Source organism: Lissotriton vulgaris, chromosome 8 (genome assembly GCF_964263255.1).
Source record: "Lissotriton vulgaris chromosome 8, aLisVul1.2, whole genome shotgun sequence".
Lineage (NCBI taxonomy): Eukaryota > Metazoa > Chordata > Amphibia > Caudata > Salamandridae > Lissotriton > Lissotriton vulgaris.
Genome location: NC_141696.1, coordinates 29,717,307 through 29,861,485, shown reverse-complemented (window position 1 = coordinate 29,861,485; position 144,179 = coordinate 29,717,307). Strand labels below are relative to the sequence as shown.

The 144,179-nt window shown below is 43.4% G+C and overlaps 2 protein-coding genes across 2 annotated transcripts; both read right to left on the bottom strand.

Moving 5' to 3' along the window:
- Positions 1–29,519: 29,519 nt before the first annotated feature.
- On the bottom strand, positions 29,520–105,032 carry LOC147693296 (vomeronasal type-2 receptor 26-like). Its single transcript, XM_086935906.1, has 3 exons — positions 104,918–105,032; positions 32,747–32,755; positions 29,520–30,442 (listed from the first exon to the last, which is right to left on the bottom strand). Exons 2-3 carry the CDS (start codon positions 32,748–32,750, stop codon positions 29,520–29,522), a joined length of 927 nt encoding a protein of 308 aa, XP_086792032.1. The 5' UTR covers positions 32,751–32,755; positions 104,918–105,032.
- A 6,491-nt stretch (positions 105,033–111,523) lies between these two features.
- Positions 111,524–141,475, bottom strand: LOC147693295 (extracellular calcium-sensing receptor-like). The gene is made up of 4 exons (XM_086935904.1): positions 141,464–141,475; positions 119,837–120,679; positions 112,086–112,304; positions 111,524–111,607 (listed from the first exon to the last, which is right to left on the bottom strand). The coding sequence occupies exons 1-4, from the start codon at positions 141,473–141,475 to the stop codon at positions 111,524–111,526; spliced, it is 1,158 nt and encodes a 385-aa protein (XP_086792030.1).
- Between the last annotated feature and the right edge of the window lie 2,704 nt (positions 141,476–144,179).

The window sequence follows — 144,179 nt, the reverse complement described above, 5'->3', positions numbered from 1 at the left end:
TGAGGCGAGGAGAGCACCAGTAGTAGCAGCATGACAACCCCCCCTACTACTGACACACGGAGGAGCAGCAGGCTCCATGAGACTGCCACTGCCCACACACCCAGTGAGGACAGCCAGCCAATGTCATCCGGCACCGGTAGGCGTGGCCGCAAAAACTAATGCTGCCCACACTCCCCGACCTGGAATGGGTGAAGTAACCCAGGACTTCCAGAATGGATGGGTACCATTGGTCTTGCACATTTGTGCCTTTGTGTACTGGTGTGGTGCCAAATAAATAAACTACATTGTGTACATACTACACCAGGCTGTGTCTCCTTACTTACTTAGAAATAGTTGCATATGATCTCTGCCCGTCTCTGACTTCCATCTGTTGTTGGCGCCACTCCTGCTGTGTTGGGCTCAGGCTGTGCACATTCATCATCGTGGTCCTCATAATCACTTAATTCCACTTCTGTACCTTTCTTTGTAGCAAGGTTGTGCAACATTGCGCAAGTTGCAATGATCTTACAGTAGATGAGGGGTGAGTACTGACGTGTGCCTCCGCTTTTGTGGAGGCAACGGAACCTGCTTTTTAACAGCCCAAATGTGCGCTCCACAACGTTGCAAGTAGATTTGTGTGCCACATTTTATCATCTCTCACCCGGGGTTGATGGGTTCAGGTAGAACGAGCGGACGGCATATGCGCTATCACCTATGTGGAAATGAGAGAGCAATTAATCACATGTGCAACAACATCTACATCTGCAATAACTGTCAGGGTGTGTCACATTGTCTTACCTAGCAGGTATCCTTCTCCGAATTCCCCCGCTGTCAGGCGTGTGTAGATCCCACTGTCCTGAAAGATGTAGGAATCATGGGTGCTTCCTGAGAATTTGGCCACAATGTCTATGATTATGTTGTTGGCATCACAGATTACCTGCACATTTATTGAGTGGGTGGACTTTCGGTTCCTGTAAATGTACTCTGTGGCTTCAGGTGGGCAGATTGGGATGTGTGTGCCATCAATGCAGCCGATGACATGTGGGAAGTTTGACATTTGGTAGAAGTCAGTCTTGGTCTTTAACAGTTCTGCATGTGTGTCAGGGAAGCTGATGTAATGATGCATTCTCTGCATTATGACCTCCAGGAACTTCCTGAAGAATCGGAGGCAGCTCTGGGACAAACCACCTATCGCAGCTATCACACCAAGGTAACAGCCGGATGCAAGCAGGTGTAGGCTACAGAGCACCTGAACATGTGGTGGTATGGCGTGCGCACTTGGTGTTGGGTGCTCCAGGAGTGGGTGCAGGTCCCTCATCAAGTCCAGGATGGTGTGGGGGTGTAGCCTGTACCTTTGCAGGATCTCTGCCTCAGTGAGTTGGAAGAGCGTGATCCGCTGTCACTAGACTTGCTCCTCCCGTCTCCAGATCCTCTCTCCTACTGCCTGTAGCCGTAGCTGCCTTGCTATCACATTGAATGCCGCCATTCTGACCACACTGTTGCATTTTGGGGACTTTTTTATAGCCCACACCTGGTTACCACCTGCTTTCAATCCATGATAATTACCGACTCTTAAGTACCGAATTTCATGTAATTCGGTATTTTAGAAGTTACCTACACCTCTATTCTAATTTTACCATTTCTTATTTACCGATTCGGTAAATAAGGAATTAGGTAATTACGGATTCGGTAAATATGAATTCGGTGTTCCGGCTGGGCACCCACATAATTGGTCACAATGACGACATACCCTGGGCTCAGGTGTCTTGAACCTAGGGGTAACAGTAACTAGACCATCCATCGGGCAGGTTCACCAGAGGCTGTCTTATTGAACAACCTACTTAATCTCAGTACAGGTCAGCCCAGTGAGGCGTCTCATGTACTGACAAAAAAACCCTGTAATGGGTCTTAAGACCCTTGCTTCTCCATCCCCCTATTTTTGGTTGTTTTATGACATCGCAATCTATGCAGTGTCTTACCATATTTGAATATACCGTCACCAGAAGGATTGCTTACATCACTAGGGACCCAACAATGATTGACCCTCCCTTCCCCTGCCACCTTTTTAACAGCAGCATATAATTGGCATTATAGATATAGTAACTGTATTTTCCTAAAATAATCACTGTGATTACTCCCAGTCTTGTATGAGGTGTAGAGGCACACAAGCTCACTCCTAAATGATCACTCCGAGGCAGGTGTAGAGGGAAATGCTCTTTTATTAATACAGTAATTATCTAGGGAAGAGCGCCGGGCGTCTGGTAAGGATCGCTATGCCGGGCTCTGACTGGCGCAAACCACAGTTCGCGCATGCGCAGTCCCGCGTTCTCTGCGGGCGCGTGTTACGTCACACGCAAGCCGGCTGCGTCTAGAACGCTAACACTTCATATCTCCTCCTTTTACACAACGGACATTTGCAGTTCAATGTTCATCGTTCTCTCACTCAAAGTCTCTGAGGTGTGAAGGTCTGACTATCATTCTCCCAGCGCGCGTGCGTCTTACCGGAGTGGAGGCTCCATGGACAACCTCAGGAGCGGGGCTCTCTACCTTTTCTCTCCCTTGACCATGTCCCAATCTCCCGGGTGTCGACTCTTCCTTTGCTGGTGTTTCCTTCACACTTGTCTCAACCAGATCTTCACTTTCCATGCACGTATCTCCACCTCCCAGACTTTCGTCCACTGACTCTTTTTCTTCAGTTCCTCCTTCTTGTCTTTGAACAGAAGTGCAGTTACCTTTCTCCTCCGGCCATTGCATATTCTTATTTATCTTAGCCATGCGATCCTGAGACCACACCTTTCCGTCGCTAAGGAGGGCTGCTCTGCTGTACACTTCCTCCACTTTTAGGGGTGGGCTGTATTTACTTTCTCCCTTCTTCCTCAGTACTGCTTGTTTAACTCTCACCCATTCCCCTTTTTCCAACGTCGAGTCCTTCACTCTCATTCTCCGATTGTAGTGGTCTGTGTACACTCTTTGGGCCTTCTCCAAGTTGTGCTGGACTACGGCAGGCGACCACTTACTGGTGACCGTTTTTTCTCTCCATACTACATTGTCCTTCGTGAACAGATGCCTGCCTCTAAGGATCTGAAAGGGACTGTACCCTGTTGCAGTGGAGTAATTCTATACGCCCAGAGCATTCTTTGAATTTCTGCCTCCCAGTCTTTCCCTTGCATTATGGCAGCTTGAATTGACCCCATCAGAACTCGGTTAAACCTTTCCACCTGTCCATTGCTGGTTGGATGATACACTGAGGTGTGTTTGGACCTGATTCCGTTCCTCTCTGTGTATCTGTGCCACTTATCGGATGTGAATTGCGGGCCATTGTCTGTCAATATAGTCCTCGGGATGCCTTCCCTTAGGAACACCGATGTGAGGAATTTTATGACTACATCCGAGTCCATTTCTTCCTGCACATGCACCTCTGGCCATTTGGAATACTTGTCCACCAGTACACACAAGTACTTGGCCGTTCCTTGTCCATCTAGTATCGGCCCTAGGATGTTGACAGCTAGATCTTCCCATCGATCACAGGGTTGTTCAAAACTGCCCAACGCCGGCCTCAAAGTTTTGAGCACCTTGTCTGACTCTTGGCATTGGTTGCAGTCCCTGACATGTCTCTCGATCATGATGTCCATTCCTGGCCACCAGTACATCTGCTTCACCCTCGACTTGGTCTTCACAATGCAGAGGTGACCTTCATGCAGTTGGTTCAGCAATGTAGGGATCAGCTCTTCTGGGGGCACCAACTTGTCCCCGCTATACAGAAATGTTCCTGAGTCACTCATGGATAACTCCTCTCTCACTTCGTACAGTTTCCTGGGCACCTCCTTTAGCCTTTTCTTTTCTGGCCACCCATTGACAAGGTACCTCTTGATCTCTTCCAAGGCCTCATCTTTTCTATATGCGTGTGCCCATTCTTGTATGCTGATCGCTTTCTCCATGTCTTCCATTACTGCTACCATTTCTTCATTCTCCTCTGCAGGTGTGGGTGCATCCTCCATGGCCGAGGCCCTGCTGAGATAGTCCGCCACTTTGTTGTGTGTCCCCGGAATGTACTCTACATCGTACATGTACTCTAATAGTTTGAGAGTCATCTTAGCATTCCGCGGGGTGGCCGTGGCATGCCCACTCGAGGTAAGCACCTTGACTAGTGGATTGTGGTCAGTTTGTAGGCGAAACCTTGTGCCCCACAGGAACTGCCGGAACTTTCCCATGGCCCACACAACAGCTAGCATCTCTTTCTCTATTACGCTACACTTCTGTTCAGTGTGTGACAGTGCTCTGGACGCAAAGCTGAGTGTTTCAACCGTGTTGTTGTCTCTCCGTTGGGCGAGGACTGCACCCAGACCTTTTTCGCTGGCGTCAATGGTGAGGATTGTGACTCCCGCTTGGTCATGTCCCTGCAATGGTACGGCCTGGCTGATGTTCTCCTTCAGTTCCTCAAACTTCCTCTGAGCCTCGTCATCCCACTGGAATGACGCTTTGTCTCTTATCAGTTGTCGTAATCTGTGCGTTTTCGTAGCAAAATGTTGGACGAATTTGCTGTAGTACTCGGCCATTCCTCGGAATGACCGTACTTCATCCTTATTGTTAGGGGCTCTGGCCTCGCATATTTCTCTCACATTGTCTTTCTTGGGCATGATCCCTTGTCCGCTTATTTCGTGCCCCAGGTAGGTGACGGACGTCATTCCGAATTTGCACTTCTCCCATTCCGCCGTGAGTCTTTTTTCCTGTAGGACGCTCAGCACTTTGTCCAACTTGGTATTGTGGTCTTTACGATCCATTCCCATTACCAGGATGTCATCCTGGAAGTACTGGATGCCTTTGACATCTTTGAAGAGGAGATGCATGAGCTTTTGGAATACCGCCGTGGCAGATGCCAGACTGAAGGGCATCCTGACGAACTGATAACAACCATAGGGGGTGATGAAAGACGTCAGTTTCCTGCTGGACGGATGTAGGTCGATCTGGTGGTATGCTGACGTGAGGTCAACTGTGGAGAACCATTTCACTCCCCTGGTTCCCGCCAACATTTCTTCTATCCTAGGAAGGGGAAACTTCTCCTCCACCAAGCCTTTATTCAGCTTGCGCAAGTCCACACATAGGCGCTGTTAGACCTGGCAACTTGGCGTGAGTCTCCCTCCACTTTTTGCTGATGTGCCTCAGATGTTTTTGCTTGTGTTCGATGCTCAGGGCACTGCGCCACGGCCAAGCAGTGCCGCAGTGCAAGTGCTCCCAATGTAAAGTGTATGTACAATTGATTTCCACGATTGGATTATTTGGTTTACTATCAGTCCCCAGTAAAGCGCACGATGCGTGCCGGGGCTTGTAGATACAAATGCCGCTAGTGGGCCTGCAGCACTGGTTGCGCCACCCACAGAAGCGGCCTCGTAAGATATGTCTCGGGTCCGCCATTGCTGACCCCGCGTGCAGTCCCGCACTGTCACGCTGACTGTGCAAGTGCCCACACTTACCGGTCCCAGAACCTTCCCTCACCTTCATATCAGTCACCCCTATGGTAGACCTACGGGCAGGGTGCATTGTAAGCGTAAGGTAGGACAGGCCTAGAGTGTGGCATGTCCTAGTAGTAAATTACCGCCTCTCTCGTTATTCACTATTGAAGGGCTACCGGTTCTCTTAGGCCAGATGAACTGTCAGAGCTATTACACGCTATAGTCCCGGCAAGCTCAGGGAACACGGTAGCAGGTTGAGTTTAGTATGCCTGAACTCCAAATAATAAAATACTTCCTTTAGTAAGGTTTATTTTAGTATCCTGTGTTTGCAAATGCTACTTTTAGAAAGTTAGCCTTTGCTCGCCTAACTGTCCAGCCCGCCTCTGCCAGGATGTGTATCGGCTCTCTGGGTTTGTGTGAGTGACAGGGCTGGGAGATTCGCGGGGGATAGTCGGGTGCTCAGGAGGGTGAATGAGATGCTTACACCAGGATGGGTGGGCGGAGTAGCCCTTGACTCTGGATAGGGTTGTGCTCCACCACCACAATGCTGGCTCTACCTCCTGCGGAGCGTCTGATGTCTCTGCCCTGCACCCTGAAAGAAGACAGCAGCGTCCTGTCAACAAATTACTTCAGAACTGGGTTGAATCAGGCTCAGGCCCCCTGGCCTGCAAAGACAAAAGAAATGCAGTATAAATATAGGAGCTCTGCTCCTTACAAATCAGATCCAGTTTTGACCACGACGAACCTCTGCCTGACTAGAAGGACCAAGAGAAGCTGAAGGACAGAAACCAGTCTGTATCCTGTAAGACTGGCCTGCAGTGGTGCCTTACTGAGAACGGAGAGGAAAGGACCAGATAGGACTTTGTAGACGTGTGCCTCAAACGATCTACAAGGGCTTGATCGAGAGCTTGCCCCCTGAACGGAACCCCAGGACCATTGGGTTCCATCTGCTTGTGCCCGTTTGCTGTTGGGCCTCTGTTCTTATTCCCTCGCCAGAGTTGTGACTCGGGTTTCTTCGCCCTCTCCCAGGTCATGACAGCTTGGAGCCTGGTCGCCTTGCAGTAGAGAGCCCGCTCATCCCTGAACGGCTCTCCGCTTCAGTGCCGGGCCGCCTGCTCTCCTGTCACCTCGCCGCTTACGGAGAGAGCTTCCCACCTCTCATCTTCTCCAGTCAGAATCTGCACGGAGAGCATCTCATAGCCTCGGATGGTCCGTACGTCGTAACGTACCCGACTGTCTCGCTTTGCGCTCCTGCATATCAAGGCCCGTGCCGCACCTCAAGAAAGGCCTCCCCGTACCGTGGTACCGGAAGCCTGGTGCTGCACCCGCCTGCCTGAGAACTTGACACCCCTCACAGATCCACGAGTCAGACCCAGCGTGCTAAGAAGTAGTACCCCCCGCAGGCCTGAACGGCACCTCGCCCCGTGAGCTGTACCGATCCCAGATCGCCGCAACCCTCCAAGTCTAGCTCCTCCACCTCGCTCCTCGAGGGGGAATTGAGCCGGAGAGATCCTCTGGAGAACCATCAGCCTCGTTCGGGGTCCGCCCTCACAAGTAGCCGCGCCTGAAACCCCTCGGACTTCCACCAGCAAGGTACGCTTGAACTCCATCTTGAGTTCATATCAGATCCAGGGTCCGCAACGTTCTTATTTCCCTGTCATTGTACCTTGCTAACCAACGAACATTTAAAGACTAAGTTTGCCTATTGTAATCTGGTGACCTCGATTTACTAAAAGTTATTCTGGTCTTGTGATAATCCTGCTTGAATCTATCTTTTATATAAAGTATACGTATTTTTTATACAACCATACGACTGGTGTACATTTGTGGTGGGTCAGTGGGTTTACTGTGTGTGATCCTGAATGCTTAACTTACTATCGCCCTGAGGATTAGCCTTGTCTGCTCGTGCCACACTGCCTAGAGGGTGAGCCTGGGTTATTCAAAGGAGTAGTTCCCTTGCCCTGACGTGGAGCTGAGGGCCCTTGCATACCTGTGCCAACTAGAGATCTCCGGTTCTAACAGGCGCACCTTGCCATTGGGTTTCCTGGCAACCACCAAGGGAGCCAACCACTCTGAGCTATCGATCGGCTCAATGATCCCTTGCTCTTCCAGTCGAGACAGTTCTTGCTGGACCGCTTCTCTCACTGCAATAGGCACATTGCGGACCTTGTGGGATACTGGCCGGGAGTCTTCTCTGAGCACGATTTTATGCATGAACTTCTTCAGTTTGCCCACTTTGCCACCGAAGATGTTGGGAAATTCTCTTCTCACCCTTTCCAGGTCTGGCCATTGCTCACTATCTGTTAGTAGCACCTGTTCCTTGCCTGTTTGGTCTAGCTTGATCCCTAAGTCTCCCTGGTCTCTCCATCCCAGAACGGAGGGGCCCTTCTCAGCTACATATAGCTTACATGTGGCTGTTCTCCCCCTGAATTCGAACTTCAGGCTCCGGTACCCCACTATGGGGATCGGGTTGCTCGTGGACGACACTGGTCTGATGTCTGGCGGGTTTAACTGTGGGCCCAGGCTCGGTCTGAATTCCCTTTCCCACACCGATCTCTGCACAATGGTGAACGGGGATCCAGAGTCAATCGCGGATCTGATTTTGACCCCTCCTATTAACATGTCTGCTCTCGGTTTGTCAGAACGCTGAGTGTCGATGCCTAGTACTTGCTCCTCGATGCACAACACTCTGTCGTCTTCGTCTGCGCTATGTATTTCACCATCGTTTTCTTCTCTTTCCTCCGACAAACTTTCTCGTAGTGGCCTATCAGGACGCAGAACATGCACTTCATACGAAAAGCGGGGCAGCGTTTGTCGTGGGCTGCGTGGTTCGCACTTCCACACCTATAGCACGTTGATTTGGTGAATGAGGGCTACTTCCCTGCTTGTCCCGGTCTTCCCGCCCATCGCTTGGAGAGTTCAGCTTTTTTCACCAATGCAATTACTTCTTTTAATGTTGCCTCGCCGTGAGCCCATAGCTTGTCCTGCACATTCCTGTTGGTGGTGTGAATTATTATCTGGTCCTTGATAAAGTCTTCTTCCAGTGCCCCGTACTTGCATGTGACTGCTAGTCTCCTCAGGGCTGCCACATAGTCATCAACTGACTCTCTGTCGCCTTGTTTCCTTTGCTGAAAGTTAAACCTATCTATGGAGACGCAAACAGCCGGGCGGTAATGGGCGTCTAGGTCTTCTAGGGCCTGTTTGAAGACATCTGCGTCAACTGCTTGTAGCGTCGTCGTCGCAATGTTCGTGAACACCCTTATGCCCTCCGGGCCCAGGTTGTGCAGCAATATCCATTTCCATCTTGCGGGGGTGAATTTGTCAGTTGATTTATCCTCTAGGGCTTCTCAGTAGTTCTTGAAGTACTCCCTCCAGTCCTCCCACTTCATCTGTGGTTCTCCTGGCCTGGGTAGAAACGGGATCGGTGCTGTGAGTGATGACGCTTGATTGCTCATCTTGACCTGTCTCTCTTGCCCTTCTTCCTGATTCCAAGGGCTGCCTGGCGCGCTATTGTTCCCTCCCTGACTTCTGGGGCTGCCAGGTGTGTTGGCGCCTTCTGCTTGCGACGTGGTGACGCTGGGCACGCTTCTTCTTGCTCCCTCGTGGACACCCTTCTCAGCCAGGGCCCTTGGTGGGGTGGTTGCGTGCTCCTACCGTGCTTCTGCGCAGGTTGCCTTGCTTCTTGGCTCTTTTACTCTCAGTGTACCTGAGTGTATCTCTGCGCCTTTGCCACGCTCTTCCCTTCGGTTTTGTAGCACCTTCACGCTTCCCTCCTTCTTCTGCAGGTTGGTGTGTGGGTGATCTGGTCCTGGGTTTTCCTGTGCCTCTACTTCCTTGGTCCTGCCAGGTCACAGTTTCTTTTTTTTTTTATATTGAGTGGACAGATCCCACTCCTTGTCGCCACTGTAGAGGTACACAAGCTCCCTCCTAAATGATCACTCCGAGGCAGATGTAGAGGGAAATGCTCTTTTATTATTACAGTAATTATATAGGGAAGAGCGCCGGGCGTCTGGTAAGGATCGCGCTCTGCCGGGCTCTGACTCACGCGAACCGCCGTTCGCGCATGCGCAGTCCCGCGTTCTCTGCCGGCACGTGTTACGTCACACGCAAGCCGGCTGCATCTAGAACGCTAACACCACATGAGGGACCTGTCAGATGTAGCAAGAAGTTGGCGTTCTAGCGTTTTGGCCACAAATAGAATACAGGAAGTAATACTTCAAATGAACAGCACTTCGGGTGCGACAAACCACAGCCAGCACAGGTCAGGCTGCACGGGGGATCGCTTAGGTGAAATAAAATGATAGTATCAGACAACAGCCACATTGGGATGTGCAGGATAAATATAGGAATTGTATTTTCTTTAATCTTCGTAACTACTGATCACTCGCAGTTTTGTCTTGTATGTGGGATCACTCAGAAGTTGGTGTTCTAGCATTGTGGCCGATAATTGAACACAGAAAGTAACAACTTCCGGAGCAATATCCACGATCAGCACGGTAGGCATTTTAACACACCACGAGTACAGGAAGCACCCTCTGAGAACAACTCCGGGGACATAACAACAAGGCAGCACAATTTCGACCATACGGTTTTGGCGGCAAATATAGTAATTAGAGCCACTACAAAAGGACACCGCCCTCTGACTCATTATTCCACGGAGCTGCGGGGAGGCGTTACTTCAGTGAGGCAGTGTCTAGCAGTCAGGAAGTACGGAATAGCCACAAAGGAGGATCGGGGGCCGTCCAGAAACGTCCCCTTTCTGATATTGATTATCTTCTTATATCTCTCTATGTACAGAATGGGATTGTAGATACCCTTACCACCCATTTAGAGGCTCATGGGGCAGTGTCTCCTACTAAACTAAGTATGTATATATTTGTTGTTTTTTGCTATATTTTGTGTTCCTCAATCTCTCCCTACCAAAATCGAGCATTATAATAACCGCCAGGGTCCATATACGTATTCTTTACCACAACCGATCGCAATTATGAGATGGAGTGTGTGTTTTCTTTTATGTGTTTGTGAGTCATGTATTGTTATTTTTTCCACAGGACACTGCACTAGTGGACAATCACATGTTAACAGTTAGAGATCATCACTCACTATAAATATCACCTTTCTTGCAGGTCACGGTTCTCACCGGATGCCATTTATATTCCTTAATACTGTGTTTTTTTAACAGATTAACATAGGGAATACCTAATGGGTATGGTACGTTGGGCATGATTCTTTGCCTCTTCTACACAATAATAATACTTGTATATATGTATTTCACTGGACATTTACCCTGAACTTATTGACATTGTCGCGATAGAGTAGTGAGAACTTAAGGGATCAGCTTTCTGTCCTGAAGAAGAAGCATTGCGCTTCTAAACATGTTGACACAAACAAGAGGGTCCTCACATTAATGCGGGGTACCTCCGATACACTTCTTTTAATTGTGCCAGATCAAGGGAAGATTAAAGTTTCCAGTCCACAAGAGCCAGGCCCTTTTTAAAAAACACTTTTTTTCACTCATCCCTGACCCATCTTCTCACCTATTTTACACCACAAATAGTACTGAAGATCAGTCCCACTATGACGAATCATGACATCAAGGGCCCTTTTGTTGTGTGAGGCGTATTTAAGCAAACACTGTGTGCTTTCGACCAATGTAGGAAAAACAAACAAACCTGTAAGAACTTTTTAGAAAGACACCCGTTTCAAGGTGGATCCTAGTGTTTTTTAATGAGTCTTTTGAGGAGGACGTATCCACCTCTAGTGCCCTTCATGGTCACTCCCTCTCTTGTTATTTGTTGACACTCCAGGCGGCCAGAACCTACAGCTTTTTTCATGGAATGTAAATGGACTCAAGGACAAATTGAAGAGAGCGCTAGTTCTACAATAACTTAAAAGACAAACACCAGTTGTGGTACTACTGCAAGAAACCCACCTGGTAGGCACATAGTGTAAGGCCCTCGATAGATGGGGCTTTATATTAGTGGTGCAATCTGGTTTTACATCGGGTTCAATAGGGGTGGGAATCCTGGTGAGGAAACAATTCCCTCTCATTGTTCAACAAACATGGACAGATTAGATGAACATGGGCGATTTGCGGAAATATTAGACCAATGAGAGGGGCGTCCAATCAACATAGTAACAGTATATATCCCCCAGCACTTCACTCTACAGCTTTGCCTGCACTGAGTACCTTTCTTCTGAAACTACCAGAAAGGGTGTTGATAGTGGGGGGCGACTTCAACACTACGGATCGCATGCCTCAAAGAAAGCAGCATCGAACCACATCTCGAATCGCCGATTTCTTGGAGGCCACAGGGCTAGCAGATATCTGGCGCACATGATTCCCACAAACACGTCAATACACATTTCACTTAGGCTCAGCTTAGAAGAGGGAGAGCTCCCCAGGGACCAATGTATGGCAACAATAGTAACAATCCGTAAGCCGGGTAAGCCAGCCCAAGAATGCAACTCCTACCATCCCATCTCGCTACTCAACGCTGAGGCCACAAATTTGGGCAAAAGTACTCCCCAATAGACTGACCCCCACCTCACTAAGTAAGAACACCCAGATCAATCTGGCTTCATGCCGGGAAGAAATACTGTGCTTAACCTGCGTTGCCTGCATGATGTGTAAGGCGTAGATACACTATCCAGGAAGAAGCCATTATATTATCCCTCAACGCCTGTATGGCCTTTGATACAATCAAATGGCCATTTCTTTTTGCAGTCCTAGAGCACATGAGGCTAGGCCCCAATTTTGGGTCCTGGGTAGGGCTATTATATACAAAGCCACTGGCGCAGGTGGTGACAAACGGCAGACTCTCTCATGCTTTTCCCCTGGGGAGGGGGACAAGACAGGGTTGTCCACTGTTCCCACTCCTCTTCACCCTTGTGCTGAAACCGCTGGCAGCCTGGGTGAGAAAAGACTCCATCATCTGTCTGCTCTGCTGGGCAGATGAATGGGAGGACCGGATGTCATTGTACGTGGATGATGTTTTATTATACATGGCCTCACTGGTGAACTCTCTTACTTGAATTCTAAACATCTTTGAGAACTATGGGAAGTACTCCGAAAACACAAATAATTTCAAAAAGTCAATCCTGTATGCCTTGAATTGCCCTCCCCCAGTCATGCCAAGGGGCTGCGAGGTGAGAGTGGTGGAGGAAGGCTTCTGTTATCTAGGGATTTATATTACAGCAAACCAGAGAATTTCATGAACATGAATCTTCAAGAACCACTGAAACGATTACAAAGGGAGGTCAAACACTGGAAGTCCCTCCCTTTAACACTACTAGGAAGAGCAGTGCTCTTTAAAATGATGGCTTCGCCCAGATTTCTATAAGCCCTGCAGAACACCCCATTTCAAGTTCCCCAGTTATACTTCAGAGCAATAGAGGCGGAAGTGCGCAACCTGCTATGGGAGGGGAAACCATACTGTATAGCCATGAACAAACTGACCAGAGGATGGTATGATGGTGGAATAGCACTCCCAAATATACAGGCGTAGTATTGAGCCTCTCAACTCTTAGCTCTCAACCAATGGATTCACTCTTCCCAGAGGGAACCTGCATTCCGTATTGACCGATATGTTTTGGGGGAAGGAGGGGTCATGAGGGCACTGTATAACAAAACTCACAGAGCATGTCTCTCAGGACCCACAGCACACACAGTTCAAATATGGTGCACAGTGCTCAAGAAACTGGGCTGGTATTGTAAAACAACACAGTTAACCCCACTTTGGGAGATCAGAAAATTAGGCATATTGAGCAGCTGCAAAGGGTTCGAACAATGGGACCTGATAGGAATCTCGAGGGTGGGAGATCTCTGGGATAAGGGGAAAGTTATCCCATTTGCAAGACTACAAGACAAATATGACATGGCACCAACGGAAATGTTCCAATACCTACAAATCAGGCATGCACTCATGGCCACTATCCCGGCAGAGACAACTCTTCCAGAGGCCTCACCACTGGAGCGAATTGACCAAAAGGCTATCTCCCTAACTTACCAGAAACAAATTATTAATCTTGTAGACCCCACACCGAGCCTCCACGAGAAATGGCAGAAAGACATCAAAGAATAAGATGGCACTTATTGGCAGGAAGCGCTGGAATCCCCGTTGGAGGTGGCAATACCCTCCAGATTGCGACTGGTGCAGCTCAAAGTGCTCCACAGAATGTTTCTATACAGGGTAACGTTAGCCAAAATAGGAAATCCTGACACCCATCTCTGTTTGCGGAACAGTGGTGACAATGGCTTGTTTTTTCACATGCTGTGGGGATGTCCTGAAATCAGAACATACTGGGAGGCAATCATGAAAACCATTACACACATTGGTGGGTCCCCTGTAACACCAGAACCTAAAGATGTCTCCTTAATATATGCAAAGCCACAGATCTCAATCGTAAAAGTCAAGACTGGGCCACACTGGGTATGACGATCGTGAAACGCAATATCGCTAAACACTAGGGAGTGCAAAATCCACCTACATATACCGAATGGTACAACGATATAGACTGGGTGATTGTAGCCAAAAAGGCAGTGTTTGTAAATATTGGATGCCTCAAGAAATGGGAGCAGGCGTGGGGTGTGGAACAAATACAGAGGGAACAGTTGTACATTGCTGTCTCGAGAATTATTGCCAGAAGACAGTTCAACGATGCATTGTCATATAAAAGACTGCAATATCCACAAAAGCGTACTACGTACATTATGAAAATTGGTTGTGGTATATGTCTCTTTGCTGTACCTAAAGATATAAATGTGTATAAGGTGATGCTTACATGCACAATGTTCAATAAAAAGAGTTTTAAAAAAAAACATCCACACACAGTCTATCAGACATTACCTGATGAATCTACACAAAACCCTGGAAGGACACAACGATAATACCATCATCATCTGGCATTTCTGTATTGTGAATGAGACACTGAAAGGCACTCCCTGTATTTATGAACAACAAATATGGGGCTTGGTTTGATAGAGCCACTTCGATATTAGCTTGGTTTTCAGATAAGAATTGTCATGTTGGCTTTTAGCCTAAATGGTTGGCCTTTTCCATAATATTTGGAACAGTTAGACTTAACTTGTATCTATTAACCCTTACTTTCCAATGTCAAATGTATGCATCTTTAGTCTTATTTTCTAAATCCTAAAAGAACATCAGTTTATTATGTTGTGTGGTTGTTGGAACTCAACGTGTGAAGAACTCGCAACATCTTGGGGCCTGCCAGGCCCAACCTTCAGTAGCTGCTGCTTCAAGCAGTCATACTCACCCTCAAGGAACTTATTGCCAGCAAAATTAAGATGACCTGCTACGAGCTCTCACAGCTAAAGAAAGAGGAAGGGTTCCCCAGATGAAGTGACTTAAGAACTGCTGTTCAGGAACCCATCTTCTAGCATCTGGATGATGACACCGCGCTGCTCAATGGCATCCTTATTTGCACACTGGCATCCCCTAAGGGCACCGTACATTCTGTAGAATGCTTCATCAAGGGCATGAAGATATATGATCACATCAACTTCACATTGCTGTAAAAATTATCCTTAGGTACAGCCATACTTACACTTCAGCAAGAATGAAGGGCCATATTATCAAGCAAGGGCGATACATTTTCACCTCTTTAGCGGCAGGAAACTGCCGCTAAAGCGGTGATAATGGGTTTGATAATATGCCCTTGTAAATTCCCATCGAAGCCCAGGTTCACACCAGAACCTGGGCTTCTATGGGAATTTACAAGGGCATATTATCAAGCCCATTATCGCCGCTTTAGCAGCAGTTTCCTGGCGATAAAAGCGGTGATAATGTATCACCCTTTCTTGATAATATGACCGATCTATTTTGTACAGAGCTGATTGCCCATGTGGAAGGAGAGCTATGCTGTGCTTTTCATAATGAGAGCTCCATTTCCAGCATATGTTTGCAGTATAAATAACCTTGCATACCCCATGATTCTGTACACCCGTAGTACTCTTAGTACGACCCGCGGGCCACCAGCGGCCAGGCAGGCCTTCATTGGTGGCCGGCGGACCTTGCCTTGCAGTTTCTAAGTTTCAAGTAAGGGCAGTAGTAAATACAAACGATGACCGCAGGAGCATACGTAGTGAATACGTATTAAATAGGTATTCCATATGTATCCTCCTTCCGCCATCTTCTGTGTTTTCTGCCGGCCGCTGTGGCATCAGGGCACCGTCGGAAAGCTTCCCAAAAGGCTCTTTAAAAGTCAGCTGTAAACGCTTTCAGGGCCTTTTGGGAAGCTTCCTGTTTGGACACAGAGACACAGACAGAGACACACTTACACACAGACCGAGACACACAGACACAGAGACACACAGACAGAGACACCCAGACAGAGACACACGGACACAGACACAGAGACACAGACCTAGACACACAGACACAGAGACACACAGACAGAGACACCCAGAGAGAGACACACAGACACACAGACAGGAGCACGCATGCAGAGACACACAGACACACAAATGGAGACATGCAGATAGAGACACACAGACACATACACAGAGACAAACAGACAGAGACACACAGACAGAGAGACAAAGACACACAGATAGAGAGATACAGAGACAGAGAGACAGACATAGACACAGAGGCATAGATACACAGACAGAGACACACAGGGAGAGACACACAGACACACGGACAGAGACACACAGACAGTCACTCAGGCAGAGACATACAGTCACACAGACAGAGACACAAGACACACAGATAGAGACACACAAACAGAGACACGCAGACAGAGGCACAAAGACACACAGACCAAGACACGCAGATAGAGACATGCAGACACACAGACAGAGACACAGAGACACACTGACAGAGACATACAGACAGACAGACAGAGACACACAGACAGGGACACAGAGTTACACAGACAGAGACACACAGACACAGACAGACACACACAGACGTGTGTATGCCGGGTCTCGTTGCTCAGTGGACTAATGCGCCTGCTGCAGGTGCCTGTTTTCACCCTCTTGGTCACAGTTTTTTTTTTGCTCTAGCCCTGCCCCTACCATTGCCTCCCCCCCCCACATGTGCGGCCCTCGGCCACAAACCACACCGTAAATTTGGCCTCCGAGAGAATGTTTGTGAGATTCCATGCTGTACACTGTGTTGTCCGGTGTGAGAAAAACATACTTGAAAGTTTAGTCATAGAGTTTTCAACTTATTTTTGTCACATCACATAGTGAATGATGCATGTATGCCCTATGCACATACATTGACCTTTTTTTAAACAAAATCCTTCCTACACCAGCTCTGCTGGCTGACAAATGTTGCCATTGTTATTTATTTTGAATTATGTCTTTTTTGTTTTCATATTTACTTGTATATTTTGCCTGCACCTGTGGCAGAAACTGAACACCAACAGGGCCAGTGTCTTCTTTAGAGGCTGCACAAATGTTTGTAGTGAGCTAAAGGTATACGCCCCTTCCCTGCAAGTTACTGTCAAGCAGCACATCTTTCCGAGACATTTGTCCAATAGGGGTACGTGCAGTGGTGTGTTCAGCAAAGAACCAGCAGTGAACACTGCTGGAGCAGGACCAACACTACTAGACAGTCATAGTTAGACAATAGTGGTAGCTCCTGAATCAGGATGTGACTTAGGAGGAGGTGCCAGCTTGCCAGTCATGCTTCATATATCTTAAATACTATCATTACATACATTAGCATGTATTGCTTTCAGTTGAATCAGTATGCATGAATAACAAACTGAAATGCAGTTACTCACTGCTATTATGTTAACAAAAGGTGTTTTCACTACTTCACCGTCTCTATGATGGTCTGTGTGCCAGGGCCCAAATACCTGCCTCCTATCTGACTTCTTCTCCATGTGCTCCACCAGAATTGTGCTTAGGCCCATTATGGGAAGGTGGAAGACACTCTCATGAACTTCAGCTCCCAAGATACAGCGAGGCGCAAAGTTGGTATTGACACATGATGCGGTCTAAATCCTAGGTACAGGACTTCTGACAGCTCATGGGAATCTCAAGTCTTGGCAGCCATTTTACCTGTCTCTCTATTCAAATTGCACACATTTTTCATTCCTTTTGCTAGGGAGAGTACGTTCATGACCTTTTCCCAATGAACCAATCAGCAAATAACTTTTATCATTGGTTTGTCACCATAACCAGTTCAGGCCTCCAGTATTGAGCATAAGCCATAGGAGAAGCCCTTCTCCCAACCCCCACGCTATGGGGGCCAAATGGTATGTGCATAAGGGGTAGGCTGCAGATAGACGGCAGGGCCTGGCAGTAGGGCACGCCCTGCAGTCATACTCTGCTGCCCGCGGAGAAGACCAGAGGCCAAGCCCTGTCAACAACCCCTGCACAGGGTTAGGCGCAAAATGCTTTGTGCAGCAGCAAGGGCTTTCTGTCCCAAAGGTTGGCTGTGAGGCCTCATTAGAGGCCAAACCACACTATGCATGACAACCCCTGCATTGGGCAGTGGTTTCCTGCCAATAGATGATTGGTTGTAGGGTCTGGCCATAAGTCTGGCCCCACAGCCAATGCATGCCCTGTAGCTAATCTCTGGAGCTCACAGTCGAAGACTGTATGCAATAGGGGATGGCCACCATGGAGGGTGTGGCCAAGAGCATGCCCATACTCCAGGTCCTCTTGACAGCTCACACTGATGGTGTTTACATGCCAGAAGGATCAGGGGTTGACCACCTGTGGTGACTGGGATGCCTCTGCCTTTTTTAAAGCTTCTGCATGAAGGAGGCTGATCCCCCCGCACAATCTCTTCACTCAATTCCTCACCTTCAAGTCTTCCACTGACTTGTTACTCACTCACTCTGCAATTGTCCATCACTTTCTCTCATTCACTCTCACTCAAATACTAAATGTACTTTTATCTTTTTAACAGCATTAAAGTTGCTTCTGAAAATAAAGTTTTTTAATTAATAAACAACCTTGCACATTTTCTGAAAGTGAAGCACTTGGGGGCATATTAGCAAGAAGCTTGTTAAAAGTATCGCTAAAGCGGAGATAATGGGCTTGCTAATATGGGTTATAGAATTCCAATAGAAGCCCAGGTTAAGAATAAAGTGTCTCACAGCTTGTGCTTTGCTAGTCTGACCACCACGCATCAGCACTGTCGACAAACTATGACTGACATTCCTGCCTTTAGCCCACTGATATTGTGGTCACATAATTTTTGCAATCAGCAAAATGTCACATGCAATTAGCAGGTCTACATAAACACTCTCAGCCACAAAGTTTGGAGATGAGGTGAAGAGATAGATGCCCCTGCTCCTTACAGAAGAATGTCTCTTCAAAATTGTCAAGCACACTGAATGAGGCTGTTCGGCCTCAAATACATAATTCTTAAATGCTGTCCCAAATATCCTCTTTGCTGAAATCGCCAAGATCAACTATGAATGCATAAAGTGACCAAAGAAGCATGGTCACAAACGTTCTAAAGATTTGACTCTGCCCAGATGAGACTCCTCTCAACAGGGACATGGGATTGTCTCTCCTAACATGCCCACATCAGGCCACTCTCGAGATCACTCTAATACCAGGACCACTCAAGAAACCCATCATATCGACTGCCCTCTCCACAAAGAAATCTACTTGCGTGCACTCCAAAGAAGCCCCACACAGAGGAGGGGATGTCCATCATGTGGGAAGTGAACCATTGAGTGATTTAGCACCAAAGTCCATCATGGCCGACCACCTTCATGATTCAGGAGATCTGGGGGCTCATTTACAAGCCCCTTGTGCCACTTGTGAGTCACTTTTAACATGGGAACACGTGGTGGAACAGGGGCTCAAAGGGCGTGTCAATAAGCCCCTGAGTCTTCTGGCCTACACCCTCACTGCAGCAGCACATCTCAGTCTCTGTGCACATCCATTCACCCATCCCTCTCTGCAGAGCTCCAATGATCATCTTTAGGACAGGAGAACAGAGAGAACTTCATGGAAGAAAGGGGAACTGGAAAGAGACAATAATGCTGATAGAAGGCTATTGTCAGCAGTCAATAGAAACTTCTGGAATTTTCTTCACATGCACATTCAGGTATAGTGCTAATCAGGACACAAAAGCAAAGCGCTATGCTCGCTAATGATTGCAGGGAGTCCATACATCACGCTTTAAATAATGTGTTTAACAGACTCTGAAGTTCTTTACAATGATGTATAGTAAAAACAATGAAGAATATATGTTTTATTGTAAAACCTACTGCAAACATACTACAATACTAAGCAAAAGTATTCACAGGAATAAAAAGTCACTAAGAGGTCATTACACTAAATGGGCTTTCGCTTTGAGCAGTAGACATATATCTCCAAGAAGACACCCCTCCAGAAGTACATTTAGCAGAGGTATGGAAAAGCCCTTCTAATGTTCTCATAGAACAGTAGGGCAGAGAGAACTTCCAGGAAGAAAGGAGAACTGGAAAAAGATAAAATGCTGGTGGGAGGCTATCATCTGCAATCATCAGAAACTTCTGGATTTTTCTTCACATGCTCATCCACGTAGAGTGCAAATACACACACAAAAAACTATTTTGGTATGCATCCTAATTATTACAATGCAATTTTAACATATTCCTATATTCTATACAATGATTTATGATTAAAGGATGGAATGTTGAAATACAATTTAAAGATTACATAGTTTATTGTAGGAAGTAAAGCGATCATTCTTCAATACTAAGCACACGTGATCACATAAATGAAAAGTCACTAGGCGGTAATAACATCAAATGGAATTTCTCTTTGAGAAATAGAAATCTTTCCTCAAGAAGACACCTCTCCTGCAGTACATTTCAATATTGACTTTTAGCTGAGAAATGGGAACCCGAGTAGATGTCTGGACATGCAGGTTGGTTCTTGCAGTTCCAATGTAGCAGAGCGTGAGGGTGTATGCACTGGCCAGCCCTTGGGGCAACTCACAAGGGTGTGGGGCAGGTCACGAGAACTTGAGCCAGGCACTTCAGGCACAGGTTAGCCCAGTCCTAGATGCAAGAGACACTTCTATTTACTGGGTCACTCGTCATTAATCCTGATTGCACTCTGTTTCCTCCCACCTGTGCATTTCATTTGTTCTTGCGTTTTTAGTGGATTCTTTCCTTGTGATCTGTCCTTGCTTTTTTATTGGCAACTCACATTCCTTGTATCCAACTCTTCAAATTATAATAAACTCTTATCTAACCAATGCTATAATAATGTACCATCTGCTAATCTCCAGACACTGCATTTTTTGAGGTGCATCTGCTCATCCCAAGCCTATGCCTCATTTGTGTTCCATCCAATAATCCCCAGCCAATAACTGATTAGTGGCCCACCCGATAATCCCCAGACAATACTGTAGAGTTGCGCTCTAGTGTTGCAGGTCACGTGTTGGCCAGAAACACTGGGAGCGCAGGGAGGGGCTTAAGGATGCGGGCAGCCGCAGATACTGGACGTTCTCCCAGCGCCCTCCCGATCGGAGTTCCACTTCATTAATAAAGTTATTGGCAAACACTACTCCGTGTCTGGCCCTCCTTTACCCCAACACGGCCTCTACAAATTGTTGATGAGGCTGGGAGGAGAGGCCGACACATTCATGCATCCCGGGCGCCATCAGCAGCTCTCAACCAACGCGATTGGGAGAGAGCGGCGGCAAGAGCGGCGTGGTGTCCCTGCACACGGAACAAGACGCACCAGATGTGCACGAGCTCAGGAACAGAGCAAGGGCGGCCTGAACACGTGTTCAGCCAGAGAGAAGTGCCCACACTGAGGAGCACCAGCCAGCGCAGAGCACCCACGGCCTGAGGTCTGCAGCCAGGACACTCACACACGAGGCACCACCACAAGTGAGAAGGCGAGGAAGGGGCCACACCACGCTGCTCCTGCCTGCCCCAGCTGTCTCTCACCTCACCAGTAGTGACAGGCCCAGAAAGGAGTGCACTGCTACCCCACTATGTAGGCAGGCAGCCAGAAATCCTGGGCCCCTCAGCACAGGCTCGAGCATCGCGGGCACCAAGCCAGGCAGCCCCAAGGTCCAGTTACGTCTGCCACACGCACCCAGTCAGGTCAGCGGAGAAGCATAGACCTTACAGGCTGCAGAAGAGACCCTGCCTCCCCAGTAGCATAGGGCAAGGCACACAGAAGAGACACGAAGGACACTGGCGCTCCAAAGCTAGGCCAGCGGAGGAGCAGGCCTCCCAGCCCCAGAAGGGTCAGCAGGTTCACAAGAACAAAGCGCGCCAGGGAGCCCCAGTGCACAGGAAGAAACGCCACAGCAACAAGCTGCCATGTGCGCACAAACCTTTTCCCTCACAAACCCGGTTCCATTACTTCCGAACCCGGGTGAACCCACCATGAAATGGGAAGACTGGAAGGTGTATTTTTTGAACTATTTATTGGCGCTGGAGGACGAAGGGGACGCAGAATTTCCCAGCAAGCGGAAAAAAAGATACTGCTACACAACCTGGTCCTGGAAGGCATTAGAGTGTTCCAGAACCTAGTACCTAAACCTAGACAGGCTGATGACAATGACGTGTTTCAACATGCCCTGGATGACCTGAACCGCCATATCGACCGGTAGTCTGCACTGCCATTGACCGGTTCAATTTCTATCACCAGAAACAGAAGGCGGAGAGTCCGTAGACGAATACGTGGCAGCACTGAAAAAGCTAGCTGCTACCTGCCAATTTGGAGCGTTGCAGGACGACCTCATCAGAGATCAGATGATCATGCACATGGTAACTACATCGATACAGGAGAAACTGTGGTCCGGTGGGGAAGCCCCCCTCAAATAAATAGTGGCCATTGTAAAAAAGGGGGAACTCTCGAAAAGATGAGCGGAAGCCGCAAAGGAGGAACACACCAGCACACCCTTCGTGGGCAAAGTGACAGACGCTAATCCCCAGGAGCGTACGCAAACAGGGAAGAAGAGTATGTACCAGCAGAGGAAACTCATGCCCAGAAAGGCTGTGAACCCAAAACCCCAAAGCGAAGACAAAGACTCATGCTACCAATGTGGAAGCAGGACACACGGGCCAGTGACAAGCGCTGCCCTGATTTAGAGCCAAATGCCTATTCTGCGGGATCATGGGTCACTACAAGAAGGTCTGCAGATGCAAACCCCGGACGACTTCGGTGAATGATGTTGCACAAGACCAAGAAACAGAAGAAGGAGGTACAGAGGAGGAAGAGGACAATGTACTACGTATAGATGACCAGGTGTTGGGTATAGACTGCAGCCGATCAGGCAAACCGCTATGTGACATATCCATAGGCGGTATCTAAGTCTCCATGGTGGCTGACTCAGGGTCACCATACACCATCATACAACGCAGTATCTGGGACAGAGACTTTGCGCCGGAGCTAAGGGTCACACTTCCAGGAAGCAGACATACGCCCTGTCACCTTTACCAGAGAACCAATTCCCATGGTGGGATATCGCCCACTCCATTTTGAATTCAAGTCCACACAGCAGAAGGTAAATTGTATGTGTCAGAGAAAGGACCCTCAGTATTAGGATGGATGGGCCAAGGAGAGCTCGGGATCCAACTAAACCCTGGGGGCACAACGCAAGTACTGATGACAGACTCAGCACAAGAGCACAAAGCCAACAGATGGAAGTCGGGGTTCCCCACGGTCCTCAGGGGCACCATTGGAAAACTGACAAAATTCACACATAAGATATGCCTCAAGGAGGGTGCCAAGCCAGTGAGCCACAAAGTGCGGAACATCCAGTTTCAGTGCAGAGAAGCTGTACAGCAAGAATTGCAGAGATTAGAGGACAATGGAATCATAGAACCGAGTGAAAGCACTGAGTGGTTGGCTCCCCTGGTTGTAGCCAAGAAACCCAATGGCAAAGTACGCCTGTACATTGATCTGCGCAAACTGAACAAGAATATTTTGATAGACAAGTTCCCCTTGAGATGCTAACCCAGACGAAGGACATCAAGTGGTTCTCCACCATTGATCTAACATCAGCATACCACCAGATTGCATTGCACCCCACTAGCAAAAAGCTCACATAATTCATCACGCCCTATGGGTGTTACCAATTTCGGCGGATGCTGTTTTGTTTGGCATCCGCCGCCGCGGTTTTCCAAAAACTGATGCACAAATTGTTCAAGGGCACAGAAGGTGTGCAGTACTTTCAGGACGATATCCTGATCATGGGGAGGACCAAGGCGGATTACGACACCAAGCTGGACACGGTGCTGCGCATCCTAGCACAGAATGGCCTCACAGTGGAGTGGGACAAATGCAAATTTGGTGTGACCTCTTTCACGTACCTAGGCCATAAAATAAGCGACAAAGGAGTGGCCCCGAAACTGGCGAATGTGAAAGCAATACAGGAGGCACACCATCCGAGAAGCAAGGATGACGTCCGGTCCTTTCTTGGAATGGCGGAGTTTTATAGCAAGTTTGTTCCCCACTTTGCCACCAAATCACACAAATTAAGGCAGCTCCTTAAGGAAAAGACCACCTTCAGGTGGTCAGATGCAGCCCAGGGAGAGTTTCAACAACTCAAAGAGGACAAATGTGAAGCAGTACCATCGCATGGATTTGATCAACGGGCATTGTCGATCCTCACCACATACGCGAGCAACAGGGTTTTAGGGGCAGTCCTCATGCAGAGAACAGGAGAAGGCACGAAAACAATGGTCAGTTTTGCGTCAAGGTGTGGTGGAAAAAGAAATGCTGCATCAGTATGGGCCATGGAGAAGTTCCGCCAATTCCTCTAGGGCTCCAGATTCCTTCTCCGAACGGAAGCAAAGCTGTTAGATAAAGTGCTTACGTCCAGTGGACACGTGAGCGCCACACCCAGGATAGCCAAAATGACACTGAAACTCCTGGACTACGTGTATGAAGTCGAGTACATCCCTGGAACAAAAAACAAAGTGGCGGACTACCTCAGTAGAGCAGCCACCATGGAGGAAGCCCCAGCAGAAAGAGAGGATGAGGCCTACACCGTGGCCTTCACTGAGGATCAGGAACAAGTAATCATCGCGCAAGAATGGAGGGCAGCATACGACGCAGATGTGTGTTGTAAAACTAGGGGTGGGCGGAATTTGTGTAATCGCATTACGCAAATCTCTGCAAAACGGTAGAAAAAATCTCAGCGAACAAGCAGAAATTTTGCGAACACACGGAATTGCTTGTTTGCGATGCTTTTTCACTGTTCGCAATCGCTGTTTGTGTGCTCAGGGGGAAATATCTTGCGAACACGCATTTTGACAACTCAAACAAGCAAAAATTGCGCAAAGTCGCGGAACAGAGAAGTTTCGGCCAATTTTTCGTTTTACGCGGAAGGCGAAATTACCTAAATTCAGCAAATTCCGCGAGCGGAACAGAATTTACCCACCAGGCTTACTTAAAACACTCAAATACTACATAGTCAGGGAATAGCCGTAGAAGAGACATTTGGATGTTGACATAAGGAAGATCTATGAAGTTCGTGATCAGCTGTCCGTAGGAGACACGGACATATTTATACTACGAGGGGACAAAATCGTTTCCCCCAGCCAACTTACACAACGTCTATTAGCAATATTACACGAATGACACCTGGGCATACTAAAAACTAAACTGAGGCCCAAACAAGCATACTGGTGGCCAACAATGGACGGTTGTGTGGAGAGACACGTTAGAGAATGCGCACAGTGTAGCAATGCGGACAAGACGCAGAGCAAACTGCGACCCCGCTGGGAAAATTTCACCATCCTGCAAACCCGTGGGAAGAGCTGTCGGAGGACATCTTGGGTCCCATCTTAGATGCACAGAGCATACCAAAATAAGTAATCGTACCAGTCGACAGACACTCCAAGTGGATGGAACTCGAGATCTGCGAGACAATGGACACATATGCAGTGCTAGCATTCCTCACATCCACATTTCTCCGAGCAGAAATCCCAAGGATCATTAGGTGCGGCAATGGACCGCAGTTCACATCAGACAAGTGGAATACATTCATGGACAGGAATGGCATACAAATAAAACACACCCCAGTGTATCACCCAGCCGGGAATGGTCTGGGCGAAAAATTGAATCGCGTGATCATGGTGTCAGTGCAAGCGGCCATAGGCACAGGAAAGAACTGGGAGAAAGAAGTGAAAAGTACGGTGTGGGCCTACCGCATCACCCCAACCAAGACGGAATACAGCCCGTTCAAGATCCTGATAGGGCGCGATCCCTTTACTCAGCATAACATAGCTTGGAAGCAACACACAGTGTTGGCCTGCATGGCGGTGGCGATCTATCCGCCATCCTAATCGGCCCCATAATTTTCAAGAAGGAATGGAAGCAATCCCCAAGTGGATGAAGAGCAGCTGCCTACAACTTAACATGGACAAAACCAAAGCACTGATCATGGCCCCACACCCTGATGCCTGGAATGACACCTTGTGACCCCCAGCCCTCAGGAATGCTGTCTCATTCTTCTGTCCCCTCACCCTCCGTCTCCCACAAAAGACAGTCAAATGGATCCCACTTGAACACAGAAAGACCATCACCCAAGACCTCATCAGCAGCCGACTCGACTACAGCAACGCTCTCTATGCCGGAATCAACAAGAATATCACCTGTAAACTCCAGAATGTTCAAAACGCCTCCGCCAGACTAGATGCCAACCTACTGTGGCACTGCCACATCACCCAACACCTGCATACATTACCTTGGCTCCCCATTGAGATCGAGAATCACCTTCAAGCTTCTCACCCACACCCACAAAGCCCTCCACAACATCAGACCTGCCTACATGATCCACCGCCTCTTTCCACAAAACCCAAAGATCAAACCGCTCAGCCCAACTCTCCCTTGCTACGGTGCCTTGCATCAAGTGACCAGAACAGCAGGTCGCTCCTTCTCCTTTCTCATGGCCAAGGCATGGAACACCTTCTCGCTCCAACTACGACAAACGCCAACACACTCCAAGTTCATGTAGGACCTCAAGACCTGGTTCTTCAACGGATCTCCTCGATCATCCCAGACCTGCATCCCGCCAGCGCCTTGAGACCCACTCAGGTGAGTAGCTGCGCTTAACAAACCTATGATTGATTAATTGATTGATCTCTCTTCTACTCCCCAGCCAATGCCTGATGTGTTTTCCATCTATTGTTCCCTGCCAATGCCAGGTTTGTAATCCATCTGGCATTCCTCTGCCAATTCCTAATTAGTGATCTATTTGGTGTTCCTCAGCTGATGCTTGATTTATAACCAATTTGCTATTGCACAGTCAAAGCCTGATTTTTTGATTATTCCTATACCATTTCTTCTAAAGCATGTAGCTACCCAGATACAGGCTTTCCAGCACTGACAAAATTCGCTAGTAGTATATTAATGATGCTTATGATATTGCTTGATCCCTCTTTTTATCCATCCGCTAATGCCCAGCCATTGCCTGATTTGTAATCCATTGACTATTGCCGAGCAGGAAGCCTGATTTGTGATCCATCATCTATTGCCTAGTGGATGAATGATTTGTGATCCATCGACTATGGCCCAGTTGATGCCTGATTTGTGATCCATCGACTATGGCCCAGCTGATGCCTGATTTGTGATCCATCGATTATTGCCCAGCTGATGCCTGATTTGTGATTCTTTTGCAGTTGTGAAGCAGTCCAGTAGCCTAAAGGTTGTGATGATGAGGAAATATCTCCATGATACCAGCATGTTTGTTTAGCAGTAAAGAGATGTGCTTGTGCTCACAACCAGATCACCTTACAAGATCCGATACGAAGCACACATAGGAGCTTGCAGCCTTCAAATGTATTTCTGCATTCACCATACTTGGTTTTTTGTCAAAATACATGGATAAATGAATGGGAATACCCATACTCTACCTATGTAACGTCTACCTGACGTATAGCTATGCAAAGTGGCTCTGTGTGGTTTACTAAAATTCAACAATGATCTCAAAGCTACGCGAAGTGGCTCTGTCTGGTTTAGTAAAACTTAACAATGTTTTTGCGCCGGGACTTCACCACAAAATCATAGTTAATCTAGACCCAAGTGTCTAACTTTTCTCACATACTAAGTTGTGACTGTAGGGCCCTTCATATTGTGTTGCATTTTATGATACTCATTCATTTATTTATGTGAAACTTTTTTTGTATCTCTACCCAATTCCAGAAGGTGTCTATGTGTTTTGCAGAGTATGGTAAAATATTGAAACAAAGTCCCAAAACTGCAGTTAACTGTAAAAGGCATTCAGAGGAAGGACCAGTGACCCATAAGACATGATCTACTAATTAGGGTACATCTTGTGCATTAGGCAGTGTTGGTGTCAATTGTGACTAAGGCAAGGGGATGTGTGGAAAGACTTTGTAATATAGTATACAAAAATTATTACATTCAATACTTGGTTGTTCACTTAAAAATCAATTTATTAAAAATATACAAATACACCACACAAACTAAATAATTTATAACAAATTGCGAGCATTTGTCAAATATGCATTCCCTTTTCTTTACAAACATGTTTAAATATTCTACAAAAAATTTATAACATCCATAACAATCTTATAGTTAGAAACTGACATCAAACACAAACTGCATCAATATAAGTTTTAAGAAATGTATGTTAAAAGCAGTTTAATAAGTTATATCCTTAGTATACATGGACAGTTCCTAAATAGATGGGGACCTTTAGTTAAAGCTGAAATACATAGCTGAAACCAACTATGTGTCTCTGCCAAACCTTCTAACAATAGGTGAACTAATAATGAGCAGCTGACCATAATATATATATATTCAAAGGCTCCCAGCCCTCAGCTCAAGTAAGAAAATCCTTATAACAAGGGTTCAATTTATGGCTGCTGTGCTTAAGCTTAATATTAGCCTGAGAGTAATATGGCTCTACTCTTCATCAGGCCCTTTTTGCTAACAGTTTGAAAGAAGTTTCAAGAATTGTCAATGCTTCCCTATGCAGGGTCAAGTGAGCATTGCAAGATGGCTTTACAATGTGCCTCTCAGCTGCAGTGTTTTAAATCTCCAGCTTCCCAAACACAATATTGTATTCATCCTTGCCCACAGATAAATAATACACGGTCTTATTTAAAATTGGTGAACCAGATACCAAAATGTTACAAATAACCTATTCACTATATTTCATGTACCATAGGCCATAATTCACTTGTAATATGGCTGCCAGGACAACCACTATGCTTGTGCTGGAGTATCTTGGCCGTCAAACTCCAACTAAGAACTAAGGCCCAAAGACATCTCAAGGACTATTACCCTCAGCGGCTTCATGACTCAATATTTCTTTACTTTCCCAGATTATTTTGCGGATAGTACTGCTTCTGGGGTTAATTAGACATAGGAAAGTCAATTGTCACCTAGGCTTGTTGTGGTTTTGTCTCCTTTGAGATTTTATGTGCAGTGTGACTTGCATATTATTCCTGAAGTTATTTTAGAGTTACTCCATAATTTTGCCTGATTCTATACTTTTCCCAGCTGATTTCCTGAGGTGAAGTGGACAACTGGCTGGTTGAGCTTTGGTTTGGGAAGGGGGCGTTTTGGAGTGTGGATGCATTCATGTGTTTGGGACAGACCACTCCTCGTGCCAGACCACATAGACTTGCAAAGATGGGACAGCACTCTAATGTTTCATCTGTGACTTTACCTTGTGGCAAGAGGCAATTCACCCTTTGGCCTGGTCGGATCCTCCTTGCAATAGGGACATTATCAAGTGCTGTGAAGGGCCTGTGTATTGCCCATTTTTTTTATTCACAATGTTTACAAAGTGCAAAGCTCACACATTTGTGAATTCACTAGTTGTCATCCCATCACTGCACAACCACTGTTTAGATTTTTCTAATGTTGAAAGAATTCCTGGAGGCTACATTATATTGAAAACAGTGACAAAAAGGAAAAATGCCATGGTACTCAATTGTGTGTCAAGCTATTTGTTGTACTCGTGATGAGATTGTCCTCCTGTCTTCTATTAGCTTGTGATAGTTCCACTCAGCGGTTGCATTGCTGGATTCTAGTTTACTAATAGACTACTTTATCTGCAGTCACAATCCCTCATGCAGCACCTTTATGAGAATATAGTTTTGGCTGAATCTATCCATGCATGTCTTCAACAGTTAACATCTTCTCTGGTTGTGATCTTATTGCTTTCTGGTAGTACCAAAATGTGTTCTTCCAATAACATTATGTCTGTTGTTCATATCAGGCCTAAGCAAAATGATATAACACTTAGGAAAGAATATACACCCCAGTAGTCCAGCACTGGAGCACAGGATGGCAAACACCTCCACGGCCACCATGTACTTCCCCTGTGTGCTCAGGTATGCCGGGATGAAGGAGATCCACACACTGACAAACACCACCATACTGAAGGTGATCAGCTTGGCCTCGTTGAAGCTTCCGGGCAGATTCCTTGCGAGAAATGCTACTATAAAGCTGACTGTGGCCAGGAGGCCCATGTATCCCAGCATGCAGTAGAAGAAGATGGTGTCTCCTTCATTACATTCAACAATTATCTTTTCATTATATGACATACGGTCAAGCTGTGGAAATGGAGGGGATTTCACCAACCAAAGAGCGCAAATAACAACTTGTATCAGAGAGCAAAGAGAGACTATACAACTTGGAGTCTTTCCTCCCAACAACATTCTCGCTGGGCTGTTGGGGAGTTTGGCTTTGAAGGCAATTACAGCAAGTATAGTCTTTGCGAGGACCATGGAGACACTGATGGAAAAAACAATACCAAAGATAGTTTGACGGAGCATGCAGGATAGCTTTGTGGGTCGACCAATGAATATATAAGAACAGAGGAAACATAGCTTTAAGAAGAGGAGAAGCAGGTAACTGAGTCTGCGGTTGTTGGCTTTGACGATAGGTGTGGAACCATATTTAAGAAAGATTCCTAGCACACAAGCAGCTGTGAGAGCCAAAAAGGTAGCAGCAAAGGAGAGTGTAAGTCCAAGGGGTTCATCAACAGAAAGGAATTCTATCACTTTTGGGATGCACTGGTCATGTTTATCATTGGGCCATTGGTCATCGGGACATTTCATACATTCATCTGTATCTGAAGAAAGAAAAAGGTTTACAGGTTAGATGACTCCTTTTAAAAGTTCAGTAACATTTATCATTTGTATTGTTTTGTTAATGTTTGACTATTTTAGAAATAATACCCCAAATGAGCAATGCAGCGGAATACAGGTTGCTTCACCAATCCCATGTTCCAATGAAAGTAAGTGTCAGTGTGCACTCACCACAAGCACCTGCTGCCACGGTGCAACCTTTGAATTACAGATATGTAGTAATACAGTAATGCAGAATAGAGGTGTGCCACAAACAATATCATCATATGACCAAAAGTCCCATTCAAATTTCAGGAAACTTTCAATTCTTCAATTAGGTTTTTTCTTAAAAGCTCAAGTGTTACAGCAAAGACATCCTGTAACACTTGACACTTTTATAAAAGAAAATACTTGACATCCTTTTAGCAGAAGTCGATTGACCCCCACAGTTTGTCCAACCATCCCCACATGATGAGGATGTAACAATTCCTTCATATTTTGTGCTTGTCCCTGATGAGGTCAAAGAAGTCTATGGAATAGAATGGCCTCTTGCACAAGCCCTGGCTTTATAATGCAATCCTGTTGTCTCAGATAAGGACTCTCCTTATCATATAATATCCATACGATCCAGCCTTCAAATGCAACCACAATACCCTATCACATTACTGGCTAAAGCACCTGTTGGAGAAATACTCTCTCAATTGGAGTACCAGGGAGTAATTAAACACTGTGTCTCCCAATTAAGAAACTTTTCCTGTTTTGAAGATGGATAATTCATATTGCATAGTCTTAGCCTACGAACATTTAGCAGTCATACACACATTTTTTGTAAATAAAATACACATTGTACAGCCCTCAGTAATATATTAAAATATACAAAACTACTGTGGATATTGTTAATGTTTTTTCATTATCAAAATCTAGTGCCTCAAGAGCAGTGAATGGGCAACCATCTCAGCGCTTGTCTTTCAACGTCACTTTGCACGACCAGCCATGGGCTATAAGAACAGTTAAGAAATATGTGTCCTTTGATGTGACATTTGTCAACAAATTAATGCTTTCACCGTGTCTCATCAGGCATACCTGTTGATTTCCAATAAGCCTTTCGGCTGCATTTATTTGGAACACTGTGGTCCCCTTATTTCTCATACTGGGTTTAAAATTGATCATAGTTGCAGTTGGGTCTTGCTCTAAGTAACCCTGGATTTGGCCTCAGTGTTCAGCTGATGCTTGCACTGTTATTAAAGACATGCAAGTCTTTATCGGGACATATGCATGCACTACATTCTACTCGGAGCAGGGCCCAGCTTTCACTCCAAAAGAGTATTGAGATATTATGTCTTCCCTGGGTGTTGAGGTACATTATTCTTCTCCATATCTGCCCAAGGGCAATTATGTTGTGGAGAGGATAAACCATGATTTAAAGAAGTCCTTAACAGACAAAATGTATGGGCCAGACCTTGATGATCCACCCAATGTGGCATCAGCCATGCCCTTTGATGAAAACGATGCTGTCCTAAAGGATCTACCAAACTTCAGTGACAACCATTCCAAAGAGTAGTTGAAGACCTCTGCCTCTGCAGGAATCAAGCAGAAACCAGGACCCTCTGGCCTGCTTACTACAAGTTGGGGAGCTCATGTGTGAAAAGGTGGCAGTAAAGAAGGAGTTTAGACCATCATACCAAACACCAGTGCCAGTTGTTAGCATTCAAAGTACAAGACTGTGATGTTCCTACCGCTTCCTGGTTCTAAAGACAATCATTTTGTCTCCATTGATCACATCAAGTTACAGCCTGTGGCCAATTCTCAATAGCAGGACATGATAGTCCGTGGTTTTTCCCTAACTCGCCCCAATACTTCTTCAACTTCCAGCCACACTACTGAAGTGAGTACTATACTCACTACTGCGTCTACTACAGCTGATGTTGTTTCTATCGACCCACCTCTTTTGGATTTCTCCAGTCCTGTTGCTGTACCTGTGGCACCAGTTTTTCAAAGAACTTTTTCTAGTTAATATAACAATTATTCTTCTGACTCTTTTGCTAATTTTTCCGTAATAGACACTCTTCCTACAAAGGTCTGTGTTTTCTTTTCATGACTGAAACACAGTTATATGTTCCCGCATTGGATATATATTTGGATCATACTTTCCTTTGTTTTTCTATTGCTATGGATAGGAATTGTGACTGTTTTCTTCTTGCTGATAAATGGCCATTAGCTCCCAGAATGCTCTGCCACAGAACTGGTCGAAGAGGTATTGACGCCTCACTCATCTTTGCATAATCTATAAAGAGACTTGTCCCTCATACACATTCCAGCTGTTCTAGTAAGTGGTGAAATTGTTTGGGGTACAGCACCTTATTTTATATTCGGTTCTATGAAACGTCTGCAGATTCCTTCTGTGTTTAGGTTTTCTATGGGTGATGTTATTGTACCTGGGTTACATTCTGATGTTTGCGATGTTCCACTATATAAACTCCATGGAGATGGAATGTTATACTGCTTTTGAGTCAGAGTTTCTATACTTAAATTTGGCTGATTATGATAAAATGTTCTGTTACCATCATTAACGGCATCACTGTTTACATTCTGCTAGAGGTCAACGCACACTTTTTAATTACACACAATAGGAACATTGTCCTACTCTCCCACAAAGGAACTCAACAACAAACAGGGATTAATTCACATATTTTTCTGGATAGGATGCATCATACCTGACATCAAATTATTTTAAACTAGCCCCTATACCATCAAAGAAATATATGCTTACATAAACTAAACTAATATATACAGATTGTTTCGAGCCTGCTTACTTCCAACACAAATGATTTCTCTCAATGATACAGTTTAGCAGACAAGGTGTCTGGGACTGGAAAAGATTAAAGACATGATTGCACCCAAAACTTCCCTCTATTGTCCAATTTGACAATTTGCAACATTTGACAAATTACACTGAAGAACAACTAAATGGTACATTTAACTCCACAGTTTCAGGTCCTAACAGGTGGTTATTGTGGCCAGTAGACACAAATGGTTGTTTTGCTAGTTTATTTATTTCCACAACAGGGTTTAAGGGAAGCAGACCCAACCCCCCTTATTTCCTCTGTGAGCATTCAAGTATTGTTACTACCTATTAGGTGGGAAAAGTGTGGCAACAAGGTTTGGAACATTCCATACTGTTTTTAGTAATACAACATCTTTCCCTCCTATTTGGAAGACATTGGCTTATCTGATTTCCTGTTGGCGCATAAGTCTCTGTGTTGTAAATTATTTATTTAGGCCACATATAATGACATTTGTAAACAATCACAAATGGAAGCTGTCACACGTTTAAGACAGATTGAATATGATAATTTGGATGAAGTGCTTGCTGTTGTTGATAATAGTAATAATACACTGTCTTCTCTCATTTACAATTTGAATAATATCATGTCACCTAATATTGATAGCATGCAGCGTAACAATTCTTCATTGTATCATGGACAAAGTCAACTTAGATCTTTCATACAGTTTAGCTGGACATTTCAAATTCTTAAGACTAGTCAAGTCCCATGGTGTTATCTTTATTCTAAGCATCTATTCTTGCCTTTCAACCTGACATGTAAACAACAACTCATGGTCAAAAAAATTGCCATATACACCATGTTAACTCTAGAATTTAGAACAACTCCCATTCACAAAAGTAGAAACACCCTTCCCTGTTTGGTTCATACATGGTATAATATCTTTTCCAATTTCAGCATTTCAGTTCATGGCTTGCATGCACATTTCCCTGTTGGTAGAACTCCTAGGAGGCAGCTTCATTCATGAGTCATGGTCACTCCTAATTTCCTATCATTTTGAATGAGCCAACAAAGATGTTTTCCTTACTTAAAAGAAATGTGACTATTCTGTTGGACATTTACTCGTTTGTAAACAAGGTACCATTCACATTGCATGTAATGCACCAGTAGCAAATTTGACCTGTTTTCTAAAAGATATACCAGTCCCTTCAATTTTCTCCCTGATTACAGTTCTTTCAAATGCAGGCATTTAAAAGTTAGGTGATCAGAACTGTTGTGGAATGAAGGCTGGGATCCCATATATTTTATTTCTCTCCCAGATAGTGACCTGCTGTAATAGCAAATCATAACATGTGTATTTGTAAAGTGCACGTTCACCCAGGAGGGTATCTTGGTGCTGAATGACAGATCTTTATAGTTACCCTATGGTACTCATGTTATCGCCCTCAGAAGATGATCCACAAGGATTTGAACCTGTGACCATGAGGTCAAACATATACCCCTACAGAGGATGCATTAGTCACTAAGACACCAGACCTGGCATAATGTGCTCTTCTCTTCCACTCAAGGGGGTTTTGATAGCTCATTGCTGCCTTCCATTCCAACTTTAAAGGCAGATTTTAACAAGCTAAACAGACTCAAAGCACTGTAGCATTAATAACTGGTTGAAAATCTTTTGAATTACAAGTTGCAAGGACAGCAAGTGAAATAAAATCTTTGCTATACACTGATCTCCTGCAACAGGATATTCGAATATTTAATTTGTCCAACACCGCCTGAATAGCACACTTTTTAAAGTCGAAAGGACTGGCTCAGTCAGTCCATACCAGAAAATCTTTGGTGTAATACCAGCTTTGATGTATTCCCTATCTTCCAATGTGTTCAGAGGCATACCATTGTGTTTCTCCCCATTTACAGCATGTTGGTTCTATTGTTGCTCCTCCACAGTGGATGTTCAGTTTCAAATCCCATTGGAACTACCACCGGTCCAGCTGTGCCCTAAGTGCATGCCACCATTCTTTGGAATCTCCTTGCTCTAACAACTAGACATTGACTAGTCATTGTCATTCTGACCCGCCTGGCCTACCTGTATACACCCTGTATTAAACTCCTTGGGCCCATCAAATGGGCACTGGATCCGTGCCTGGCCCTACAGATGCTGGTTCCTGTGAACATGAACCTGTTAATGAATTAACTAAAGTATGTGTGTAACCTGCACACCACTCTTTTTTAACTTCTGTATAATCTATCCTTTCAAAATTGGTGCAAACCTGCTCCCTGACTGACCCCTGTCAGGTATTTTTAACAACTGCACATTCAGACACAACTGTGTCTGTTGCGGGAATGCACTGTTCAAAACTGCTCAGGTGCAATCTTCGCTGTGGCTATCATTCTAAAGTGATCATGATTATTATCAACATGTAAATTTACATATATTTCATCAAGTCTCTTTATACTACCAAAGCAGCAACTGAAATCATTTAAAAAAATCATTTCATAAATCATTCTTTACTTCAATGTATCAAATACACAACTGATTTGAAGCACACATGTAGCTAACTTAATTAGCAATTCGTTCTCATTGCCAATATAATTAAGTTATTTCAGACACATTTCAAATTAATACATGAAAGAAACAACGTTTTCATCATACAGATTCAACCTAAATACAGATGAAAACGTCGTTTCTTTCATGTATTAATTTGAAATGTGTCTGAAATAACTTAATTATATTGGCAATGAGAACGAATTGCTAATTAAGTTAGCTACATGTGTGCTTCAAATCAGTTGTGTATTTGATACATTGAAGTAAAGAATAATTTATGAAATGATTTTTTGAAATGATTTCAGTTGCTGCTTTGGTAGTATAAAGAGACTTGATGAAATATATGTAAATTTACATGTTGATAATAATCATGATCACTTTAGAATGATAGCCACAGCGAAGATTGCACCTGAGCAGTTTTGAACAGTGCATTCCCGCAACAGACACAGTTGTGTCTGAATGTGCACCTGTTAATGGATCTCATATCGACTCATGCTTAGAGCTGCCCCATTAACTTATGGCTGCTTTAGGATGCGCATTACTAGCCACTCCCTCCAGCCGAGATGAGTGCTTTGATACACGGAACACTGAACTCAGGCTCTAATAACACAGATGCGGCTATCTGGCTACTTTCTCAGCAATAGCTGATAACAAGGATCATGTCTGTTCTCTGGAGTTTTGAAATTGCGCAATTGCGAAATTATCATCTGCAGAGATGCAATCCATTCTAAATTCACTATCCATTTAACTTGTGGAAGAAATCCTGGGTGTCTCCGGCTCACCTTAATCTTGCCACATTTTTTAAATGATCATGTTATGTTTGTTTACTATGATTATACATTTTTGTATAACATGCTTATTAGCAAAGCATTGTACCTGCTTGCTTTGTGCTATTGCCACTTATTATTTAGTTAGTCACATACTTTCCTGACCAAAGAGGGGGTGCAGTATGTTCCCTTTAGGGCCTACTTGGTTCTCCCTTATTTTAGCCTAACTGCATGTTTTAGGCCACATGTGCTTGGCACAGTCACACATAACATGTTTATTTTGTACATGAGATGTTAGAAATATGCTATTCATGTTGTAATCATTCAGTTCTTCTTCTTGGAATTCATTTTGACATTTTGTATAAGGTCAAACAACATGGTGCCCTGTTTTGTGATGAATGGTCCGAAACATCTCCTAATGTTTAGACACAACACAAATGCACAGCTGCTGTTTTCCAACACAGCACTTTATATCATATAAACCAAGACTTGCCTTTTGAAAAACAGAGACGAGGATTCTTGCAGAGGGACCGGTCATGGAACAAGTCACCCAGCCATGTGTAAACTGAATTTACACTTATGATGTAGACCATCTAACTGCAAAATACAAGGTCTGGCGTCCATACCTCATTGATATATTCCTGTGCTCACGTAGTGAGGGTAGGTTTAGACAGATATATCAATCACTAAAATAGGTATATTCATTGCATGCAGTTTGCTCGTAATGTTGATTACTTTGCTCAGTTGTATATGTTTTCTGATTGCAGCACGATTGCCTCATAATAGAGAATGATATTTTCAATTAATATTATAAGCTTTCCCTGTTTCTTTCTTTTCTTTATTATGGACATGCATGAGTGAGAAGCGAAAGGTGATGATCTGTTTCCACAGTTTCTAGGTTGCCAATTCGCCTGTTATTCTGGGAAGGTTAGGAGGGCAGGTGGGGCACTGTGAGCTACTTGGGTTTGGGCCCGGATGTGATATGGTGACTCTGTCCATACATTCTAATGTGCCGTGATCAGAGGCACCGTTCTGTTTCCAAACAGAATCCCTGCAACAGTAGATATACAGCTACCAGCAGCCCTTGGATATTCCATCAATGGAACCAAGTGTTCTAGTCTTCAGTGTATGGGGTTATAAGTCCCATTGTGCCTGCCAGGTTACTGCTCTGTTATTACCAATTCTCACTGAAAATATTACACTGCAATAGAAGCAGAACACTTCAATAATCAGGGAACAGCTTTGTGGTGCAGCATCAGAAGGAACCAGGGGCATAATATCAAGGAACTGCATTAAATTTATCACCGCTTTATTGGCAGGAAACTGCCGCTAAAGCGGCGATAATGGGCTTGATAATATGCCTTTGTGAATTCCCATAGAAGACCATGTTCTGGTGTTAACATGGGCTTCTATGGGAATTCACTACGGCATTTTATCAAGCCCATTATCGCCGCTTTAGCAGCAGTTTCCTGCCGATAAAGTGGTGATCAATTTAGCTCACTCTCTGGTGGGTTGGGGGCCGTCTGTGAGGCCTGGAGGGTGGTCGACAAAGTAGTTGTAGAGTTTCTTGGTTTTGAGGTGGAGGTACGTTCCAAGCTTGTCGCAAAGGTCTTGGGATGGGATGATGTCTGTGGCTTTGCTGCGTGGGTTGGTGAAATCTTGAATGATGCTAAAAAGCTCCTTGGAGTTTGCAAGGAGTTTATTATGGATAAAGTTCCTCTTGGTGACTCTGATTTGGTTGTGGTAGTCCATCATGACGTCCTTGTAGGTGGTGTGGTCTTTGACTGTCTTTGTGTTTCTCCAGTTCTTCTCCAGGTGTCTGCAGGTGCACCTGGTTTCTTGTAGAGCGGTGGTGAACCAGGCGGCTTTCCTTGGGTGATGTATGCTGGGGTTGATCAGTGGGGCGAGCTCATCTGCGCAGTTGGTGATCCAGGTCTGGAGTTCTCTTGCTGCTTTGTTTGAGTCAGATGACCAGGTGTGGTTGTTTCCGGCGAGGGTGGAGTTGAGTTGATCATAGCTAACCTTGCGCCAGTTCCTTCGTGGTGGGTCTGGGGCTGGTTTGGGTGCCTTGCGTTTGTCAACGGCGAAGTGTACGCTGTGATGGTCGTTCCATGGTGGTTACATTGTGTGGCTGAAGTGGACACTGTTTCCTGCATCGAAGATGAGTCCGAGGGTGTGTCCTGCTCTGTGGGTTGGTGTGCTGACAAGTTGTTTCAGTCCAATGCTGGCGAGGCTGTCTCGGAGGATTCTGGAGTTGGGGTTGCTGGGGTCATCGAGGTGGAAGTTCAGGTCTCCGATGAGTATGTCGTTCATGGACGTGATGGTGTGGAGTGCAAGGAAGTTGGTGATGGTGGTGGTGAAGGGTGTCCGGGGGCTGGGGGTCTGTAGACGAGGGTTCCTCTGAGTCTGGCTTTGCGTGTGGTTTGGATCTGGAAGTGCAGGTGTTCACCGGAGGGGAGGTTTCCCTGGAGGTGGTGAGGCGGAGTGTACTTCTGTGGGCAATGGCGAGGCCCCCATAACTTGGGGGTCAAGAAACTTCCTGAAGATGTGTTCACAAGCTGTTCGGCAGCCCCTTTTATCCCTGAGGGTCGTATCAGGAGGCCAGCAGATTTGCCCTTTAAATCACTCAGTGTTCCTGGGTTTGAGAGGACGTTTGAGGTCCAGTTCTTCTTCTCCAGGCAAGAAGGCAGCAGGCAACAGGTCATCACACCAGGGCTGCAGTTTCTTTAGAGCAGCAATCCAGCAGAGAATCAATCCTTGAAGAAGCGCAGCAGTCCTTCATACTGGTAGAGTATCCGAGGTCTGCCAATACAGTGTACACATACCCTCCTTCCCTGCTCTGCCTCCAGACTAACAATAGGGGGTATGGAGTCCTTTGTTTGGAGACAGGACACAGCCTATTCAGGTGTAAGTGAGGCTTGGCCCCAGCTCCTCCCTCGATCCTGTCAATAATTGCCCATCCAGTCAAACCTAAGCTCTCATTGTGTGTTGCTGCATAGGAGGAATAAACAAAGCTCAACTACAGCCAGTCATGTGACCAAAGACAGGCTGCAGGCACCAAATAGCTAAGGTAATTCAAAATCTGACCATATGTTAGGATTTCAAATTAGTATTCCAGAGACACCAAACAGAACCAGTCCTCTTTTCCTATTTGGAAATTAAACTTAAAAATGTAATAACCCAACTCCAATGTAAACCCATAGGAAAGATAGGGCCACTAGTAGCATTCAATTTACAGGCGATGAACACATGTAGTACACTTTACTAGGGACTTATAAGTAAATTGAATCTGTCAACTGGGTATAACAAATTTTAACATGTTTTACGAAAAGAGCACAAGTATTTTAGCTCTGGTTAGCGGTGGTAATGTGCACAGAGTCCTAAGGCCAGCAAAAATGAAGTCAGCAAAAAGGAGGTCTGAAGGCAGAAAGTTAGGGCTAAACCATGCCAAGGATGCCAGGTCTAAAAGCTGCTCAAAGGGTTTCTGCTGGGAGTAGACTGATCTACTGTAATCCGGAAAAATCTGAATCTTTGAGGATGCATATGAGGAATCCACTTTGAGTCTGGCTATGTTTAGAATTTGGGGCTCCATTACGATGTCTGGCGGATCGCCACCGCCATGGTGGCGATCCGCCCGACAGAAATGTCCACCCGCCACCCTTTTACCCCCCGCCACATAATGGCGGGGGGGCAGCAATGGAGGGAAACACCGCTCGTCTCTTTTCCGCCCCGGTCGCCTTGCGGCTGGGGCAGAAAAGGAATAATATGGTGGCGGTGTCTAATAGACACCGCCAGACATATTATGATTAGTGGTGTGCAGTGCCTTTCCGCGGCGGCGATGCCGCCACAGAAAGGCATGCGCTCTTCCCTCTGGGGGGCCCCTGCGGGCCCCCAGTGTGAAGTACAGGTCGGGGGTGCACGTGGGGGTACCTGTGGTACCCCCCTTCATTGTCATTTGCAAAGCGACATGCACCGCGCGGTGCCTGCCGCTTTGCATATGACAATGTTAAAGTGCATTTTCAGCATTGTGGCGGGCGGTGCAGAGAGCACCGCCAGCCACAATGCTGAAAATAAAAGGATGTGCCCGCCACTGTGGCGGGCACATCCTAATGGCACCCCCGGGCCCTTATGGCGGGCGGTTCCGATTTACGATGGGATGACGGGCGGGCAAAGTCCGCCCGTCATCCTAATTGAGCCCTAAGTCTCTGTCACAGTAAATGGGGAAACTGGCAATGATTGCCCTCAGTGAACCCCCTGAAGCTGGATGCTGGACTATTTGATGAGGAAACAGTGGGACAGCTGGTCAGCCAGTAAGAATCCACAGCGCCAGGCCTCAATACATTTCTCTGGACAGGGTCCGTGCACACCCTTTGGGAAATCCGGAAACCTTAGGTTGTATTATGTAGATTCAGCCGGATAAGGAAGACATCTGTCCTGACTTCACTAATTTTAGTCTCAAATGTAAGACAGGAGTCCTGTATGGCAAACAGGATGGCTGCATTATACACCATTTGTCCTGAGGTCTCAGCCTCCATGGAGGTGGTGACCCTTTACCTGTGTCCAAGTGCTCTGAGCTGTTCACAGTGATTTGGCATATTTGCCCAGTTTTCTCAGTTTACAGCCAGCTTTATATTTCACTACATGCAGGGAAGGGTCAGTCTGGCCCCGCAGACCTTCTCTAAGAGGTAGACTGAGTGGCTCAATAACCCTTTCACTGAGTATGAGGATCCTACATCAGTATAGTGGTCTAGTCCTGGCAAAGGGCCCAACCTTCTCTAACAGGTAGTAGCTATGGATTTGGTAGTGGCAGCTCCAGGATCCTATGTTGGGCCTCGGCCAGCAGAGGAGGGGGCCCTCCACATCCTTTTAATTTAAAGTCTGGGAAAAGACATGCTTCAAATAGATCGATTTGCTCAAGTTCAAGAATTATTTTCACAAAAAATTAAAAAATGTATCTTTTGGCAGTTGTAGTCTTTGCATCATCAAGTCAATTATGAAGTAGAATGTGAGTCACTTCTGTAACCGCAAGAAAGTTATGAATGAAACAGAAAAATGACTCTGCTGTGTGTGTGCTGGATGGGTATGAAACTCATGACATGATGGGTAATAGAGTGCTTGCCTTTTGATGAGATGTCTGTCTGAAAAGTGCTCAAACAGAACTCAATGTTCCTGAGGACATTATAATTGACATTTAGAAATCATTTTCATTGTTTCTATTAAGATGCAATTATTAGAAGTGTAATATAAAGACATAGGTCTACATCTGTCAATAGTCTCTTTATTGCAAATGTTATCACATTATATACTGAATGGAAAGCAGATGAGCATAAGTAAGTGGCCTCAAATCATCTGAGACACCGTTATTGAGAACAACATCTTAGCAGCAGAACTCAGTCCACAAACCTTCGTTCCAAGCAGTGTCGCTGTGGGAGAGCTGAGGATCCCCAATGCCCCGTTCTGCCTATACCAGCCTACGCAGATGTTACATCGTGGCAAGTATACGCAGATGGGGGAATAGGGAGAGAAACATGATATGTCAAGTTATAGTCTATGAGGACTCTTCACAAACTGCTTATTGTAGACCTACAGTAGCACTACTAACATACTACAAAATGCTGTTAAAAAACCTATGTGCCGGGGTTCCACCTCCATCTTCACATTAGTAAACATTTTAATAGTAATTGTGTGAGGGACAGGGGTAAATAGCTGTAGGAAAGGAAAAACGGCAGATAAAACGTGGGGATTAAGTGAGGAGAAAGAGTGGTTTAGGGAGGGATGTGCACTCACTCACAAAAGTAAGTAAGCCCATTCCTATTCACAAACGTAACATAACATAACATGACATAACAAAACATAGAATAACATAACATAACATGACATAACATAGCATAGCATACCATACCATTACAGAGCCTCAGGGACACAATAGGATCTACATATCTTAAATGATTTACCCACTCTACCTGCTGTGAGTCCTAAACCCCCAAGTGATGCCTCTCGATTCCTTGGACCCTTGGAAGCCGGGATAAATGCCCTCTACCAGGCCAGCTGTAGTCCCCATCAGAATGCAACCCGATGCAGATCTCGCAGCTCCTCATTGAACCAAGGCAGTATGACACCACTCGTAAAAACAGCCCTCGAAGATCCCAATCGAACCGATACAGTATGACGCAATCGGACACACACTTTTTTTCATAGCCTTCACAGCTCCACATAGGAACCAACACATTGCCACTAGGCATAGGATCCCATATCACTCCACTGAACCACTCCTGAGCTTTATGCTTTTATTATTCAATCTTTAACACCTTGGCTGCTAGAGGTTTTCCCCTCCTGTGCTGGAAAATCCCTGGTGCCATTTGTTCATGACGAGCTCAGCTCGTCATAAGCACACGACCAGTGTACTGCATGACGAGCTGAGCTCGTTATGAGCAGGGAAGGGGTTAAACTTGCACATCTCCAGTTCTACTGATAGGATTTTTCTCATTCTGACATCAACTCATTTATTAACATTGTCTTTGCTTTTCTGAATTGGTTTAAGATTGTTCTTGTGTAGAATTTTTGCTTTAATATGGTTTGTGTGCTTCATGAATACTTTATACATTGCCTCTAAGGTAAGCCTGATTGCTATTGTGTCATGCTACCAGTGGGTTAGCCAAAGGTAAATTTAGTGACTTTTTGTGGTTCATCCCTGACTAGTATTGTGGTTGTTACTGCCCTTTTACTGAACTGGTGGGGATCCAATTCACATAATGGTCCACCAACCCAAGTAACATCCATGGAAGCCATTCTAAAAGAATGCTCAGCAGTTTGAGTCCGGTTGGGCTCCATAGATGACAAAATGTGAGATCTGGCAGTGGAAAATAAGACAGGATTGATTGATATGCGAATATTTTGCAACAAAGTAGAGGGTGTGGAGCAACAGATGACCTCACTTGAAGGCCGACTGGATAATGCTCACTCTGGGGGCCTGACACCCGGCACTTGAAAATGAAATAGGTTGCTCTGGAAGACAGAGGGAGTCAGGCTTGGAGAAATACAACATTTTTGACTTTTTGATACGGCTCCTACCTCAGATTGTGGTCATAGACTTTATTAAATCCTTAGAATGACACGGAGCCTGCAGGATCTGAACCTAAAATCCATCTATAAAAATGCGGACAGACATAGAACAATGTTAGCCTGCTTCGTCTAGCACAAACAGGCCTGACAGGTTCTGACAGCAGTTGGAAAGCATGGTCTGTATGAACGGGAATGTCACAAGCTGCCGACAGCAACAGACTTCACAGTACAAACCAATGCTAAGAGGAAGGGCTTGCTGTCATTAAGGCACAAACTTTGCATGTGAATCATTAAACTAGCAACAATGTGGGTGATAGTGGATAGGAAATCAAAATAATATAAAGATCTGGAGGATCTAGCTCAGTTCTGAAAGAGAGAAAGCAATAAGAAAGAGATAAAAAGGAAACAGTCATGGTAATTACAAAAAATAAGAAAGAAAGGATAATGAAAAATAGAGGGTATTCATGAGGAATGTCTGACAAAATATCGAAATCAAAAATATCGAAATACAAAAATATCGGAACAAAAATATCGAAGTCAAAAATATAGGAATCCTATCCCTAACAAGGTAAGTACAAAAATATCGAAAAAATAATATCGTAGTACAAAAATATTGAAATTAAAAATATCGTTTTTTAAAATGTATTAATAATAATGTAAAAATAATTATAAAATACATATAATGTTACAAATATTAAATAAAAATATTAAAACATAATTAAAATATTAAAACTAATACATATACATTTAAAATAAATTAAAAACTTAATAGTTTTATGTAATTTTATATTTTTTTATTTCATTTAATTGATTTAATTTAAATTTATTTTATTTTTACCCTGTACGACTGTACCCCAAAAACCCAAAACTGACCCTGAACCCTAAAAATACCCCTTTACCCAAAAACCCAAAACTGACCCTGAACCCTAAAAATATCCCTGTACCCCAAAAACCCAAAACTGACCCTAAACCCTAAAAATACCCCTTTACCCAAAAACTGAAAACTGACCCTGAACCCTAAAAAATACCCCTTTACCCAAAAATTGAAAACTGACCCTGAACCCTAAAAATACCCCTTTACCCATGAACTGAAAACTGACCCTGAACCCTAAAAATACCCCTTTACCCAAAAACTGAAAACTGACCCTGAACCCTAAAAATACCCCTTTACCCATGAACTGAAAACTGACCCTGAACCCTAAAAATACCCCTGTACCCATGAACTGAAAACTGACCCTGAACCCTAAAAATACCCCTATACCCAAAAACTGAAAACTGACCCTGAACCCTAAAAATACCCCTGTACCCATGAACTGAAAACTGACCCTGAACCCTAAAAATACCCCTGTACCCAAAATTAATTAATATTATTTAATTACCAATTAATTATTAATTAACAATAACAATAAAGTAAATATATTTGCACATTTGCTGTAATTAATTTAATTTAATAATTAATATTATTTTGCACAATTAATTAATTAAGAATAACAATAAATTATATATATAAAAAATTACTATAATTAATGTAATTAAATAATTAATAATAATTAATTACCAACTAATTAATAATTATAAATATGTAAAGAATTATAATAATTAATTAACTAATTAATAGAAATTAATTACCAATTAATTATTAATTAAATATGTACAAACATATATCAATTAATTAATTATTATTAAATTACTTCCCACCCTATTCCCCTATAAACCCATAACCCGCTACAGAATATATTTATCAATAATAAATTAATTAAAAATAATTAAAAATTAATTCTCAATTAATTAATTAATCATTCCTACTAATTAATAATTAATTTAACATAATTAAATTACTTCCCACCCTATTCCCCTATAAACCCACAGCCCGCTACAGTAGTAAAAGACATTATTTAATAAAATAACATTAAAAATAAATAATAAAACATAATAAATACAATATAATATACACTAAATTTATTTAAAAATTGATATTAGTAACATCAAAGTTATTAATTTCGATATTATTAACATCGATATTTACAACTTCGATATTACTGATATCATACCAATATCGATATTTAGACTGTCGATATTACTTACCTTCGATATTTTTGTATTTCGATATTTAAACTTCGATATTTTTGCATATCGATATTTAAAAATCGATATTTTGTCTGTGTACCATGCAAGAGCTATTGGCTTTACCCATGTGTTTTTGCCATGTTGTACACCAGTGTGGCTGCTGTTCAGCATGGCTAAAAGTTAGTGTTGTAAAGGTAAGTGGGGTACAGTAGTATTGCTTAGTGTCGTGGAGTGACATAGAGTGGAGTAGAGGGCTGTGGAGTGTCGACGAGTAGAGTGGTGTTTGGTAGAGTGCTGTGTAGTGGAGTAGAGTGAAGGGGCGTACCAAATAGGGGTGTACAGTGCAGTAGAGTGAAGGGGCGTACCAAGTAGGGGTGTACAGTGGAGTAGAGTAAAGGGGCGTACCAAGTAGGGGTGTACAGTGAAGTAGAGTGAAGGGGCGTACCAAGTAGGGGTGTACAGTGGAGTAGAGTGAAGGGGCGTACCAAGTAGGGGTGTACAGTGGAGTAGAGTGAAGGGGCGTACCAAGTAGGGGTGTACAGTGAAGTAGAGTGAAGGGGCGTACAAAGTAGGGATGTACAGTGGAGTAGAGTGGAGTGAAGTGAAGTGGAATGGCATAGAGTGAATTGCATAGACTGGAGTGCTGTAGACTGGAGTGCCGTAGAGTGGCATGGCACAGAGTAGATTAGAGGGTAGTGGCATAGAGTGGAGTGGCGTATGGTGTTGGAGCATACAGTAAAGTCTGGAGAATGAAAAGACTGCAATGAAGAAGAAGGAGATGATGTGTTAGAGATGCAGATGGAGGATTTCAGACGTTGTGCGATAAAGGTCGTAAGTGTCTAACAATGAGAGACTGCAGAAGAAAGTGGTATGAAGGGGAGAACAGGAGTGAGTGAGACTCTCTAGGGAGCGCCCACCTCCCAGACCTGAGTAATGGCTTAATTAAGGGAAAATGTGGAAAGACTGCTACCAGGAAATTCACCAAATGAACATGGGTGAACGTAATCCCTGGTGGTAAAATGCCTTCATGTAGGGGCACAAAACCAAGCACGAATCCACACTACACCACCCGTCCATATTCACTAGGTCCCAATCCCCTTCCCAGATCTAACCTCCATGGACTGCTGCATATATGCTCACCTTCATTATATACGTCTTTCTACCTAGGAAATATCTACACGCATTGAACATCTCATATCCTTTTCTTCTTTCTTTAATTGGGTAATACAGGCACAAAAGTCACTGAAGCAATACAAATTTTAAGGTAAAACTATTCTGAATCAGAATAATGTTTTCAGAGCTCAAGTAACGATTGTAGTGCAGGTTTTTTCATTGCATTCTGGGAATTGTAGTCCTGATTTTATAGTGTGCTAAATGAGACCCTGATTAGAACCGTTTCTCGGACATAGACAAAGGAAACTCCATAGCTCTGTGATTTGGAAATGGGAAGCCAAGATTGCTTCACCTGTGACTACTAGAGGTTTATGCAGAGAATATTTAAGGGGAAGTGTTTGATAGCCTTATTCAAGACCTGCTCGAATAGGGGAGATTTCCTACTATTTCTTTTTACTTTTACTACAAACTACTGACCTCTGTTAAATGAGGAACTTAGACGCTCAGGGGCAGATTTACAAGCCCCTTGCGACACATTTACGCAGCTGTGGTGTCACTTCTGTGACGCAGCGGCGGCGTAAACCATGCACCATGTTGCGCCTTATTTACAATGTGACACATCTAGGGAGATGTAAAGCCCTGTGCCACATTAAACCTGCGTCAGGTTTAATGTATGCAAGGTGGGCGTTCGGTAAGAAAAAGCCTTGGAAAAGTGACGAAGTGAAATCTACAAGATTTCACTGAGTCTCTTTTCCGACACTGCTGGGTCAAAACCCTGCACCTGCTTGAAGCAGGTGTAAGGCGTGACACAGCATGTTAGGTATGGGCAGCCCCTGAGCATTGCTGGAGTTGCGTTGCGCTTGCGACACGACTCCAGCAATGGGCCGCCCTTACGCCATCAGATGTGCATGCATCTGTTTATCCTTGTGCTGTGCGCCGCATCTGTGGTGGTGCAAGGGTAAACTTGCATGACGCATCTTACCTGGCGCATCCCTGCTGATATGCAGGGATACGCCAGTCCTTGTAAATCTGCCCCTCAGTATCTTGCAGCTATGATCCCAAAGAGGGAGTAATTCTATATGATGAACGCAAATCTCATTACATGTAGGCCATATTACTAACATGCGAGGCAGCCAACCTTGCAGGGTAAGCAGTCCATAAATGCTGCTTGCATCATACTGCGCCCCGTGCAGTCATCTTATTCTGCGGACAAATCTCGCGGCCTGAGCAATTGCTCCTAGCAGATGCCTACCGGGGCCTGTGAGGCTGGAGTGAGAAACTCCTGACCTCTCTACCTTTGTGAGGCTCAACATGATCCGCCCCGCCCACCAGAGGCTTGTCTCATGCAGCTAGGGCTGGAGGCAGTGCGGAGGGAATGTCTGACAAAATATCGAAATCAAAAATATCGAAATACAAAAATATCGGAACAAAAATATCGAAGTCAAAAATATAGGAACCCTATCCCTAACAAGGTAAGTACAAAAATATCGAAAAAATAATATCGTAGTACAAAAATATCGAAATTAAAAATATCGTTTTTTAAAATGTATTAATAATAATGTAAAAATAATTATAAAATACATATAATGTTACAAATATTAAATAAAAATATTAAAACATAATTAAAATATTAAAACTAATACATATACATTTAAAATACATTAAAAACTTAATAATTTTATGTAATTTTATATTTTTTATTTCATTTAATTGATTTAATTTAAATTTATTTTATTTTTACCCTGTACGACTGTACCCCAAAAACCCAAGACTGACCCTGAACCCTAAAAATACCCCTTTACCCAAAAACCCAAAACTGACCCTGAACCCTAAAAATATCCCTGTACCCCAAAAACCCAAAACTGACCCTAAACCCTAAAAATACCCCTTTACCCAAAAACTGAAAACTGACCCTGAACCCTAAAAAATACCCCTTTACCCAAAAACTGAAAACTGACCCTGAACCCTAAAAATACCCCTTTACCCATGAACTGAAAACTGACCCTGAACCCTAAAAATACCCCTTTACCCAAAAACTGAAAACTGACCCTGAACCCTAAAAATACCCCTTTACCCATGAACTGAAAACTGACCCTGAACCCTAAAAATACCCCTGTACCCATGAACTGAAAACTGACCCTGAACCCTAAAAATACCCCTTTACCCAAAAACTGAAAACTGACCCTGAACCCTAAAAATACCCCTGTACCCATGAACTGAAAACTGACCCTGAACCCTAAAAATACCCCTGTACCCAAAATTAATTAATATTATTTAATTACCAATTAATTATTAATTAACAATAACAATAAAGTAAATATATTTGCACATTTGCTGTAATTAATTTAATTTAATAATTAATATTATTTTGCACAATTAATTAATTAAGAATAACAATACATTATATATATAAAAAAATTACTATAATTAATGTAATTAAATAATTAATAATAATTAATTACCAACTAATTAATAATTATAAATATGTAAAGAATTATAATAATTAATTAACTAATTAATAGAAATTAATTACCAATTAATTATTAATTAAATATGTACAAACATATATCAATTAATTAATTATTATTAAATTACTTCCCACCCTATTCCCCTATAAACCCATAACCCGCTACAGAATATATTTATCAATTAATAAATTAATTAAAAATAATTAAAAATTAATTCTCAATTAATTAATTAATCATTCCTACTAATTAATAATTAATTTAACATAATTAAACTACTTCCCACCCTATTCCCCTATAAACCCACAACCCGCTACAGTAGTAAAAGACATTATTTAATAAAATAACATTAAAAATAAATAATAAAACATAATAAATACAATATAATATACACTAAATTTATTTAAAAATTGATATTAGTAACATCAAAGTTATTAATTTCGATATTATTAACATCGATATTTACAACTTCGATATTACTGATATCATACCAATATCGATATTTAGACTGTCGATATTACTTACCTTCGATATTTTTGTATTTCAATATTTAAACTTCGATATTTTTGCATATCGATATTTAAAAATCGATATTTTGTCTGTGTACCATTCATGAGACAGTGTTTTAGGTGTGGTCAGTTTGGACACATGGCCAATATTGAAAGCTGTCCTGCAGTCAGTACCAGCTGTAATAAATGTTACAGGAAAGGACATTTTGCAAAATGTAGGTGTGGAAGTGTTGCAAATAAAAAGGTAAAGGAGATAGAGGATGTGTATTGTGATGAAATTATACTGTGGGTCACAGGATGGGGTGGGGGAAGTCCAAAAGGTTTAGGTCAACATTGGGGGTAACGAAGTCCTAATGATATTTCATTCTTGTTATAAACTTAGCATAATTTAAAGGAAAGTCTAACAAGATTTATTTGAACGTCATATGTGTCTCAAACAAATGGATGTAAAATCGGGGAGCTATGAAGGAAAACCTATAAAGATAAGGATATGTCTATCTTCTAAAGCAATTGCGGGAAAGATTTGTATGGTGGTGGAGGGTGGCCAAATGCTTATACACAAGTACAAATCAAACAGGTGGAGAGTGTGGTTATATTTTGTTTTGCGGTATCTGGGGGTGTTTAGTGAGTAGTTGGAATGTCTTAAAAATGGTGTACATCACATTGTCTTAAAGAACATCAACGGAACATCTGGACATTGTAGGATTAGATCAGATTTTTGGCGGCCAAGTCTGGATTTGCAGGCTGAGCGGCTGAGTTTGTTCTGAGTGCACTGCCTATGTTAAAGTTCTCTTTACCCTAGCTGGATATTGCCCTATATCTGGTGGGACCTTTGAGGGAGGTATTGGTAACACCTCCTTTATTGGTCCTAATAGATCTCTATTCCAAGTGGTGCAGTCAGTCAGTGAAATCAAGACTAATGGAGTCATTACATTTTTAAACTCTGTGTTTAAAAGTGAAGGATGCCGGAGAAACTGCTGAATGATAGCCGCGTACAGTTGCATTCACATCAAATGGAGAAGTTTCTTAAAATGTTGGGAATCAAATACAAAATGAACATCCTTTATCACCAAGAGCCTAATAGTTGTAAAAGTTAATTTATGTTGGAAGAAAGCATTACATGATGGGCTAGTTCATTATTGACTATCTCTACATCAATCTACAGGGGAGTGACCTTTTGAGGGGTTTCAAGGAAGAATCTCCAGAAGTGAAGTGGTAAGCTCTTAGATGAGTTGGAGGAAGTGCTGGAGTGATTGCATGATGAGTCTTGAAAGGTTATGTTACATGGAAAAGGGGAAGTGAGGAAAACAAATGTTGATAAACGAAAGAGGGTGTTTGAAGCGAAGTTAAAAGCTGGTGAATAATTTACCATCTGTATACCTCCTTTGAGTGTTAATCAACTGTTAAGAAATGCTGTCAAAACAGAAGATTGTAAAATCTGGAATTTGAATCAAGTTCCTTTGTTACCTAGAAAGAATTATTTGCCCTATTGAGGACAATTGTAGAGAAAATATGACATTCTAGGATGTTAAAAAAAAGGTTGAGGTGGTTTTAGATGATCTTTCAGGAACAAAAGGTCACCACCATCTTATGGGGCTTTGTATAATTCTTTTGGAATTCTTATTTTTTATATTTTGTTTCTTTTGATTAACCCCTTGCACGGGCTGCCAATTTTCGCCCTTTGTGGGCGATTTAGAAAATGGGAGGGATTTGGACGGCCTCCAGCCGTCTTCTGCACCCCCACCGTGACGTATGATGGCCGGGGGCCGTCCAAAACACCGAAGGGTTTCATCTGCCTGCTATATCCATTATTGATTTATTATAAAAAACACAGGGCCATTTGTAGGTAAATAATATTTACTGATTTCTAAATACCGAATTTTACCAATTCAGTATTTAGGATTCGGAAAATGAGATGTAGATAAAAAATTTGTAAATTTAATTGAATCTGTAAAATTCGGAAAAAGTGTGCCGATTCGGTATTTACCGATTCGGTATTTATTGAATCGGAATTTACCGAATCAGTAAATTCCAAATGCCAATTTTCACCCTGTGTGGGCGATTTAGAAAGTGGGCGGGATTTAGACGGCCGCCAGCCGTCTTCTGCACCCCCACCGTGACGTATGATGGCCGGGGGCCGTACAAAACACCGAAGGGTTTAATCTGCCTGCTATATCCTTTATTGATTTATTATAAAAAACACAGGGCCATATGTAGGTAAATAATATTTACTGATTCCTAAATACCAAATTTTACCCATTCGGTTTTTAGGATTCTGTAAAATTCGGAAAAAGTGTACCGATTTGGTATTTACCGATTCGGTATTTACCGAATCGGAATTTACCGAATCGGTAAATTCCGAATCAGTAAATACCGAATCGGAGATTAAAAACACAAGCAATTGGGGGCGTGGCCAAGATGGCGGGCTGAGCGGACGTGGTCAAACTCGGCTCCCCGGCCCAAGCCCCAAATAGCTTCTTTTCCGCGGTAGTGGCCCTCGAAAATAAGAGCCTTTTTGCCCCTGAGAGGTGGGCAGTGGTCACCAGCAACGAGACCGACCCCCAGCCTGGAGTTGCGAGCGGGGAGGACGCGGCTCGCACGTCGGCCCGGAGCGGGGGATGGCCCCGGCCGAGGCGGGCTCCGGGGGATGAGTGGACCGGTGAGTGCGGCGGATCGATCCTGCAAGCCACAGTACAAGCAGTGGGGTCGCGCTTCGGGTCGCGGCAGACCCGGCCGCTAGCAGGAGAGGTGAGGCTCCCCCGAGGCGGCGAGAAGCGGCGGCTGCCTGATTCCCGACCGTACGGTCACCCCAATTGAGGCCCCGGCTTCAGGCCTGGGCGGACGCTCTGGGACCTCGCCAGCAGCACCAGCGGGGGGCCACGCAGGCGGCGCGGACGTATCTGCCGGCCTTGGCAGCTGGTTGGAACTCCACAATCCTCTGGAGGCACCGGAGACAGCGAGGAGCGGCGTCCGCCTGGCTCCCGGTCGGCGGGCTATCCGTGGCGAGGCCCCGGCTTTGGGCCTAGGAAGACACAGCGGAGCCCAGCGGGCCGGCACAGCAGCGGAACGGGGCCGGTGTGGTGGAGGCCCAGCGAACATAGTGCAGGCCGGAGGAAGAGGGGGCTCTCCCGGCGACGCCTCTGCCCCCCCACAGCAACGCGGCCTGGACTGGGCCGGGACTTGAGGTGAGCCCGCGCGTCCCCGGGGGCCACGTAGCGCCAGCTTTTGAGAGCAGTGCAAGCAGCAGGAGACCCTGGGGTGTGCTGCTGGGACCACAAGTCAGGGCCGGAGTGCGGGGTTCATGGCGGAGCACTGAGCCATCACCCCTGAAGAGCTGCGCTGGGGCCTGGGCGGCGGAGCGCGGGCTCCCCCGACCACGGGGGACCCTGGCCACTAAACAGGGGCAAATCGGGGCGGCGGGCGGAAGGCCCGACCCGGGAGGTGACGGCGGGACGGACTGGGCCCTCCGAAGCAAGAGGAAAGAGACGGATACCCCCTCGGAGCACGGAGAGTGGGGTTGACCTGGTTGCGGCTGTGAAGGAGCCCCGTGCTCCTCGGCTGTTGGAGGGGCCTCGGGGTGCCGGGAGGCCTGTATCGAAGAGCGGACCAGGCTGCGGATCTCGGGGGCAGGGTGATCGGGCCCCCGGCGGGAGGTGTGCGAGAGAGTGGAGGCAAGAGACGGCGAGCCCCACAGAGAGGTCCAGAATGGAGGTGACGGTGGGGGAGGCATGAAGGTCACAGGGATCCCCGCCGGAAGGCCCAAGCCGCCCGCTGGCAGACGAGAGTGGGCTTCCCCCCCAGAGTCGACCGAGACGCGGGCCTGCCTTGGGAGGCGACATGGCCAACTCAAGTCGCAGAACCAACCGCACCATCATGGATATGCTCGCCAAACCTACCACCAAGGGAGGGAAGACACAGACGCCCCCCTCCACCCCGGCAGACACAGGGTCGCAGCAACAGGGAGAGCAGGAAGCTCCCATCACGCGCACTTTCCTGGAAGCGCTATTCAATACCCTTAGAGATGACCTCCAGGCTCTTAAGCAAGACATCACTGGGGAACAGCGGGAATTCCGTCGAGACCTGGATCATTTAGGGGAGAGGGTGGCGGCGGTGGAGGAGTCCGGCCATGCCCGCAGTGAAGAGCTAGCGCACCTACAGCAAGAGGTCCTCCGACTTCAAGAGCAACAGGTGGGCCTTCAGGCGCACGCTGAGGACCTGGAGAACCGCTCTCGAAGAAATAATATACGAGTCCGGAATGTGCCGCAGGGTGCCGAAGGGAACAGTATCACTGGATACCTGCAGGCCCTCTTTCGAGCGGTGTTGGGGGAAGCGGAGGACTTCCCCATATGCATAGACCGTGCTCACAGGGTGGGCCTGCCGAGACGGGCCCCGGCCCCGCCACCCGACATTCTGGCCTATCTCCCTGACTTCCCGGTGAAGGAACGAATTCTCCAGGAGGCTTGGCGACAGCAACCTTTGCAATTCCGTGGAGTGGGAGTAGCGTTGTTTCAGGACTTGTCAGCTATCACGCTACAAAAGAGGCGCGAATTCAAGGTCGTGACCACCTTTCTACGTGAGCACCTTTCTACGTGAGAAAGAAGTACCATACTCATGGGGCCACCCGTTTCGAATCATTTTCAAATGGCAGGGGAAGCTGCACCAACTTCGCTCTCTCAGAAACACCTGCTCCCTTTTGAACATTGACCTGCCGGACCTCTCGGACTCGGAGGATGGACTGCCACACGGTTCTCAGGAGGGGCCGGCGCAACGCAGCCAAGGCGACTGGCAGGGGGCTGGACGGCGGCGCAGGCGTGGTGCTCGACTGAAGTCGGACCCTGAGACAATTGCCCAAGAACAGGCAGCGGCAGTGCAGGAAGTGGAGCGAGATACCCCTATCGCCCCGTGAACAGCACGATGGGGGCCACTCATCACACCTTGCTTTGACATGGGGGGGTCGGGGGGGCCGGGAGAAGGCCGCCACTGTCACGTTTCCCACAGACACTCTTCTACGGACCTGTGGTGTTCACCAGGGCCGGGACTATGGTTTGTTCCTTGGGGTTCCAAGTTGAGGTTCCACGGGGGGAGAAGATGGGGAGGGAAGTTGGGTAAGGGTGGGGGGGGGACCTGTGGGATTTGTTAGTTGGGGTGCGAGAGGGGCAGTTGTTTGGAAGGGGGGAGGGCGGAAGGGTGGGGGGGAACCTTCTTGTCCGCTGGTGCCACGAGGTGCCATTGACCGTTTATCCTTCAGGCCATCAGCCCACACTGACCATGAGCTCACCACCGCCCGCGCCTAGGCTGATGCATCCTTTGACCATTCTTTCCCTAAATGTTAGGGGACTTAACAGCCCTAACAAGCGCAGGGCGATTCTCTCCTTCCTAGAGCGCTCGCGGGCCGACGTCTGTCTCCTGCAAGAGACGCACCTGCTATCCAAAGATCATCATAGGCTTCGGTCCCGTGCCTTCCCTGAGCAGCTTTTCTCATCCGCATCTAAGAAAGTAGATGGGGTGGCCATACTGGTGGCTAGGTCCTTTAGAGGGAAGGTGCTGCAAAAGGAGGCTGAAGTGAAGGGCAGGCTACTGATCCACCGCTTCCTTATGGCAGGGCAGACGATACTAATAGGCTCCATGTATGCACCCAATGAAGGTCAAGAAAGGTACCTGCGCTGAGCGCTTGAGGCAGCCACGGCCAACACGCACCAACACTTGCGTCTGGGGGGGGACTTAAACCTGGTGTTCCACAATATAACCGATCGCTCCAACCAAAGGGTGGGCCAGGTGGGGGCATTGTTGACAGAGGGCCACACACATCTTGCAGACTTGGGACTGATCGATTTGTGGAGACACTTTCATCCTCACGACATAGCCTAAACCCACTATTCTGCAGCCCGTAAGTCTTATGCGCGACTAGACTACCTGCTTTGCTCAGCCCAACTTGCGACACGCGCTCAAGAGGTAGAGATCCACCCGGCCTCGCTCTCTGACCACTCCCCGGTTTCAGCAACCTTCCTAGTGCCCGATACCCCCAGCCCGCAACGCCACTGGCGCTTACGCGACGGCCTGCTGCAGAACCCTTCTTCTGTGGAGAAGATCAAGGCAGCCATCAGCCAATTTCTCATGCACAATGCTAACGGGGACACTTCCAAAGCTACCCAATGGGTTGCACTAAAAACTGTCCTCCGCGGTGAGTTCATCTCACTGGCAGCGGGCAACAATAGGGAGCGCGCGCAGAAGAGAGCCGACCTCACGCAGCCCGTAAAGGAGTTGGAACAGCTGCACCAGCGCACCGGGGCGGCCAGGGCGTGGCGCCAACTCTGCACGGAGCGGAAGATGCTGGCCGTGCTAGATCAGGATGTCGCAGAATTTACCGCGATACGCCTGAAGCATGCCTACTACACAGGGGGGGACCGATGCAGGAAACTGTTGGCATGCAAGCTACGGGAACAATGGCAGCAACGGCGCATCCACGCCATCCGGCCCGACCGGGGGGACTTGCTCACCGAAGACGCTGCCATAAGGGCAGCATTCGGGACCTTTTATGCCAACCTGTATGAAGCAGACAGGCTAGACATGCAGCACGGCAGCGACTACCTTGATGGGGCAACTCTCCTATCACTGACCGAAGCACAGTCTCAATTCCTTGACAGGCATATAGGTCTGGAAGAGGTCATTTCCGCGATCTCCCGCCTTAAGCTGGAGAAATCACCGGGCCCCGATGGCTACTCTGCGGCTTTTTATAAGAAGTTCTGCCAGCAAGTGGCCCCCCTACTGCGGGACCTGTTCAACATCTTCGATCAGGCCGGGACTATTCCCCCCGACATGCTGGAGGCTGTGATATCGGTGATACCCAAAGCGGGAAGGGACCATACCCGGTGCGGCTCCAACAGGCCAATATCTCTATTGAATGTGGACCTGAAGCTGTACACAGGTATCATCGCGAGCCGGTTGGCACCGTACATGCAGCAACTGATCGACCCCGATCAGGCCGGCTTCATCCTCCAGCGGCAAACGAGCGACAACACCAGGCGCGTCCTCCACCTTATTGAGGTGGGCTCAGGCACGAGGCCGGGGTGTATGCTTCTTGCCATCGATGCCGAGAAGGCATTCGATCGGGTGCACTGGCCCTATCTCGAACAGACACTCCAAAGATTCGGTCTTGGGGAGACCACCCAAAACCGGATATTTAATTGCTATAGACAGCCCACTGCAAAGGTACGGGTTAATGGCCATACCTCACCGCATCTCACGATAGGCAGGGGAACCAGGCAGGGCTGCCCGCTCTCCCCTCTCCTGTTTGCGCTCTACATGGAGCCAATGGCGCAAAGGGTCAGGCAACATCATCGCATTCGGGGCATCCCCTTTGGGGGAGACACGCACAAGATCAGCCTGTATGCAGACAACATCTTGCTTTCCCTAATGGACCCTATGCAATCCCTACGGGCACTTCTGGTCGAACTGCACGCCTTTGCGCAGGCCTCGGATTTTAAAATCAACGTGGACAAATCGATGGCCCTTAATGTGTCCTTGCCCGCCGACGTGCTGGCAGATGCCAAACCGAATTTGACCTGCAGTGGTCTGTTTCCATGGTTTCATATCTAGGGGTCCTACTGGCGCCGACAGTGCGGGGCACGGCCGAAACCAACTATGGCAAACTGAGCTCGCAAATTAATGAGACGCTGCGGAAGTGGAACCGCCTTACACTTTCCTGGCTCGGACGCGTGGCGGCGATCAAGATGACCCTTCTGCCGCAGATTCTTTACATCTTTCAGACCCTTCCGCTATGACCGCCTACGGGTTGGCTTCAGAAGACCCAGGCGGACTTAGCGCGCTATGTCTGGAACGGGCGCCGTCCCCGCTTTAAGCAGCGAATAGGGACTCTCCCACCGGCTCATGGAGGCGTGGGTCTGCCGGACCTCACCCTGTACTTCCAAGCGGCACAGCTGCGTACCCTAGTGGAATGGTACCAACTTGAGGCCAGCAAACATTGGCTCTTCCAGGACCAAGCTGTGGCTGGCCGTCCCCTCCAGGGTGTACCCTTTCTCCCGCGGCGTCACAGACCCCCTAACCTTTATGCATCATACATCACGAGCACTGTGCTGAAAGTCTGGGATCAAGTGGCTGTACGGAGAGAACTCACCTCGTTTCCCTCCCCGCTGATGCCCATATTCGGAATCCCGACTTCACGCCGGGCTTGGATCCGCAGGTTTTCAAAACATGGAGGGCTACTCCCTGCAGGGAGGTGGGGCACATGTTCAACCTGGAGGGCATCCTCTCCTTTCAGAAAGTGAAGGAGGAGTATGGGATACAGGAGGCGGATCGACTCCCATACTTGCAGGTCCGACACTGGGTCTTACACCCTTCCATTCGGCCGGGAGCGCAATGTTTTCTCATGCCGTATGAGAAATGGCTTCTCACGCGCACATCAGAGAAGAAACTACTTTCTGACCTATACCAACACCTACTCCTCACTCACATATACACCTACCACCCAGGGAAGGCTAGATGGGAGGAAGGAATAGGAAGGGATTTATCATAGAGCCAGACACTCGGCCTACCATACTGGCCTCACGGAGACCCTGACGAAAGTCGCCATGTATTGGTACCATACCCAAGCGCATACATAATTGGGATCCCAGGACAAGCGATCGCTGTTGGAGGGGATGTGGGGAACGGGGTACACTTGAACATCTGCTCTGGAGCTGTGAGAAGCTGCGACAATACTGGTCCACCATCCTGGATCTTGTACATGCCCACTTGGACACCCAACTGCCTAGCTTCCCTGCTTATGTGCTTCTTGGCTTGCCGAACGCACTGATGTATCCCCTGAAATCCATGAGAGGGAGGTTGATTGCCATAGCACTGGGTGCCGCGGTACAGGACATTGTGGCACGCTGGAGAGACCCACAGCCCCCCATACACCTTAGCTGGCTACATAGACTCTGGATGGTTTTGGGGATGGAGAAACTGTCCCTGACAGCGGTAGGGCGGGGCGAGGAGTTTGCGGACATCTGGCGACCATTTCTGACGTTGCTCACCGGGGAATTTCGGGAACTGAGCTGCCCCCGATACCTATGGTTGCTGCATCTTGCAGACACACCAATTCCTGAGCATAAGGTCAAGACCCGCAGGCGTACAGTTCAGTGTGAAACAGTTCAGGAACCGGCCCCTTAGGGAGGGTGCAGCCTAGATTACTTAGCGGATAAGAAGGAGGGTACGCTGCAGGGAATGTGCAGCCGCTACGTAGCGTCTGCACGTTCCCTGCAGCGTACGCCTTTGGTTTCCGTCCTACGCCCCCTCTACTATTAGGCGAGGATCGGCCCGTCATTACTTTACACTGTTGCCTAGTAACCGACGCTCTGTGCGTCCACGAGGAGACGAGCCTTACGTCCTCGTAGGCTACGCCTCCACTCTGATTGGGTAAGCCGGTCCCTGCCTCCTTTTCCGGCTTGGGTTGCCTGGCTACGAGCATATTTAACGTCCTGATTTCAGCTCTTTAGTTCGAGCAACTTTCACGGACAGCTCGTTTGGCGCTCATTCAGGCTCGCTGAGATTCTTTGCTGATAACACTGCATCGAGGGTAAGCGAGTCCTCTTGCGATCTGTGTGGACTACGGATCCCGAGTCCAATCCGGATTAATTATCCCCTTTTATGACTCCCGCTAGAATTCCAAGCTCAGACTGGTACCGAGTTCTTAACTTTTAAATCACTTAGGTACTTCTCTTGCCAGCTCCAATCACTTAGGCACTCCTTGTTAAATGATTCTCCAAATCCTATCACCTAGGCACTCTGTTCCTTGCTATATAACCATCTAGGCACATGAATAAATGCCCCCTGAGCAATGCTGTACATCAATGTGGCTGCAATAATTCTACACCACATGGTCCTAAAAGTTCTTTTTCCATTTAGGTTGACCAACTGGCTACCCTTTGGAATCATTCACCATTTGACCGATCCCCTTGTAAGTAACCTTGAGCGATTCTCGTCATTTTTGATGCTATTTACAAGCACCTCTCTGATACCTATTCCTTTCCTTTCAGCCCCCCCCCCTGTCTTGATAAAGACCCGCCGCGACCACCAACTGGGGCGCAACTAGGGTCGAAACGTCGACGCTCCTATTTGGCCAAGATAACTGCAGGAACTTGGACATTAACCATTTGTTTTCCTTGGAACATTTACTTTCACAATACTGGCCTTACAACGACAGAAAACACTTTGTTTTTTCTCTCCCCCACTTTTCCCCCCCTTGTGGTTTTATTGTAAATACATGTCTTGTATATAAGTGTCACTATATGCATTGCACTAGTCACTTTGATCACCACAGTCACTATTCACGAATTTGAAGTATCTATTAGTAATATAGCGGAATGAAGTAATTCCAGTATATTGTTTATTATTGTTTTTAAAATATAAAAACTTTACCTTCAGAGAGGTTTGCTTGTTTTGTGTTTATGAGCTATCTTCAGCCTCCTTTAAAGCAATTATTGTTAACTTCCCAACAGAACCATTTTTTTGTTAATCGCATATACTCAGGTTCTGAGGGACACAGGGTTACCCCTTTTTGTTAAAACACATCAGTGATGAGCAAGCTGAGGCAATAGCGACAGTGTTTCAGAGATTAGACTTTAATTGTATAAGCAGGGCTGCAGGACCACAGAGCTAATGTACGATTTTCTGTCCACAGGCGAGACATCTCGCAAGCGTCCCAAGGACAAGGAAGGTAGTGCACCACGGAAGGAAGACACACAGGAGGCGAGTACCAGCGCAGGGCAAACTACACAGGAAACTGCTGCACAAACAGCACAGCCAGCCTTCTAAGAACTTCTAGCGTTACCACAGCTTCAGGCCTCCCCAGAGCCTTTTGGCTCACCACTAGCACTGTCCTCACCTGAACTGGTTACGTCACCAGCTGTAACAACACCTGCAGTCCAAAAAAGCAAGAGGCATGTAGTTACCACACTACTGGAAAGGGAGTCATCAGCAGGAGACACAGTGGGGGGTGATACATCAACCGTGGCTGTTGAGGACAGCAATGCCAAGCAGCAGTCCACCGCCGAGGGGGCCCACACAGGTGCCAGATGCCGCAGGGCCAGACAGCAGTGAATACCAACATGGCGAGGGTCCTGGTGTCTTCTGTGGACTAGAGGCAAGTATGGCCAAGGTACAGCGCATGCCGGAGAAGGCCACCCAGTCGGTCCAATGACAGATGAGGCACCTGAATGAAAATTTGAAAAACATTGATAAGGACATCAGCTCAATGGCGGAGGGAAATAGAGAGATGGCTGCGGGCATGAGAGAGATGGCTGATGGCATGCGGGACATGTCCCAGTCTGGGCTGCTCTTGTGCAGCAAGCTGGACGAGGACAGGGCAACAAGGCGGAAGGAGAGGCAGAGGTCAGAACAACATACAAGGGCAGTGAACCGGCTGGTCACTGCCACTTTCCTGCTTTGCAGGCGTTGGGGGTGACATGCAGGAGGGACTGGCACACAGCAGCAGTGAAGTCTCCAGGGGCCTTGTGAGGGTGACAAGTGCTGTAGAGGTGCTGCTGACTGCAAGGTCGGCAAATACTGTTGCTCTGGATGTGCGGGAGAGGGAGGAGTGCACCAATAGGAGCAGCATGACGACCCCCCCTATTACTGACATGCGGGGGAGCAGCAGGCACCATGGGGCTGCCACTGCCCACATACCCAGTGAGGACAGCAAGGCAATGACATCCAGCACCGGTAGGCGTGCCCGCAAAAACTGATGCTGCACACACCCCCTGACCTGGAATGGGTGAAGTAACCCAGGACTTCCATAATGTATGGCTACAATTGGACTGGCACATTTGCCTATGTGTACTGGCGTAGTGCTAAAAAATTTAACTACGTCATGTACATACTACTCGTGTACATACTACAACTGGCTGTGTCTCCTTACTTACTTAGAAGTAGTTGCGTGTGATCTCTACCCGTCTCTGTCTCCTATCTGTTGCTTGTGCCACTCCTGCTGTGCAAATTCATCATCATGGTCTTCATAATCACTTGATTCCACTTCTGTACTTTTCTTTGTAGCAAGGTTGTGCAACATTGCGCAAGTTGCAATGATTTTACAGCAGATGAGGGGTGAGTACTGACGTGCGCCTCCGCTTTTGTGGAGGCAGCAGAACCCGCTTTTTATCAGCCCAAAGGTGCGCTCCACAACATTGAGAGTAGATTTGTGTGCCACGTTGTATCGTCTATCACTTGGGGTTTATGGGTTCATTCAGGTAGGGTGTCAGGATGAACGAGCGGACGGCATATGCGCTATCGCCTATGTGGAAAAGAGAGAGCCTTTAATCACATGCACAACAACACCTACATCTGCAGTATCCATCAGGGTGTGTCACAGTGTTTTACCTAGCATGTATCCTTCTCCGAATTCCCCCGCTGTCAGCCGTGTGTAGATCCCACTGTTCTGAAAGATGTAAAAGTAGTGTGTGTTTCCTGGGAATTTGGCCACGATGTCTGTGATTATGTTGTTAGCATCACAGATTACCTGCACATTTATTGAGTGGGTGGACTTTCTTTTTTCGTAAATGTACTCTGTGGCTGCAGGTGGGCAGATTGGGATGTGTGTGCCATCAATGCAGCCCATGACATGCGGGAAGTTTGCTATTTGGTAGAAGTCAGTCTTGGTCTTTAGAGGTTCTGCATGTGTGTCAGGGAAGCTGATGTAATGATGCATTCTCTGCATCATGGCCTCCAGGAACTTCCTGAAGAACGGGACAGGCAGCTCTGTGACACCCCACCTATCGCAGCTATCACCCCCTGGTAACTGCCAGATGCAAGCAGGTGTAGGCTACAGATCACCTGAACATGTGGTGATATGGCGTGCGCCCTTGGTGTTGAGTGCTCCAGGAGTGGGTGCAGGTCACTTATCAAGACCAGGATGGTGTGGGGGTGTAGCCTGTACCTTTCATGGATCTCTGAATCAATAAGTTGAAATAATGTGATCTGCTGTCTGTAGACTTGCTCCTCCCCTCTCCAGATCCTCTCTCCTGCTGCCTGTAGCCGGAGCTGCCTTGCTATCACATAGAATGCCGCCATTCTGGTCACACTGTTGTATTTTGAGGCCTATTTTATGACCTGCACCTGGTTACTACCTGCTTCCAATCCATGGTAATTACCGACTCTTAAATACCAAATTTCATGTCATTAGGTATTTTACCTACATCTCTATTCTTATTTTTACCATTTCCATTTACCGATTCGGTAAATATGAATTAGGTAATTACCGATTCGGTAAATATGAATTCGGCATTTACCTATTCTGCAATTTCGGATTCGGTAATGATGAATCGGTATTTACTGATTCATAATTATCGAATCCTTATTTTTGGCCTCCTACATCTCAAATGCCGAAATACCGGTCGGTAACGGCAAAATTAACGAATTTCGGCCGTTACCGACCGGGATTTGGCTACCTACATAGGGCCCATAATGTAAAGAGTTTTCTTAAAATTTTTGTTGTGTTTGAAGGATGATGTATGGTGTCTTGTGAACCGTTTCTAATTCTCTTGACCAGTGATATGGCATTTAGAATCTGCTGATGCAGCTGGTCAAGGGATTCTCGGGATGACAGTTAGAAGTGGTGGCTGGAGCCTTTGGAGACTAATAAAGGTGCTTTTTGACAAGATTGCATATCTATCTCTGTGTGTCTTTCCTGGTGAACTACTCCACAACCACAAATTGCAATACCTAACACAATGGGGATAAAATAAGGAGTTATATAACTTAAAAGTGCAAAAACTACACTCTCAACCTTGATTGCTGTATTTAATCGAAATAAAGCCTTTTTGACTTGACTTGACTTGTATTTCACAGTCAAATGGCAAGGACTACTGTAGGTTGATGATTCAGGGACTGATTGGGCAGAAGTGATCGAAAACCTAGACAAAGCGGTTGTAGCATCCAGGATGAAGTTCAGCCTTTTAAATTACTCCAGGATTAGTACTAGACTCAAAAGAAAATAATCACAGCAGGTTTTGTACATCCCTTTGAGTGTAAGAAGTGTCCCTAATCAGATTGGGATACACCTCATACCCTTTATGATTGTCCAAACATGTCTTGATACTGGACCTCAGTCTAGAACATCCTTAGCACCACCATGGAAGTACCTTTGCCTCTCACAATAACATTGACGTTACATGGCTAAAATCCCAACCTTAACATGCCATGTGGGGCAACATTAACAACTACAAAACTGTGGTCTTTAATTTTGGTGATAAGTCTCCAGTATGTTTGCTCATTGAAGTGCACTGCATTGAAGGTCTGGTGTTGAGGGTCACAAACAAGAGCATGTAGGAAGAGTGATCGAAATGTTTAACCACAATACAAACATTAATTGGTCAGGCCAAGCTGATTTTAGGAGAGCTAAAATGAGGGCACATTTTCTATGTATTTGTACATATCTTCCTCATCCATGTAAGACAAAAAGTTCTGGCTTGCTGAGTTAAACATGGACCACTTACTAGAGCAGCAGTCTGTCACTTGATTTCACAGTTCTCTACTCTAGCTTTACCTCTGAACAATCAGAATGTTAACTTTTATGTTGATGATAAAAATGAGGGACTCCTAAACATCACCTGTCATCACTCTTAAGTAGCAACAAACCAGATCTCTGGAACCTGATTCACTGGCCCACTACCATGGGTCCCCTCCCAACTCCATCTGAACAAGTGCGTAACCTGGGTGTAATCATTGACAGGAGACTATCCATGAAAGAGCAGGTCAACAGAGTCACAGCCACCTGTTTTACCATTCTACGCTGGCTGCGCAAAATCTTCTGGATGCTCCCCAAAAACACCCAGAGATCTGTTGTGAGTGCCTTGGTGACCTCCAGATTGTATTACTGCAAAGTGCTCTATCTGGGGTCCTCTAAGGCCGTCAGACAACGCCTTCAGTTGGTGCAAAATACAGCAGCCCGGCTTCTCTGTGGCTGTCACAAACGGGACCACATTACAGAACGCCTGAGAGAGCTGCATTGGCTCCGTGTTGATAACCGGATAAAATTCAAAGCTTTGTGCTTTATGCACAAGATTAGAATTGGATCAGCACCCCTTTACCTTCAAGCCCTTGTCAGCCCCTACCTCCCTACCCGTGCTCTTCGTTCTTCATCCCTTCATCTCTTCAGTGTACCCAAGTTCAAACTTACCAGAATGGGCGGTAGTTCCTTTGCGAACTTAGGACCCAGACTATGGAATTCTCTTCCGCTGGCCCTACGAATGGAAAACTGTCATATACAATTTCGCAGAGCGGTGAAGACCTGGCTCTTTGATCTCTAATTCTCCTGCCTTATGTAGTCGATCTGTCTCTTAGCGCCGGGAAACCCTCAGGGGTAGCTGTTGCGCTTAATAAATTCAATAAATAAATAAATAAATAGTCCCATCCTTCATGGCCTGGGTTGTGGCAAGCAATGGCTACAACGTTGTTTAGATATCCACATGTGCACATGCACGTACACACACACACCCACACCCACACTCCTACACCTCACAAGGTCACGTAAAGCCAATTCCATTTCTTTATTTAGTCTATTCAGAATTACATGTTCTTTCCAATAAAATACAATATTCCCATGGCTTGGAAACAGCCCCCTCATTATTGATTGGTGGTTTCTGCTCCACAGTCACAAGATAAGCTATCATCCTAATGATTACTTTGCAGTGATAAAGTGTGTGAGTCCTCTTGTTGGATATTAAAACCTGGCTTTACTTTCCATGATTATATTTAGGTAACACTGTGACCAATGGGGTGCAAAGCAAGCATATCAATGAGAAAATGTCGACAAGCATAAATATTGAGGTAAGAATGTTGTCTGTTTTACATATCGATGTAATTAATATCGGTGTCAGAAATATTGATTTGTTAGTTGTGTCTAAATATAAACATTGTGAAATATCGATGTAATAAATATAGTTGAAATAAATATTGATGTATATTATGTCGATATTATGTTTGTAATGTAACTTTTATTTGGTTGTTTAATCGTTATATTAGGTTATATTTTCTACATATTTAATGTTTTAATGGAAAGAATAAATGTGAATTTATTTTTTTCCTAATTTCTATTTTAATTTTTAGGAGCGGATGTTTATTTTATAGGGGATAAGAGTGAGTAGTAATTTAAAAATGTTAATTTATCTTTTATGTTATATTTGAAAATTAGAAAATTTCTTAGGAGCGGGATGTTGGGTTTATAGGGGATATGGGTGGGTAGTAATTTTAAAATGTTGTTTCTATGTATTAAATTGTTAAAATTTGTATATTTTGTAGGAGCGGGATGTTGGGTTTATAGGGGATAAGGGTGGGTAGTAGTTTAAAAATGTGATGTAAAAAGTCTCAAATAATTTAAAATTAGAAAAATTCAAATTTCACTGTAGAAATTAGAAATTATGTATTTTATTCCATAATTATATTTTGAAATAAAAAAATTATAAAATTTGTAAAATGTGTTTAATGATCACAAATATATTAATTTTAAATATGAAATAAAATAATTTATAAAACATTTGGAAATTAATTACTACATTATTTGAATTGTATGATAAATATAAAAATAAAATGTTCTGATTCAAAAATATATATTATTCTAAAGTTTCTACATATTTAAAAAGTTTGTGTAAATGTATGATAATATTTTATTTTAAAAATATATGTTTTATATTTTGATAGCATTTGAATTTTTTTAATGTATTTAATGATTAATAACAAAGTTTAATGTGAATAATTGTAATATTTGTGAAATTTGATTTAAAAAAAATAATGATAGATATTATTCAGTTTCACTATAACTTTATTTGGATGCCATGGTACCCATAAAAGCACAAATCCATAATGCAACGCAAACAATCCATACAAGTATAACAATTCATATATCTAAAGTGCAAAGTGCAAAGAGCAAAGCCATCAATCATATTCAGAAAAAATAAAATCCCATTTAAAAAAAAAATAACCTATTAAAAACATTTTCCAATTATATCACAAGTGGTCAGGGGTCCATCATAGACCTGCGTGTTCTTATAGCAATTCTAAGAAAAGTGCTAGTGCGGAAAATCAATTCTACATCATCTGGAGCTAATATACACTGATAGGCCACATCAAAAGTAATCAGACTTCTCTTTTTAAAATAGGGATGAATACGCCGCTTGAAGTATTTAAAATAATACTTACAAAAATATAAAAAGTGTATAATAAATTGGTCACTCATCCCATCACAGGGACATGGGCTTTGGTTAAAATTTGGGTGATGGCCAAAAGGGAAGCAAAGTGCAAATCTGACTGTTCCTGCTCTTAATCTAAACAATAGGCTCCTCTCCCAATAGCTCATTACTAAAGTCAAATGTATGTGAAGCGGACAGCAATGCTGTTCAAAGGACATATAGTTGCGCACAAGTATTTTCCCTGATTCCAAGACATCTCGCTCTCTGTTGTATAGAAAATATAAAGCGTCCCGCAATTCCTTTTTTGGGACTACTTCTACTGAGGTGGGATCTAGGAAAAGATTCTCTTTATTAACACTACGCAAACTTTTTAGCACGCCTCTTTACTATGGGATTTCCAGCCCTTTATAACATTTTAGGCAATTGATAATAATCTGCAGTGTCAGAGATGCCGCTTAATGCTTCCACACAGATAACCAAAAAAGTGCAGGTTGAGTACGGATAAAATCAGATATAAAATTAATGTTAAGCTCCTTATGACATATGTATTGGGGGGGTCAAGATTGGGGTACACAGCAGTTTCCTACAGAACCTGTTTTCTTCCTGTTGGATACCTACAGGTTTAACTATGCCCCAAATCTCGGCACTGTATGTGGCCACCGGAGTGCACTGGAGTTTGTAAATTTTCTGGACTGCTAATAGAGCCCCAGTAGTCTTAGGACGAGGCAGGCTCAGGATCAAATTGTTGGCCTTTGAGAACTTGCTCCTGGAGTGAGCTAACTGCTCTCTCCAGGAGCCGTTCGCAGCAAAGGCCAACCCCAAATATACAAATGATCGAATACAGATCAGTTTTTGGCTGTCTATTGTAATGGTCCCTAAATCACGCTTCCCTGGTCCACGGCACATTAAAAATGATTTCTTAAAATGTACCCGCAAGTCTAACTCATTCATGTATTTATTGACATTCTGGACCAATATACACAGAGAGTTTGGGGTGCGGGCTATAAGGACCGCATCAGGAGCACAGGGATGGGCTTCCCATTTATATTGGAGACATCCTGGGTAACTGTTTTCAAGGAGCTATTCAGCCCATTGATATATATAATGAAGAGTAGCTAGCGCTGGGACGCTTACAGACAGCCATGCGCTCTATAAATCTGTAAACATAAACATAAACATAGGGGGGGGCCAGAACACAACCTTGTCTGACCCCCCCACCTACATCAATTGTCCCCGAAACCTCACCTCCCATACCAATCCTTGCTTGAGCCTGGAGATCTTTGTGTAGGTACGCTAAAAGTATACCAATGGCTCATCCAACCCTCCTGCCAAAAGGATTGTCCACAGCTTCGCCCTGTTCACAAGGTCAAAAGCTCTGGACAGATCCCTAAATGCCATGTAAATCGGGGACCTCTGTGCAATGGTATATTTTTCAACAATTAAATTTAGGTTTAAGACACTGTTCAATTGTTCCAACCTTGCCCCGAAAGCCCAACTGGCATGGGTCTAAAATAGCATTTACTTCTGTCCATGCCAAAATCTTATTTTACAGAACTCGCCCTAATATGTTGAGGGTGTTGTCTATTAGGGGTATAGGTCTATAATTACATGGAAGGTATCTATCTCCCTTCTTAAAAATCGGGACTATTATACTCTTGGCCCAAGTGCCTGGTAAATTTGCCAGAGTTAGACTATTAAAAACATTCAATAGCAATGGAGCCCAGAAATTCGGATTCCACTTGATTAAATCAATAGGGAGCCCGTCTGGCTCAGGGGCTTTGTTACCTAGAATCTGATTGATGACTTCTACAACTTCTGAGATACTTATCTCTATGGGTACTGGGCTGCCAGGAGCATTGGTTTCCACACCTAATAACGGTGTGGCATATATTTCCGAGAAATGTTTGACCCATGCATCACTGGAGATATTGCAGCTAATCGGGTAGATGACTGGCCCATGGATCGAAGATCTCTGACTGCTGCCAAAAAAATGTTACCCTTTTTTTGGTTGGCAGCCTCGGAGAGTATTTCCCAGCATTCAGTCAAGAGATCCTTCTTTCTGCCTACAACCACCTCATTGTACTTCTTTCTGGCCAATTGGACTTCTATTGTACACCTTGGGGTGGTTGAAAGTTCCCTGCGTAAATTCCTGTTTGCTAGTGTGCATTCATGTTTAAACCATCTGGGGGTGCTTTCCTTCTGGGATATAGGTCTAGAAAGAAGGGTTTGATCGCTTGGCACGAGTTAGTAAAATCCTGAATTATCGTTGCGTGTGAGGATTGCAGTGAGAGGCAAGAGTCAATAAGATGCTTTTTTTCCTCGGCCAGTTCCCTAAATACTTTTGAACTATCGACCCCCTTCCAGTGCAATCTTAAGTTGTCAGTTGGAAAACATCAGGTTTGTGATCCCGCATTCAGTCTGGAAAGCCGGTTTTGGGGCAGTATTCATCTGTATTTTAATGGGGTTGTGGTCTCCGAAGTCTGATGGAATTACTTCTGCTGTCCCAAACTGTTCTTCAATCAGGGGACATACGAAAACAAAATGTATTGTGGAGCTACAACCCCTGCCCCTAAAAGTTGAATAATTATTTATGGTTGACTCTGCCACCAGATCCTTGATATTGACCAGATTATATCATCTTATAAGCCGGCCAAGTTCAGTGCCTCTGCGTGCAGATTGCCCAGAATAAACCAAACCTCCTACAGATCCTTTGCCGGGAATTTTGGCATTAAAATCACCCCCCAAAAGAGTGCCTATGGGATCCCACTTATAGGACTGTGTGTCCAGGTTTAAAATGAAATCAAAAAGCCTAATAAAACTCTAATTTGGGACAGAATGAAAATCATTATTATAAACATTTACCAAATGAAAGTAAATCCGTCTTTTGAAAAACACTACCTGGGAGTCTAGGCTAAGAGTTGGAATTGCCTTAAAACTTCCCCAGAAGCTACATGAATCCCTATAAATAGTCCTCCTGATGGTCTGCCCATCCTAGGTATTTGGACTGTGAAGCTAAAACAGTGAAACCCTTCAATGTCCAGATCTTCTGTGGCCCAGGTTTCCTGGAACATGACAATGTCATGCTCCCTTATCATGTTTAGCCATTCTTGATTATCAAGTCTGGAGCGTAAACCTGCCACATTCCAGCTTATGATACTCAAGTTAGCTCTATTGCTCCCTCTAGATGTAAATATCCTCTCTGGAGTTCTTTTGGATCTAGATGCTGTGCTTGGCATTGGCCTATCAAGGGCTTGAGTATTAGATTCCACCACTAAGCGTCAATCCTGTGTGTCCAGATTGGAAAGTGCATGATACCTATTAGTTTTTGACGCAACTGTTTCTAATGTCCTGAGTGGAATTGTAGGCGGTTTATAAAAATAACCCATAGATATTATTATTTTTGTTGTTTTTATTTAATTTGTGTACTATTTAAATGTTTGAAGAATTTTTGCATTAATCTATTATATGTATTTAGAATGAGCTATATTTTTAAATAGTATAGATGAAATAGTGTGTATTAAATATTTTTGGGTTATAGTTTATATGGATTTGGAGTTAAAATAATAAATGTTTATGCTTTATTATCCAGCACTTCCCTGAGTTATATTGGACTTGTAGTTAGAATAGTAAATTATTATGGTTTAATATCCAACATTTTCTTTGACTTTAGTTGTATTTGGATTTAGAATAGTGAATTATCATATTTGAATTTTTTGTTTGTTTATTACAATATTGAAAATAAATACACATTGTTATGGTTTTTCATATTTTATTAGGATGTTGTAAAATATTTTTAGAAATGTTCAACAAATTATATTTGCCAGTTTTTTAAAACATTTTACTGTTTATTTGTTATACATGTATAATAGTAAAGTAACACATAATTTTGTCATGAATATACAGTATTGTTTGGATTGTTTAATATTTATAAATGAAAACATTTCTACATTTTATTTGAACTGTTATTACATTTGTATTTAATGATGTAAATAATTGCAGTAGTTGTAATATATATATTCATTGGACTTTTTTTACATCATGTTTTATTATATAGCATATTACATTTTATTTAATTTAAATAAAATTTAGTACAATAAAAATAATTTACAATTTTTTTGTATTTTTGGAAAAGTACATATATACTTTTTTTACATTTGTATATTAATAGGAAATAAAGAGTTAATGTAACAAGCATATTTTTTAATATACATTAATTATTATAATATAAAATTTTTAACATAAACAAATAATGTATATTTTACAATAATAATATGTTTATTTTAAACATTTAAAAAAAATTACAATGTTTTTATACATTTTTAAACCATATTTTACTTTTTCCTATTAATTTCTATGGGGAGTTAGTCCTATTTTTGTTTAAATTATGCTGCCATTTTGTTTTCCTTTGTTCACTTTTTAGACTATCTACTTCGTTGTTTGGGTAATTTGTGAAGACGGAACCTCGCGATTGGGAGCTGCTTCGTCTACGTTATTAGAGGTTTACTTTTAATTATTTTTAAGTTAGTTTTAAGGTCGTGTTTAGTTAGTGGTAGTGTTAATGTGTTAGTAAAGGTGTTAGTTCACTTTTTGCGAAAGTTACATGTTATTTACGTAGGTTAGTGATTTTGTTGTTTATTTACTGTCTAATGTTAATGTAATGCAATGATTTTTTAATTACTATTTTACTATGTGTGTTTATAATTATTATATGTTGCTATTTATATTTGTGGTTTTATTATTTGTTATGGGTGGGTGTTCTTTGGTTTTTATTTACAGGTTCGGAATTCGGTGAACTGATGGAATTGTCCATGCTTTTTTTTTTTTAAATAAAGGAAATTGTTGTTGCTTATTTTAAAACAAGTTGCTATACATTTTCTTTTTTTATCTGGATTTTGGGCTTTTATGTCTTCTTTATCAAGAGGATTGCTATGTTGGATTTGTTTTCTACTGTTGTATTTTTCCATTTTTTGTCGTTTGTCGTTACTATATGGATTACTTTTCACTTGGACTGTTTTTTAAATGATCTATTTTGAGGATATTCTACAGCTACAAAACCATAAGTTGTTTTTAATATTTTTTGGGGTGGGCAATGTTTATTTCAGGTTTTTTTTGTTAGTTATAATATAACATATAATATTGAGTTGTATATGAAATTTCATGACATAATTTAACGAATCTAAAAATTTAACTAATTTCTTTGTGTGTTTTACATGTTTGCTATTTGTATTTAATTAAAGAATAGATTTTGCTATTAGGTCTATGTATTCTAGACCTTGGATACTTGGATACATTCTTGTTTTTTATTGGGGGTATTCGTACATATTTATTGTTTGTTTACTCAGTTTTGGTCCTATTTTTGTTATAGATTATTCAATTCTTAGTTCTTTGTAACTTTGTTCTTTTTTTATTGATTGTATAAGTTTGTGTAGTGTTGGTTGTCCTTTCCCTATTGTGGCCTGGAAGGCATTATGCCATCCTTCTACCGCATTATTCGTTTTGGCGTTTTGTGCAATAGTGCTAGCATAGGCATTCTACCAGGGAATTTGGAATTTTGGTTTGTTAACAAGGGAGTTAATTTTCTTTCATTAATGTGGTAGAACGGACTGTCAATGAATACATTATAATAACTTGCCACTTCTGTTGTTGGAATGTATTCTAGTGCAACACATTTTTTAATTTGGTATGCAAAGTTGCTGTTAGTAGAGTAGTCAATACTTCGGTAGATTTTTGGAGTTGTCTCCACATACCTTGATTAAAGTAGTAGTAACACCCTTCTATTGCTGTATGTGGGTATATTTTTAGAATAGCTTGTATCAGAGCTAGTTAAAAATCTATTAAGGTCCTTTGGAGATAATAATTATCTGTTAATTATTTAATTGTTGTTAATAGTTCTATATAGGTGGGATTATTTTTTTTGGAGCAATGCATACATGAGGGAATATTGGTTTCTTGATATTCAGCATGAATGGTGTAAAGTTGATAACATGGTTTTGGACACACTTTAAAAGTTCCATCCATCATCCATGTCTCACAATTGTTTTTTTTTTTGCAAGTTGTTATTAGTTGCAAAAATTCAAATTCTTTTATCATTGCTTTGGTTGTCATAAATCAAGAATTTGTCTTCTTTGAGGGTAATAATATATTCTGGTAGTATTTCAATTCCTTGAAAGCTTTGGGAGGGTGGAGTTGGATTGGACGCTATTTTCTTTTTAGCTATTAATCGTTTCAGGTTGGGATGGAGGGCAATTGTCCTGTCACATGTTCAGTTACTTTTGTCAATACATTTTTCAAAATGTCAGTGCTTGTTTGTTGGGAGCCTGTGCTTGCTTCTCCAATTGTTTCTAAGGCTTCCCTTACTTCTACTTCTGTCACATTGGGTGGATGGTGGTGCTCTCTCACATTCACAACGTTGTTATCTATAGTTGTAGCTCAACCATAACATGCAGTTGAAAAGTATTTGCTACATTTCCAATGTGTTTTGATATCTTTTACCTTTTCTTGGGTGTAGGTATAACCCATGTAGCTGAGCATTAATTTTCCTTTTTGTGATGTGATAAAGCTTGCTCCTTCAGCCATTTCTAGGGTATATCTGTGAAGACATACATATTTGTTTTGAGTAAATATGCTATGGTTATATATACATTTGTTTGTTTAATTGGTAATTTGAAATACATACTTACATTAATGTTCTTTCTATTTTGTTGATGGCATTATTTGTTGTTATTGCAGTTTCACTGTTGTAATTTCTGTAGATGGGGTAGAAAATAGTTTTCGTTAATAATATTGTATATTATGTTTAGTTTCTTTGTTTTTATAATTTATTAAAAGTGAAAGTATACTTACTTGTAGTACATTAATTTAATTTGGTGGATGTTCTTTGATAGATGCAGTTTGTTGAAGCTGTGAAGAAAAACGTATACTTTAGTTTCTTTTTATATTTTTATCTTTGTAAAAGTATTAGACAATGTTACTTTATTTCTAGATTAGTTTGCTATTTTATGAGTTCTTGTTATTTTTCCATGCAGGATTAGATAAGATAGTCAATCATGCTTGTATTTTATACATTTTGCTGTTGATGATAGGAAGTTTAGTTTTAATATAAAAAGAAGAGAACATTAAAATAATGTAGGGATGTTGAGGAGTTTTGTGTAATTTGTTATAGTAGTTTTTGTAGATCTTCTTTCTCTCTCTCTCGAACAAAGTAACAGTCTTCCTCCTTTGTTAGCCAAAAAATTGTAATTTTGGGAAGTTAGGTAATTGCTTTTATAGTGGTTAGTTAAGTAGTTCTAAATTTTAATTTGTTTGTGGTCTTGTACTTTGAAATCATTGGTTGATAAACTTATTTTGAATTTGGTAGCAGTTCATTTTTAATTAGGTAATTATATTTGTTGTTTGTTCTTTGTTTATAAAAAACATTTTGTAGATGTTTAAAAAATTGGAGTTAATAATTTTATTTTATAATTTAGAAAATAGTTGTATATGAAATGTATGTTAAATGTATGTTAATAAATATGCGTTAGTGAGTATATTTTAATTATTGTGCATGTATCTATCTATTTGCATTTTTATAATTGATTAATATTTAATTTAAGTATATACAAAATGTATTTATATTTGTATAATAAGTTTTTAAATTTTTTAATGTATTAAATTGTGAGATAGTTGAAAGGAGTGCTTATTTAGGGCCTGATTCTGATGCCGGTTGGAAAGCTTCCCAACCGAATCAGTTTGGAAATGGTTTTTCGATCCACTTGGATCGGGAGAGTCCGACCGACGGAGTACGATGCATCCGCATGCTTCCAGATACAATTTTGTTGGACTCCCATTGATCATATGTTCCTAACCGCATCATAATTGGGCCCTGGGTTGGGTAGACAAGTTCCCGATCTGATTTTGAAGGAGCAAATGTCATTAGGAGGCCTTCCTAACCGCATCAAAATCAGGCCCTAGGTGGGAATGCTTTCCTAACTGCATCAGAATCAGGCCCTAAATGTTGAATAGTATTGTCAATATATTTTGAAAAAGTTATAAGTAGATTTGTAAGTTGATAATAGTGTTATTGATATTTTTGTAATGTTTCTTATTAATTTAAATTTTTCAATAGTTTTGTATTCGATATGTTTGTAGTCGATATATTTGTTAACGATATTTATTAAGGCAATAATTACATATCGATATTTGTGTTAAAACTTGTTGATGTATAGGAAGACGATATTTTTGTATCCAATATTTTCACCTCGAAGTTTTTGTTGGTCGGAGTTTTTGTGATTGATATTTTAACAGTGATCCGACCAATGGATGGTGGTAGTTCCATTGTTTAATAATACAGTAGTGCTGATTATTCCCACTTGAAGCATTTCACAAATGATCATATTGACTGACATAGTTCCTTCAAATCTACTGGTTTTGCAGTTTGTACTACTCTACTAGTGACTAATGTTTTCTATTGAAAAAACATATAGTTCCTCACTATGCCATGCCTTCAATGTCTGTTCCAATGATCCATGACTTTAAGGTTTTGTTGTTTGCTTAAAATTATAAGAAAAGGTAATGTTTTGAACAACAACTGAAAGTCATTGTAGTAGTGCTGTATGTGTGCCTTGCTCTCTCTCAAGACCTCATGTAAACTAAATATTCCATATATGGATGAAAGAACAGAACATATTATAGAACAGGTTGTTGGATTACAGATTAGGCTAAAGCAGTGATAAATAGTAAACATTTCTTTTTTATAAGAAATGTGGGATTATATCACGGATGTTGATTATTGCTGTGTCAAATGTATTTTTTGTATAGACATTGCATGACGATAACTCCACTGAAGGAGATTGTCTTGGGCTGGTAATGTTGTCTTTCTGATTTTCCCTCTTATTTAAGAATATTTTACTCCACTTGATGGAACTATTAGTTTCACAGATATCTCAGGCAATAATAGTCAATAAAGGCCTTCAACAAAAAATGTTCCTGGTTGTAAAAACATATGCTGTAGCTGGCAAGTTTTGAGTTGTAACTCTTTTAGGGCCTATGCAAACCCAAGTCAGGGCTGCTTCTGCAAGAATTTTTGAGCAGGTCTTAAAGTGTCAATGTTAATCATGGGCAGTCCTAAATCTACAGTTAAATTATTTAGGACAATTTCAATATCTTAGGTGTTGGTTGGGTCCCTCCAAAGTTCATTAGGAGTCTACTGGGCATCTGGACAGTGGATGATGTGCATGTGCATATCACACACAATGGTTCAGTTGGATTCACTTTGTATTCATGAATAGAACAAATACACATTTTATAACACTCAAATGCGTTAAAAGTCATGAGAGCTACTTTATGAAAATGTTATACTGATAATGTTTACAATGATTAGTGCAAAAGTGATTGTGCAGTGCACGAACCAGTGTATAAGACATAAATATTAGGCGAAGTCTGGTGCTGAACAAGACGGCCAGCCACCTAATGGTGGGTGACTTCTGGCCGCCAAATTAGATGGCTGCATGATTCGGAGGCTCCTCTGAGAGTGAAGGCCTAGAGGTAGACAGCACCAGTAACCATCGTTTGGCTGTCATGGGAGATCGAAAACTCTAAGCCTTGCTCCAATAGTGATCCAACAGTGGCCAATGACCAATTCAATAACTGGAGGATCGAGAGGACAGTAGACCTGGTTCTCCCAAAAAAACTCACTCAACTCAAAGTGGGTCCCACCAGGACACCATGGTATTCCCCCGAGCTCTGGTCACTAAAACAGTTGTGCAAGAAGTCTGAAAGAGCCTGGAGAAAGGACTTCTCTCCAATCAAAAAATACATATAGGGAAACCGTAAGAGCATACAAGGCCAAAATTAAACTTGGCCAGACCACTTATTATGACAAAAGAAGATCATGGGCAGCCAACTCCCCCGCAAAATCTTTCGCATAGCAAAAACTTTACTTACAGCCCCCTAACCCCTGGATAAACTTGATACCACTGGTCATTGTTGTAATGAGTTTACAAACCATATTCATAATAAGATCCAAACAATCTATGCATCATTCTCCCTGGTGGACAGACTAAACGATCTCCACTTACAGGATAAGGATCCACACAAAAGAGACCCCCCCCCCCTCGAGGCTTTCTCCCTGATGGACTGTGAACCCCTGCATTCCAACTCTGCACTTGTAATGAGCTGGTCACCAACTGACCCAGTTCCACTCAATATATTGTGTCAAGTGTCCAAAATAATCCCCCCGGTCATTCTTGACCTCATAAATGCCTCTCTCTCCTCAGGTGTGGTTCCGCTCCTTTGGAAAAGAACAATGGTAAAGCCTCTCCGGAAAAAACCTAGCCTTAACCCGGACACACTGGGCAACTTTTGCCCCATCTCTCTCCTCCCAGGGATCAGTAAATTAGCTGAGAAATATGTCAACGCTGAACTGTCAACATTTCTTGAGTCACAAAATCTCCTTCATCCTTCTCAAATGGGCTTTCGCCCACGGCAAGGAACTGAAACAGTGTTACTAGCAGTTGTCAAAGAATCCAAAAAGGTTCTCAACGCTGGAGGCTCAGCAGCAATTATCCTCTTGTACCTTAGCGCTGCCTTTGACACGGTCAACCACCAAATTCTGCTCCATTGACTCAGCTAACATGGTTGCAATCACTCCTTGAGGAGAGATCTTTCCAGGTCCTTGGAGGGGATGTTTTCTCCAAACCTCTACCTCTCCAATGTGGAGTCCCACAGAGGTCATCCCTGAGTCCATCTCTTTTTAACGTACATATGACTCCACTTTCAGAGATTGTGCTCCCATTTGGGGTTCATATAGTGATTACGTAGATGACAACCAACTGGTGGTAGCACTAAACCACACTGACAAGGCCTCTATCAGCCTCTGTCTCTGCAGAAGAGGTAGGAGAATGGATGCATCAATCATACCTAAAGCTAAGTTGTGACAAGACCGAATTGATGCTCCTTAACAATCCATACCTCTTCATATTAGGCACTCTTTGGCCAGACTGCATTGGCCTCGTCCCTGTCCCTAAGACCCAGATGAAGAGTCTAGGCTTCTGGCTGGACCAGGACCTTACCTTCATGGTCCAAGCACGGAAGGTTGCATCTTTCTGTTTCGATATCCTAAGGATGCTCTGTAAAGTGCTTCCTCTAATCCCTTTTTGGGCAAGAAGGACTGGACTACGGGAATGCCCTTTACCTTGGACCTCCGATTGCGACCCTCACAAAACTCCAAATGGTGCAAAATTGTGCTGCAAGGATGCTGATGGGGACTCCGAGCGGGCAATCTGCAAAACCCGCCATGACGTCATTCCACTGGCTTCCTGTTCAGAGATAGAGTCAGTTTTAAAGCCATGGACATTGCCCATAAGACACTTACTGGAAATGGCCCCATAATCAACCACTCCTTAGTTCAGTCTTATATGGCAAATAGACGACTGCGCTCTGACAACCTACATTTGGTGGCTGTTCCCAAGAATAAGAGGGCCAAAAGTGGCAAGTGCCTATTCGCTTACAACACTGCCAAGATGTGGAATTCTCTTTACCTCTGCCTGTGGAAACTAGCCACGTAGCCTTCCAGAACTCATTGAAGACCTGGCTCTTTCCTTGAGAGTGCTGTATTGTTTCTCTCTGCTTCTGTCCTAGCCCCAGGGTAGCCATGCTCTCAATAAATGTTTCTTCATTCATTCATCCCCAGACCTTACTGTTCCCTGACTGGAGGCCTCTCTGCATTTCCTCTCTGCACCGGGGTAGCCCGAGGTGAGTAGGGAAAGAGCAACATCAGACTGCGGGAGAGTGCAGCAGTGTGAGGCATGGCATGCACACTGCAAAGCAGAGGTCCCATCTTGCAGACTGCTCAGCCGAGCAGGATTTCACCCCAACCCCCAAGAACGAGACTTGTGGTAGAACTAGGGACCTTTGTGGTGATCAAACAGAGGACGTAGAAATGACCACACCACTTACAGGCCTACTGGACCTTTGCAATGGATTATTTTTCCTATAAATTCCCACCGCCTAACAGGAACAGTGAAGTGGGGGCAGCACTGGTTGTACCACCCACATGCGTAGCCCAAAAATGTGTATCAGCCCTGCCACTGCAGTGCCTGCGCACACAGTTTTTACCTGCCATGTTGACCTGGCAAATGACCCCTTTGCCAAGCCTTAACCTTCCTTTTTTACACATGTAAGACACACCTAAGGTAGGCCCAAGGTACTCCCATGGGTGAAAGCTAGGACATGTGCTAGTGTGTTTTACATGTACTGATAGTGAAATGCTCTGTATTTCATTTTCACTGTTAAAAGGCTGGATGTCAAATTTTAATAACACATATTTTAGTAGAGTTATTTTTTAAATTGTGTGTTGGAAATCCCACGTTTAGAAAGTGGGCAATTTTTTGTTTAATCATCTTATGTGCCTCTTCCTGTTTGTGTATTCATTGGTTTTGGAGTGACAGGAGCTGGGAATGTGCTTTTACTCTAGACAGTCACATAAGACATTGAGGTGTGCCGTGCCTTTCCTGGGTGATTCATATCCAGGCTATTTAGACCTTTCTGCATTTAGAGTGGTGGGAAGAGTTTTCACTAGCATGTTAATAGGCTGTTTCTGATCTGCACAATGCTGACTCCACCTCCTGTAGTGAAGCTGGACCAGGGAAGAAAGAACTGGCTTTTACTGAGCTCAGAGCCTCTTGAAACAAAGACTTCAATGGATAAAAGGGAGATAAGCAGAAGACCTAAACCACCACGAGACTTCAGATCACTTCTGGAAACAAGAGAACCTCTGCCAAAGAGTAGAGCTGAAGAGCTGTAAATATAAGTACTGTCCCTTTCCTTTGTGTTGCTTTGCTGGGTTTGGCCTGCAGTTACTGCTTCTGCCAACTTTGCTTTGAACCTGCTTGTGAAGAATTTCTAAGGGCTTATATGTGCTTGCCTCCTAAAGTCTCAGGGACATGAAGACTTCACCACAAGCTTATGTGTACTCCACAGCTGCAGGTCTGACCTGGCAGGAGGAGCCTATTCCTACTCTGAGCCTCTTGAGGTTGTTCTTGATGCTGGAAGCTGGAAGAGGTTGAAGAAACCAGGATAATCCAGTCACTGGCTTTCCAGAGCCTGTTTTCTCAATGCAGCACCACCAAGGGGAGAAATGTCCACACTCTGCTGCAAAGTGGCAAAAGAATTCATGCAGCACCTGCCAGCGGCTGAAAAATCCTCAACACGCCGCGTCCTGTACACAAGTCTCCAAAGTCCGAGATCACTGCACCGACTCCAAAACAGGCCCCACTGTGCGGTTGAAAGAATCGATAAATTGTGAGACCAAAATCAATGCAGAGCCTGTTTGCTGTCATCGCATTGACCTTTAGTATCTCGAAGATTTCCTCGCATTACACCTGTGTGGCAAGTCTTCCACCCATCACCCGTAGACCAGAACCGTCTTGGAATCGATGCATCAGTTCCCCCTACAGTCCGAATTTCACGAATCACTTTTCCTGCATGCAGCATAATTGGTGCATTGCCTCCCCAAGGGCTCAGGAACTGATGTTTCACTGTGTTTTTCGATGCTTCCCTTGTGAATTTTGACAAATTTGAGGTACTATGTGTAAAGGTCATGAATCTATAGTTTTGGACGGAATTGCTTGAAAAGTCATAATATGAACTATGTATGCTGGATTTTTGTGCTTTTAGTTTTGTTTGATTTAGATAAAACTACTTTATTTGTCTAGTGTTTTCTCTATGTTACAGTGTGTTTGAGTGCAAATATTTTACACATTGTCTTTTGGATAAACCTGTCTGCTCATGCCGAGCTACCAAGGAGGTGAGCCGGGGTTATCTAAAGTGTTCAACTTCCTTATCCTGACTAGAAGCAAGTGTCCAGATTTCGACAAGGTGCATACCTTTGCTAACTACATACTCTAATTTCTAACAACCCCACTGGAAAAATGATGACCTCCACAAAACCATCATGGCAACAAGATAATACAATGGATATAATCCTTAAGAAAATTATGTCAGTGGAGCGCAGACTGAAGGTTATGGACTCAAAAATGTCTGACAACACAGCAGGAACAGAAGTCCATCTGGGTGGATATCGCTGCCTTCCACTACAGGCTGGAGGGGTTGGACGAACACCTGATGGTGGCAAAACAAGCCTTAACAAAATCTCAGACAGAGACTTTGAAATATGGCACCTACACAACCGGATAGGTGACCTGGAAGACAGGAGCTGAAGGGACAATGTCTACTTTTTGGCTTCACAGAGATGACGGAGGTGTCTGATGTATGCCACTTCCTGAAAGATCTCCTCCATAACCTCATGGGCATTCTGTCCCCTCTCCTCCCCCAGAGATTCAGAGGGAGCTCACAGAATCCTGCCACAAAGACGCGCCAAACAGGGTATGATGCATAAGCGTGCTTCCTATGGCATGACACATACTAGCAATAGCTCATATACATGGGCCGTATGACTATGACCATGAAGGTCACAAGATATATATACCAGCAGACTTTTCCAGAAATACGAAATTAAAAGCAGAAGGCCTTATTGTCCCTGAGACCTTAACTGCGCAAATGGGACATTGCGTTTGGCTTTTTCGAGCCAGTGCATATGTGGATGATGATGGATTGCAGATCTGAAGAATTTTATGATCCAGAAGAGCTTGCAGTTTTTCTTCGAAGGCCTCCAGGACCAGAGTATAGACACAGAAACACTACCCCAAATGCAGCCACGCAACATGTGGACATGCCCACCTCCAGGGCTGAGGGCCTATACCAGCAAGGAGACAAGCCTTAGGACAAACAGACTGGGTGACTGAGCTGTAAAGAAGCCAATCAGCATTGGTGGAGCTCACACAGGACAAAGGCCCTGTGCCAATATCCCCCTTATTCGAAGGGCTTTCCCACCCTAGGAATGTATCAGCGTTGCTTGCTGCCCAGTGTTGTGATTTCTCCCTCCCCCTTTCCTGTGGCATGCCCCCCTGATTTACTCTTTTCTCCCGGGCCATGTGGTGCACAAATTCTGAGGCCTCTGATCATTCCCCCTCATAGATACCGGTCTTTAAACACACTATAACTCCCAGCCTCTGCTGCTTCCCCCACCCTATCTATTCCTACCTCATCTTAGTAGAGGCCACTTCACTGTCCTTGCGCAATTTGTCTGCCGTTGCTAAAAGAATGCCTCACCCCTGTACCTATCCTTTGCTGGAGGACCGCCACGACCATTGCGCCTCTTGCCATTGCCCTCCCAACGCAGACTTTTCCACACCCTTTTCTGCCCCACAATCACTACTCCCTGTCACACCATATTGCAATGCCATTGCCAGGGGCGTTGAACATCAAATTCTGGAACGTGTATGGCCTCACACACTTTATAAAACTCAAAACAGTGCACAAATATCTTAACTCCAATACACCAACGTAGCACTGCTTTTGGAAACCCAATTCATGATTGCCGAGATGGAAATTTTACGGCAAGACTGGGTGGGCAAGGTCATTCACAGTAGGCGTCCACTGTCAGTGGCTAATGGGACTGTGACAACTCGTAAATGTGGTGTAGCTTTTCTATTATCCAAATCACTCTAATTTATGGTGCTTAGGACGTCGACCGATCAAGAAGGTTGGTACGCGTTTGTCAAGATGAGAATCAGTGACAGCACACAATGTGTGATCACACTGTGCACAGACCAGACCAAAACACCTCTTTCTCCTACTGCTCAACCACCTAATAGAGATAAATGCCACTCACTTATTGCTCAGAGGTGACTGGAATCTAATTTGGGATTAAATTGCACTGGGCCAGTCAACGTGAGCAACAACGATCAGGCCCTCCTGATTGACATTGCAGCAGACTCAGACGTTTGGGGGTGACCGGGGTGGCGCTAACATGGTTGCAATCACTCCTGGTGGAGAGATCTTTCCAGGTCTTTGGGGGTGATGTTTTCTCCAAACCTCTACCTCTCCAATGTGGAGTCCCACAGAGGTCATCCCTGAGTCCATCTCTTTTTAACCTCTATATGACTCCACTTTTAGAGATTGTGCTCCCATTTGGGGTGCATATAGTGACTTACAAAGATGACACCCAACTGGTCGTAGCACTAAACCACGCTGACAAGGCCTCTATCAGCCTCTGTCTCTGCCTAGAAGGGTAAACAGTCAAAATATCGACTACAAAATATCGAATGGACATAATATTGAGTTTTAAATATCGAATGGACAAAATATCGATTGGACAGAATAAAGACATCAAAAATATTGTTTTTAAGGTAATTAATGTAAAATTGAATGTTAAAAATATACAGGTACATGCATCAAAGGATTTTGCGATCACAAACGGTGCGAATCGCAAAAATCGGCTGTTTGCGATCGCAAAATCCTCTATTGGAATGCATGAAAGTTCAAGGCCCTCGCAATTTAAGAATTCGCAAATATTTGCGAATTCTCAAATTGCAATAGCATTTAAGGAATCGCATTTTGCGATTCCCTAAATGCACTGCAAGAAACCTTTTTAAATTGCGAATTCGCAATTAGGGGTTGCAAATTACCACGAGGGTGAACCTCGTGGTAATTTGCGAAAATTTATGAAAATGGTCAAATTAGCATTTTAAACACTGTCATGTTACAGACACACATGTCCTTAGGACATGTGTGTGTGTAACATTCACTTTAAAATACATTTCAGGGGTGCAGGAGGGGGTCCTTTGGACCCCCCCCTGCACCCATGGAATGCATTAACATTTTGCGAATCGCTAATTGCAATTCGCAAAATGTCAACGCCTTCCCATTGATTCCTATGGGCCTTTTGGCCCATAGGAATCAATGGGAATTGCGAAATGGCAAATAAAAATTCGCATAATATTTGCGATTCAGTAAAAATTGCGATTTTTACCGAATCGCAAAAATTATGTGAATAAATTGATGCATCCCGTTTTGCGATTCCTTAAAAATCGCTAATAAAGAATCGCAAAACGTTTTGTTGATGCATGTCACCGATAGACTGTTAAAATATCGAAGTATATAATATAGGTTATTAAAATAATCACATTTTTAATAATATCGAATATTTTATGTAATTATATGTGTGAAAAGTGTGTATTTATGTTATAATTCATTTTAATTATTAAAATTTGTTTTTTTAAATTTTTGCGTACTTTAATTCTGTAGCAGGTTGTGGGTTTATAGGGGAATAGGGTGGGAAGTAATTTAATTATAATTAATTAAATATGTAAATGTATTTATTGGTATTTATTTTTAATTAATTGTTAATTAATTTATATTTGGTAATTAATTACATTGTATTTGGCAATTAATTTTAATTAATTGATTAATTGTTAATTATGTTAATTGTACTAATTTATTTTCTATAGCGGGTTGTGGGTGTATAGGGGAATAGGGTGGGAAGTAATTTAATTAAAATTAATTAAATATGTACATTTATTTAATGATATTCATTTATAATTAATTGTTAATTAATTTATATTTGTTAATTATTTAAATTTTAATTGGCAATTAATTTTAATAATTGATTAATTGCTAATCATGTTAATTCTAATAATTTATTTTCTGTAGTGGGTTGTGGGTTTATAGGGGAATAGGGTGGGAAGTAATTTATTTATAATTAATTAAATTAATCAATTTATTTAATTGTATTTAATTTGAATTAATTGTTAATTCATTTTTAAATGTTAAAATATTAATTGTTAATTAGTAATTAATTTGTATTAATAGGTAAATATTGTAATAATTAATTTTAATGTGTAATTTAAATAAATTAAATATTATATTATAATAAATTGGTAATTACTTTTAATTAATTTTTAAAGATATTAATTTATATTTATTTAAATAATATATGAAGTATTTAATTTCCCTACTATTGCACTCTCTGGAGTGGGAATAGTAATTTTTACCCCTACGCTATCCAACGCTTTCCCTACTGTTGCACTCACTGGAGTGGGAATAGTAATTTTTACCCCTACGCTATCCAACACTTTCCCTACTGTTGCACTCACTGGAGTGGGAATAGTAATTTTTACCCCTACGCTATCCAACGCTTTCCCTACTGTTGCACTCACGGAGTGGGAATAGTAATTGTTACCCCTACGCTATCCAACGCTTTCCCTACTGTTGCACTCTTTGGAGTGGGAATAGTAATTTTAACCCCTACGCTATCCAATGCTTTCCCTACTGTTGCACTATTTGGAGTGGGAATAGTAAATTTTACCCCTATGCTATCCAACGCTTTCCCTACTGTTGCACTCTTTGGAGTTGGAATAGTAATTTTTACCCCTACGCTATCCAACGCTTTCCCTACTGTTGCACTCTTTGGAGTTGGAATAGTAATTTTTACCCCTACGCTATCCAACGCTTTCCCTACTTTTGCACCCACTGGAGTGGAAATAGTAATTTTCACCCCTACGCTATCCAACGCTTTCCCTACTGTTGCACCCACTGGAGTGGGAATAGTAATTTTTACCCCTACGCTATCCAACACTTTCCCTACTGTTGCACCCACTGGAGTGGGAATAGTAATTTTAACCCCTACGCTATCCAACGCTTTCCCTACTGTTGCACCCACTGGAGTGGGAATAGTAATTTAAACCCCTACGCTATCCAACGCTTTCCCTACTGTTGCCCTCTCTGGAGTGGGAATAGTATTTTTTACACTTCTGCTATCGTACGGTAATAAAATTGGATATTATTTAATTATATTATGTTACTATATACATGTTTTAACAAATATGATTGTAAACATTTTTTTTAACCTTTCAATAATTATGTAATTATTATAAGTTAATTTAATTATTTTTAAGTATATTTTAGTAATTATTTTGTAATATGAATTTAATTTAACACTGTTTTTAATAAAGTCGATATTTTTATAAACTATATAATTGTAAACGATATTTTGTACTCAATATTTTTGTACTTACCTGTTTGTAGAAACAAACTCGATATTATGTCTGTCGATATTTTTTCCTTGATATTCTTGGTAGTCGATATTCTGTCCCTCGATATTATTTCAGTGATCCGCCTAGAAGAGGTAGCCAAATGGAAGCATCAATCATGCCTAAAGCTAAGTTGTGACAAGACCGAGTTCATGCTCCTTAACAATCCATCCCTCTTCAGAGTAGACACTCTTTGGCCAGACTGCATTGGCCCCGTCCCTGTCCCTAAGACCCAGAAGAAAAGCCTAGGCTTCTGGCTTGACCGGGACCTTGGCTTCATGGTCCAAGCACGGAAGGTTGCATCTTTCTGTTTTGACATCCTAAGGATGCTCCGTAAAGTGTTTCCTCTTCTCCCTTTTCGGCCAAGAAGGCTTTTGGTACAAGCACTTAATCTTTCCCGCCTGGACTACGGGAATGCCCTTTACCTCGGAGCTCCGATTGCAACCCTCACAAAACTCCAAATGGTGAAATATTGTGTTGCAAGAATGTCGACGGGGACTACGAGTGGGCAATCCGCAAAACTCACCATGAAGTTGTTACACTGGCTTCCTGTTCAGGAGAGAGTCAGTTTTAAAGCCATGGACATTGCCCATAAGAAACTTACTGGAAATGGCCCCATAATCAACCACTCCTTAGTTCTGTCTTATATGGCAAATAGACGACTGCACTCTGACAACCTACATTTGGTGGCTGTTCCCAAGAATAAGAGGGCCAAAAGTGGCAAGTGCCTATTCGCTTACAACACTGCCAAGATGTGAAATTCTCTTCACCTCTGCCTGTGAAGGGAAACTAGCCACGTAGCCTCCCAGAACTCATTGAAGACCTGGCTCTTTCCTTGAGTGTGCTGTATTGTTTCTCTCTGCTTCTGTCCTAGCCCCAGGGTAGCCATGCTCTCAATAAATGTTTCTTCATTCATTCATCCCCAGCCCTTACTGTTCCCTGACTGGAGGCCTGTCGCATTTCCTCTCTTCACCAGGGTAGCCCGAGGTGAGTAGGGAAAGAGCAACATCAGACTGCGGGAGAGTGCAGCAGTGTGAGGCATGGCATGCACACTGCAAAGCAGAGGTACCAGCTTGCAGACTGCTCAGCCGAGCAGGATTTCACCCCAACCCCCAAGAACGAGACTTGTGATAGAACTAGGGACCTTTGTGGTGATCAAACAGAGTACGGAGAGATGACCACATCACTTACAGGCCTACTGGACCTTTGCAATGGATTATTTTTCCTATAACTTCCCACCGCCTAACAGGAACTGTGAAGTGGGGGCAGCACTGGTTGTACCACCCACATGCGTAGCCCAAAAATGTGTATCAGACATGCCACTCCAGTGCCTGCGCACACAGTTTTTACCTGCCATGTTGACCTGGCAAATGACCCCTTTGCCAAGCCTTAACCTTCCTTTTTTATACATGTAAGACACACCTAAGGTAGGCCCAAGGTACTCCCATGGGTGAAAGCTAGGACATGTGCTAGTGTGTTTTACATGTACTGATAGTGAAATGCTCTGTATTTCATTTTCACTGTTAAAAGGCTGGATGTCAAATTTTTAATAACACATATTTTAGTAAAGTTATTTCTTAAATTGTGTGTTGGAAATCCCACGTTTAGAAAGTGGGCAATTTTTTGTTTAATCATCTTATGTGCCTCTGCCTGTTTGTGTATTTATTGGTTTTGGAGTGACAGGAGCTGGGAATGTGCTTTTACTCTAGACAGTCACATAAGACATTGAGGTGTGCCGTGCCTTTCCTGGGTGATTCATATCCAGGCTATTTAGACCTTTCTGCATTTAGAGTGGTGGGAAGAGTTTTCACTAGCATGTTAATAGGCTGTTTCTGATCTGCACAATGCTGACTCCACCTCCTGTAGTGAAGCTAGACCAGGGAAGAAAGAACTGGCTTTTACTGAGCTTAGAGCCTCTTGAAACAAAGACTTCAATGGATAAAAGGGAGATAAGCTGAAGAGCTGTAAATATAAGTACTGTCCCTTTCCTTTGTGTTGCTTTGCTGGGTCTGGCCTGCAGTTACCGCTTCTGCCAACTTTGCTTTGAACCTGCTTGTGAAGAATTTCTAAGGGCTTATGTGTGCTTGCCTCCTAAAGTCTCAGGGACATGAAGACTTCACCACAAACTTATGTGTACTCCACAGCTGCAGGTCTGACCTGGCAGGAGGTGCCTATTCCTACTCTGAGCCTCTGGAGGTTGTTCTTGATGCTGGAAGCTGGAAGAGGTTGAAGAAACCAGGATAATCCAGTCATCGGCTTTCCAAAGCCTGTTTTCTCAATGCAGCACCACCAAGGGGAGAAATGTCCACACTCTGCTGCAAAGTGGCAAAAGAATTCATGCAGCACCTGCCAGCGGCTGAAAAATCCTCAGCACGCCGCTCGCTGTACACAAGTCTACAAAGTCCGAGATCACTGCACCAACTCCAAACTCCAAAACAGGCCCCACTGTGCAGTTGAAAGAATCGATAAATTGTGAGACCAAAACCAATGCAGAGCCTGTTTGCTGTCATCGCATTGACCTTTAGTATCTCGAAGATTTCCTCGCATTACACCTCTGTGGCAAGTCTTCCACCCATCACCCGTAGACCAGAACCGTCTTGGAATCGATGCATAAGTTCCCCCTACAGTCCGAATTTCACAAATCACTTTTCCTGCATGCAGCATAATTGGTGCATTGCCTCCCCAATGGCTCAGGAACTGATGTTTCACTGTGTTTTTCGATGCTTCCCTTGTGAATTTTGACGAATTTGAGGTACTATGTGTAAAGGTCATGAATCTATAGTTTTGGACGGAATTGCTTGAAAAGTCATAATATGAACTATGTATGCTGGATTTTTGTGCTTTTAGTTTTGTTTGATTTAGATAAAACTACTTTATTTGTCTAGTGTTTTCTCTATGTTACAGTGTGTTTGAGTGCAAATATTTTACACATTGTCTTTTGGATAAACCTGTCTGCTCATGCCGAGCTACCAAGGAGGTGAGCCGGGGTTATCTAAAGTGTTCAACTTCCTTATCCTGACTAGAAGCAAGTGTCCAGATTTCGACAAGGTGCATACCTTTGCTAACTACATACTCTAATTTCTAACAACCCCACTGGAAAAATGATGACCTCCACAAAACCATCATGGCAACAAGATAATACAATGGATATAATCCTTAAGAAAATTATGTCAGTGGAGCGCAGACTGAAGGTTATGGACTCAAAAATGTCTGACAACACAGCAGGAACAGAAGTCCATCTGGGTGGATATCGCTGCCTTCCACTACAGGCTGGAGGGGTTGGACGAACACCTGATGGTGGCAAAACAAGCCTTAACAAAATCTCAGACAGAGACTTTGAAATATGGCACCTACACAACCGGATAGGTGACCTGGAAGACAGGAGCTGAAGGGACAATGTCTACTTTTTGGCTTCACAGAGATGACGGAGGTGTCTGATGTATGCCACTTCCTGAAAGATCTCCTCCATAACCTCATGGGCATTCTGTCCCCTCTCCTCCCCCAGAGATTCAGAGGGAGCTCACAGAATCCTGCCACAAAGACGCGCCAAACAGGGTATGATGCATAAGCGTGCTTCCTATGGCATGACACATACTAGCAATAGCTCATATACATGGGCCGTATGACTATGACCATGAAGGTCACAAGATATATATACCAGCAGACTTTTCCAGAAATACGAAATTAAAAGCAGAAGGCCTTATTGTCCCTGAGACCTTAACTGCGCAAATGGGACATTGCGTTTGGCTTTTTCGAGCCAGTGCATATGTGGATGATGATGGATTGCAGATCTGAAGAATTTTATGATCCAGAAGAGCTTGCAGTTTTTCTTCGAAGGCCTCCAGGACCAGAGTATAGACACAGAAACACTACCCCAAATGCAGCCACGCAACATGTGGACATGCCCACCTCCAGGGCTGAGGGCCTATACCAGCAAGGAGACAAGCCTTAGGACAAACAGACTGGGTGACTGAGCTGTAAAGAAGCCAATCAGCATTGGTGGAGCTCACACAGGACAAAGGCCCTGTGCCAATATCCCCCTTATTCGAAGGGCTTTCCCACCCTAGGAATGTATCAGCGTTGCTTGCTGCCCAGTGTTGTGATTTCTCCCTCCCCCTTTCCTGTGGCATGCCCCCCTGATTTACTCTTTTCTCCCGGGCCATGTGGTGCACAAATTCTGAGGCCTCTGATCATTCCCCCTCATAGATACCGGTCTTTAAACACACTATAACTCCCAGCCTCTGCTGCTTCCCCCACCCTATCTATTCCTACCTCATCTTAGTAGAGGCCACTTCACTGTCCTTGCGCAATTTGTCTGCCGTTGCTAAAAGAATGCCTCACCCCTGTACCTATCCTTTGCTGGAGGACCGCCACGACCATTGCGCCTCTTGCCATTGCCCTCCCAACGCAGACATTTCCACACCCTTTTCTGCCCCACAATCACTACTCCCTGTCACACCATATTGCAATGCCATTGCCAGGGGCGTTGAACATCAAATTCTGGAACGTGTATGGCCTCACACACTTTATAAAACTCAAAACAGTGCACAAATATCTTAACTCCAATACACCAACGTAGCACTGCTTTTGGAAACCCAATTCATGATTGCCGAGATGGAAATTTTACGGCAAGACTGGGTGGGCAAGGTCATTCACAGTAGGCGTCCACTGTCAGTGGCTAATGGGACTGTGACAACTCGTAAATGTGGTGTAGCTTTTCTATTATCCAAATCACTCTAATTTATGGTGCTTAGGACGTCGACCGATCAAGAAGGTTGGTACGCGTTTGTCAAGATGAGAATCAGTGACAGCACACAATGTGTGATCACACTGTGCACAGACCAGACCAAAACACCTCTTTCTCCTACTGCTCAACCACCTAATAGAGATAAATGCCACTCACTTATTGCTCAGAGGTGACTGGAATCTAATTTGGGATTAAATTGCACTGGGCCAGTCAACGTGAGCAACAACGATCAGGCCCTCCTGATTGACATTGCAGCAGACTCAGACGTTTGGGGGTGACCGGGGTGGCGCTAACATGGTTGCAATCACTCCTGGTGGAGAGATCTTTCCAGGTCTTTGGGGGTGATGTTTTCTCCAAACCTCTACCTCTCCAATGTGGAGTCCCACAGAGGTCATCCCTGAGTCCATCTCTTTTTAACCTCTATATGACTCCACTTTTAGAGATTGTGCTCCCATTTGGGGTGCATATAGTGACTTACAAAGATGACACCCAACTGGTCGTAGCACTAAACCACGCTGACAAGGCCTCTATCAGCCTCTGTCTCTGCCTAGAAGGGTAAACAGTCAAAATATCGACTACAAAATATCGAATGGACATAATATTGAGTTTTAAATATCGAATGGACAAAATATCGATTGGACAGAATAAAGACATCAAAAATATTGTTTTTAAGGTAATTAATGTAAAATTGAATGTTAAAAATATACAGGTACATGCATCAAAGGATCTTGCGATCACAAACGGTGCGAATCGCAAAAATCGGCTGTTTGCGATCGCAAAATCCTCTATTGGAATGCATGAAAGTTCAAGGCCCTCGCAATTTAAGAATTCGCAAATATTTGCGAATTCTCAAATTGCGATAGCATTTAAGGAATCGCATTTTGCGATTCCCTAAATGCACTGCAAGAAACCTTTTTAAATTGCGAATTCGCAATTAGGGGTTGCAAATTACCACGAGGGTGAACCTCGTGGTAATTTGCGAAAATTTATGAAAATGCTCAAATTAGCATTTTAAACACTGTCATGTTACAGACACACATGTCCTTAGGACATGTGTGTGTGTAACATTCACTTTAAAATACATTTCAGGGGTGCAGGAGGGGGTCCTTTGGACCCCCCCCAGCACCCATGGAATGCATTAACATTTTGCGAATCGCTAATTGCAATTCGCAAAATGTCAATGCCTTCCCATTGATTCCTATGGGCCTTTTGGCCCCTAGGAATCAATGGGAATTGCGAAATGGCAAATAAAAATTCGCATAATATTTGCGATTCAGTAAAAATTGCGATTTTTACCGAATCGCAAAAATTATGTGAATAAATTGATGCATCCCGTTTTGCGATTCCTTAAAAATCGCTAATAAAGAATCGCAAAACGTTTTGTTGATGCATGTCACCGATAGACTGTTAAAATATCGAAGTATATAATATAGGTTATTAAAATAATCACATTTTTAATAATATCGAATATTTTATGTAATTATATGTGTGAAAAGTGTGTATTTATGTTATAATTTATTTTAATTATTAAAATTTGTTTTTTTAAATTTTTGCGTACTTTAATTCTGTAGCGGGTTGTGGGTTTATAGGGGAATAGGGTGGGAAGTAATTTAATTATAATTAATTAAATATGTAAATGTATTTATTGGTATTTATTTTTAATTAATTGTTAATTAATTTATATTTGGTAATTAATTACATTGTATTTGGCAATTAATTTTAATTAATTGATTAATTGTTAATTATGTTAATTGTACTAATTTATTTTCTATAGCGGGTTGTGGGTGTATAGGGGAATAGGGTGGGAAGTAATTTAATTAAAATTAATTAAATATGTACATTTATTTAATGATATTCATTTATAATTAATTGTTAATTAATTTATATTTGTTAATTATTTAAATTTTAATTGGCAATTAAATTTAATAATTGATTAATTGCTAATCATGTTAATTCTAATAATTTATTTTCTGTAGTGGGTTGTGGGTTTATAGGGGAATAGGGTGGGAAGTAATTTATTTATAATTAATTAAATTAATCAATTTATTTAATTGTATTTAATTTGAATTAATTGTTAATTCATTTTTAAATGTTAAAATATTAATTGTTAATTAGTAATTAATTTGTATTAATAGGTAAATATTGTAATAATTAATTTTAATGTGTAATTTAAATAAATTAAATATTATATTATAATAAATTGGTAATTACTTTTAATTAATTTTTAAAGATATTAATTTATATTTATTTAAATAATATATGAAGTATTTAATTTCCCTACTATTGCACTCTCTGGAGTGGGAATAGTAATTTTTACCCCTACGCTATCCAACGCTTTCCCTACTGTTGCACTCACTGGAGTGGGAATAGTAATTTTTACCCCTACGCTATCCAACACTTTCCCTACTGTTGCACTCACTGGAGTGGGAATAGTAATTTTTACCCCTACGCTATCCAACGCTTTCCCTACTGTTGCACTCACGGAGTGGGAATAGTAATTGTTACCCCTACGCTATCCAACGCTTTCCCTACTGTTGCACTCTTTGGAGTGGGAATAGTAATTTTAACCCCTACGCTATCCAATGCTTTCCCTACTGTTGCACTATTTGGAGTGGGAATAGTAAATTTTACCCCTATGCTAGCCAACGCTTTCCCTACTGTTGCACTCTTTGGAGTTGGAATAGTAATTTTTACCCCTACGCTATCCAACGCTTTCCCTACTGTTGCACTCTTTGGAGTTGGAATAGTAATTTTTACCCCTACGCTATCCAACGCTTTCCCTACTTTTGCACCCACTGGAGTGGAAATAGTAATTTTCACCCCTACGCTATCCAACGCTTTCCCTACTGTTGCACCCACTGGAGTGGGAATAGTAATTTTTACCCCTACGCTATCCAACACTTTCCCTACTGTTGCACCCACTGGAGTGGGAATAGTAATTTTAACCCCTACGCTATCCAACACTTTCCCTACTGTTGCACCCACTGGAGTGGGAATAGTAATTTAAACCCCTACGCTATCCAACGCTTTCCCTACTGTTGCCCTCTCTGGAGTGGGAATAGTATTTTTTACACTTCTGCTATCGTACGGTAATAAAATTGGATATTATTTAATTATATTATGTTACTATATATATGTTTTAACAAATATGATTGTAAACATTTTTTTTAACCTTTCAATAATTATTTAATTATTATAAGTTAATTTAATTATTTTTAAGTATATTTTAGTAATTATTTTGTAATATGAATTTAATTTAACACTGTTTTTAATAAAGTCGATATTTTTATAAACTATATAATTGTAAACGATATTTTGTACTCAATATTTTTGTACTTACCTGTTTGTAGAAACAAACTCGATATTATGTCTGTCGATATTTTTTCCTTGATATTCTTGGTAGTCGATATTCTGTCTAGGTGTGGGCGGAAAATCCGTTTCGCTCGCGGATTTTGCGGATTTTCGGGAAATTCGCAATCCGCGAGATTCGCGAATCTCCCGCAAAATCCACAAATCCGCGAGCAGCGGATTTTGCTCGCACTGCTCGCACTGTTCGCGGCTTCCCAGTACAACTTCGCGCCCCGCGAATAAGTGCAAAATTGCAGAAATACGATCTAATCAAAACTGAAACTACTTACCAGGTTCAAAAGTTCAGGCTCATCATTAGTAGCCATTTCCTGTAGTGCTTGCTGAGGGGCCCCTCCAGAGTTCAGTTGCCAGTTGCAACTATTATGTGACCCTGCTCTGAACCTCAGAATAGTTACACATATGCCACAAAGGTCCTGAATTACAGCTAAGGGAGACAAGCAGGAGCCAGGCTGGCAGTTCAAATCCATTAATCAGCCCCTAATTCATTATTGTCAGTTGGGGCAGGGCAGGTGTTGTAACTAATTTTGCAACAATGAAAGCACTTAGCAAGTGCAAAAGTTCACTAATCAGGAAGCACTAAGGAAGCAGGTGCCAGCTAAAAAAATATTCTGTGACACATTAATCAGCCCCAAATTAATTCAGGTCACTTGAGGCAGGGAAGGTGTGCTTGCGTTGCCACAATAATGTACACTGACTGGACAACCAGAGGGTGCTGTGATGAAACAGAGGGTGGCATGGGTGGGCCAGAGGGTGGCATGAGTAGTCAGAGAGTGGCAGTGGTGACAGAGAGTGGCAGTGATGAAGAAGAGTGTCCCAAACAGGCTGGACACGTAGAAACAACAAGTTCGCGAAACTTGCGACCCGACAGGTAAGTTCGCAATTTGCGACATTGTACAAAACCCTCGCGAACTGGCAGAAACCCGCGCAAACACAAAAAAAAAAAAATCCGCAAATTCGCGAGAATTCGCGGATTTTGCGGATTGCGAGTTCGCAAATCCGCAAAATTCGCGAACGCGAGATTCGCAAAATTCGCCCATGCTTAATTCTGTCCCTCGATATTATTTCAGTGATCCGCCTAGAAGAGGTAGCCAAATGGAAGCATCAATCATGCCTAAAGCTAAGTTGTGACAAGACCGAGTTCATGCTCCTTAACAATCCATCCCTCTTCAGAGTAGACACTCTTTGGCCAGACTGCATTGGCCCCGTCCCTGTCCCTAAGACCCAGAAGAAAAAGCCTAGGCTTCTGGCTTGACCGGGACCTTGGCTTCATGGTCCAAGCACGGAAGGTTGCATCTTTCTGTTTTGACATCCTAAGGATGCTCCGTAAAGTGTTTCCTCTTCTCCCTTTTCGGCCAAGAAGGCTTTTGGTACAAGCACTTAATCTTTCCCGCCTGGACTACGGGAATGCCCTTTACCTCGGAGCTCCGATTGCAACCCTCACAAAACTCCAAATGGTGAAATATTGTGTTGCAAGAATGTCGACGGGGACTACGAGTGGGCAATCCGCAAAACTCACCATGAAGTTGTTACACTGGCTTCCTGTTCAGGAGAGAGTCAGTTTTAAAGCCATGGACATTGCCCATAAGAAACTTACTGGAAATGGCCCCATAATCAACCACTCCTTAGTTCTGTCTTATATGGCAAATAGACGACTGCACTCTGACAACCTACATTTGGTGGCTGTTCCCAAGAATAAGAGGGCCAAAAGTGGCAAGTGCCTATTCGCTTACAACACTGCCAAGATGTGGAATTCTCTTCACCTCTGCCTGTGAAGGGAAACTAGCCACGTAGCCTCCCAGAACTCATTGAAGACCTGGCTCTTTCCTTGAGTGTGCTGTATTGTTTCTCTCTGCTTCTGTCCTAGCCCCAGGGTAGCCATGCTCTCAAAAAATGTTTCTTCATTCATTCATCCCCAGCCCTTACTGTTCCCTGACTGGAGGCCTGTCGCATTTCCTCTCTTCACCAGGGTAGCCCGAGGTGAGTAGGGAAAGAGCAACATCAGACTGCGGGAGAGTGCAGCAGTGTGAGGCATGGCATGCACACTGCAAAGCAGAGGTACCAGCTTGCAGACTGCTCAGCCGAGCAGGATTTCACCCCAACCCCCAAGAACGAGACTTGTGATAGAACTAGGGACCTTTGTGGTGATCAAACAGAGTACGGAGAGATGACCACATCACTTACAGGCCTACTGGACCTTTGCAATGGATTATTTTTCCTATAACTTCCCACCGCCTAACAGGAACTGTGAAGTGGGGGCAGCACTGGTTGTACCACCCACATGCGTAGCCCAAAAATGTGTATCAGACCTGCCACTCCAGTGCCTGCGCACACAGTTTTTACCTGCCATGTTGACCTGGCAAATGACCCCTTTGCCAAGCCTTAACCTTCCTTTTTTATACATGTAAGACACACCTAAGGTAGGCCCAAGGTACTCCCATGGGTGAAAGCTAGGACATGTGCTAGTGTGTTTTACATGTACTGATAGTGAAATGCTCTGTATTTCATTTTCACTGTTAAAAGGCTGGATGTCAAATTTTTAATAACACATATTTTAGTAAAGTTATTTTTTAAATTGTGTGTTGGAAATCCCACGTTTAGAAAGTGGGCAATTTTTTGTTTAATCATCTTATGTGCCTCTGCCTGTTTGTGTATTTATTGGTTTTGGAGTGACAGGAGCTGGGAATGTGCTTTTACTCTAGACAGTCACATAAGACATTGAGGTGTGCCGTGCCTTTCCTGGGTGATTCATATCCAGGCTATTTAGACCTTTCTGCATTTAGAGTGGTGGGAAGAGTTTTCACTAGCATGTTAATAGGCTGTTTCTGATCTGCACAATGCTGACTCCACCTCCTGTAGTGAAGCTAGACCAGGGAAGAAAGAACTGGCTTTTACTGAGCTTAGAGCCTCTTGAAACAAAGACTTCAATGGATAAAAGGGAGATAAGCTGAAGAGCTGTAAATATAAGTACTGTCCCTTTCCTTTGTGTTGCTTTGCTGGGTTTGGCCTGCAGTTACCGCTTCTGCCAACTTTGCTTTGAACCTGCTTGTGAAGAATTTCTAAGGGCTTATGTGTGCTTGCCTCCTAAAGTCTCAGGGACATGAAGACTTCACCACAAACTTATGTGTACTCCACAGCTGCAGGTCTGACCTGGCAGGAGGTGCCTATTCCTACTCTGAGCCTCTGGAGGTTGTTCTTGATGCTGGAAGCTGGAAGAGGTTGAAGAAACCAGGATAATCCAGTCATCGGCTTTCCAAAGCCTGTTTTCTCAATGCAGCACCACCAAGGGGAGAAATGTCCACACTCTGCTGCAAAGTGGCAAAAGAATTCATGCAGCACCTGCCAGCGGCTGAAAAATCCTCAGCACGCCGCTCGCTGTACACAAGTCTACAAAGTCCGAGATCACTGCACCAACTCCAAACTCCAAAACAGGCCCCACTGTGCAGTTGAAAGAATCGATAAATTGTGAGACCAAAACCAATGCAGAGCCTGTTTGCTGTCATCGCATTGACCTTTAGTATCTCGAAGATTTCCTCGCATTACACCTCTGTGGCAAGTCTTCCACCCATCACCCGTAGACCAGAACCGTCTTGGAATCGATGCATAAGTTCCCCCTACAGTCCGAATTTCACAAATCACTTTTCCTGCATGCAGCATAATTGGTGCATTGCCTCCCCAAGGGCTCAGGAACTGATGTTTCACTGTGTTTTTCGATGCTTCCCTTGTGAATTTTGACGAATTTGAGGTACTATGTGTAAAGGTCATGAATCTATAGTTTTGGACGGAATTGCTTATAAAGTCATAATATGAACTATGTATGCTGGATTTTTGTGCTTTTAGTTTTGTTTGATTTAGATAAAACTACTTTATTTGTCTAGTGTTTTCTCTATGTTACAGTGTGTGTGGGTGCAAATGTTTTACACATTGTCTTTAGGATAAACCTGTCTGCTCATGCCAAGCTACCAAGTAGGTGAGCAGGGGTTATCTAAAGTGTGCAACTTCCTTATCCTGATTAGAAGCAAGTGTCCAGATTTCGACAAGGTGCATACCTTTGCTAACTACAGACCATCATGGCAACAAGATAATACAATGGATATGATCCTTAAGAAAATTATGTCAGTGGAGCGCAGACTGAAGGTTATGGACTCAAAAATGTCTGACATCACAGCAGAAACAGAAGTCCATCTGGGTGGATATCGCTGCCTTCCACTACAGGCTGGAGGGGTTGGACGAACACCTGATGGTGGCAAAAACAAGTCTTAACCAAATCTCAGACAGAGACTTTGAAATATGGCACCTACACAACCGGATAGGTGACCTGGAAGACAGGAGCTGAAGGGACAATGTCTACTTTTTTGGCTTCCCAGACATGACGGAGGTGTCTGATGTATGCCACTTCCTGAAAGATCTCCTCCATAACCTCATGGGCATTCTGTCCTCTCTCCTCCCCCAGAGATTCAGAGGGGGCTCACAGAATCCTGACACAAAGACGCGCCAAACAGGGCATGATGTATAAGCGTGCTTCCTATGGCATGACATACTAGCAATAGCTCATATACATGGGCCGTATGACTATGACCATGAAGGTCACAAGATATATATACCAGCAGACTTTTCCAGAAATACAAAATTAAAAGCAGAAGGCCTTATTGTCCCTGAGACCTTAACTGCGCAAATGGGACATTACGTTTGGCTTTTTCGAGCCAGGGCATATGTGGATGATGATGGATTGCAGATCTGAAGAATTTTATGATCCAGAAGAGCTTGCAGTTTTTCTTAGAAGGCCTCCAGGATCAGAGTATAGACACAGAAACACTACCCCAAATGCAGCCGCGCAACATGTGGACATGCCCACCTCCAGGGCTGAGGGCCTATACCCGCAAGGAGACAAGCCTTAGGACAAACAGACTGGGTGACTGAGCTGTAAAGAAGCCAATCAGCATTGGTGGAGCTCACACAGGACAAAGGCCCTGTGCCAATATCCCCCTTATTCGAAGGGCTTTCCGACCCTAGGAATGTATCAGCGTTGCTTGCTGCCCAGTGTTGTGATTTCTCCCTCCCCCTTTCCTGTGGCATGCCCCCCTGATTTACTCTTTTCTCCCGGGGCCATGTGGTGCACAAATTCTGAGGCCTCTGATCATTCACCCTCATAGATACCGGTCTTTAAACACACTATAACTCTCAGCCTCTGCTGCTTCCCCCACCCTATCCATTCCTACCTCATCTTAGTAGAGGCCACTTCACTGTCCTTGCGCAATTTGTCTGCCGTTGCCAAAAGAATGCCTCACCCCTGTACCTATCCTTTGCTGGAGGACCTCCACGACCATTGCGCCTGTTGCCATTGCCCTCCCAACACAGACTTTTCCACACCCTTTTCTGCCCCACAATCACTACTCCCTGTCACACCACATTGCAATGCCATCACCAGGGGCGTTGAACATCAAATTTTGGAACGTGTATGGCCTCACACACTTTATGACACTCAAAACAGTGCACAAATATCTTATCTCCAATGCACCAACCTAGCACTGCTTTTGGAAACCCAATTCATGATTTACGAGATCGAAATTTTACGGCAAGACTGGGTGGTCAAGGTCATTCACAGTAGGCGTCCACTGTCAGTGGCTAATGGGACTGTGACAACTCGTAAATGTGGTGTAGCTTTTCTACTATCCAAATCACTCTAATTGATGGTGCTTAGGACGTTGACCGATCAAGAAGGTTGGTGCGCGTTTGTCAAGATGAGAATCAGTGACAGGACACATAGTGTGATCACACTGTGCACCGACCAGACCAAAACACTTCTTTCTCCTACTGCTCAACCACCTAATAGAGATAAATGCCACTCACTTATTGCTCAGAGGTGACTGGAATCTAAATTGGGATTAAATTGCACTGGGCCAGTCTACGTGAGCAACAACGATCAGGCCCTCCTGATTGACATTGCAGCAGACCATAGCCTTCTAGTCCTGCACCCCGCAGATAGAGAATTCACCTACTTCTCATCTGTTCATGGTTGGATTACTTCCTTTCCTCTCAAACAAGGGTCACCCTGGTGTCTAATACTCTTATTCATGGAGGATGGCTTTTAAATTATTCCCTAATCCACTTCTGGGATGTTGTGAAATTAGCAAAGCAGGTTTACACACTTTGTCACCTTAACTTCTCATGTTACAAGCTGCCTCAGGGCAAGAATAGACTCATATCTTTTCTTACCACTGACTTAGAGCATAACTGGCGGTCAGTAACCACTGCCCAAATGCTGTGGGCAGCACTCAAAGAGACAATTGGGGCAGCTGATAAAAGATGCCTCCTCATATAATGTTCAGAGGGCAGAACAGCAGAGGGCCTTAGAGGATGCCATAGCGGTCCTAACGTGCCTCTACATTCCTAGGCGCTGTCAAATGTAAAAAGTGCACATGGATATCAACAAGCTCTTCTCCTCCAAGGCCAAATACATACTACAAAAATCAAAGGACCATCACTATGAACACATATAGAAGGTGGGTAGGTTACTGGCAGAGCAATTGCAACACAAGGAAGCATGAATCGCCAAATTGGCCATAAAAACTCACACTGACCGCATCCTCAGCCGACTGCTGGAAATTGCGATTGCGTTCACAGATTTCTATTTGGGACTCTACACCCTTAAAGCAGCCACGAATCCTGCTTGACTAACCACCTTCTTTGACAGAAGTCACTAACCCAGCCTCAATAGTTGCCAGAAACTATTTGCTCCTTGGTAAGATTAGGGGGTGTATGGTGACACTTTGAGCTAAGTGGTCTAAAGGCTAACATATCCTTTGCAAATGTCTGGAATCAGTCTGGACATCAGTTCCTTAGTTTACGTTGTTTAAATGCACAGATCCTATGCATTATTAGGAACTACAAAACAGTTGGCTTCTGGATGAGTTCTACAAGTGGATGAAGAAGGAAGCTGTAGATACCTTGTACAGTGTCTTCCAAGAGGCGGAACAGAAAGGGACTCTTGGTCCTTTCTTGAAAAAGGCCCTGATCACAGTACTTCTCAAACCTGGTAAGGACCTCCTCCTTTGCAGCAGCTACAGGCTATCTCCCTTTTTAACTGAGATATTAAGATATTAGCTGGGTTTCTGCCGGCTCATTTATGGAAGGTCATTGCAACTTTGGTCCACCAAACCCAGGTGAGATTTGTCTCAGGGCGATTGTCCCTGAACCACCTTTGCTCTATGACCCACGCCCAGTGGCTAGCCAAAGACCTTGTAAAAAAATCTCTGGATCTATATCATAATGCAGAGACAGGATTTGATATATTGAATGGAACTATCTCTTCATGACACTTCATAAATTCGGCCTAGGAGAGGACTTAATTGCCAAGATTCGATGCAGGTCAATTTCCACTCTGACCCCTTTCCAGTCCTTAGGGGCATTTGTCACCATTACTTTTCCTCCTGGCCATGGAAATTCTCTCCGTAGCTCTGCGTCAATTGAAGCAGATAGCAGTCATCCACAAACAGTGAGGCCCATCAACACTCAGACTCTGTGTCCTTACCATCTCCATCCCAGACCTTCTAGACACCATCATCACCTTCGTGGAGCTCTCCAAATATAAATTCAACTTGGGAAAGAGAGACGCCCTGCAAATCTTGCAAGTGATGGCTAGGGCCCCCACTGAATACTACACTTTTCAATGGAAACATCCACACCTTAAGTATCTGGGAATTTAAATTAATCATAGCATCATGGCAGGTAACATAGAGCCACTGCTCGAAAGGATGAGGCTTGACTATGACAAGTGGTCACAACTCCATCTCTTTTTCTGGTATAGGACACAGGCTTTTAAAATTTTGACATCTATATGCTAGGAATGCTTCCCTTGCTAATACCCCTTCAGACATTATGGATGGTGGACAAGGGAATTAAGATGTTTATGTGTTCGAAGTCAAGACTTTGTCTGGCCATAGGTAAGCTTTTAGCCCACTGGTCCCAGCGGCCTTGGACTCCCCTCAGTTGAGCACGTGTAAACTCCTGTCAAAGACCCCCCATTGTGGGTCAGGATTGAGAAAACTATACTCAGCATCCTACAGGGGCTACCCTCTCTGTACAAATACAACACCACCGCATCCAGACAGGTGAATCCCATGATCCATATTATGGCCAAAATATTTACACATTCCTCTAAGCTTGCATCGGTAGATGACTACCTTCATGACAAGGCACCACTATTATTTGCTACCCGTATTCAAATTGGAGGACAAATGCTCAACTGCTGGTGCTATGGCCATACACACTACGACCTGGTGCACATACTGTATGAAGGTCCCGGACTCTGAAGCTTTGGGTAGATGCCCAGTCCATGCTGAGTGGGCCAATAGAGATCCCCATTCCAAGGTCATGTTTCTTGATCCAGCTCCTTGAAACAGAAGACTCCCCTTCTTTATCCCACCATGAACTCAGGCTGCTTCATATTGCAACAGTAAAAATCTGTGTTCTCATACACTGGAGCTCCCCACTACCCACAACCAATGGCTCATAGAAATGTACAAACTGGTCTCATATGAGTGACTCTATAATGTTCAAGGCAAGACTAATACATTACTCCACATATGGTCGCCCTTCCTGCAAGATGATCGGTGATGGTCGTCGGGCAAATAGCCGGTTGCTCTGGACTCCAACACCCATGCTATGGCACAACTGAGCTCCAGGGTCCAGCATCGAGCTGGCCTCTACTCCCTTCCCTCTGCACATGCGGGGCCCACTACATGAAAAGAAGATTTCCCCTTCCATCCCAACTTCCCCTCTCCGCATCTGTTCATTCCGATCCCTAAGGGAAAACATTCTCATTCATCATTTTCTAGCTTTTGATGCTACATGGAACACTAGTTGAGCATTAAACAAACAAATGCGCTGTAGCTTTCACGTTTTCTTTGTATCCACTGTTGTAGTCAGGTTAAAATTGAATGGTAACAATTATGTTTATGTATCAGCTTGATAGCTGAAAAGATGAACTCACAAAGAAGACATAAATAAAAGGAATACGCAAGCAATGTTATTAATGGTTGTGCAAATGTTCTCAAAAGAAATCTATTAGGAGTTGCCTCCAGATCAAGTACTAGAATGCAGCAACAGCTTCTCTGTCTCTTGCAGTGTCGTGGTGTTCCCAAAATGCTGTAAAGGAGAACAGGGAAGCTGGTGGTGCATTCTAGCACTTTATCTGAATGCAACTCCTAATGAATTTCTTCTGTACTATTTTGCGTCTCCTCCTGGATTTGCCCAGATGTTTTTAAACTGACTTGATTATCAATTTATTTCCATTTAGTTGCCTTTCTAAAAAAGAAGACTTTGTTTTGATCATGGACACAGCAACAATAAACTACTAGATCTCATGATGACTTGGATCTTCCTTTTGATTGTCCTGAAGAAGACCCCTCTTTAATCTAGTACTGACACATTTTCTTGGCAGATTTGAAACGTTGATAGAATACTTATTTATACCTGTATTAAAAGAAAAAGATCACGTTGGGCCAAAACATTTATTGGAAATCAAGTGGCTACATCCCATTGTTACCTTTATTGAACTATGTGCTTTGAGCATGTTAACCTTCAAAGCCATTATTGATGTTGCATATGAACTGCTGTTATGAAATAAACTGAATTTGTTTTATTCATGACCTCAAAGTGAATACGTCAAAACCATTTTTTTTATACAGTATTTAGTTCCCAAGGGGCATATTATCAAGGGATTTATCTCCGCTTTTTTGGCTTTAAAAGCCAAGAAAGTGGAGATAAAATTATCTCCCTATTAGCAACAGGGTGCTAACACGCAAATTCGCATGTTAGCACCCTTTTTCTCTACGCTTCCCCTTGCATCTCTAATGAGATGCAAAGAGGGCGTTCCAGAGAAAAATAATAGGAGAAATGTTGTTAAGCAACATTTCTCCTATTATCAAGGATTTCGCTAACCCTGTTAGTGATAAAAAAAAGCAGTGCTAACCGCGGTTAGCACTGCTTTTTTTACACCTGGTATTTTCCTGATTTAGCCATGATATCATATGGAAGGTGGATATCATGGCTAAGTTTATGAGCCCCTATTATAAAGCTAACACCAAACTTTGAGAGATTATCGTTGGTTTTCCAGCGATAATCTCTCAATTGGCAGTTAGAGCGAGGATTTTTATCACTACTGAGATAAACCTTGCTAATAGCAAGTTATCTCTGCGATAATTTCCGACGATGCTTAGCGTTAAAAAAGTCGTTGCTAAGCATCATTAGCGGTAAATATCGCTAAACGTTGGTAATATGCCCCCAGGTTCTGAGGAACACAGAGTAACCCCACAGTAGATACCAGGCGCTCCGTGTAATGCAGCATCAAGGCACAGCTGCATTGGGACACTCTTGTTTGCTATTGAAAGATATAGTGAACAGGACAAAGCAGTGGTCTGTACTGATCAGCAAAACACAGTTCAAGAACAAAAAACTCCCATTTGGGCTAAAATGAGAATGAGAATGTTGTCCTTCACGTGCATGAGGTTTGCCACCAATCGGCAGAGGCCAAAGCTGTCAAAAAGCTGACCAACTTTCAGGGAAACTTTCTATTACAATCAGAAGCTGAAAATAAAATAATTACATTAGTATGCCCCAAACAATCTATTAGCCATGGTACTTTAGAAGAAATTGGTTAAATATTTTGAAATGTTTTGTCAAAATCCTGCCTAAACTTAGACAATATATTTTAGAGAGTGAACCCAGGAGGGTGAAGCTCACATTCTGTAGAACTAGTTTGCTCCACAAATGCACAAATCCATGTTGATTTCTTTTACATCCCAAAAGCATTGTGAGCCAAATAGATCCAGATGTTATGTCATGTTAAATGAGTGTCCCGGCGCGAGACAAGCGGGGTGCAGCGGTGGGCTTCAAATGAAAAAATGTGTGGTACTGTTGACCAGGTACATCGGAAGAGCTTTCAGGAATTTAACCTATGGTAAAACTTACTCTGGTCCGTGATCTCTCCTTGAGGACAGGGAATGCATTCAAAGCAGCAGGTTGGTTTTCCTTCTGTGACTGCCTCTCTGTAGCCAGCTGGGCATTCTTCACTACAGACAGAGCGTGGGAGCTGCAGGAAGGACAAGGTGACAGTGTTAGTGGAATGCACCAGAGAGTTTATGAGCTGAAAGATAAGGACAAGAGACTGGTAGAAAAAAGGAGGGAAGGTGGGATGGAAACTAAAAATTTGACTGTTGGGATGTTACAAACAGTTTTTTTTTAATACCCTTACAATCAAATTTGACAGGATTTAAAAATGTATGCGCCTATTTAGCACCTTCCTGTTAGTAATTGGCCAATCACATGAAGCATGGTAGGTCACTTATTTGTGAGGTGCACAAGGAGAAAACATGTATCAATTTGATTATTTATAATGACCATCTTAATATTATCAGAACAACATATTTCCTTGAAAAGCATTGGTTGCAAAAAATATGGAAAACATTTACTGACATCTAGCTTAACTGGTGAGCAGCTTTGCATAATTATCCACTGCAATTCTTAAACTAGAAGAGTTCATAGGGACTTAACTACCCCTGAAACTAGAACTAATGTCTGCCTTTCATGAAACCTGCAAAGAAAAACCTAGCAGCCACCTAGTGTTTGACATCAGACGGATTGTAAATACAAAATTAAAAAAGATAGAAAAATATTATACTGGTAAATAGTTATAACAAATACCTAGAAATATTATCTTAAACGTTTTTCTTAAATAATTTACAAGCAAATAACTATTTTTAAATAGAAATTATTTATAAACTAAAACGTTGTGACATAAATGTAATATTTTTTATTCCCTACCCTATAACACGCAAAATTCACAACACACTTTAAATAAAAAAAGGACCTCAATAATTAACATAATTCATAATCAATTAAAGAAATATGATTAATTAAACAACTAATTAAAACAGATACAAATGTATTTACTTCCCACATGTTACCCCTATAAAACCAAAACCTACACACAAAAAATCAATTACCCTCATTTTTATCAATTGATGAATTAATATTAATGATCAACTAATTATAAATAACGAATTAAACATACATCACTTTCCACACTCTACCCCAATAAACAAAACAACCCACACCTTAACATCATTACACAATTTTCATAATTAATTTTCATATTAATAAATTATTATCAACTAACAACAACGTACTAAGTAATTTAAAAGTAATTACTTCCCACCCTTAACCAGCATAAACCCCACAACTCACATCTCAAATTAATTACACAATTGCCATATTTAAATTTAAATTAATTAATAAATGAGAAATAATATTTGTTATGATAATTAAATTACCTCCCAACCTATTCCCCTATAAAGCCCACACCGGCTCCTAAAACAATGACACAAATAACATAATTACCAATTAATATATTCATAATATTTAACAACCAATTAATACATAATTAATAATACATTAATTCCCACAATTAACATTATACATTAAATAAATATTAATAAATTAAACATAATAATGAATTTGTTATAATTAAATTACTTCCCACCCTATTCCCCTATAAACCCACTACTAGCTTCCAAACAAAATAACGCAAAATGTAATTACAATAAAATGAATAACTACTAAAAATGTAACACATATATTAAAAAACAAACGCAATACTTATACAAAAATATGATCACGTTTATTTGAAATAAATTCTAAAATACATAACACTAATTAAAAAATAAATATTTTTAACAGCTATATTTTTGCTAATGAAATAAATGATATTTTTAAAAACAATATTTCTTACCTTAAAGCCGATATTCTTGACCACGATATTCTTGCTGTCGATATCTCTGTGACACGATATTTCCAACTTGATATTTCTATAAATCGATATTTCCAACTCAATATTCTGACTCTGCACCCATTTTTATACTAATAAAACGTGGCAACAATTTGTTTAAACATGTGTCTGTTTTTCATTTCTTTCAATGAACAAAAAGAGTGTGCATTTCACTACTCGATTTAAGTATTTTGTGGAACTGAAAAGTGAATTTCCTGCATCCCAGCAGAAGGTGTAGAAATGAGGACCCTGTTTACATTATGGTCTTGGCCCTGATTTTGCCACCTCTGAGGACAGAGGTGTTAAAGGCAGTACCAGGGGCCACAGGAAGCAAGCCAAGTGTTTCAGCTGAGACCCCTGGGGTCCCAGGCTGGTGAGGTTACAATAGCCAAGACATGAACTGCTGTGTTTTTTCAGTTGAGGGGCAGCAGAAAGGTGACAATGGGTTTGAGGGACGGTACAGTATCCACCAGAAATGATGTTTCCTAAGAAATGTAAGGTTTCCTTTTGATGGATACTTCTTACCACAGATTCTGAACCTTAAGCTTGAGTCTTGAGGAAGTACTTCTCTGAGGAGAGGGATTGTGTATTGCTTAGTAAAAAAGGAAATTGTGCCACACCGCCTTGTAAATTCCAGTTACTGCATGCCTGATCTGTTAGACCGGGTGTTTTGCAAAAGCATGATCTTTTTGGGAGTTATTGGATGACAATTTGCAGCTTTTATGAATTGATTTATGCATGGAATCATCATAAGGATTTTGGGAGCCCCCAGCCATAACAAGTACTACGCATCTTGCGTTAGACTAACACATTTAGGTGTGGTGATCCGCATCACTACACTAAAATGAAAAGTCACACATTTTTTGCGACCTCTGATGTTCATGATAAGCTGGTAAGGGAGCGCTGCTATTGCACTCCTAGCAAGGTGTGACAGACCGCGTGCTGCTCTGAGAGCCCAGAGTGTATGCAGTGCACTGCTCTGCTCTCCTGGTGTTACATTTCTACTTATACATTTTACATGAAATATCATGCCTGGGTCCAGTTGCAAAGGCCAGGCTGACCTCAGAGCTGCACTCCAGGCTGCAGCCTGCAACAGCATTCACGGTACATGAGCGTACATAGCTGCCATGGTTTCAGAATGCTTATGTGTGCCATTTTCATAATTTCAGTGTATTTATGAGTGCCATTCAATGACTATGAGTGACACTTACTTGTGAACAAAAATCAAGCAATGAAGAAGAGAAACTAAACCCAAGCAAAGAGATGCATATCAGAAATGACACCATTTTGCGCAATGGCATGAACATCTGCTGCCAGATAGCAGTAACCAGTGCTTTAAATGGGCCAGTACTGTCCGGAACAGAGTACCAGAAGTTGTTTATTGTGAGACAGAGAGTACCTGCACTTCTCAAGAGAAATGCAAAACTTCTAATTGGAGAGTACCGACACTTCACAGAAATAAGCAGGTACTCTGGTAAAAAGTACCTGCACTTCTATTTTTCCATTTCAAGCACGAGCATTAACCAATGAGGCTTCATAATGTAAGAGTGAATTTCCCATTCATTACTTTGATGTAGCTTACAAGCCCCTTGTGCCACTTTCACGCCGCAGTTGCATCACTTCTGTGATGCAGTGGCAACGCAAAAGATGCGCCACGTGACGCATCTGGGAGATGCGTCATGTTGTAAAGCCCTGAGCCATAAGGAGGCGTTGTGGCGCAGGGAGGGGGTGGGACGTTCCGGCGCAGGAATACCTCCTTAAAGTGGCTGAGTTAAATCTACAAGATATCATTCAGTCACTTTTGAAATTATGCTGCGTCAAAACAGGTGTAAGGATTGACGCAGCATGTTAGGTATAGGAGCACCCCAGAGCCTTGCTGGAGCTGCGCCGCGTTTGCGGCATAACTTCAGCAATGCGCCACCTTTATGGCACAGATGCGTCACGCATCTCTCCGTTTTTGCCCCATGGTGCGCCGCATTTACAATGCGGCATATCCATGGTGGCTGAGCCGTGGCGCACAATAACTGGCGCATCCCTGCTGATATGCAGGGATGCGCCAGTTATTGTAAATCTGCCCCATATTGTTTAATATCATGGTGCCACATTTGCGTTACATCTGTGAAAAGGGGGTACATTAGTGACCTTACATTTCAGTGGTTTGCCAGCAATTTCAAGATGTGTATAGAGCTTGCCATTGCACACATAAATGTCACACATAAGCAATCTGAAACCTTGGCAGCTATGAGCCCCTGTTCGGAACATCTATGAATTTATGATCCAATTTCAGCTTTTTGGGCCAGGTCACTGACATGACTAATGCTGACTGGTCCAAATTATGAAAGTGTTGCAATGTAATATTCAGTATCAATATTGTAACAGAGCAGCAGCTCCCTGATATTACTGCAACTAATCTGTGTGAGCCACTGCTATTTCTCATATGTGAGGTTCTGTTTAATTATCTCTGCAAAATCTCTGTAATCGACTCCCACTCATTACCCGTATTTATTTATTTATTTTTATGTATTTGTTTTATAATGCGCATGAATCCCGCCAAAGGGATGTCTCGGCGCAGCAAGACCAACAACGTCTGCAGAAGCCTAGAAGTTAAAATAGTTCCAGTTTTAATAATTTCCTAAAATTGTAATGGGCAGTACATTCTATTATGTGTAGGTGAAGTGTACTCCAAAGATGGGGGGCTAAGCCTCCTGAGTGGGTTTTCTTGATGCGTGGTATGGTACGTAGAGACTTGTTCATAGATCTTAAGGACCTTATTGGTCGATAGAGAATACGTATTTCCATCAAATAGCTGGGTCCCATGCCATTAAGCGCTTTGTGCACTAGGTAGCAGATTTTGAAGCTGATACACTCCCTCACAGGCAGCCAGTGTGGTGCACGTGGTAAAAGGAAACAATCCTCTCTTTGCACATCGACCAGAAATTACAGGAATGTTAAATATACATTGTAAAGTGTGGCGCATTCCTGCCCTTTCCCTATCATGCAGCACAGGAAGATGACTTGCTGTGATCAATACGTTTTTTTTCTAAATATGCCGCAAGCAACGCAGACACCCTTCCATGATGGTGCAAGGGTGTCTGCATTGGGCCAGGCAGCCAAACATGTGCCAGCACAAAGAAAAGACAGGAATGTGCTCTCTGATGGTAATATGGCCCGTTCCTACCCTAGACTTTTCACGCAGCTCAGCAGAGTGGCTTTCTATGTTGCACTGTGAGAAAGTATGATAAATATGCCCATCTGGAGATGAAAAAACAAAACGAGACAACCAATAGAAAAATACGTCATGCAGAGAGAAAGAAAACTATGACCCCAGTATTGCAGAGACACACCTAACATTTCTGAGCACTGGTACACAATGTGATGCCGAGTGCCAATGCAAGCAACTTTACAGCATGGTGCAAAGGTGCCTGCATTATAAGCAGGATTGTTTTGTGTGCAGTAAGGTTCACCTCGCTGCATAAAAATCGATCCTCTGAGGTATTTTCCTCTTTCTATCTGTGCTGCAGAATGCAACACACATACAGGACCAGATTTACGAAGTTTTACTCGCAAACAGTTCATCAGGCCATTTGCGTCTGGTAAAATGCCTTTTGCCATATGCCAACCCTATTATACAACCTATTACTGACTTGCAAAATAGGGTTTGCCCCGCTCGCATCCATCATCTGATCACATGGACTAAACATCGTATCTTATGCAGATGACACCACCTCATCCTCTCCCTATCCAATAGACCCAACATCTCCAAACACAACATTCAGGAAGGAATGAAAGCAGTCACCAGGTGGGATGAAAAAAAGCTGCCAATAACTCAACACAGACAAAAGCAAAGTACTCATCATAGGCCCACATCCCAATGCCTGGAACGACACCTGGTGGACCACCACCCTCGGGGACCTTCCCTCCCCCTCGGACCACGCATGCAACCTCAGAATCATCTTGGACTCCAAACTCATCCACAGAACTTTTCCTGCTACCACACCCTCCGCCTTCTCCGTAAGAGGCCTTCAACTGGAATCCCCTTGAACACAGAAAAAACATCACCCATGCCCTCGTCAACAGCAGACTAGACTACTGAAATGCACTCTACAACAAGAACCTTACCTGCAAACTCCACAACGTCTAGAATACTGCTGCTAGACTAGACCTCAACCTACCGCGCCACTTCCACATCAGCCACACTGTCTCCCCATCGAGAAAAGAATCACCTTCAAGCTTCTCACCCATGCTCACAAAGCCCTCCACAATACAGGACCCACCTACATGAGCCACCACCTCCCGTTCCACCCTCCCCAAACCTCCCTCCACTCAACCCAGCTCTCTCTTGTGACATTACCACACATCAAGAAGACCAGAACAGGAGGACGCTCCTTCTCCTTCCTCATGGCCAAGGCTTGAAACACCCTCTTTTTCTGCCTCTGACTGACACCATCACTCTCTAAGTTCCTGAAGGATCTCAAGACCTGGCTCTTTAATGATTCACTGTGAACTCCCAGGAGCTGCACCCCCACCCCCACCCCCCAATTCATAGCACCTTGAGACCCTTTTGGGTGAGTAGTTGCGCTCTATAAACCCTTGATTTATTGATTAATTGATGACACGGTAATTCTGGGAATGCACCAATATCCATGGGTGGATGCATGTGAACACCCACTCTCTGCCTATGTAACACTCCCCTGCCTTGTATTACTTCACATTGTAGAAGCCATGAATGTAATTCCGGCTTTAGTGTTGCATCACCCTTGCACCCTGATATTTTGTACAATCCTCACCTTTTGCTCCATCTGCTCAGGAGTCTTCTTAGCCTCTTCCTGTGAAGTCTTAAACAAACAGAACAAGAAACACTCACTAGACCTTTAGAGCGAAACGGATTAGAGAGGTTTGCACATGCACATAAGGGGGAACCTTGAGGATAAAGTCACACGGTCTCTCATAGGGGAGTCATGTATGGGAGCCCATCCGTTACCAGGCTCTTACACTCAAAAAAGTTGAGGGGTTATTCTAAATGATGGAAGTTACTCTACATAAAAATTGTGTAATGAAACATAACTTAAATTGACTCTGTGCCAGGCTCTTTACTTTCAATAAGCAATCACTCAAACTGATCCGGATATGAAATTGGATTAATACATGTGAGCAAGTGGATAGATTGTTGACTGTGGCAAAGGCCTGAGTGTGGGAACTATGATGGCCCATGCCTGTGGAGTCCTTTCAAGCACTTCATCATCACTGTTGGTCATCTATACCTCCACACATGCTGCTAAAGCAGAACATTTCTGTGTCATATCTCATACTCACCTGGGTGTTTTCAGCCCATAATATGGCACTGGTGTTGATATAGATGTGTGCGTCTTGCTGTGAGTCAAAGCTGCCCACGTTGACCAGTCGAATGTCCTCATAATGAAATATCTGTACATTCACAACGTCATACGCGCTTGGGGCATCACCATTTTCATCAAAATATATTTGAGCCCCGATTTTCAGCGATAAATTCATACTTTTCACATAGTGAAGCACCTATGAGATGAAAGCACAGATACACTTTACGTTTAGCATGATGTGATACCAGGAATATGCAGCATGGAATCAGTCAATGAATCAGAAAAAATATAATAATTGAATATATTGACTTACTGATTTATTGAGGAGAAAAGCATTCCAACAAGAGATGCTGTACACAACAACTAGAATTGCAATGTGGTTGCACCAAGACATTTGGGCGTAGATTTACAAGGGAATAGTGCCACCGACGCTCTGGTTGCAAAAAACACAGTTGATGGACAGAATGTAGAACAATGTCATACATTCACCCCAGTACAAGGATCTGGGCCTAAATCCATTGTTTTTTTTGCACTCCACACCACCCTGGGTTAGACACTGGCTATATGCAAATCAGCTCTGACCCTGTGCCTCATGGGAACAGTCCAGTCCGAACTACCAAGCCATGTCTTTCCCAGACCGGAATCAAGCATCCAAGGACCGGCTTCTGGCTATCAGCCTTCATCAGCCTGGATAGCTTGACTCCAGTGGTGTGGAGAGCCTGGGACTCACGTCTGAGTATACCCAGCACACTCGGGTGAAAATTGCAAAAAACACAGACGATGGACAGAATGTAGAACAATGTCATACATTCACCCCAGTACAGGGATCTGGACCTAAATCCATCGTTTTTTTGCACTCCACACCACCCTGGGTTAGACACTGGCTATATGCAAATCAGCTCTGACCCTGTGCCTCATGGGAACAGTCCAGTCCGAACTACCAAGCCATGTCTTTCCCAGACCGGAATCAAGCATCCCAGGACCGGTTTCTGGCTATCAGCCTTCATCAGCCTGGATAGCTTGACTCCAGTGGTGTGGAGAGCCTGGGACTCAAGTCTGAGTATACCCTGCACACTCAGCTGAAAATTGCAAAAAACACAGTTGATGGACAGAATGTAGAACAATGTCATAGATTCACCCCAGTACAGGGATCTGGGCCTAAATCCATCATTTTTTTGCACTCCAAACCACCCTGGTTAGACACTGGCTATATGCAAATCAGCTCTGACCCTGTGCCTCATGGGAACAGTCCAGTCCGAACTACCAAGCCATGTCTTTCCCAGACCGGAATCAAGCATCCAAGGACCGGTTTCTGGCTATCAGCCTTCATCAGCCTGGATAGCTTGACTCCAGTGGTGTGGAGAGCCTGGGACTCACGTCTGAGTATACCCAGCACACTCGGGTGAAAATTGCAAAAAACACAGTTGTTGGACAGAATGTAGAACAATGTCATACATTCACCCCAGTACAGGGATCTGGGCCTAAATCCATAGTTTTTTTGCACTCCACACCACCCTGGGTTAGACACTGGCTATATGCAAATCAGCTCTGACCCTGTGCCTCATGGGAACAGTCCAGTCCAAACTACCAAGCCATGTCTTTCCCAGACCGGAATCAAGCATCCAAGGACCGGTTTCTGGCTATCAGCCTTCATCAGCCTGGATAGCTTGACTCCAGTGGTGTGGAGAGCCTGGGACTCACGTCTGAGTATACCCAGCACACTCGAGTGAAAATTGCAAAAAACACAGTTGATGGACAGAATGTAGAACAATGTCATACATTCACCCCAGTACAGGGATCTGGGCCTAAATCCATGGTTTTTTGCACTCCACACCACCCTGAGTTAGACACTGGCTATATGCAAATCAGCTCTTACCCTGTGCCTCATGGGAACAGTCCAGTCCGAACTACCAAACCATGTCTTTCCCAGACCGGAATCAAGCATCCAAGGACCGGTTTCTGGCTATCAGCCTTCATCAGCCTGGATAGCTTGACTCCAGTGGTGTGGAGAGCCTGGGACTCACGTCTGAGTATACCCAGCACACTCGGGTTATATTTGCAAAAAACACAGTTGTTGGACAGAATGTAGAACAATGTCATACATTCACCCCAGTACAGGGATCTTGGCCTAAATCCATAGTTTTTCTGCACTCCACACCACCCTGGGTTAGACACTGGCTATATGCAAATCATCTCTGACCCTGTGCCTCATGGGAACAGTCCAGTCCGAACTACCAAGCCATGTCTTTCCCAGACCGGAATCAAGCATCCAAGGACCGGTTTCTGGCTATCAGCCTTCATCCGCCTGGATAGCTTGACTCCACTGGTGAGGAGAGCCTAGGACTCACGTCTGAGTATACCCAGCACACTTGGGTGAAAATTGCAAAAAACACAGTCGATGGACAGAATGTAGAACAATGTCATACATTCACCCCAGTACAGGGATCTGGGCCTAAATCCATCGTTTTTTTGCACTCCACACCACCCTGGGTTAGACACTGGCTATATGCAAATCAGCTCTGATCCTGTGCCTCATGGGAACAGTCCAGTCCGAACTACCAAGCCATTTCTTTCCTAGACCGGAATCAAGCATCCAAGGACCGGTTTCTGGCTATCAGCCTTCATCAGCCTGGATAGCTTGACTCCAGTGGTGTGGAGAGCCTGGGACTCACGTCTGAGTATACCCAGCACACTCGGGTGAAAATTGCAAAAAACACAGTTGATGCACAGAATGTAGAACAATGTCATACATTCACCCCAGTTCAGGGATCTGGGCCTTATTACCGACTCTCTGGTGGCGCTATGAACTGCTCCATATTTACAAGTCAGCGTTAAGCCATTTGAGCGGCTTAACACCGCCTTGTAAATTCGGACCCTTTACATGAATCACTATCGCATGAAACAGGCATATAATGGGTATTGCTGTTGGTATTTCCATGCAACTACCATTGCATTTTGACACTGCACTAGATTTACCAGAGTCTGTAAATCTGAGGCAGTGCTAAAAACTAGAGTGTCACAACAAAGAGAAATACTTTTATTACTCCTCGTTGCTAGTTCCTTCTATGTGTGTTTCATTGTGCAGCACACATGGAAGGAGCAAAATGCCATCAATGATTTTTTTTGTGCAGAAAGGTGTCCCTTGTTGCACAAAAACAATTATTATTATTGCTGGTTTGCCACTTCTATGTGCGCGGCAGAATACAACACACATAAAAGTAGTAAATCACCATTATTGCAAGAACAGGGTCCAGACTGATTTTCAAATGGCTGTGTCCAAACTGGGGTGGCATAGTGAGAAAAAGAAGAATGGATAAAACCCAGATCTCTTGACTGGAGATGAGTCGCTGAAAAGTTTCAGCACTCCGCCCATCACTTTGTTGTGTTTGCTATGTTTTCTCTCAGTGGCCAAGGCTATGCCAAGACGTGGGCCCCTTGCTTGCTGTGCCATTGGATTCAAGCTACTCCAAATCGGGTCCCAGGATGCTTGTTTCCAGTCCAGTGAGGACCTGGCCTGGCAGTTCTGGCTGAACTATTTCCATGAGGAACAGGGTCAAGACTGATTTGTATATGGGTTGGTCTCAACAGGGGTGGCGGAGTGAGAAAAAGAGTGATAGAATGAATCCGCATCTCTTATCTGGAGGTGAGTGGTTTGAAAGTTTCAGCACTCCATCCATTACTTTGTTGTGTTTGCGTGAAGACAGATAATCGGAGTTGATCAGCATTGAGGTAACCAGGCTGAGAATGTGGAGCTTTGAAATCAGGGGAGAGCTGGAGGTTGGAAGAATACAAGGTCAAAAGTATGAAAAGTGACAGTTTGTCAGACCTTCTCCCCTCAGATACTGTCTCAGTAGATATGAAAGTAAGTTGGAGATGTTGGTGGGCCGATATGAGTTAGGACATTTTTATGGACTTTAGTTGAAAAATCACCATGTGTAGAGGATTTAAACTGCATATATTATATTACGTTGTGAAGGATGAAGCCAAAGAAATTCTTTATGTCATGGGTGTTCAGGGACACCCAAAACCTGCAAAGATATATTGGCTTGTGGAGAAAAAAAATCTATTACTGATGTCATCACCTGAACCTAGCAGGATTGGGGATATTCATATAGCTATATGGAGTATTGTGCTGTGTGAATGGTTGAACCGCAATGTTTTCTTGGAATTTCATGAGTTAAATGCGATACAGAGGTAAACATCATCTGAGTCATTATCCGCTGGCCACTGCCGATTGGTGGCAGACCCAACACAATTACTTCCACCGTCATCCTTGTCCACCACCCTCCCTGTTGTCCCACCATGAGTTGGCTGTTACCGCTCACATAGGAGGTGAATGTAAGACATTGTTCTGCATTCTGTCCTTGAACTGTGTTTTTTGCACATAGGAGGAGAGCCATCTCCGTGCTCCAGACATTTCAGCCCCTGCCCCTGTTAGCCCTGCTGCCCCGCTGCCCTGATTGAGGAGGCTATTGATCTTCTGTGGTTCAGACTGTAGTTCTGAAGGCCATCCAAGGGCAAAGCAACCACCTGAGCCAGTTTGTTGTCTACCTGGAAGGCATTCATACTGCAGTATCTGGCCTACAGAGATCTTTTCAGGCTCTGGACTATCACCTCACCTCTTGCCCTTGCCTCGCCCCCATCCACTTTTCACATACCCTTTTCCTAATCCCAAGCACACACACACTTAAGCATGCACATACTTTATTAGACACAAGCACCACACACAAACACAAAATTAAAAATAACTCAAACACACATACACATAGCAGACACTCACCTCACTCACCACCCCCACCAGTATACCCTAGGCACCACAGTAACACATACAGAGCCCTCCACAGACACACTCATAACCACATACAGCACAGAATTACTCACTGACCCCTCAACATACACAACCATACCCACAGATACATCACACACACCCACAGAGCCCTCCATTAAACCCATCACATCCACATCACTCCCAACAAAAAACACATTTACAGTCACCAACACAACAGACATCAATACAACATAAATTGCAGAAACCAGACCTACTCCCCCTACCTCCCAACCTGAACTCTATCCAAAACACTATACCCGTTTTCCCCTTGAGGATGTCATGTTTGCCCTTGCCTTTACTCCTGTGACACCTGTTCACCCCCCCCAAAGTTCTAAAAACCTCTCCAAAATAATACTCCAATGCATCTCTTCCACTTCCCACTCTACCCATGAAAAAAAGCCGGCCACCACCCTAAACCCAGCCCAGAAGATAAAAAAGCAGAACAAAACCTCCAAAACTTAAACCCATCCTTTGTGCCTCTCACTCCACCCCTGGAAAACAGCCTCCCAAACACCCTAAACCGCCCTAAACCCAGCCCAAAGACCCCAAACTTCAAAAAGACAAGCCCACCCCTCCCTAAACCTCAACCCCCTTCTCAAGTACCATCTCCAAGGTGCCTGCTGTGCCCAATGGATGCCCCTTTGTGAGGATGTTAACTGGTAGTGTCGGTGAAGGCAAGGGTGGTGGCACAGCATTGTGCTGTTACGTTCTAGGAGACAAAGGTTCTTAGCATTTGAGAAAATAAAGAGCAAATATTATATAGAACACAATAGGCTGCTATATATTGAACTTCCTTGTCCAGCCGGACAGGGAATTTATTTATCAAAAGATGAAAGATAATTAGTTACAATACATTTCTACAACAGTAGTACTTTGCAGTAAGATACACTCCTGTGCCGTACCGGGAGGAAAAGAGAAGAAGAAAAGAGTGAAAGGGGTGTTTCAGGCAAAGGAAAAGAGCAGGCAGGGTACTGTTGTGAATCAGAAGTTTTGACAGTATTGCCTGGAGTAGTACATACAACTTCAAATACAAATTATTTTCATGTATGGCCACTCATGGGTGTCGACGTTTCGATCCCTCGCTCAATTAATAAAGGGGATCATCTTCAGGACTTAAATAAAAGTTTTGCCTGGAAAATTACCGCCTCTTGGTGGAGGTGTCGGGTTGCGAAGCTGATAGCGTCGCAGGGGCCTTTGGGGTGATGCAAATTGATGAGTTCGAATTCCTTGGGCTAAGTGGTTGAATGCCCGTTGGTTGCTTCCAATCAAGACTTGTACGGCTTCATTTTGTGCCGTGTGCAGGACCCGCGGGCGAGGTAGATCCGATCCGTGAAATAATTATTGCTCCGAATGGGGAACAAGGAGAAAGTTGGGCGTGGAAGGCTCGATGGCAGTCACTGCGATGCGGTCACTGCCGTGAATGATTCGCGAGTTAGCGAATGCACCCGTAGTGAATGCCGGCGTCCCAGATCCTGCTGCCGGCATTGTCTCCAAATCATTTTGGTTCTACCCTAATAATTTGATCCATCATCACTGCCATTATAAGGTAATGGGATTAAATGAATTTTTGAACCCACAAGTAAAATGAAATAAAATGTCAAATGCATAAGACTCATAGGGAACAAAAAATAAACCCAGAATACTCTGACAAAAAGTCTGCACTGGCAAAGGATTATAGTCTAAAATGGAGTGCTTTGTAGGGTGGTAAGCAGGTGCAAACTATTAAACAAAACACATCAGACGTGTAATGCTAGCATCCATCCTACAGCCACAGGAATAGTCCTATGTTGACCGCATCCTATGACGGATTCACTCCGTCGGCAATCTTACTCAATAACACGGCCATCACAACTGTGAAATCTAAATAGGCTTGGTACAGTCCCACCATCTTGATGCCACAGAGTTTTGTTTGCCTGCAGAGAAGTCCACCACGTGGACAGCAGCAAATCATTTACACAACTGGAAACACTCTGGCAGCCAACACCCATCTAAGGAGGGTGGATGGTATTCTGTCGGCTTGGCAGAGTACTCATAAACTCCCCCTCAGAGGGATGATGGTAGTTCCGCCAAGATCTAAATCAGGCCCTTATTATGGAGTCAAAAACTTTGACTGCTTATTGGTTGGTGGTGTTCATTTGTTACCATTTCAATGCTGGTGTCGTTTATTGTCTTTAGAAGTGATAGTTTGCCCAGGTAGAGCATATTCTGCTCTAGGGTTTGTCACTACACATTGCATGTAATGCTTATGACTTCACAATATTGATACCAGTAATATGAGGACTGCATGCACTATCTTCAAATTAAATCACAAACTGTGTTAATAATAGTGTAATTCATAATGTTAATGATAAGGAAATATGACATGACTAGTGAGATTATTAATATCAAAGGTGAGGTCATGAGAACTTAATTTGGTGTTTTAATTATGGTTGTGTGGCAGGTGTACAACTATAGTTTGCGGAGACAACCATTACAGTGGATTTCAGGGAGGTTTTGGTTTCATTTTTTAACCATAATTGTACTTTTACTGTATTTTTAAACATATGCTAATTTGCTATGTACCACATGCACTACAAGAATATTGAAAATGACCATTACATTATGTTACTCCCTGCCTGTGTAATGACAACCGCATTTCTTTACTTCTGTGGTTCTAATACTGATGAACATGAAGTGATTTTTTTTTTAGAGCTGACATATTTTCAGAAAATGGAAATACAATCAATAGACCCTATGTTCAGGAATATTTTACATATATGATTGTACGAAGAACCAGTGCTTAAGCTCAACAAGTCACACTAAGTCAGAAGTGCCTATTCTTTGTGCCACATCAGTTGTAACCAATATATTCTCCAGGCATGCATGCTTAAGAATGAGATAATTAATTATTACTCAGTTACCTGCCAGGGTTGAATGCTGCTGACATTGGCACAGGTTCCATTGCTGAAAGGTCCTTGTCCTGGCTTACAAAGCATCAAAGATGTCACAGCATGCGCCAAAGCATAAACTGCAAGGTAGGTGTGATAACTGGAGCTCAGATCATTCAACTCAAACTCATTTAGAAGTATTTTTTCTAGTGTCTGCTTCTCAAAGCAGGATGTTACTGTTCCACCCTGTGTCACATGTGTCAATGTCTCATTTCCATTGGATGCCAGCCATCTACAGTTAAATGCTTTCTCCCAGAAGAGTTTAATAAATCTATCATTGGGATCGTGCATGGGATTGAGTCGAGTAAGGAAGTCCTCAAATCCTGGCAACTTGGTTAACCGGAGGACTAACACTAATGATCCATTGAACAACCTCCAGGCCTGCTTGGAGAAGAGCCCAAGAGTCATTGTGAAGGATGTGGAGAAGATGAAGGTCTTATTGGTCATGTTCTGTGCTGAGAGGGCCTCCAAGAGATCCTTCACATGGACAACAGAACTGTAGACAATGATCACTTTCACAGTATGTCTCTGGATAACATTGGCGACAGTGAGCACCTTTGCTTGAGTATATGCCATATGTGTTCTTTCCATAAATGCCACGCATCCCTTGTTTTGTTCAATTGCCTCTTTCAGGTCTTGTCCACCTTGCAATCCCATTTCATCATCGGAGATGATCATCCCAATCCATGTCCAGCTAAAGTGCCCCATTAGTCGTACCAGCACAGAGATCTGCACATTGTTGCTCGGTACTGTGCGCAGGAAGGAAGGGAACTGAGACTTGTCACTTAACATGGGAAGCTCAGATCCATAGCTGATCTGAACAGAAAGAAATAGGAAGAAAAAGTGAAGTAATTTCATGCTGCAAGTATTCCAACCTCATTGTAGATGTCCATCAGACCTTCCTAATCATTTTGTGAAGATTTTTTGAACACCTGTTATTTATTCAGTTCTTTACATTGGTTAGTGTAGCAGAAAATAGATGACATGCATACTATATTTAGAATTACACAACTCTGCACAGCAACACATCCTAAGGGTCTTGGGGACCCTGGGCCACAAGTGTTTTGGGGGACAATGTTCAGACATTCTTGAATATATGATCCAATATCAGCTCCTTCATGGCCTATGTGGCCATGTCACAGTCACCCAAATTCTAAATGTGTGTGCACATAATATTCAGAGATAGTGATGTGTGCTTTTTATATTGTAACACGGCTGCAGTTCACAAATACTACTGCAATAGTCTCTGTGACACTCTCCCATTTCTCATATGTGAGGACATATTGCAATCTAATGGAAACTATTTTTAGGGCTGTTGCATGAAGCATAAACAGCATATCGGTGCAAATGTCTGTAGTAGACTCTCACACATCACTCTCATTAAAATAATTAAAGGAAAAAGTTATTTAAAGCAATCTGTTAAAGAATTATTCAAGGTTACTAGGTCAAGATTCATTGCAGAAGAGAGCTGGTTCTCTGGGTGGAGGGGCGGGGGGCTGAAAGGCTTGGGCCCTGGACCAGATCCCACCTTGGCCCTGCCTTAAAAGTTATCAGACTATGCACACCCACATGAGATAAATAAGGGGAAGTAAGAAGGAATGTTACTTTTTTTGGGAGCCCAGTGGCTTTCTGTGCTCCACTGGCAGTTGGTTACTTTGAGGCTTGATGTGTGGCTGAAAGTGACCGGACTGAGGGTTTCATATTCACCCAATGATAGGTAACTGAGGCCCATGCGTGTGTCAATTTGAACATTTTAGACTCACAGTAAGTTAGAGAAGTATATTTGGGGAATAAATTGACTGACTGGTGTTCAATTGTGTTCTAATTTTGTAGGAATAGTGTTATTGTGGTGAATAAGTGTTTAAACAAATGCAACCTGTTTCAGTTGGGTGCTGGAGTTAATGTTAATTGGCCCGATTCACAGAACTAACTTAAGAAAAAATCCTAAACGTACTACCATCTTGGTATTCACAGAATGCACTTACTCAGTCTGGTATTCACAGAAGGAACTTACTCATTTCGGTATTCACAGAAGTTAGGACTTCTAACTATAGGACTCCTAAATGCCTTCTGTGAAGACCAAAAGTCTTAAAGTTAGGATTTTTCTCAGTTTAGGAGTAGTAAAGTTAGGACTCCTAACTTTAGGACTCCTAAATGCCTTTTGTGAATACCTAAAGTATTAAAGTTCTGATTTTTCTCAGTTTACGAGTCCTAAAGGCGTGTCTGCCTTTGAGCATTTGAAGTGTGGATTCTTTTTTTTTTGTAACGGTTGCACCCGACTTCTTTTAAATATGGCTTAATTTGAAAGCATTGCGAGTACAACAGAAAACCACACAGAAACAAAAGCATACAATTCTGAAGAAGCCACTGAAATGTATGCATTGATCAAAGCTACCAAAACATTCAGTTTAATAAACCATTTATGGACAAATGATATGCAGTATTGAATGAATGGTCATTGCATCTCATTGTACTTATAGTGTAAAAACCATCAAAAACAATCAGGGAACTAGAAGAAGTAATTCACAATGAGCAACTAGAATTATCCAACCGCATGGAAACAGAAGATTTGTCTCAAACTTTTAAACAGATAAACATCAAACTTGAGAATTATGGGAAAGAACTCTATGAATAAAAACTCAGAAAATATTAGAGCGACACAATTGATTATTGTCTCAACGAAGTATACACATGGGCAGATATCTATTCTCAACGGAAACCTAACATAAATCCTCACACTTCATCTGAGGAGAGCATTGTCTCTGACCAGGAGATATTACCATTGAGGACTCCCTTGATTATTGAAGTATCAAGTGGCGATACCGCCTCTAGCAGCCAAACAAGTGTAGAGAACATTGATAAACATGCAACAGGTTCCACTGAGTATTTTTATCCTAGGGCCAGCACTTGACACAATCACCAGATCCAACGCTAGCAAAAGCCACCAGAGGTGCCTCAAAATCCGCAGAGGAAAAGGAAGAGGAAAAAGCCAAAGAAAAGAGTTGACAAAATCTACGGAGTCAGTAAACATTGTCATAAACAATTCTTTGCAAGTACTCACACCTAAGCGATTACAAACTTTGATCAAAGGTACAACATTTGTACCTATATACAACACCACTATTCATGCAACAGAATTGGCTCTGTATCGATTAATGCGTTCTTTGCGATTACTGCATTTTTTGGACAATGTTTAGATTAACCCTGTTGCCTAAGAAGATCAGGAATTTTTAGAATTCAAACCTAAAAGCATGTTCCCAGCACCGGTAGCCCACAAAATGCTTGACTCATTTGAATCATTGGTTACACATGATTTGAGCAAATTGGAATTTCAACAACAAAGAGGTTGTAATCACTTTGAAGCAACTAGCTAAAACAAAAACCTAGTGTTCCAGCAAACTGACAAAGGAGGTGCTCTTGTAGGCATTGATTACACATACAATAATAGGAAGGTACAAGAACATTTGGCTATTGAAACAACATATTTTAAATTGGATCACAACCCCAAATTTGATATCTCACACATCTTAATCGGTAAACAACCTTCACAACAAAACTTTTACAACGCACTACCATTACGACACAACTTTTACAACACAAACCATTGCAACGCATTGCACTGGGGGGCGCTCTAGGATAGGGAATAGGTTTAATGTACTATCCAACACCTTCCCTACTATCCACGGGGACTGGAGTTGGAATAGTAAATTAAACTATTCACTATCCAACGCCCCAAAGCACTATGCGTTGTAAAGGCATGCGTTGTAAAAACCGTGTTGAAAAGGCATGCGTGGTAAAAGCATGCGTTGTAACGTCATACATCCGTCTTAATCACAATTTTAGACAATGCACAAGACATGGACTGGATTTCTGCGAAAACAAGGATTTTTTTAATTAAACAATTTTCCAAAAGACCACATATACATATGTTGCCTAAAATTCATAAACATCCTGTAGACCCACCTTTCAGACCCATTGTGTCTTGATGTGGGCCTCTTTTCGAACTGTTGGGCACCTATATTGATCATTTCGGTAACCTATAGTACGCTCTTGGAAATCCTACATACGTGACACAATGGATTTTCTATCCCGTCTTCAAAATTTGGACCTCACAAATATCAAAGAATGGATGTTGTGTACTATAGACGTTACATCACTGTATACTTCAATTCCTTTGCAGGAAGGGCCCGATGACATTGAATGGGCTCTTTTAAATCAGTCTTTGTGCTCATAAGGTTTTTCTGATGGAATTATTGCAATTTTGTTTGCAACATAGTTACTTTAATTGGCAGGAAGAATTTTTTCTTCAAATAAGTGGGACCTCCATGGGTTTTAAAGGAACCCCCACATACGCTCACATCTTCATGGCTGCATTTGAGCAGGAGCACATTTTTTAAAATCCTTTATGGTGTGAACATCTTATTATGTACTGTTGATATATTGACAACATATTTTTAATTTAGTCATACACTGAAGCATCGTTTAAGCATCAAATTGAATTGTTGAATATCAAAAACAACAGGATTCAATTCACGTGTAACATCAGCAATACGCAGTTACCTTTCTTGGATGTTCTAGTGGAGAAGGACAATCTAACCATTAATACCAGTGTATTTGTCAAACCCACAGACCACAACAAAGCTTCCACTCACAGCATTTAGTGCAGAATTTACCATATTCGAAAAATGCAGCGCTCCGAAAGAATATTATCCACCACTGCCAAATTTGAACAGGAATTTAAAAATATTTACACTAGTTAAACTTTATTGAAAATCAACGGAGTGCAATTGGGGACGCCCTTCCTCAGTAGGAGCAGTGCAAATCAACTACATTACCAATCCCCAAACTCAGGGGGATTTACCAATTTGCACAAAAGACCTCAACACCTTGTGGTTCACACAGATTAACAGGAGTGCGAGGGTCCTTATTCCATTTGGATTAAAAAAATTAGCAAGAACAGTCTCATGATCCATCTGGAAGTGGACTGTTGAGACCAATGTTTTGTAGGTCCCTTATTGTCAGTATTGTAGTTGCAGTTAGCTGTGTCAATGCCATGTCGATGTTACCGGGGACTTCGAATATCACCGGTATGGTGACAGAACACAGCCTTTAGTTTCCTCAGCTCAATTACAACCAGGTCTCACAGATTTCACAGCTGATCCAGGAAGTACAATGAGAGACAGCAGTAGTGACAGAGCAGTAGATACTATAAGATACATATGGAGGCAAACCAAATCAAAGTCATGAAATATTGAAAGACTTCCATTCAAATACACACCATATGCAGTTTCATAATGCAGGGTTTCATTAGATGAAAGTGTATAAGTAGATCTTAGCAAACATTAATCCCCAAAAAGCAGCACTCAGCAAAAACAATTGTACTTCAGGGGAGAAAAACAGAGGTAACGAGCAGCTTTGGAGAGAATTTTGATGCAGGTAAGCCTCCCTGTGAGTTTGACATGCAAATTTCACATATAAAGGAGGTGCCTCTCAGCTGCCATTTTAGCGTCAGGCAAACTCGTCAGCAATTTCATCCTAGGCGTCAAATAAGGGTATTGAAGCATATGTAGCACTGGGCGAGCGGCCAACATCATTTCATTGGGTCAAAGTCATTTGCCGAAGATTGAGGCCGTCTTTAGTTAAGCTGTGGACGAGATGCGTGCTGCTTGTCTTCAGGAGAAGCCACCACAATTTTGTGATTGTGGGAAGCAGCTGAGTGAAAAGTACAAAATATTGCTCCCTGAGGGTTCTTACCATCTTCTAGAACTTCATGAAGAGAGCAGGGCCCCTTCTAATGTCCGTAGATATCGTTGCTTTGGCGAGTGTAGGATTTTGGACGACCGGAATGAACACATTACATTCCATGCTCCAGGGAAAGATGGAGTCAGGGACCCATACACTCCAACTTCTAAGCCACACCCAAGAAGCTGTTCATTTTAATAATCAATTTTTCATGGTTTGAACAGGTATTTCTGTTTTGTTATATACGGGTTGACAAGCTTAGTTCTGATCACTGAGGGTAAGAAATTAAATATGTTCTGAAAAAGTCATTCCTTTTTGCACATCCAGCTGTTGTAATCATTAAATCTGCCAAGAAAACTTTGGTTCCAGAGGTCTAGAACACTACCTATTTATTTTATTATTATTATTTAGAGTGACATTTTCAAAGGCTCATGTGATTGTTGAGTTGTATGAGTAGTTGCTATGAATACTTAGTTGCTGAAGCTGATGGTAGTTTCTGGTCTTATCATTATTTTGAAATCTATACAGTTTCCAGATTCTGCAGTGAGGATGAAGGTATAATCATTGGTAGTGCTTTGCCCGAAATATATATTGAGCTAGATGATCATTTTACAGTCTACTGTTGAGACATCTGTACCGTAGATTGTGCACGAACATATTTATAGCCTTTCAGGTGGATTTTAGTCTAGCTGTTGTGTACATAGGCTGCAGAAATGAGTACAAAATGTCTAGGTATTCTCCTGTCGTCACCTTTTATGTTCTTCATTAATTTAACAATTATCTCCACAGTTGGCACTGTCTTAGCATTAATTTCTAAGTCCAGTAGTAGCTCTAACTTATTTAAACAAGAGAAACTATTGACTGTCACAAGTAGTCAGAAGGGGTAAGTATATATGGATTATTCATTTCAAATACACTGCTATGGAATATAAGGGTTAAAGTACCCCTGCAGTACAATATAATGATGTTGCAAGTCACTGAGGAGTACCATAGCCATATAAAGGAAAGAGGCTGAATGCAATATTCCTATCATATATTGCAGAGGCTAGTTTGTCCCATATAATACATGGTCACAACATGTCCTTTCCCACAAACCACTTGAAACCTTGCTGAGTAGCTCTTTCATTTGTAAGAGAGAGCATGTTTATTAGCAGTAAATATAGAAATAGAACCTCTACTGCAAAATTAAACACATCCAAAACCTGTTAGATATTTTTTGAAAAAGGATATTAGAACAGTTCAATGAAAGTCACTTTTTAAAACAAAATAGCTGCAGTACTTCAGAATGTGTAGAAAGATTCAGACAGATTATAATGTTTCAATAGTCATCTGATAAATGCAAAAAATAACATGTTCTTTCTCGTAAGCTACAAAAAAGAGCAGAAGAAAGAAAAGTAACATTTTATTTTCTTTGCTTTAAACAGCTGTTCCATGACATGATCTGCCTTTCACCTCTGCTGCTGGTGTAAAAGCAGGAGTTGTGGTGTCAGAATTCAACTACATCAGCGTTTTAAAGTTGATTTCTTTATTATCTGAAACTGGGTACATAAATAGTTGTTGTCTAAAGAAATTAAAGATAGGAGTTTATACAGGGATTGAAGAATCCCTTGGGTTATATTTGTTTCAAGGCAACCCTTTTGTCTTCCCACAGGACTTTCTGGTGCTTGAATATTCTAAGTTGTAAAGTTTGACAAGTAGTATTTTGCCGTTTCACATGTCTCCTGTAGACAGCTAGTATGGTAACAGGTGCAACAATCTAGTATTTCAATGCAGCAAATGCAATGCAGAAACAATGCAACTCTGGTATTCACGTTTTGTTTACCTGAAACGGCACAGCAAGCCGTGTTCTGTTGTGTGCCCCCGGACCTATCTTTCGGACCTTTGGTGATTCATATGTGTGCGCGGTTCCAAGCTGCGATGGGGAGCACCATCTCATAAGAAAGCAGAAATGGAGAGAACGTGGTCTTGACTGTCTTTGAACTGAAACAGCACAGTGAGCTGCGTTATGCACACTTACCCGTTGTTCCTGGACCTTACTATAAATAGGGACAATATTTGTATTATTGAACATGGGCAAACACACCCACTCAGGGAAGATTGTGATTTGCTTCGGAATACAAGTTCCATAAGACCTTTAAAATTAACATGTTACAAGAGTGGTCCACAAGGGGGCCATTGAAAGAATAAAAGCAGCATTTTTGCAAAGGTGAAGTGATTCTGTCTTGGCCTTTGGTACAGAGCCCCGAAGAAGTGGTTTGTTTCTTGAAATGCGTCAGCAGTCAATTTATCTGGAACATGGGGTAAGAGTGGAAGAGAAGCTGGATGGCTGGTGAGCTGTGAGCTCATTTGAGATGTCATCGGTGATGTCATGAGTGATGTTACTGACCATGTCGTGAGTGATGTAATAACGGATGCCATCAGCAGTGCATTGCGTTAGCGCGAGTTATAGTTACCTCAACTAACTATAACAGCTGAATTTCTCTGGTTTTGTATGAATGAAATGTCCAAATATATATAACATCCCTGAAGCCTAAGTTTTTTGGGTGACTTTCAAAGGCTTTTTAAATTCTTATTTCTAACTATAACGTCCCTGAATTGTCATCTTATCAAGAAACTATTTGTATCTAATGTTACAGCAGCTGAACTAATGCACAATTTCATTGAAGAACAGAAGTCTATAGTTTGTTTCGTGTCAACACTTAAAGGGTGCACCAACTTCAATGAACAATTACTACAACTGATGAAGCAAGATATTTTTGAAATTACAGCTAATAATAAAATGAAACATCAAGGAGCCACAGTATTACTGACAGATAAATTGCAAGCAATATGGGTTGCTTTGGAGAAGTCTGTGTCCAAATATGTAGGATTAAAAAAGATATTGCGTGTCAACAAAAACTATTGAGTAATTTTGCACTGCAATTTAAATGTAGAGGACGGGTTAGAAAATTATACAACAGGTAAAATAATTGATTTTACAATTTTCCAAAACAGAGACGAAGTTGAATATTTGGACATAAAATTTGATCAGATTAAGTATGTGAAGCAGATTGGCCTTTGTGTTGTATGTTTTTTACTAGTGAAAGTCTTATGTGGGCGACGTCGACAGCTCCCACTCTCTCTAGTATATGCTGTTACCGTCCATAAATCACAAGGTTTAAGTGTGGATGCAACTATTGTTAATATGGAAAGTACTGTATTTAAACAAGCATTTGCAATGCAATAGGTCTCGCATTAGGAAATTTTGAGCTATTGGTATTGTAAATGGCAATTTTTTTTATTTATGTGTTGGTTTTGAAAATAACTAAATTAATAGCTTTGTCATTTACAATGCCAATAATTTTAACTTTCGCAAATGTGACACCTATAGCATTTGTGATGCAATATGTGTTGTATTTACGTGACTTAGATGTATTGCTATTACAAATAACAATGGCTTTTAATTTTTTTAAATAATTAATACTTAAATATAAGTTATTGTAATTTATAATAGCAATAGCTTAAACTTTTGTAAATAACGTTTGTGAAGATTGTGTTCAGTGTATTTTATTGTGACGAAAATCCAAGGACAGAAGTGAAATTTTAACATCTTTCTGTGACATTTGTAATAAAGCTTGAAACATTGAGAGAACATATTTGTACCAGTTGTTGTTGAATGGTTGCACAGATTGATGCTGTGATGGTGTAGTGATGTTGTGGTGGCGACGAGTGATGCTGTGGCGTTCAGTGATGCTGTGGTAGAGCATAGTGATGTTGTGGGCCCCTGAGTGATGCTGTGGTGGTGCTGAGTGGTGCTGTGATGGTGCTGAGTGATGTTGTGATGGTGCTGAATGATGTTGTGGTGGTGCTGAGTGATGCTGTGGTGGTGCTGAGTGATGCTGTGGTCGTGCTGAGTGATGATGTGGTGGTGCTGTGGTGGTGCTGAGTGATAATGTGGTGGTGCTGAGTGATGCTGTGGTGGTGCTGAGTGATGCTGTGGTGGTGCTGAGTGATGCTGTGGTTGTGCTGAGTGAAAATGTAGTGGTTCTTAGTGATGCTGGGGTAGCGCTGAGTGATAATGTGGTGGTGCTGAGTGACAATGTTTGTACGGAGCAACAATTATAAGGTAGTGAGAGAGACAAGAAAAATACTAGCTATTTACAGTGAAAAGTACAGACCTAGTAGATTAATAAGCAGAGTAAGCAGCAGGTACTGCAGCACATGTCTGTGAGCGACGAGCATCGGCGTACACCAAGAAATTTTAAATCGCGCTTACAAGTATTTTTTAAACATACTATAGTGTAAAATTTGACATCTTTGTTATCACCGAAAATGGCCCTTACCTGAGTCACCAGCAATGAACAGTCGCTTTTGTAAAACCAACCTCATCAAAAGGTAAAAAAAGGAAATATTTTGCTTTATTAGTATGCAGGTTTAAAGAGGAACCGGAGTCGAAAATTCCGAAAAGAGTAAACACAAAGTCGGCAATGAAATAGAGTCACTAGCAATGAACTGGCGCTTTTGTAAATCCTACGGTTAGAACAAGACTCAGAGATTGAGTTGTTTTTTTGATGGAGTGGGATGAAGCCAATCCAAAGTCAATGGATAAAATTGGAAGGAAGAGTCATCAGGACCCAGGAGAAGGATCTCAATTAGAAGCAGGGCCTAGGAATAGGACCTCTTTCTTTGGACCACTGAACCAGGGCTAATGAAGCAGTATCCATCTTATAGCTTAGGTGTGGTCTTGTGCAATCTACTAGTTGCCTCCCGTACCAGGGCTTTGTTTCTGGAACCCTCCCTAAAAGCTTCAGAGCCCGAGGCAGATTGACCCAAGACTGGTTAAGAATATGACAAACATGAGGCTGAAGAATGGCTCAAGCGGAATTTATTGGTACTGTTGGGGTACTGAATAGGATGATTGTTGTGAGAAATAAAATTATTTTTCTGCATATTTTGGGAGGGATCGCTAGTGTCAGAGATGAAGGACTGAGTGTAAGCATACAGCTACTGCAGTGGGTGAGGTAATTTGTGTTTTTTACACCATCCAAACTGCTTTAATTCCAGTATTGCCACTGAGATCGTTCTGTAAGTTGCAATTTTTAATGACCTATTTTTGAGAGTATTGGACAATTTGACCTTCTGTATCATTAAATGAACAATGTGGGCAACGCTGCGTGTGTACCATTTTATATTTGGTCTAGGAGATGCAAAGGTGTGCACTTGGGATGTGGTGAAATTTAAGGCTGGAGATGTTTTGCACGAGAGCATCAGCACTGATGGTATTTTCCTCTTGGCCCACAGTGAGGCGGGCCTCACAGAGTTAGGGTTGGCCTCATTGCCACGTGCACCATGAATGTTGAAAACGAGGACATGGACAGACCATGCGAAGAGCTGCCAGTCCCAGAGGCGTAGATTGGGTATCTTGAATTCTGAGATGTCAGAGCCCTTCCACTTCACTGGTGAACGTATTGACCACTTGAGTAAATCTAAAGGTGCTGTCATATCTTTGTTTGCCTCTTGTGTGTCAGGTCAGGTGACGAGTTTGCTGAGCAGGGACAGCAGAATGAGATCATCTCCTAGGCTGCTAGGGTTAGAGGTAAAAGGTTAATGCGTTTTCGTTGAAGGTTTATAGACTGACTTACAGGTGACAGATTTTACCAGAAGGCGTCATGTAAACTGTGCATCATCTTTCAGCCGAACTGCGTAAGATTAAGCTTTTTTTCTATATTTTTTAGGATATTCTAGTTAAAAAGTGGTAGCGCTGAGAGTATAGAACCAGATGTGGTTAACCAGGAGTCACTGAGGAGTAAATAGCTAAAGCTGCTATCATAGTTAAGGTTGTGAATCCTTGTGACATGTTGGCAATACCCATACAGTGAAGAGTCCACCTCTGATGAAAAGCCCCGAATTGCATGTGATAAGCGCTGTCAATGGTAGATTCAGCAAACACTGAGCAGAAGCATGCGAGACTGTGGGTCGAACAAATGAGGCTTCTGCTGGGATTGTTGTGCCTACTCCAAGCTTTGTGACCACTTGTGGAAATAGGAGCGCAATTTCCCTCATGGTAAATAGGTCACAACCCTTTTGATTAGGCACTTGTCAGGTTTTCTTGTGCTATCTACTGGTAAAGAGTGAGACGTATGAGCGTATGGGGGAAGGGAGGTGCGCGTGGCTGCAGCGAGAATATGCCATGGGCGCATGGGAATTGAGCAGGTGTGATTTGATGGTGAGATGCTTAGTGGGTCAGGCAATGGTGATTTCTGGACTTTTTTGCATGACTGTCCATACCTGGAATTGGAAGCTATGTCTCTTGTTTTGGTTGGTGACTTGATGTTTGTGAAGTGGAGAAGCGCTCCCCTGGGTTTGCAGAGTTTAAGAGAAGGTTTGAAGTGGATGGTGGCCTGCAGAAACACAGCCTCACACTCCTTGTACTACACAGGGTTCAACAAAGTACACAGGGTTCCCCATAATGCTTGGTGATAATAATAAACAAAAGCAGCAACGTCACTGCTACGCCCGGGAACAGTTGTAATTCAAGGCGCGTGAACTCGCGTTCCGTGGCTGCCTTACACGGCGCGAGGTCTCTGTGAGGGTGACAACGTTCAACTGGCACGCGCGGTAAAGCCGCGGGCTTGAGTCAGAGCGGGCGGATGGATGGACTGCTGCTGCTGGTGGATGCCATTGAGAGGCAGCGGCTGGAGGCGGTGCCCAAGCGAAAAGCGGCATAGCCCAGTATCCCCGCACAGTATCACAACCCGCCGCTCGCACCCTAAATGCCAAGGGATAGTCACCGCGGCCTCGAACTGGGCTATACCAGTGCCCCACTTTCAGGGGCTACCGTTCATAGAGGCTGTGCTCGGAGGGCCTGTAGGAGCATAGGGGCAACAGGCAGCCCGGCAGAGATGCCACACAGCGGGAGCCCAGCCTCCTGAGCAGAGCTCCCACCGGGGGAGGGCGGAGGCAGCCGCGCTCAGTATGTCTTCGTCGCTGGGGGCCCCCTGGTTTAGGGCCCACGCCCGGCCCCCGAGATCCCTGACCTGAGCCACCTGACCAAGGAGGAGCGCAGCAGCATCATGGCAGTCATGGACCGGCAGAAGTAGGAGGAGGAGAAAGAAGAGGCCATGCTCAGGTAAGCGCCACCAGCACCGGTGTGTGTGCGTGTGAATAGGGGAATTCTTGTAGGGAAGATGGAAGCTATCGGAGTGCCTTTTGGGGATGCTTTGGGGCGCCATATCGATGGTCTTATATAGCTGCTGAGCAGGCATCTAGGAAGCTCTACCTCCTGCACTTCTATTCCTTCAGGGGAGTGGAGAATAGAGGGTACAGAGTGGACCGAACCACCGCGAGACACTGAGCAAGAGAGCAGCGGCGCGCACACTCTGAGGCAGCCCCCACCGCGTGGGCGGCGCACGCACAGAAAGGAACCCAACACCAGGAGGTGCGGAGCGCACGCACACACGCGGTGCCCAGCGCCGAGGTAGGACATAGGAAAAATCCTATTTCTTGGCTCATTTTCAGGACCAATTAAACTATTGCACTGCTTCACCCTGAGGAAGACAACCAACGCTTGGGACTTGAGCAGGCAGGGCACTTTGCAAGGGCAGATGGGAGGGCACTATTAAGTTCACAGTAGAGCTCTTTGGAAGAGATGAAAAGTTGTCTTAATTCAACGGAAGGGGGTATAGGAGGGAACTTTAGAAGTGAGGTGAGGTAAGGAGGGGAGTATGTGCATGCGTGAGTGTGGCTGCGCGCGTGTTTGAGAGAGGCGAGAGGCGCTGTGTGAATGTGGGACAGGAGATGTGCACAGCGCCGGGCTGGACTTGCGCGTCCACAAACCCGAATCGCTGCGCGTGCCCCGGTTTGTCTACTACCTGGAAACTTTAATATGTATACCATATAAAAAGCTAATGGCCACTTGTTTTTTTAATCATAAAAAAATTATAGATTCATCCATTCATTCCTCAATACTCCAGTAGCTGTTAATACAAGCCTTGATTCTCAGCAGGTTGGACTATTGCAATGCATTGTATGTTGGTCTCCCTGCCTATCTTATGCGGAGACTGGGGAGGCAGTTTTGAGTTTTACTTGCTGTAGACTAGCAGCATGTATCACCTGCTGAGAAGAAATTAATGCCATTTCACTTCCTGAGCTGGAGGTTATTTCTCTTTTAGTGAAGGCTTAGCGATGTTTTTACTTGCTAAGACAGAAGTCTCCTCTATAGTCTGCTTATGGCTATCCACATGCTGGTACTGGTGGGCATGTCGGTGGGTTTGTCATGCTGGCAAGGCAGATATATGTTCTCTCCTTTTGAGGAGGTAATCATATTCTTTTACTTGTTACTGGGACTGTTGGGTGCTTTCTGCTGCTGAGTAGGCCTTTGTGTTTTTAACCTGATGAGAGCGCATTTATGTACTCTCACCTGCTGAGCAGGCAGTCTTGCTTTTACCTGCTCAGGAGATATTTATGTTTTATTTCCACAAAAGGAAGAATTATTTTCGTTTGCTGAGAAAGTTGTGTGTTTTCTTCACTCTTGTGGGCAGTTGTGTGTTGTCATCTTCTGGCGGAGGCCGAGCGCAGCAGTCTAGACGAGGGGTGCCTTTTAAGCATGCCAGAGATGGAATTGGTTCGAGGTGCTGGATAAATTGCTTTGTGGCAGATGCAGAGAGCCTTCAACCAACATCTTTTCTTAACTGGGAGCCAACATTACCAGTTGCACATAGGCACTATCAAATCTCTGCATGCCAAATATCAGTCTGGCAGCTGTGATGCGTGGAAACATACAACTGCCTACAAACCATGTACACATGTATCCATACTGCGAGTACATATAACATACAAATGCCAGGCAGGGGGCAACCATGTGACTGCATCCCCTGCAGGTTTAAACCTATGACTGCACATCTAAAGGTTGCAAAGGACTGCCCGTCAGCAACAAAAAAAAGACAGAATTGTACAGCATAATTTTTAAGATATCCTCATCAATTATCCGCTATTCCTCATTTATTATTTCCTGAATCATCACTCCTCTTCGATCACCCTCATTAGCCATCCGTCCTCCCTCACACGACTATCTGCGCTGCGGAACTGGGCAGGGGGCCTACCGCCGGTCCGCTTTCTTCCTCTCCCCCTTAGCCCCCGCTTTCATTTTAATTTTATTTAGTGCATTTTTATAAAGCGTGGACATTACCCGAAGGTGTCAGAGCGCTGTACAGTAGAGCTAGTTATGTTACAAGAGAAAAGTGGTACAAAATAGAAGATTACAAAGACTAAAAATTAAGGGTACACAAACACAAAATCCACCACAGCACGCAGGGGTGAGGAATGCACAGGAAAAAATACAAATTTACAATGAAGAGCGAACTTCCAAGAGGGGCCTGAGAATGAAGGGTACACAAGCACAAATTGCAACACAGCACGCAGGGGTGAGAAATGCACAGAAAAAAATACAAATTTACAATGAAGAGCGAACATACAGAGTGCAACCACTCTCCCCAAAGACTTTTAGATAACAGGGCACAGACGGAGCCTCCAAAGACCCTCGGAGCAGTTAGATTCACAGGATGGTTGCTCTGGAGCCTCAGAACTAGAAACCACATGAGCTGGGCAGGAGGACCATTGCTCGGCAGAGGGAAAGGGCACGGTGCGCTCGGGGTGGCGCTGGTCACAATAGCACCAACCAGACATGACAATAGACCCAATTCAGGGCAGACACACACAGCCCGTCTGCTCCCACCTCCAGCCCACAGAATGCCCCCAGAGGAGGGCTGGAGGTCTGCCTGTCACTGGGAACGCCACCCATGAACTGGTGATTCCAACTGGGGCCCGTCCCTCCCCTCTCAAAGCATATCCGCTCTATGCCTTCTCCACAGCTCAGACCGCTTCCATCCCCTGAAACTTTCGCAGAGACAGGGCTAGGGGGCAGAGGGTCACAGACAGAGTCCACGTGGGTCTGCTGATTGCCCCACTCCCCTGTTCAGGGTGCAGCCAGAGTAGACGGCCAGGTTATTTAAGCGCTGTAAAACAAACATATGCCCCACCCTCACCAGAATGTGTCCTCACTAAACTTCAAGGGCCTCGGGCGCAAATGGGGCCTCCTGAAGGGTTCCAGGGGTCTGGGTGATTCCTGTGGACCCCTGGCTGCTCCGGCCCGCAGGAAACCTTCAGAAATGGAAGGCCCGGGCCTACGGGCCGTTTGGAGAGACATCGATGCGCCTGGGACTCTCGTTAATAGAACCAACCCCATCTTTTCACACCACATCCAAAGTGGACTTCTCCAGAGCTCAGGCTAGTCCCAGGTCCAGAATCCCTTCAGGGACCCCTCGAGTGACGGGGGGGGGGGGGGTGAGGGGGGTGCTGAACCTGGGCAGCGCGCTCTGAACATCTCCCCTCCTAGCAGCGCCAGGCCCAGGGAGAGCGTGGAGTAGAGCCCCTGCAGCTCCACTCTGCCTACTGATTAAAGGTTCAGCCCCCCCCTAAATTTTTTCTTAGCCCCCCCCCCCCCCCCCCCCCGAAATTTGGCTCTAGTTGCGCCTCTGGCATAGGTCATGTTTATTACGGAGGTGGGGGAAGTTACTGGACACCGGTAGACCAGCGGGCTGGGACTAGGGCCTAGCTTCAGGGTTGCTAGGATTACAAATTCCCATAGCAGGGGTTGAGAAAAAGACCCCGGGGCAGCAAGCTCATTTCTAACGAGCATCTTTGTGAGTTTGTCGCTGTGGAGAAATAACTCTCCTGCGCGCTGTGCCAGGCCCTGGGGAATTTTTTTAACTTAAAATTGGGCTTAAATGCGATCACACAACCTCTCAAAGCCATTTTTATCCCTCTGCACCCAAGCCTTCCTGCGCACTCCCGCTGGTATGTGTGTGACCTTCACCCCACCACCTCCAAATTACACTTGAATCTGCGCTGTGTCCTGCATGCAATCTCCGCGTGTTTGTGTGTCACCAGGCCTTTCATTTTTTATTTCGAATCCGGCCCAGTTGTGACGGTGCCACGCCCCAGACAGAGCCGTGCAAAACTGAACAGAGATGACGGTCCTGACTACACTCACCTGCAAACAGGGGGCCGGGGGGGCTGGAAATAATTAAATGTTGTGCCTCGCTCTCTTTCTCCATCGTCGACTCGTCTCTCTCTGGCCTTTGACATCACGAGATGCCTGCCTCCTTGACCTCGCCTCACCATCACGCGCATTTTGCGCGAGCCCAGCCCCAATGCGCATGATCAACACCCAGACCCTACCCTAAGAGGTGAACTACACCTCGGATTGTCGGCCGCGCGCAGACGCAGGGGCCGGGCAGAGGAGACATCTACGCGCTGCGTGCGTCATGGATCTGCAGCAGCAGCTGCATTTATTTAATACATTATTCATTATGAATTGCCTAAATCGGACACGGCCAGTACAGAAGAAGTTCACAACAGTAAGTACTACTGTACAGCAGGCACTCACGTTGATCTTAAGTGACGGTGCACATAAGCAGGGGAGGATCGCCGGAGAAGACATGGAGCCTGATGCCGAGACTGACACGCGGAAAGAGCCAGGTGAGTGGGGGTGTGTGGTATTGGTGGGGGAATGTGTGTGTGCATGTGTCTGAGTGTGCCGCTTAGTTGTGTGGGGTGGCGGGGGGGGGGGGGGTTCTCTGCGCTCCTCTGTGTGTGTGTGCGCGTGATTGAGAGGCGAGAGGCTGCCTTCCTGTGCACAGTTGGAGCAAGAGATGTGCACGGCTGGGGGGCGGGGCCAGGGGGCGCGTCCACGAGGTGTAATCGGCGCTCGTGGCCATTTCTAGGTCGCTTCACAAGGAACTCGGTAACAATAGGTCGAGAGCTCGACCTAAAAAGGAATGTCATATGTACATTGTCACAAATTAGAGTATTGCCTGGTTTGTTTTTAAGTGATTTTGATGAACATAAAGTTAGTACTAGTGGAAGCTGCGTAAGAGAGAACAATTGTTTGAGAAGTGTATACACACCTAATTTGGGCCAATACCCTATTTATGAGAAAAGGATAATATGTCCAAAACAGAAGATTACAAAAGAGTGAACAGATGCCGGACAAAATAAAGGACTGAAGAACAAAGTAGAAGCTGGTAAGAAGAGAAAACTGGAAAATGATGGCGATACTTTAAGTTTCCAGTTGGAATACAGTTCATGTGTCAACTGCTATGCAAATGTTGTTCTCAATGTAATGTTTTGTTTATCACATCTAGTGTCAACTAAAATCATCAAAAAAACAGATAAGAGATTGTGTGCTGCCCTATTTCACTCACAACAATATTAAGTGACAACACTGTGACACATTCGCCTTAGGTATTCAAGACCTCTTAAATATATGTAGTGTATCGGTAATGTTTACTTTCAACAGATAACAAGACACACAATAATTTATTATTGGTACATTTGGAGTTTTAAAAGAAGAAGATGTAAATATAGATGATTTATTTGGACTAAGTAACACATGGAACCATCACTCTGAAGTTTGTGATTATTCATCAATCACTCAAATAAGTTCTGAGGGTTTTCTCCATTTAAAATTACAAGATTCGAAACTGTGCCTTTTGAGAACTTTTTGAATAATTCTGACCAAAATATGACTGCCCAAACTGTAGATCAGATAATAGCTCTAAGAGTACACTAGTGAAGTCTATGGCTTGGCATGGGTTAGAAATACTTTTATTCAAAACAAAGGTAGTGCGGTTAGTGGAAACCACATGTGGTTCTTGGAAGGAAAAAAAGCTTCAAATGAATATCTGGGGGCAGATTTACAAGCCCCTTGTGCCACTTTGGCATCACTTTTAACATGGGAAAAGTGATGCAAAAGTGGCGTAAGGGGCTTGTAAATCTGCCCCTGTGGTTTAAAAATCAAGAGAAAACTGAGTTATAAGCATCAGCTTCTAGCAATGAGGGCTAAAGCCTAAACTCGTATATACGGCTTAAAGTTATTACAAAAGAAATTAAGCTGTCCATTTTACAGCCACCTATTATCCGTTATGTCGCCACAGTCAATGCCTTCTGTCACATATGGTAGCAACATTTTGAGGGGATTTGAAACCGCAATCCTGAATCGTATTTTAAAAATGTCTTCCTCATTCAGCAAGCAGCATCACCGGCTCAAGTACAACTAAAGTTTGGTTTGACCAATCAAATACACCGTAATAAAACTGCTTTTATTTAACTAAGTGGAAGGTTTAGAGCAGCGACAAGCAATTTGATTGAGAATATGTGTTGGAAAGAAGTAGAAGTTTAAGGAGAGAATAAAATACAAGGTACCTGGAGCTTTTACTTAGCACAGGTTATTGGAGGATCTTTGCTCTCAAAACATTTGGAACTCAGGCATGGGCAAACAGGCCCTCAACAAAGCATTACATTTTTCAACAAAAATCCTGTCTAACATAACAGATGAAAACAGTTTATTACAAAGACGTCATGCCTGGGCGGCGATTAATTCATATGTCACCAGGAAACCTCAGGTTTATTTATTAGCACATTTCTCAACAATTTAAAAACATCAATTCATTATTATATGCTTTGGAATGTAGGATACAAAGGATTTGATCCCCTCCTGGGAAGACCAGCACCAAAATCAAGACTGCAGATTGTCCAACAAAAACATGATTCCCTATCACATATTCTCTGTGCCTGTCCGAAGCTCTTAAAAGAAAGAAAGATACTTTTGAAAGAAATATTCATTAATATGAACATACGAACATGCAGAGAAGCTGTAACCACCTGGTTAGATGGGTCTTCGATTCTGCTAGTCTGCAGGGGGTTTAAATTAATAAATTTGTACCTAAAGGAATTAGGAAGAGTTGCAGAAGAAAATCAAATAATAAAAAAATACAGTTGTATGATGATGATTATAGTCTTTAAGATGAGGACAATGTTAGGGTTTCAGCACTTTATGGACAGTATAATTGATTTTATGAAGTGCAGAACAATGAGCAAAGATGTTATTCTTTTTATTAAGTGTTCTTTTTATTACATATAGGATGCTTTAAGTAATGTAACTGAAATTACACGGTGTAATGGTTTTAAAAGATCGAACATTTGAATAAACTTGACTTTGACTTCGATAGCTCTATGTTTATCCTTATACTTACCTTATAGTAATGCTACTGAAATGTAGAACAGATGGTTCAGCATTGGAAAATTGAATTATAAACTTCAAAGCTGTAAAGATTTTCATTTCAGGCAGAACTTTTAATAATTCAGCTATCCTCTTTTTTGAAGGAATCAATGCAACCTCTCAACACAACAGTGTCTTTAAAAAAATATGAAACTGGATGATTCAAACCAAGACTTCCTTCTAAGTTACCAAACTCTTATCTTCAATTAAAGTTCTAATTAGGAATTCTGAATATAAAATTGGTGTGTGGTGTTTCTTTTTACTCTACAACTTGAGAAAGCCCCTGGTCACGGGTCGCAGAGGCAAAACATGTGTTTGTTAGTCCTCACTAAAGTCTTTCCTTGTGGTGATCATTTATGACCCTAAATAAATCTGGAGAAGCTTCCTACCTCATTCTTCCAAGTTTTAAAATAAAAATAGACACTAAGGGCTCATTAGGATTGCGGATTTTCTGCATTCTCTGGGCCGGCGGAAGCCACGGCCGGCCCGGAGGATGCGGAAAATCCGGTGCGGACCCACGAAAGACCCACCGCCACATTAGGATGGCTTGTGGGTCCTGGTTTCAGTCCGCTGCTTTTCCGCCGCGGTTGGCTTACAACCGCGGCGGAAAAGCTCTAATATGGTGGTGGTGTCTTCCAGACACCGCCAGCCATATTAGGATGTGTGTAAAAAAATGCTTTTCCGCGGCAGGTTTTCCGCCATGGAACTTCACTGCGGGGGCCCGTTGCGGGCCCCCTGGGTGAAGAGGGGCATGGGGGGTGCACATGGGGGGTACCTATGGTACCCCCCTGTATTTGTATGCAGAAAATCGGCAGGCACCACACGGTGCCTGACGCTTTCTGCATGCAAATGCAATGTATGCATTTTTACCATTTTTACCATTGCGGCGGGTGCAGCTTGAAGCCGCACCCGCCGCAATATTAAAAATACAGGATGTGGCTGCCAGGGTGGCGGTCACATCCCAATTTTACAGGAGGGAACTCCGCAGGCCATGCGGAGGTTCCCTCCTACTCAGGGGTCGTGGACGGACGCAAGTCCGTCCGCGATCCAAATGGGCCCCTTAGAATGTACCCTTACGAATTCTCATAAATCCCACTACTCGAATAAGTGTTATTTGATGTCTCAAAACTTTTTTCCTGCCACAGACATTTTGCTTATACATAACTATGGGAAGTGTTTTTAAATGTTAGGTGTTCTTGCATTGATTTCCTAATAGTTTGTGTTCCCTATTTTATAATGCAAACATACTCTCATAACTACGCACTCATCCATATAGTCACTCACTCCCACAACCACTCACTTACTCATATAACTACTCACACACCACTTATTTATTCATACAACCACACATACACCCATGCAGTCACCCATACCGCTACTAATAATACCACTCATTTAGTCCTATAGGTGCCCATATACCCTCTCACTAAATCATCCAGCTGTCCACACTACTAGTAAGTGACCCATACAGCCACTCATAGTCGTGGTCAGTCACACATACAGCCACACATTAATCTATATACCCATTGATACTAGAACACACATATACTCATACATGCATTCACTCACTTATACAGCCACTCACACACCCATTGCCACTTGTACTAGTAGTCAATCAACCATATCCACCCATTCAGAACTACACTAACACATCCATTCACTCATCCATAGAGCTAGTTAGAGATACACTCACTCATAATACATCCACTCAATCACTCATTTAGTCTTCCATACATCTAATAACACTACCACTCACTTACCCATGTAGCCATCTTACTAATTTATACATTTACTGACACTTGCAGTTACTTACCCATACAGACACTCACAGTAGTGCTCTGTCACCCATATGGCCACTCACACTGTTACTCACTGACCCATACAGTCACTGACACTATCTCACACTCACTCATACAACCACTTATACATGCACTCACTCACTTATACAATAAATGACAAATGCATTTACTCACTTTTATAGCCAGTGCTACTAGCAGTCACCCACCTATATAGCTAGTCATGCAGCCACTCACACATCCATCGAAGTACTCTACTCACACACCCACTCACTCAATCATACAACAACTCACTCAGCACAGGTGCAAAGTCAGTGATACTGCCACTTACACAACCATTCACTCCCCCATATGGCCACTCACATAGCCACACACTCACCTATAGAGTCACTGGCATACACACTCACTCACTCCCATACAGCTACTAACACACACACACACTCACCAATAGAGTTAATCAATCACAAACATATACACCCACAGTCACTCTTGTATAGAACCATTGACACAGCCACTCATACACCCACACAGCTAATTACAGACCTATTCAGTCACCCACACAACCACTAAGATAACGTTCACCCATGTATCCGTATAGCTACTAACACACACTCACTCATATGTACAGCCACTTTCACAGTCACTCACTTAGCCATACAGATATTCACACAGCCACTCACTCAACCATAGACTACTCAGACACCCATTCTCATATACAGCCATATACACAGCCAGTAGCATACCCACAAAGCTACTTACAGCCCCATTCATTCACTCACACAGAAACTTGAACAGGCACTCAGTCACCTATAGATCAACTCTCACAACTGTTCACCTATCTACATGGCCACTCACACAATCATTCACATACCCTTCTAACCACTGCCAGAATCACTCTCCCATACCGTCACTTACACAACCAATCACTTCCCCATACAGCTACTTACACAGTGACTCACTCACCCATACAGCCACTCACAGATTCACTCATTCACCTATACAGACACTCCTACAAATATTTGCTCGCCCATACAGTTACTACTATAACCATTCACTCATCCATATGACCACTCCCTCAACCTCATGCAGAAAGTCACTCAACCATATAGCTAGTTACACAGGGAATCACACAACTATGCAGTCACTCATAGAACCATTTACTCACCCATACAGACACCCACACAAACTCTCATTCACTCATACAACAACTCACACAATCATTCACTCACCTATACAGTTTCTGATACAGCAATAACTCACCCATAAAGCCACTTATGCAACCATCCACTCAGCTATACTTTCACAAACACTCACTCTCACATATGGCCACTCACACAGCTATTCACTCAACCATTCAGTCACTGACACACACACAATCACTCATCCATACAGCTACTCACCCATATAGGCAGTAATAGAGCCACTCACTCAACCATACTGCTCATATAATAAGTCACTCACCCATGCAACACTCATGCTTTCAGTCAATCACCCATATACCTCTCATGCACTGACCCATGCACACTTCACACATATACACACTCATGCACTAACTCACCAGCCATACATCACTCATCCACTCACTCATACATAGACATACTCATGTACTAAATCACTAACCCATACAAATACTCATGCACTCAATCAATCACCCATACACAACTCATGTACTAACTCAATAACCCATACATGCACTCAAGCACTCATACACACACCCATGCACTCAATCAATCACCCATACACCACTGATGCACTCTATCAATCACCCATACACCAATCATGTACCCATTTACTCACAAATACACAACTCATGCATTCACTCACTCATCCATATACACCCTGATGCACTCATTCAACCATAAACACACACTCATGGATTGTATTGATCTCCCTTGCTCCACTGATTCACTCATTAACTCACCCATATATGTACTCATGCACTCACTCACTCACTCACCCGTAAACACAATCATACAGATACGCATACAGATGCTCACCCACCCATACAGCCAATCACACAACCATTCAGACACCCATACAGATACTTTGCCAGGTTGTTACTACTTCACTTAAAACAGCAAAAGAATTATAGGTCTCCAATGTAATGCCACTGAAATGGAGACAATTAAATATCCAACATATTTTATAATAAATATTATTATTGCTGTAAAGTGTTTGAATTGTCAGCCATCAAATTGTTAATAACACACTGTGGTCTTAAACATATGTCCCAGGGCCTTTCCTTTCCTTTTGTCTGGCCACAAACATGCCCTTAGAACAATCCACTAGAGAACTCTGATATCCTGAGCCCATCTGTAAGAGTGCAAGTTAGGGAATGGATTGAAAATGAATTAGTAATCTCCACAGGTCATGTCTCCTATGACCTAGGAAATATAGGATGCCTTGTTGTTTGACTATTTCTGGAGATGGGGTGGGCTGGCTTCAGCCCTTCTGCATCATCTCAAACACACTTTAAATATATTGGTGGTGCCCAGTCCCCTCCTTGTGGTAAAACAAAAAGGAGATATGCAATCCCCTCATGGGGGATTGTAAAATACTCAATTCACCAGGATGATAAATAATTAATTAATATCTTGTCCACTCTTTGTCTTTGTGATGCATACATTCTTCTTCATCACAGGTACCCTGTGACCACCATGGGTAACCACATGCCTTTGTC

What these genes read in the sequence shown, in the direction of transcription:
- LOC147693295 (XM_086935904.1), bottom strand. An exon ending in GCAGCATTCAACCCTGGCAG is followed by an intron (nt 112,305 to 119,836) that starts GTAACTGAGTAA and finishes TTCATCTCATAG; the next exon opens with GTGCTTCACTATGTGAAAAG. An exon ending in TATGGGCTGAAAACACCCAG is followed by an intron (nt 111,608 to 112,085) that starts GTGAGTATGAGA and finishes TGTTTGTTTAAG; the next exon opens with ACTTCACAGGAAGAGGCTAA.